Below are 144,179 nucleotides of genomic sequence, written 5' to 3'. Positions count from 1 at the left end.
TACTCCAGGCGTCTTAACTTCAAGCGGTGGAGAGCTGGCAAGTTCCAAAATGAACTTTTATTTATTTCAGTTGGACCTGTCCAGGATTTCTATTTCAAACTATTATAAGATAATGTAACCCTTGCTATAGCCATGCAGTCTCGTAAAGCTAAACTCCAAGAGTCAGGTACTGAATGTATTTTTCTCGACTGGGCTATAACTATTAAGGTTTTGGGGAGGGTCAAAGAATAGCACTTTCCCCACTTCTGTGTTTGGAACCAAGTGAGAGATAAGGCCCAGGAGATGCTTGGGTGGAAATCAAAATTCCAAGTGTGCTGCTGACAGTGCAGGAGAGGCCCCGGCCTGGACGGTGACCACCTGCCCACCCCAGGCGGCTGGACGCACAACAGGAGGAACTGACGGCTGCGGGACAGCAGAGCGAGCTCGTCCTCTGCTGGTCAGTTTCTCCTCGAACTCACCGGTCTGAGAACCGTCGGGCAGGGGCAAGTGAGGGCCGTCTGCACCCGGTCCCATCCCAGCAGCACATCAGCACTGCTGAGCGGCTTCAGAAACCTGGGTGCCCGGGCCCACTCTCCACGAGTGACGTTTCTGTGGGTGAGACTCGGGCACGAGCACTTCTAAAAGCCGTGCCCCAAGCCCAGCGTCCAGCCAGGGCTGCAATGGACTCTCCGCGGGGGACACAGGCCGGGGGTACCCCACCTTGGCCTCACCCAGAGAGGCCGACTGGGCCAGGGCTTCAGGTGCTGTCTTGGGTCCTGCCATCTTCCTTTCTGCATTTAAGGTTTTCTCCTTAAATAAATCCAGTGTATTTTAAAACTTTTTATTTTGAGATAATTGTAGATTTACATGCAGTTGTAAGAAATAATGCGGAGAGATCCAGGCACCTTCCCCCCAGTTCCCCTGGGTATGGGGCGGGGGACATCCTACAAGACCACAGCACGACACCCCAGCCAGGAAACGGACTCTGGTGCGACCCCGGTTCTCGCCCGCTGTCACCGGCTCTACCTGCTCTGTGCTGGGTGTGCGCTGAGCCCCACCATGAGTGCAGCGTCCTGAGACACAATCAGGACACAGAGCAGAGCGGTTCTGCCCCAGGACCTTTGTACTGCTCTTCAGAGATGCAGCCAACTCCCAGCCACCCGTCCCGGACTCCTACGACCACGGACTTGCTCTCCATGTCTGTAATTTTGTTATTTCAAGGTGTTATATACATGGAATCACACAATATGTGATCTTCTGAGACTGTTTCTCACTGAGCATATTTCCTTTGAGATCCATCCGAACAGTTATTATACCCCCATTAAAGGACATCTGGGTTGTTTCCAATTAAAACAGCAACGTGTATTTGGCATCTATATTAGTCAGCAAGACTCTACGTTGTTGCCTCAGACTTGCCCCTGTTTTGGTACTTTCTTATCCTCCGTGTCTGCCCTGTGACTTCCCTCTGTTCCTACCAGCATCGCTGGCCACTTGAAAGGAAGAATCTTTTTCTAAAATCCGAGGTAAATCTCTTCTTTGACCTCAGGATAATTGCTCATTTTCTCTTTGCTCCATTTTCCCTTCTATATATGGAATGAGCATTTCTACTTCTTGTGTTGAAAAGGTTAATGCAATCACCTCTGTTTACGCAGCCGAGAAGAAAAGTGTGGTAGAGATTATGCTGACATCCCGGTGTGAGCTGGGGTTCCAGGGACTGGAAACCAGCGCCCCCCACGGCCCCTCCCTTCCTGGGATCACTTAGTTCCCAGAACCTTGTCTTTCCAGGACTTGGCGCTCAGACTTTGTGCAGACACAGACCACTTAGTTCAAGTTGGCAGGTGCCCCAGATGGTTCATTATCAGCTACTTAAGAAGGAATGAGCTGAACCTGCAAAGGCTTGGACTTGAAACTTGATTAAGGTGTGAATTAGAGACGTGACGATAAAGTTCAGGCAGAACCCACACGCACGCTGTCTTCAGGCTTAAAGTTTGCCTTTTTCGTGCACTCTGTGGTTAACGTGTCTTATTTTTGTTCATCCACCTGCCCGAAAGAGATGTTTGTGCATTTAGGGCCAGCACGCTGGAAGTTTGGAGATTCAGACTCAGTGGGATTCCAACCAGGCCTCAATCTGGATGAGGACAGAATGCCCCAGGTTGCAGGACCGCCATCTGGACACCCTGGTTCCAGGAGCCACAGCCCGGCGGGCACTCAGAGCCCTCCTCCTGGGCTTGCCGCCGGAAGCCCAGCACCATCGCGCCAGGCCTGGGTTGTAGCAGGAGCCTGGTTTCTAAATTCCCCCAGTGATGGGGAACCTGTTCTAGGGACATCGCAGGGAAGCACCGTCCACATCTGTGCCTCGTCCTGGGAACATGCCGGGTCAGGAAATGATGCGGTGATGCAGAGACTGAGCCGGATCAGAAGGAAGCAGAAGGTGGGTGTCTCAGAGGAGGCTGTGCGGCCCCAGGCGGGGTTGTGGGGCGCCAAGGCAGAGCCAGCGCCAGATCGGCCACTGATCAGTGGAGGAGGTTGGGACGGACGCTCTCAGGTCACTTCTGGATCAAACGTCCTGCAGCCTGATTGGTACAGAGCTTCCTTGCACAGATCAGTGAGGGCAGTGACCCCAGGACCCTGAGAGGCTGAGCGAAGTGATGTGAACACGTCATAGCTGGGCGCCCGCAGGCCTGGCTGTATCAAAGGGCAGTTGCCTGAGAGGTCTGGGTGCTGTGACCACCCGACTCGAGGCTCACAGAGCCTCCCTGCTTCCGCCTCCTAGGACTGAGGTCGGGAGAGACGTAGGAAGTTTGCTGAGGTGGGGACTCTGCTCTGTCATTTCTATGCCGTCGAGGGGGATTCACTGATGATAAATCGACAAGTGAGTTTGTCCCCAGAGCTCTGCAGTCCCATGTGTTGTCCTGCTGGTCCACGGAACCCCATCAACGCCTCTGTGAGGTCACCCCGCACAGCAGCCAGAGACTGTAAGGTTTCTGTGCCGTAAGCACTGGTGACAAAATCTCACTGAAGCTGTGCCCTGAGACCCCGAAGCACAGGGCATTTGGTTGTAAAAGTAGTAACTTGTGTCAACTTTCAAAGTAAAAATATCTGCAGTCTTGTGACGGCCCCGGTCAGAGAGGCTTCTGGTCCCAGAGACATCTCTACACATAGTGGGGAGGGTCTGCTTAGCTAAGGAACAGAAATCTTACAAGTGGGATGTGCCGAAGGGCTCATATGATGCTGGTGCATAGCTCAGAGCGTCAACTGTGATACTTAGGGCGGTAGTAATGCGTTAGAAGAGAAGTGCAGAGGAGCCAGCGTTTTCACCTCCTGGTACCTAGTGTGGGAGCCTCCTTGTTGAAATTTTACAGTAATTGCTATAGAAAATTATCATGGATTTGAAGGACATTAGGAGAGCTCTGATTTCTAGAAAATTAAAAGCAGGCAAAAGGAACTTTATTATAAAAGAGGAAAAGTTTTATGAACACTGACATGGAAGTAATGCTAATCTGTGAAGCTCGTAGGTTCAAGGTCAATTGCTGTTTGGCCCAGAGTCCAGATACCTTGGTTTATTTCTAAAAATCACATGGCAGGTAAATTTACAAGTTACATTTTTCAGATAATTATCAATCTGCTAAATTCATATACTTTTTAAGTCTCCTTACTTTTAAACGAGTAAAGCTACAAGGCCTGGTGTTTTCTGTAGTATCTGAAAATCGTGTAAGGTGTGGCTCACCTTGCTGTGCAGGCCAGCCCCGCGTGGGTCTCACGTGCATTTATTTCCAGTTTTGAAAATTTCAGGGGCTTGATATAGATTTCTGAGTGGATGAGTCAATGGATAGGGTTGCCTGTCAGCAATAAAAAAAAGTTGCTTTGGGCTTCCCTGGTGGCGCAGTGGTTGAGAATCCGCCTGCCAATGCAGGGGACACGGGTTCGTGCCCCGGTCCAGGAGGATCCCACATGCCATGGAGCGGCTGGGCCCGTGAGCCATGGCCGCTGAGCCTGCGCGTCCAGAGCAACGGGAGAGGCCACAACAGTGAGAGGCCCGCGTACCGAAAAAAAAAAAAAAAAAGTTGCTTGTGTTTATCTTGCTTTAAAGAGAATAGAATTACCTGAGAAGAATATAGATGACATCATACAGACAATGGCAAAAGGAAGGACTTAGTGGTCCCAAGCGTCTGACCACCTTGTCTGCACAAGCGCAAGCCAACAATGTATGTTTGATCAGTTAAAGTACAGATATTTTCGAATCATTCTTTACTCACTGTTTTAGGCTTTATTTTTCAAGTTCCACGGCTGTGGTATGTGAGACCAGTGATACAGGGTCATGGCTGCCTTTTTTTTTTTTTTTTTTTGTGGTACGCGGGCCTCTCACTGCTGCGGCCTCTCCCGTTGCGGAGCACAGGCTCCAGACGTGCAGGCTCAGCGGCCATGGCTCACGGGCCCAGCCGCTCCGCGGCATGTGGGATCTTCGTGGACCGGGGCACGAATCCGTGTGCCCTGCATCGGCAGGCGGACTCTCAACCACTGCACCACCAGGGAAGCCCCTGTTATTCTAATTCTTTTACCAGAACTCTTTTCCTCCAGGACTAGAATGTGGGTCCTTAAGACAATGCAGTAGGACCACGTCCCGTGTGGGGGGGCATTAATAGCTGTTCCTCCCAAGAAACCATGTCCTCCCAATAAAGCAGGTTGACAGTTTTTCTTTGAAAATCTTTCTCTCTCATCCATCATATAACCATGTATCATCTCTGTTAGGAAAACTGTGCACATTTTTTCTTACTAAAATGCGACAAGCTTCTTTCCAGAAGCCAGAAAGAATGTACGCTGTGCTTTCTGGGCCCGGCTGCAGAAGTGGCCCTTACCAATCGGCCGCGGAAATAATCCTGGGCTTCCTCTAAGAGTCCCTGGAATGCAGGAAGTATTTTATCTGTAATTTTGTAACCCAGACATCTTCTGAGGCTTGTGAGGGTCTAGAAACTATGACTTGCCCTGTGAATGAAGCTTGTCCCCAGGAAGCCACTCACACCAAGCGTGAATGAGTTCTGGTTCTTGCTTTGTTCACAAAAATCGATCATCTATCAGGTCACAAAGATAAGTGTCAGAAAAAAGGAATATTTCAGATGGCACTCTCTGGTCACAGTGCAATAAAACTAAATATAGTTAACCAAGAACAAAGCAGAAATGTCTTCCACATGAACATGTTAAAACCTATTAAACAACTCCGGGAGAAGTGTAAATGCAAACAGAAATTAACTAACTTTAAACAAGTTAATGATAACGGAAGTCTTGCAGGTCAGTATCTATATCTACATTTACATAAGTGAAGGGAAGACTAGATCCCTTTGACCCACATAAATGGAAAAATTCTGCATGGTCGGCCTGAACTGGTCACATGAACCTGCCTGTGGGTGGGAACCTGTCATCCAGAGACCCTGGACTGGGGTGAGCCAGGGAGGTCCTCCCGCCTGCTCGTACATCCCGCTTTTGTTCAGCCCACGATGTAATTTCTCAAAATGGTTGTGTGGTATTTAAGAATATGGGCTCCAGAGCCATATCATCTGAGTAACTCAAGTTTTGCTCCTTTCTAGCTGGGTGCCTTGGCTAAGCTACTGAGCGTCTTGGGGTTTCAGTTATCTCATTTATAGAATGGTCATAATAATGAAACACAACCACGAGACGTTGTCGTGCGGCTTATGTTAATGGACGTATTCAGGGTCTTGTAAGTTTTCAGCAGGTGTCAGTGTTATTCCTTAAAGTGGTTCTCTGGATGGACACCTATCGGTAGATAAACGGAAGAGTTGGAATAGAATTTTAAAATTTATTGTCCTTTGAATGTGGGCTGTTCTTTTTTTACATATTGCTGGAAATCTGTCCTACGTGGTATCAACCCAAAGTCCACCCTTCCTTCCTTCCTTTTCCTCTCTCTGTTTCTTCTCCCCCTCCTTCTTTCCCTCCCTTCCTCCCTTCCTCCCTCCCTCCCTCCCTCTCTTCCTCCCTCCCTCCCTTCCTCCCCTCCTTCCTCCCTCCCTCCCTCCCTCCCTCCCTCCCTCTCTCCCTCTCTCTCTCTCTGCCACACGGAGTAGACTGCGAGTGAGGCCTTGAGCAAAGTGAAGCTACAGCACACCTGTTTTCATACTTGTCAGCATAAAAAGCAATGACACTGCACAGATTTGATCTTTGGTTTTCATGGGATTCCAGAGAAATTGATCTCCATGGTTCCCATTATTTTTAAATGAATTACCTTAAAGTTCACTCATTTTCAAGACGATGTTTTAATCGGGATTTACATGGAATTCATTCTGTATTTCCTGCCGCTTCCATCCCTCCTGAGAGTCTGTTATTGACAGACATTTGTGCTCTGGGGGTCTGAATAAGACCCTTCTCAAAGGGGCTAAGCTCTATCCCTCAGCACCATGTAAGGCAGAAATAATCTCCCTTACTAATTGCCTTAAGGTCTTCAGGTATGACGTTTCATCTGAAGGATTTGTGGGGAAGCATACACACGGTCAGCGTTCCAGTGGACATTCTTGCCTAATTCTAGGCTTTTACGGTTGCTTTTGGTTACGCATGTTACTAACCTACAAAATCTTTCATCCTTTGCAAAATCCCAGGATAACACTCACATGGAGAGTTTTGATGGATAAACTTTTGAATGTGAGTCGCTGCTGAGGCAAGGCTTCAGAAGAAAATGACTTCTTATGGATGTCATCTTGTTTTTTAATCTAGATCCAACCGAGGAGATCTACGTGTAGGTTATACGTTGGTCTGTGTGCATGCAGCCTGGGTGTTTGAGGGTCTGTACCAGCCCCCAAAGCTGTTATTTACTCCAAGTTTAATCAGCACTAAGTAAAGTTGCAAGGACAAAGCAAATTTACATGAAGTAGCATCTAAATACAAATACAATCCATAAAAAGAGGTGGGAAGTGCAGATAAAAAGAAACTGAGCAACGTAGGCCACTGCCCGATGTTTGCACCAAATAAGACGCATAGCGGCATTTAGAAACTTTACTAGAAAGACCGAAAGAAGCAATTCTAATTTTCATAAGAAGATTCAGGAGGAATGATGGGAGGTAAAACAGAAGCACTGTGGAGACAAGGAAAGAGGTACACACAGGGCAGGCCGAGAGGATCGGGACGTGGGTTGGCATTCAAGGAGCCCAGGGCCGTGACTCAGGCTGTTGGACAGACACAGAGCAGTTGGAGAGCTCTGATTGCCGAGAGTCTGTGCCCTGCATCTGAGGCTCTGATCTCAGTTTTTATTTGAGTGGTTTATAAATCTTAAAATAGCGGTATTTTAATTTTCTTCTAAACATTAGGCTTGACTATTCCAGCTTCATTTCAAAGCCCCCTTGCAGGTGGGTGGAAACAAACAAGAAAGCCATAGGGTTTTTAGCTGATTTAATGCACATTCTTTCATACTCCTGAGACTTCATGTCAGTTTTGCCCCAGTTTTCATGGGCAATGAACACGGTTAGGTTTGAGGGCTTCTGCCCTGTATCCCGGCACAGGCTGCCCTGAACCACCTGGTCCGTGACCATCCAGTTTCACTTTTCAAATAGTAAAGTAGCTCCGGAATCCCGTCTGGGCTTAAGGTCTCCACCAGTTCCTTGGATGTGCTTCGTGGGCTGGTCGTTAAAAACACAGAGGCCGAAACTCTAGGCAGTTCCCTGAAACACGAGGGAATTCGACCACCTCGGGGATGTTTCCGGCTGTTTCTCCCCACACAGCAAAGATGTAGCCAGTCACCCCTTCACAGAGGGAAGTGTCTTCACTCCGGCCTATGAGCTGATCCAAACTGGGTTGGTCGGGCCTGCTGGGAAGGGGCAGATTTTGTGTGGAGACAAATCGCATTTCAACACATTCATGGACCTTTTATTCAGGGGAGTGTTGTGACCGTCCCCTGGACTCGAGGGTGTTGATAACTCACCTGGCACCTGCTGTCTCCTCTCTCTCCTGCTTATTTGCGCCAGGTTCTCTGGGGAGACACGGTCATCAAGGAGAGGACAGTCCCCGCCCTCAGAGAGCAGTGGGGCTGGAGAAGCAAGGTCCTAATGATGCAGACGATCAGGCCACGAGCAGGGGCCGGAGGGGCAGCATCTACATCCAACAGGAGGGTCAGGACGCCTGCTGGAGTGGGTGACATTTGAGGTGCATTTTGAAGGTCACGTTGCTTCTACGGAGGAGTCTAAGAAAGGGTGTTTCTGGCCAAGAGAAGAGCATGGAGCGTGAAATGACGTCAGGCTGAAACGACAAGAGATTCCAGGTGATGAGATGCTCCCTGAGCCGTGTCCTGACGGCTGGGCCTCCTCCCACTGCTGCCTGGGGTCGGGGCTTCTGTGGTGACGGTGATTGCGCCACTTAGACCACAAGTGTCCCCGGGCTCTCTGGTCCACCTTGTACCACTGCTGCCCCGCATCCAGGGGAATTCCTTGGGCAGAAACATCCACTTTTGGATCCTTGAGCACAGTTTCCCAAACTCCCACCCTAGGGACCACTCGGCGGCGGGGGTGGGTGGGGGTGGGGTTGTTAAATAGAGAGACTTGAGGGCTCGTCCCTGGAAATCCTGACTCAGTGGGTTGGGGGATAGCTGTGGGCTCTTTGTTACGTTTTTAATAAGCGTCCAAGCGATTCTTATGGTCAGGCTGGTGAGGGGAACACCGTGTACTTAGCGCATTACTGGAAACAGTACTTCTCGCGACAGCATGCCAGGCATGTGTGATGCTGGTGGGGATGACACTGGGCATTTTCCAGGTTAGGACCTAACGCTCCAAGAGAAAAACTTACATCAAAACACACCACCAGTAAGGGAACGACCTGGCCTCAAATCCAAAGCTTTTAGGTTCCCTTACATGATCGATTGAATGATAGACATAAACATGATGAGATCTGAGTGTGACATATCAGAGCTTCAGAAGTTAACTTTTATTTTTTTACTGGACTCCATTTTTTAAAAAGTTACACTACATCAGCTGTCCATAGTTTTTAATGTAGTGATTAAAAATAGCTGTTCAGAGCAAATCAAGCTAAGTGGAATTCATTGGAATTGAAAATTTATGGGTCTAGAGATAGCTAAGTTAAAATAGTTTTCTTTCCAAAGAAGGTTATATATTGTTTAAAAAGTTAAAAGATGTAAGTTAAATGTATGTGTTTGTCTCTTTTCAAAATTAAACAAACCAAAAATAAAAAAGGAAAACCAATCAACACACAAAAGTATACTAGAAATTATCTGTCAATCAAATTACTTCCCGTCACTAGTTATTTCCTACAAAACTGCTCTTTCTAATATTTGCTAAATAGTACTAAATAGTTAATTTAGTCCACCTTAATTCATGATAATTTTATAAGAACCAGATTGAAGTTTGCCTCTGAATTACTCACTAGAAAACTGTCTTCTCAGCAGATTGATATCATAAGGCGATGTAGGGAAAAAAAATGCATTTTTTCCAGCTCTTCCATACAAATGGACTTAAATACAGTTCACTCAGCACAGACCCTGCAGAACTTGTATTTGGTAAGCGATGCTATGTACTCATATATATCATAACAATGTTTAGATTTTAAAAAGAATTCTTTAACCTTTTACATTAAATTCTATGATGCATTCACTTTATTATATTTGTTTCTTTCTGATTAGTTCAACATAGAACGGTTTTACTAACCTCTACAATGAAAGAGATTGCTTCCTGTATGTACTGTATTTCAGTCACATGTGATGCGGTGTTGGATTTTCTAGAATGGTTAAGGGACAATGTGATAATATTCATGGTGGTAGCTGCATTTGTGTATTTCAGTGAAGTGCATTTATTTATTTATTCATTCAGTAGCGATGGTTTACTAGGTTCCTTGCTGGGTGGTTAGAATAGAGACCAGCAAGTCGCCGACGCCACCTTTCAGGAGCTCCGCGTCCTGCAGGGTGGCAGGCGTGATGCCCATCGTCACTCCCTGGTGGGTCATGGGCATGCTGGGATGCTCCCAGGTCAGAGAGGAAATAACTCCCTCCGCAGGGAAGGGTTGGGAGAGGATTTCCGGAAGAAGATGTTTTAAAGACACGTCGTTTGACCAGGTGGAAAGTTTGAACCCGGGAGCGGGCTGGGAGGTGCTGGCCGGCTCCCTACCACATGGTGGGTTTTCTCTCACTCCTTTTGTGATTCATTATTATTGCCACATAATCAAACTTCTTTTTTCCCTTGTGGAAGCTTCTGTTTATCTTATGGTGGCATATGGGTTTCATAATACTTAAAAATCCCCAGGATTATTTAAACATCACTGTCCTTGATTCTAGTATTACTGAAGTGTGATTTTATATTCTAATTAATTTCTCTTGGGAGTCACTCCTGCTAACTGGAGCTTTCCATTTATTCCAGATCTTTCAAAGTCAGAACTTTAATTTTCAGTGTCCACGCCCCCCCCCGCCCTGCTCCAATGTTTTATATCCTTTAAATAGAGAAAACTTTGGTGATTTTGGACTGTTACCTGTGGCAGTTTACTTTAGCGCTGGGGGCATGAAGTTTGGAGCGCTGGTAATGTTCGCTGACAATATTCACGATGCCAGTTAAGTCGTTCTGCTGCTCATCAGTCAGTTCTGGAAAACGTGACCTAGTTTCATTGCTCTGCAGGAGACCAGCGTGAGGTGTCCCAAGCAGGGGCTTCTGCTGCAGGGGAGCTGCCCTTACAGGTGGAGTTGAGGGAGAGCCTTTGCCTCGTCCTGCTCACGGGTTTTAGAGGCAAAGGTGGGGCTTTATGCTCAAGAACACATGTTGAGTCACAGGTCAAGCCCCTCAACTGACGTTTTTCCACTGCCACTGACCTCCAAACCATGCAGGAAATCCCTGTGTAAGCAAATTCCCACCCCGTCCCCTGGCTGTTTAGTCTATGCCGCGTTGAGCCTGGGCTTACTTACTCCTTTGATTGGCAAGCCCAGTACTAGGAAAAACAAATGCACCAGCAAGTCCCACGAAGCTCTCTGCCCTCCGCCTTCCCAATCTGCAAACTCTTTCAGATCTATTTGGACTGAAACTTGACAAGAGCTTCACAGGAAACACACCCCTCCTCCCGAAAACGCCACCGACCGGAGGACATAGTTTCTCACAGAAGCAGCTTCCAGGCTGCAGGGACCCGAGTTGCTCATGGCTTGGGAACTTTGACTCTTGTCAAAGAAGGAAATAGCTCTAATGGTTTATTTTCACTGAAGATGAAGTTAATTGTCTGATTAAAATCTACAGTTCCAGTGGCACATGAAACTGGTGATTAAGATGGGCAGAAACAGTAAGCAACTCACGACACACATGAGGTTCAAGAAAAAAAAGAAAAAGATTTGAAGATAAGAAAAATTAAGAAAAAAGTTTACTTTTTAAAAAGCACAAACAACAAAAGAAAAAATAGATAAATTAGACTTCATCAAAACCATAAACTTTTGTGCTTGCAAAGGACACTATCAAAAATAAATAAATAAATAAATAGACAATCCACAAAATGGGACAACATATTTGCAGATCATAATCTGACAAGAGACATGTATCTAGAATATATAAAGAGATCTAGATACAGACATGTATCTAGAATATATAAAGAGATCAATGAAAAAAGACAACCTAACTAAATGTGGGTGAAGGATCTGTGTAGTTCTTCAAGAACAGTACACAAAGGGCAATGAGCACACGATAAAAAGATAAAGAGGATGAGCCATTAGGGGGCACAAATCAAAACCACGTTGAGATACCACTTCCCACCACCAGGGTGGCCATAGCAACAAAGATGGACAAGAGCGGGTGTGAGTAGAGATGTGAGGATGTGGAACCCTCATACGCTGCTGGTAGGAATGTGAAACGGTGCAGCCACTTTGAAAAGTAGCTTGAGTTTCTCAAAAAGCTAAACATAAAATTACCAAATGACTCAGCAATTCCAGTCTTTTTTTTTTTAAATAAATTTATTTATTTAATTTTGGCTGTGTTGGGTCTTTGTTGCTGCATGCAGGCTTTCTCGAGTTATGGTGAGCGGGGGCTACTCTTCCTTGTGGTGTGCGGGCTTCTCATTAAGGTGGCTTCTCTTGTGGAGCACGGGCTCTAGGCGCACGGGCTTCAGTAGTTGTGGCACGCGGGCTCAGTAGTTGTGGCTCATGGGCTTAGTTGCTCCGTGGCATGTGGGATCTTCCCGGACCAGGGCTTGAACCTGTGTCCCCTGCATTGGCAGGTGGATTCTTAACTGCCGCGCCACCAGGGACGTCCCGGCAATTCCAGTCTTAGATAGATGCCCAAGAGATTGAAAACATACACCCACACAAACACTTGCATGCAGCAAATTATTGCTGTTTCATTTAAATTTTTTTCCCATTTTATTCTTTATTTTATTGTTTTCCAGTTTTATTGAGCGATAATTGACATATAACATTGCACAAGTTTAAGGTATACAACATAATGATTTCATATATGTATGTTTTGTGAAATGACCACCCCAATAAATCAAGTTAGCATCTGTCATCACACATAGTTATAATTTTTCCTGCGATGAGAACTTCTGAGAAATACTCTCTTAGCAACTTTCAAATAGACCATACAGTGTTATTAACTGTAGTCACCATGCTGTGCATCACATCCCCAGGACTTACTTAGTTTACAGCTGGAAGTTTGTACCTTTTGACCCCCTTTGCCCATTTTGCCTGCCCCCCACCTCTGGGAACCACCAATCTGTTTTTTGTTTCTATGAGCTCAGCGTTTTTAGATTCCACATGTGAGTCAGATCATGCTTGTCTTTCTCTGACTTATTTCTCTTAGCCTATTACCCTCAAGGTCCATCCATGTTGTCACAAATAGCAGAATTACCTTCCTTTTTATGGCTGAATAATATTTCATTATATATATATCATTATATATATCATATATAAAATGTTTCATTTTATATATATATATATATATATATATATATATATCACATTTTCTTTATCCATTCATCTGTTCATGTATTAGGTTGTTTCCATATCTTGGATGTTGTAAATAATGCTGCAATGAACATGGGGCTACAGATATCTCTTCAGGATAGTAATTTCATTTCCTTTGGGGATATATACCCAGAAGTTTAATCGTTGGATCGTTTGGTGGTTCTATTTTTAATTTTTTGACAAATCTCCATGTCGTAATTGGCTGCACCAATTTACATTCCCACCAACAGTGCACAAGGGTTCCCTTTTCTCCACATCTTCACCAACACTTGTCTCTTATCTTTTTTTCTTAAATAGTCATGCTGACAGGTGTGAGGTGATATCTCATTGTGGTTTTGATTCGTATTTCTCCAGTGATGAGTGATGTTGAACATTTTTTCATAAATCTGTTGGCCATTTGTATTTCTTCTTTGGAAAAATGTCTATTTGGATACGTTGCCCATTTTTGGGGGGGGTTATTTATTTATATTTTTAACACCTTTATTGGAGTATAATTGCTTTCCAATGGTGTGTTAATTTCTGCTTTATAACAAAGTGAATCAGCTATACATATACATATATCCCCATATCCCCTCCCTCTTGCGTCTCCCTCCCTCCCTATCCCACCCCTCTAGGGTTGCCCATTTTTAAATTGGATTTGTTGTTGTTGTTGTTATTGGGTTGTGTGAGTTCCTCATATATTTGGATAGTAATCCTTATGAGATGTGTGGTTTGCAAATATTTTATTCCGTTCAATAGGTTGCCTTTTCATTTTGTCAGTCATTTGCTATGAATAAGCTTTTTAGCTTGATGTAGTCTCACTTGTTTTTTTTTTATTTTGTTGCTTGTGCTTTAGGTGTCATATCCTGGAAATCACCACCGAGACCAATGTCAAGAAGCTTTACCCCTATGTTTTCTTCTAAGAGTTTTGTGGTTTCGTGTATTATGTTTAAGTCTTTAACCATTCGGCATTAATTTGTGTGCATGGTGTAAGATAGGGGTCTAGTTTCATTCTTCTGCACGTGGATATCTAGTTTTCCCAGCGCTGTTTACTGAGGACACTGTCTTTCTCTACTGAGTATCCTTGGCTCCTTTGCCAAATATTAGTTGACTGTGTTTGCACAGGTTCATGTCTGGGCTCTTGGTGCTGTGCCTTTGGTCTATGTGTTTGTTGTATTGCTAGTACCACACTATTCTGATGACTGTAGCTTGAAGTCAGGAACTCTGATGCCTCCAGCTTTGTCCTCCTTTCTCAAGATCGCTTTGACTGTTTGGGGTCTTCTGTGATTCCATAAACATTTTAGAATTGTTTTTCTATTTGTGTAAAAAATGCAGTTGGAATCTTGATGGATTTGGATAGTATGGATATTTTAACAGTATTAATTCTTTCGATCCATGAACATGGATAGCTTTCCATTTGTGTGGACCTTCTTCAATTTCTTTTATTATGTTTGCATCTTGACAAAATACTCGAATTATATATCCATTCCCTTATTGTAAGTTTATCAAAGGGCGCTGCAGGGAAAATATGAATGTACAGGTCACATTAGTCTCAAGCACGTTGAAATCCATTTTCATGCAAATATGGGATTCCTCCTGTGCGTGGAAGATTAGATTCCCATCCTCAGGCAGCGATGAACCTAACACTTGGTCCCCAACGATGGATACAAAGTGTCTGACACTGAGCTCTTTTAGATGGACATGCCTTTTTCATAGCTAAAAGGTGGCCTTGCATATAAAATTCATAAATAAGGAAAACATCTTTGAAAAGTTAAGCACAGACAGAATCCAGCCATTGGAAGTGTGCGCTCCGGATTTCTGAATTCTCTCAGCACTGGAGCACAGCACGGATCTGTGTTAGGCTCCTTGGCCCTGAGCTCACTGCTCACAGACAGACCCCTGTTATCATCCTGATGCCCTTGTGCTTCCCTGGAAGACAAGACGGGGAAGAAAACGCATCTGTGCTTCTTCACGTCTCTGGCCATTCATTGTCAGAGGCTGAAATATAAACATAGTTCTGCTAAGACAAAAGAAGCATTGGTTTTATCCAACATGTTTTATTATGTGACGTGTGGACGGTTCTCTCGTCCATACGAGCAAGGGCCCTGCTCTAGGCGTTTGGCCGCCTTACTGGAGGCACAGGTGAGGGTAGCCGGCAGCAGCTCCCAGCTGATCATGGGTTGGAAACAGGGGAGGAGCAGATCTGAGACAGACACCGCGCTCTCCTGCTCGGACTGTGTTTTGCTTTGGCAACTGGGAGGCTTAGTTGTTAGAGCAGCAGATGTTTTTTAAAGACATAAAGGGAAAGAAGGGTATCAGATTCCATGCCCGTGCCTGTCATGAGTCGCTTGCCGAGAAGGGGCATCTGAACAGAACACCCAGGACAGGGGACGCACCCCAAGGCCTTCAGGGAAGGCACTCGGAGGTAAATATCTTCTGAACAAAAAAATGAAAGAATTCTCAGGGCTGGTTCATTTTGATTTCAGCCATCAGGTTGTGGTTTTATCTCCATCTGTCCGGATGTGCTCTGGAGGCTGGGAAGGTCTATCTCCTTGCTCCCTGGGTCCCCACTTCATCCTCGCGTTTGCCTGGAGCATCGCGGACACTCACGCTATACCTGGGCTCTACTGTTTCCCTAAGGGTACAGCAGGGTTAAAGCAGTCGGAGATTCCCCTGTGTCCTCTGATTTGAACTCTACTTAAACGAGTGGCAGTCTTCAGAAGAGGCAGACCGTATCACGACCAGCAGGATGAATTCAAAGGATGCACGCTGCAGCGCTGCAGCGGCGGGCAGGCGAAGAGGCTGCGGGGTGCGGGGCACGGGCAGATGGTGAACAGCGCCGCGTTCAAGCTGCAGGTGGGCAGGGCAGTGCTGGACTGCTTCCTTTCTTATCTCCCGCCACCACTGTACTGTCTTTGGTTGTTTTCGATTTCGGTGGTGCTGTGAGCTGAATTGCGTTCTCCCCAGATTCATCTGTTGAAGTTCTAACCTCCAGCACCTCAGAATGTGACTGTGTTTGGAGATGAGACTTTTAAGAGGTGATTAATTTCAAATGAGGCCATTGGGCTGGTCACCTTAGCCCCGCCCAGGATGAAAACCACCAGATTTTGGTGGATTGCTGTGCACGAAGACTAGCTGGTACTTTCTGAGTCTGATTTCATTCAGAGGAACAGGCGAAAGCCAGGCTGAGGCTCACCAGTTTACACCATTTGTGTTTTTGTTAAAGGTGATTGTGTGTAACTGCCCACCAACCTTACAGCCCAGGTCAGAAAGGCACAGAAGGTGAGAAGAGAACCAGTTAAGCCCCAAAAACAGCACAATCGCTGCTTCGACTGCTTCAGTTTGAATTTTTTCTCATAATTTGACCAAAATGCATAAAAGAGGCCTTGCCCTCTGCCTCTCCACCTGAGAGGCCCCACGCAGGTCCTGTGACTGCCAGTCGAGAACATTCTGTCCTGAGGCCAGGGCACCCCCGCCTCCTGCCCTGCCTGGGCCTGCAGTGAAGGTGCTGCAAGAGGACACGCGCCATTCTTCCCCTTAAGTTACTTCCGAGACCCGCCTGCGGCCCTTCCTCCCTCAGAACCCTACTGCTGCCTTCTGTCCGGCGAGGAGAGGTAAGAAGGTGGGTTGTTTGAGTGACACAGCTTGGTTCTCAGCTTCTGCTTCAGCAAGGCTGCTCTCTGACTTTACAAGTTGTTCGCTGCCGGGAAGGAGGCTATAGACCAGGGCAGTAAGGGGGCACAAGGTCCGTATCCACCAGGAGAGCCCAGTTCTGACAGAGGGACGTGTGGAAGCGAGGCCGGCCTTCGCCCCGCCCTTGGCAGCCTCCTGGACACCAGGGCCCTGCTCTGCTCCTCTCGAGCAGGGCAGGCATCCCCGAGGGGCTGCTCTTTGACGGATGAGAACGGTGAGGCGCGTGGAGATCATGTGTGGCTAACGGGCTCCTTGCCAGGCACAATCGCTGCTTCAACTGCTGTAGATCCATCATCTGAAAGGCGTCTTGTGCGTTTTCCGGGACGGGACAGTAAAGGGATCCGCCCCAGGTCATCAAAGCCCCGCGCGTGGGAGGTCTGTGTGAGGGAGAGCTGCCGCATGTTTCACACGGCCGCTCCAGACCCCAAGCCCCTGGAAAAGCCCGAGGCGTGGGGTTGTGGGAGTTTCCAAGTGTAAACGGTTCCTGATGATATATATTTTTTTAAAACTAAAACTAAACTCTATCTACAAAAGAACACATTAGTGTGTACACTCACCATCCAACCACTCCCCTCACCGCCACCCAAATAAACACATTTCCAACGTTTTGGATCTGACTCCTTATTTCCTGCGAGCAGCTGTTGGCGCCATTGTATGTGGGGAGGTTTGGTTGTAGGATGAGCAGGTGCCCGTGAGCACCGGCCGCTGTCGTGAGCCGGCAGCGATACCCAGAGGCTGACGCCAATTTTCCTTCTAAGAGCATAATCCCGGAATGCAGAACAGAAAGATTTTGCTCCTTTGAATTAAAGCCTTAATACTATGCTTGATTTCTTTTGAGGCTTTTTCTTTTGAGTAGAGACAATTTAATCTAAAAATGTCAAGTAAACTCAAACTTTCCTACTCTGTTTTAAAGTGTGTTTCATCTTAAAACCATCCAGGAGGAGAACAGAAAAAGTCGTGTTCTTGGGCAGGTTAAAACCCTCCTGACCATGACAGAGACATCTGAGCACAGAGTGAAACCATCTGTCAAGTTACTTTCACTTCATAGTGTGACAATATTTGCACGACATTTGACATTTTGTATCTCACATCCACTGAAATTATCTCCCAATAGGGCCATGAGATTGTCTGCCGACCCACCAGCAACAGCGGCAGGTGTGACCCCCAATCTGAGAACAGTCCCTCTCTCCGAAATGGCCCCCTCTGCCGTCCAGAGTTTATAGTTGCAAAGAGTCTGCATGCGAGGTACACACACCACGTCCCTAAGCCAGCCGACCATCATTTCTGGATGAGGAAAGCGAGGCGCAGAGAAGATAAGTGATATAGAGAAAACCGCCCAGCAGACGAACCCCCGGTGCGGGTACAACTGGGGACTTCGGAATCCAGACCCTGTGCTCTTTACAAAGAGGAACCAAGGCAGGGGCTTTCAGCTCCTGAATCCAAAGAATTCTGCAGGATGGAGTTCAAGTTAAGTCTACTTCCCAGAACAGAAAAAATAATTATTTTCTTTCCACGAGTAGTCTGACTCAACAGTCAAGCATTTTCAGTTGAGTCCCAAGGCCACTGGAGTCTGACTGCTGGTGGTGGAATTCGGCAGGAGAGCCTCCTTCCTCGGTGCGTACCGCTCACTTATGACACGGCCCGCGGGCATCTGGGTGTCTGTGGACAACGTGTGGTAGGCTCGGTCACAGCCCCACTTGTCGAGTAGCAGATGTCTGTTTTTCCAATCTCTTTGGAAAACTGTAAGTGCTGTAGTAAACATTAGTACTAAAGACAGAAATCCGAAGATGTAGCTGGCCCCTGGAGTCAGATACTCCAAAAACCTTTCAGCTGCAGAAAAGCACAGGGTTGAAAACTGGAAGTTTCCTAGTCTTCTGGAAAAACAAAGCCAGTTGTAGCCATTTTTCTCTCATATTTAGAAAAAGATTGTATATTTACACGAGTGAAAATGCCGACTGGAGCCGTATAGAAAAGATGATACCATTGCCACAGAGTGAACACATCCTGCTGAGGGCGTTCTAGCCTTCTTACCTCAGTCATATTAAAATGTGGCCAGAGATTCAGGCTTACTGGAATATTCCTGTAATTTTCTGTAGGTTGGTTTCTTCAGATGAGAATGAGGAATTAAAATATTCTAGTTTGCGAGCAAAGCTCAAACCTCAACATTCAATAAGCTGAGAGGTCTGACGATGTAGACTGTGAAGCGTGCTGATGAGAAGACCAGCTCAGTGGGAAATCCACATCACTGCCATCCATCCATCCATCCATCCACCCATCCATCTATCCACCAATCCATCCATCCATTGATCCATCCATCCATCCATCCATCTATCTATCCATCCACCCATCCATCTATCAATCCATCCACCCATCCATCTATCCATCCATCCGTTGATCCATCCATCTATCCATCCATCTACCCATCCATCTATCTATCCATCCATCCATCCATCCAACCGCTCATCTGTCCATCCATGGACTAATAGTTACTCAACACCTGCTATGTGTCCAGCACTGTTTTAGGAACTCAGGTAGCAGAACTGAATAAAATAGGCCTCTGTTCAGAGCCTCTTGTAGTTGAGGCCGATGTACATGGGAACGTTCTCCCATGTGGGGAGGCGTTGCTTGGTCTCTGCCCTCCTCCAAGGGGTCAGTGTCCAGCAGGCCACCTGTTAGGACACCTCTAGGAGCACACATCAGGAAAGTAGTTTTCATCACAGGTCCGACTGATCTTTTGAAATTATTCTTTCTTGGAAGTGGGACTATTAAAGAAATTAAACAACAAAAGTCATGGCATCCCCCAAACTGCAAAAAGAGCCGTCACTGGCATGGAAATGAGGAACACCCAACTGCCAGGACCCTCCTCTTCCCTGAGCACGTGATCGGTGGGGGGAGGGGGCAGGCGGCGGCCTGGGTTTCCAGTCTCTCCAGGCACGTTACCTCTGGGTCCCCTCCGTAACCGTCCTGTCAGAGGTCCACTTGTTTTCTCCGTGTCTGTGCCAGAATTTTGGATTGGACACGAGGCTGCCTACCTACAAGGCTACACACTCAAATCCCCGATGCTGTGGAAACAGGCACGTGATTGAGCTCTGCCTGTGAGGAGGGAGAAGCGGTTCTGGGGAGGAGATGGGAGAGTGGCCGCCTCCATGCTGGCACTGGGATTCCATGGGCGCTGCACTGGAGGGGAGCTCGGAGGAAACCCTTTCTCATGATGGGGTTCGGTAGTGACGTGCCTTGAATTCTCAGGAGACACGGCGTTTTCCAGACACTTAACCACAGGGTCTGGGGTGTGTGTGTGTGTGTGAGTGTGTGTGTGTGTGTGTGTGTGTGTGTGTATCGCACATTCACATTTGTGGCCTGTGCTCTGGAACACCGTCTGGGGATACGGGGCAGCAGGACCGGAGGGACGGGCCCAGGGGGATGAGCTGTCCTGTCACCAGAGACAAGCACATCCTAACGCAGCCTGTGGGATCCCAGTGTCCCCACGTTCCTGAGAAGGATGCCACGGGGTGTGGACGACACAGCATGGGTAACGAGCGGCTTAGGCTGGGAGCACCCAGCAGAAGCCCTGGCACGCCTCCTCCTGGTGGGCCTCTGAGACTGGCAGGCTTTCCTTCAGCCCCCTGCCCGCGGCCCAGCTCCTGGCCTCCACGTGGCCTGCGTCTCTGGGGTTGCTCTTGCATGAATCTGGTCCCACTCCCCAGGTTCTCCATCACGTGCACCTCCCCCAGGACCGTCACGGCCACATCACGTCCTCTGGCCAGCGGTCCAGGACGGGATCTCTGAGCGGCCGGGGCCGGCCTTGTCTTCCTGAGACCGAGGCTGCCTTGACCAGTGACCAAGAGTCTCAGCATCCTGGACACCACCTCCTGGACCCAGAAGAAGCGATGTGGGAGCAGCACGTCCCTGTGGCGCACTGGTTCTGACCTGGACACAGAGCCTCTGACCGTCCAGCACGTGGCTGTGGCTGAGGACTGACCCGCCTGCTTCTGGGATAAGGGGCACCGTGGCCCCCATCATCTGGTCTGATTGCAGATCACATCCTGTTACGTGAACAGCTAACGTGGTGTCACACTCTTGCACTAGCAGGAGTCTTTTCTTCAGGTGACTGTGCACCTCTTCAAAACAACATTTATATGAGTTGGAATATTCCAGAACCTTGAAATAATTTGGACAGTCCCCTGGGATACGTTAAAATGGGATTTTGCCAGAGAGTCAGAAGACAGTGGTTGTGAAGTCATATTAAAAACTGCGAGGAATTTGGGGAAGAGCCTTTTGGGGTAGTTTGTTTCAATGAGAGCACAGGAGAAAAGTGGGGTACACCTGGTCTCTTCTGACCTCAGTTAGTGGAGCCATGTCTGAAGAGAGAAATAATCATCCTGACCAGCTTCTTTTTTTTTTTTTTGCGGTACGCAGGCCTCTCACTGTTGTGGCCTCTCCCGTTGCGGAGCACAGGCTCCGGACGCGCAGGCTCAGCGACCATGGCTCACGGGCCCAGCCGCTCCGCGGCATGTGGGATCTTCCTGGACCGGGGCACGAATCCGTGTCCCCTGCATCGGCAGGTGGACTCTCAACCACTGCGCCACCAGGGAAGCCCTGAGCAGCTTCTTTTTCCACTTTAGGATCATTCCTCCACATCATTTCCACACCCAGTGGTCAGTGATTTGTATTATTGGTTTCAAAGTATATCTCATTTAAAATTTCATATATAAAGAATATAAAATAGGAATAGATTTTATTTAAATACTATAAAATTGACCTTTTATCTTTCTAATTTAAAAAGATGATCTGTGTATGTATTTCGAGACATACACAGATATTTCTAGTTACTGGAGAGAAGTGAAATAAAACAGCAGGAGTGAAGCACGTTGAGGGATTATATAAGGAAATAACCCAAATTAGCCAAAGGCCAGTTTTTTGTTTGTTTGTTTGTCTTGTTTTTTCTAATATTTAGTAAGAGTTTCTTGTACATATAAAAACAGTTCACAATCTGGGAGCTTTCAAATTCAAACCTCGGGAGCATGAAGTTATAGAATGACTTACAGAGTAAAAATGAGGAGGTTATTAATTTTTACAATGATTGGTTATTGCAGTGGAGGTTTCCAGATGGCAGAGGATTGGTTAAAAGTGATAATCTCATGCCATTTTTAGGAAGATGCAAAGTCCAGTTTTTTGGGGTTTTCTTTGGTGGAGCATTAAAACTTATTCCAGGTAAAATGGAGGCGTTTACTTTTACGCACAAAGTTGGGTCTCCTCCTCTCCAGCTCCGTCTTGCCTTTCCTTGCCTTCTCTTATGAATCTTTAGAATCAACTTACTTAATTCTAGAAATCATATCGATAAGGCAGTCACTGTGCACAAGTCCATAAAATGTTAGTTCAGAGGACGTGCAGGTGTGTTAGAAACAGCCCAGGACCTCATTCAGAGTCAGCGCTGGCAGTTCTAAGACGTGGTTTACTTAACTACTACGTTTTCCTAGCCTTTCTTTTATTTCCTAGAAAGTCAAGGTAAGTTCTTGTCAAGGGCACGTTGGGCTGTCTGAGCTTTCGGCAGGGGTTTATATTCCACGTGCCACAACTTACCTTTTCGTTTACTTTCCAAGTCATTCCAGGGTCTACAGGTATTTATTTTTTGCCCTCTGAGGGAAGGCACTTGTATGGGGAAAGGCAGGAAGGGCCTGCGTGTTTCTGAGTTTCTTTGTGGGGAGCGTCCTCACTGTCCTTCCTGACTCACCTTCTCTTGCTGCTGTTTTCAGGAAGGTGTACAGCATCCAGGCCTGGCACCAGCGCGAGTCTGGGGCGGTCATTGTACGTTTTCCCCAGGAAACCTTGGAAAGATCTAAACCACATGCTTAGGAAGGCGTGTCGGCCCGCCCTGCACAGCAGTGTTTTGCTCTAATTTTTGGGTCGATGACAGTGTTGGGGACGTGAAGGGAGTGGCCTGTGCCTTGCTCGTCCGGCCTCTCCGGTGAGCCAGGCCCTGCGCCAGGCCCTGAGACACGGGTGCCTCAGAAAGCGCAGGGGTCCCACTCCTCCAGACGCTTACTGCCTCTTGAGGGGTCCTCGTTCAGTAGGACAAGGTGTCCGGCCCCCGGAGGCCTTTGCATACAGCAGGACTTCCTGGAGGAGGTGCCGTGTCCAGCTGAGGCCCAGAGGGTAAGTGGAGGTGAGGTGGAGATACTTAGATGGGGGTCCCTGGGGGCTTGGTGGGGGCTATGCCTGGACCAGCGCCCAGCACCCCTGCACGGTGAGCCTAGGCCCCTGTGAAGTTGTCGGGAAAGGGCCGGAGGGCGGCCAGGAAGGAACGGCAGGTCATTCCCCAGAGGCGTCTCCTCCCCCTGCCCCGCCCCATGAGCCAGCAGGTCTTCTGGAAGTGTGGTCAACAGTTCCAGAGATGTTTTTGTAGTTAATTCACAGTTTCCAAGGGCTAATCTTGGTGGGGTTTCTCCTGTTGACTATAAGTCAGTACACCCTATTCCATAATTCCTTTATCTTACCCAAATAAAGACAATAGATAGTGACTCCCTCACAAATTCACACCTTTCTTGACAGAAAAATGGTGATAATATTGAATGGACCCGTTTATCAGCTCCTGTTTCCATACCAGCATTTGGAAGGATAAACAGTGATATAAACAGTTACTTAAGAGAAGGGTTCACTAGCCCCGAGGGCCAGGACAAGGCTGACCAGATCCACCGGGACAGGAAAGAAGACCAGGGAGGAAAAAAACCTAAGCGGAATCAAGTGAAACCCAAAGGAAAGAAAGCTATAGTTACCTTTTAAAAGAATTCTTCCATTTTAGCTTCTTTCGGCAGCCGAAGGGGACCGAGGTTTTCTTGGCTTGTCCAGAGGCAATGACTGGCCTCGGTCCCTCTGATCCGCCCCCTCCCCGACCCCAGCCAGCATCCTGCAGACCCCCGGGCAAGTGAGGGAGGCTGGAGGCCTTTCAGCTGGAGGTCCTCTGTGTTGGGACAGCTACTTCCTGAAATTACTATGGTTTTTCTCCCAAAGAATCATCTATGTTGGAAATATCAAATATGGCAGATCTCCTCCCTAAAAAGGAATAAAGGGCAGGTTTAGCTGGGCGTGTGTGATTTTTTTTTTTCTCCTCTGGTGCCTGAAATAAAAGCAAGTTGCCCGAAGGAAGTGTAGTGAGGGAGGGAGGGAGGGGAAAAGGTAAAGTCTAAATTCAGACTTTAGATTACTTATCTTAAGAGGCTACAGAGAAATAGGCCAGCTTGCACCAGCAAATGAGCCAGTGGACTGTTACTGTTTATTTAAATTTAAGAAAAACAGGCAGAGATGCTGATAACCCTTAAAGCCAGCCCTGTCCTAGGGAGCAGGGTTAGAATCGTAGCTTCCAGAACTGAATGTTTCCTTAGAGATGATCTGTGTTCTCTCTCCACTTCCCTTTGATAGATTTGAAAACTAGCCTCTGCAGAGTGCCAACAGGACTCTTACGGAAGGTTTTTTGGTAATTAAATATAATCTCAAAACCTGTGATATGCGCAGAAGATGGATAGTTTGCCGATCTGTCTGTGTTAGGCAAATTTATGTTTGCTGAGACAACTACCCCTAACAGCAAACACTGCTTGTGTCGGCCACCACTCTGGCTGAGCTAAGACCAGCCTATAACACCTGAGCGGCTGTCGTCAGGGGCAGCGAACCCAGAAATTCAGAGGCTGAGCTGATGTGTGATGTGCTAATTAACATGTTTCATGGACTTTGGACTGAAATTTGCTCTTGTGACTATTAAATGAAGTGACTTTTTGCTAAAGAGAACGAATCTTTAGGGTTGTGGGTCTATTCTTGAAGATGGCTGGGTTGGGTCTCTGGTTTTACGTTGGCTCCCAAATCAATGACATCAGACGACCTTGACCTTGACACTGAAGCCATTGACTCTTCGTAGTCGTCTGTGACCTCAGGGCCGTTGGGCCCGACTCCACGTCAAGCAGAAACGTGCCAGGCTATTCCTGCCTCGCCAGCCAGCCTCCTTCTGCACCCTCATGAAGGAAGGTGCTGGGTCGACCCCGTTTTTCTGCAGATCTTTCTTATTTGAATAAATCCCCGCCTCCCCTCTTCTCCCCCCGCCCCGCCACTCTCCGAGCCTTTGATGTTGGGAGCCTTCGCCTGTGGGCCCAGCCTTTCCACACCACCCCGTCGCCAGCTTGGCCGTGCCCGGTGTGCTCAGCTGTTTGTGTCTCAGCTGGTTCTCAGACCCTCTTCCCCGCGGGCCCCGGGGGAGGCCTCTGGAGCTAGTCTGACCCACGAAGAGCAAAGCAGGGGCCCCTGCCTTACTTCCCGGGACCGAATTCTGCCATCTGGGCAACAGCTCTGACATTGAGGAAGAGTCGGGATGGTGAGTGCACCTGAGGCTTGAAATCATTTCGCCTTCCAGTTTTGAGGAAGCCCGGCTGTTTCCCCGCCCCGCTCCATCTCACCTATGGCTCAGCCCAGGCTGCCCCGCAGCTGGGGGTTGAGGCTGCAGCCTCCCCGGCCCGGCACCTGCCCCGCGGCTTCCGGCAGCCTCACTTCTGTCAGGTTCGACGGTAGAATGCTCAGAACCTGAGCCAGGAGAGGGTTTTCCATCTACGTTGCCCTCTCGAGGCCCCTGACCCACTCCGCCTTCTTCCCGCAGAGAAGGGAAGACAAGTCACACACAGACGACGAATGAAGGGAATTCTCGGGCTCTTGAATTTCAAAGGCCTGGACTCTGACGTAAGACTAAGGACGAGCCTTGGCTGCTGTCGAGCCTGGGGACACGATGGTGAGGATAGGTGGGCCCCGCACCAGGGGGCCCCTTCTCAGGGGCCTCTGCTCTGGCCCTCGCTCGCGGGGCCGCTGGTGGTGGCATGGACGGTTACAGAGAAAGTCTTGGTAAAGGACCTCAGGGGTCCCAGAACCGAGTGGGAACAGGAAGAACCCTACGGGGTGCTCTGGTCTGGAGCGAGCGGACGTTTGCTGGGCACCTGGACATGGCGTGGGTGTGGCCCAGAGGGCAGATGCCGGGAGGTCATAATCTGGGGACAGCAGTGACCTTCCTAGACCAGTGGCCGGAAAGGAGAGGACCGGAAAGGCAGGACTGAGCGCGGATGGACCCGAGGCCAGGCAGCCCTTGGCTACCTCCCTCCCCTCCTGTGCAGCTCTGGGGACACTTCAGTTGGTCCAGCGGGTTCCCATCGCTCTGGAATGGGGCCCGCCGACGACGGCAGCTCACTTTCAAAACAAGAAAGTGGCTTCTTACACACACCAGTTTTTGAACGGAGATTAACGCCCACCATGTACTTGGTAATAAACAGCCTCTTATTCTGAGTTCAAATGTCTGTTGTGCAGAGGAGTTAAGTGGGAAACACCATCACCCGGCCAAGCGGCAGGCTGTGAACCATTCCCACAGGGCTGAGCCCCGTGTGTCAGGGTGAGTGACAGGTGATGAGAGACTGAGAAGGATACGTAACGTTCGCTCATTCATTCGTTCAACAGACACTTACCAGCATCCGCGGTGCCGGGAGACACAGTCATAAGCAACGCAGATGAGGTCGCTCCCCGGCAGGGCGCGGACACCTCGTCCTGTTAGAGTGTAACCACATCCCCGGGAGGAAAGTCTACCCGACCCCACGGTCAGTGGTGCCGAGGGAACAGGCCTAAGTGTTTCTGTCTGTGTTTACCGCGGACCTTTCACTGGGGTGTGTCCACACCCATCAGTCCTAAGGAATGGGGTGGATCGCTGATTACGCCTGATATTCTAAGCGTTTTTCTTGCATGGCTCCTGCCGTGGATTTCCTGCAGGTGTGTTGTATTTCCAACTGAGTTTACAAAAGCATTAACAGTCATGTTTTCTAAGGGGCAGGCCTAAAATATATATTGTCATTGTTTCTTAAAGCCTGTGGGAATAGGCACAGTGACATGTTAAGTTGCCTTTATGTTAGGTGTGGCGGGGCTGAGCTTTTCTTGAATAACAGCTTTGTTGAGACATAATTCACAAGCCCCACACTTCACCTATTTAAAGCGTACAATTCAATGCGTTTAGTACTTCCACAGTCGTGCAGCTGTCAACACAGTGGGTTTTAGAACGTGTTCATCACCCCAAAGCCGCTGGCATCCACTCTCATTTTCTCTCACCCACCTCCTGCCCTTGGCAACCACGGGTCTGCTTTCTGTCTCCATAGATTTTCCTGCTCTGGACACTTCATGTAAGTGGAATCATATGAATAGATCTTGTGGGACTGGCTTCTTTCACCGAGCATCCCATCTTCAAGATTTATCAGTACTTTATTCCTTTTTACGGCCAAATAGTATTTCACTCTATTGGAGAGACCACATTACACTTGTCCTTTCAGCAGCTGATGGACATTTGGGTTGCTTCCACTCTGTCTATCGTGAATAATGCTGCTGTGAACGTCCGTCTACAAGTTTTTGTGGACACAGGTTTTCATTTCTCTTGGGTATATACCTAGGAAGGGAATGGCTGGGTCGTATGGTAATTCTGTGTTTAACCTTTTGAGGAACTTCTAGACTATGTTTCAAAGCAGATGCATCATTTTACATTCCCACCAGCAAAGCACAACGTTCTAGCTTCACCGCATCCTCACCTCACCAGCACCTGCTGTTGTCTGTCACTGCAATCATAGCCATCTGGCAGCGTGTGCAGGGACCTCATGGTGCTTTGGGTTTGCGTCTCCCTGATGACTGATGATGTGGAGCTTTTCGTGTGTTTATTGGCCATCCGTAAATCTTTGGAGAAGTGTCCGTTCACATGCTTTGCCTGTTTATAAATCGGATTATTTACCTTTTCATTGCTGAGATGCAAGTATTCTTTATATATTCTAGATACAAGCCCTTCATCAGATAAATGCTTTGCAAATATTTTCTTTTATTCTGTGGGTGTCTTTTGAACCATAAAAGTTTTAAATTTTAATCAAGTCTAATTTACATATTTTCTCTTTTGGTGCTTCAGGACACAACTTCTTGATCTTGAACAAATAAACATTTTTGAATACCAGTTCTCTCTAGAGAGACGATAGTAAGGTTTTCTTTAATGTAATGTTGAACATGAAAGCACTTTTTAAGTTTTTAGCTTATTGGTGAAAGATTATGGTTATTTGAAAACAAAATGTTTATCGCATTACAGACACAAAATGATAGCTCTCTTTCTACTAAATATTAGACCTACCTTCACTGGCAACGTATGAGCATGTGTGTTAGAATATTTCTGTCATGTTATCACACAGGAAACGGTGGCTTCGGTATCCTTTATTGGTAAAGTTACAGTTTTTCTCTGTTATCTTTGTTTTGTGTCTGACCCTGGAGAGGGCCCAGGGCCCTGTGAACACATAGGAAATCTTCCTGGGCTGTTTGGAGACTATTTGCAAGGAGCTCTCAGGAGGTCAGCTTTCCTTTTCTGAACTGACCAAAGAATAAGGTAAAGCAAACTTTGAAAACCTTTCAGGGAGAAGAAAACCATAAAGCCCATCAGCTCTGGACAGCCAAGCGCTCCCTGGCAGAGCTGGAGAAACAGGCCCGCCCCCGGCGCTGGGACTCAGCAGTGCCTGGACTGGCTGGGGTGATGCTTCTTTTCTCCTTGGCAAGACCAAAGGTTCCGAGGCTTATTGGTACCTGCGGACATTGATCAAACTGCAGAGTGAAGTAGGCCACAGCCCAAAGTTCCCACATTCACTACATCATCGTCTTTCTTGATGGATCTGGTTATTAACAGTGAAACGAGAAATGAGCAAGTTCAAATTCACAAGGGAAGCTTCTGTCTTATCCACCTGTTATGGGCTCAATTGTGTCCCCTCGAAGCTCGCGTGTTGAAGCCTGACCCCCCAGGACTGCTTAAGGTGAGGTGATGTATTTGGAGAGAGGGTCTTTAAAGAGGCAATTAGGTTAAACGAGGTCACTGGGGTGGGCCCTAACTTAACCTGCCTGGGTCCTTATAAGAAGAGGAAATTAGGACACAGGCACAGAGGGATGGCCACGTGAGGACACAGGGAGCAGGTAGCAGCTACACGCCCAGGTGAGGGGCCTCGGGAGGGACCACCCTGCCGACACCTTGATCTCAGACTTCCAGCCTCCAGGATGTGAGAGGATGAACTTCTGTGTCTGAGCCGCGCCCCTGTCTGTGGTACTTGCTACAGCTGCCGGAGCAAACTACGTACCATCTATTTTCGCTAACTTCTCTGAAAGGTCTATTCTTTTCCCCTTAGAAACGGGGAAAATGTAACAGTTAAGAGAATGCAAATTATCTTGTGTGGGTGTGACCATTACTGGTTGCTTCAAGCAGATGTGTATCTTCCCAGCTGACTTTTGGAAAGCAATTACAAATCGCTTTTCTTTTTATCTTCACTGATGATCAATAAAACAAAGCAGGTGAGGTGGCTATTATTATCATTAGCTACAGTTCGCACAGAGGAAGTGGACACCCTTTCCTAAGAAATTCGGCCAGAAAGTAGCAGAGAAAGGGCAGCCCCCGTTCTGGGACCCCTTGCCCCTCGCCCGCAGGTCAAGACCACGTTCCTGGGACCAGGCTGGTTTGCTTCTGGGAAAGGCACTGCAAGTTGAAATGATGTCAGTCCAGTCTAATTTATATTATATGTATAAATATTTTACATTATTTATGTCATAATGGAGGTTAGAATATGGACCAAGTGCTGGATTCTCAAATTATTACTCAAAAAACAAACATACCATATGTGGTCAGGGCTGAGTTAGGTCCTGTACGGCGTGCTGTGAAAATGGGCCTAGAGTACCTGCTCTAATAAAACTTCACTTCATTTTTAATATAATCCCCAAGAGAGGGTCTGCGCAGAATGGGACGGCAGGCTGGAGGTTTTGTGCGAACAGCTGGAGGTGCCCTGGTTTCCAGAGGCTTTGCCTCAGGCTGAGGGCTGGAGCCATCCTTGGGAGAGGCTGGGGGCGGTGGATCATCTGACGTCTGGCCCCGGACTCTGTTCTCCCAGGGCCGTTGAGAGGCAGGCGTGCCGCCTGGGGCCCTGGGCAGAGCTGGGGCATGGGGGGGTCTCTGGCTGAAGCTGGGCTGGTGCAGGGAAGCCGCAGGTGTCCTTTGTTTTCAGGGCAGCCAAAGGGTCAGCAGCAGCTGCTCCTTTGGAGTCGGGAGCCACTCCCTGGGGAGACAGCCAGCGCCTGCCTCTGGGTAGCTCCTGATACCTGGACGGAGCCGTGCGCAGCAGGGCCCATTGGGGGGGGAGACAAAGAGGTCACCCCAGACCAGATCCCCTTTGCCGAGAGGACAGGGCTAGGCTCATGGGGGCCACTTCCTCACAGCCCTGCCGAAGGCTCCCTGTCTCCAGCAGGGAGACCCTGTCACACTGGACGTGAACTGGACGTGAGAGTGTCTGCTGGGGTGTCTTTGGCCACCTGTGTCCAGCACCAGTGAAGCAGGAAGAGGTTTTTTGTCTTAAGTCCCTGTCCTGAGCCTGCAGCTGGAGGGAAGGCCACCTGGGGATTTCTGGGAGCAGCTGAGGGCGCGGGTGGGTGTGGATGGCGGCCCGGCCTGGGCTCTGCAGGTGGTCCCCATCAGTGTCAGTGATGTCGTCAGGAGGCCCAGCAACTCCTCTGGGCCCTCGAATGGGGAAGGTGAGCCCGCGCCATTGAGAAGACGTGGTCAGATGGAGACGTGGTTGGTCGTGTCGCCCTTTCTGTGTCTTGACAAGAATCTCACAGCAGCCAAGTTAGAAGAGAAATTGAGGGCTTTCCAGTCAACCACAGGCTTCTCTCTCTTCTACTCCATTTTCAATATAAGCAAACAAAAAGCAACCGGCAAACGAAAAGCTCCAAAAAACAAAATGGGCTACTTGGTCATTTTTCTAAATTTCCTCCTGCCTGCCTCTCTTATATGCTGCACTAGTCTGTTTTTCTTTCTATCCATCTATCCTATCGTCTATCTATCAACTGTCTATCCATCATCTATCTATCCATCATGTATCATCTATCATCTATCCTATCTATATCTATCAACTACCTATCAATCATCTATCTATCATCTATTGTCTATCTCTCTATCTCTCTATCATCTATCTATATATCATCTATCATCTATCTATCTATCCATCATGTATCATCTATCTATCATCTATCATCTATCGTCTATCTATCTATCATCTATCGTCTATCTATCATCTATCTCTCTATCTCTCTATATCTATCTATCTATCTATCTATCTATCTATCATCTATCTAAATTTGAGAGGAAGCCAGAGAAGCATAGATGTCTCCCTCTCAACCCCACAATTTCAGTGAGAAAACGTCCTGTGAAATTCCCCTGCCTTGACCTTTGACAGGCCTCTGGGCCTGAGACGCGTGGCCCAGTGTCTCCTATTCCTCAAGCCTCGGTGGATCTGAAACGGGAGAAAGAATGATGGGTCCTGGGAGGCTGTTCACCCGGACTCCAGCTTCTCTGCGGAAAATGAGACCAACTACCCTGATAGATGAGTTTGTTCTGCCCTCAGGATTTCCTGGAGGAGGGGTCTCCCCCGGGGCTCTAGCTTTCTGTTTCCCGGGGGTCAGATTCAGCACGCTTTGTCTGTTAGATTTTTCGCGGCGACGAGCTGGGGCTGGGACGAGGACCTCATGGGACTGACTTCTGAGGTTCACGTTTTACAGTCTTCCTCTGGTCCGGATGCTTCCGGAGTATCTGCCAGCCTGGGCGTTTACGCAAGGCTGGAGCTTGGTCTTACTGGTTAGTATTTGGTGCCTGCACCTCGTCCTCAGCGGACAGCCGGTGCCCCTGGCCATCGGAAGCCATCACAGACCCACAGTCTGACGCTGGATTCTCATGAGAAAAGAGCAAAGGGGCAGGAAGTGGGACCTCGGAGGAGCCGGTTCTCATGACACGGGCTGGGGCAGACAATGGGATGGGACTCCCTTTCTTAGCCTTTCAGTTGGCTTTCTTTGATGCTCTTTCTTTCTCCTGACCCTTCGGCCCCACCCTCTCCGCGGGGTGGGAAGCAGGATATTTGCACAAAGTCTTTGTTCCAGAGGGGCCTTTCTCCTTCTCCAGACGAAGTCCCTCCAGCACCCCCAGCTCCCCAGCTCCTTGGGTGCTGGGCCCATCCTGCGGGGGATCCTGGGGCTGAGTCTTTCCTGCCCATGTGCCATCCCAAGGAGAGGAAAAAGAGCCCCTTTAACTGATAACGCCCTATTTGCTTAAAAATATCACAGCATAGAAGATGAAAACACCTACCGAAGTATCAGTCGTCTTTTCGAAGTTGGCAAGGACGCCAACTCTCTGAGCGGAAGGGGGCGCTTGGGGCACGAGCTGTGGTCTGGGGGCTGCAGGGGGCTTGGCCCCGGGGCTCAGGGCGTGGTGGGAGTTGTCTTCTCCAGCTGGCTGGGCAGGGACTTCGCGGACGTGGCGGTTGTCCCCGTGCGGATGGCGAGTGGGTCCTGGGCTTCCTGAGTCCCTCCTCTGCCCCTGTCCTCCCAGCCCACACGGCCCACAGAGGGACGGGCTGCCCCTCGTGGGGACCAGCTGGTCAGGTGGACTCGGCCAGCTTCCCGATGAGGATGCAGCCGTGTCCCAAGCCCCGGGGCCTGGCCTTTCTCACCATGGCTGACGCTTCTCTAGACTAAACAGTTCCCCTTTGGAGAAACCCCATTTTCTGCCACCCCGTTCCTTTCCGGACCTTCTTTGCAACGTTATCTCAGCCCAGCCTTGAAGAATTACACAGGCCCTCAGCCCCTGTCCCCTACTCAGGGTGGCCTTTTCTCTGGCAGATGTCCTAAGTCACAGTGGGTGAGTGAGACTCCATTCCAGGACCCTAGAACAGGGCTCTAAACACAAAGCTTCTTCCGGCTTAATTCTAATTGGTTCACACATAGCAGTTAAGGGGGAAATCCATCTCCCTTCTCCTTACCGTCGAGCGCAATTCCTGAAATGGGAGCAGCCTTCTCCCCTCAGAGGCTGCTCTGTAGTCAGTGTCTGAAAAGTGAAGGAAAATGGAAAGTGCTCAGAGCACATTCCACACACCACGTGACGTGGGCTCGGACACGAGCTACAGGCTGGTCCGTCCTGCATCTCCTCCCCGGCCCCTCCCTTCCTATTGTTTAATCCCACACCCCCGTGGGGGGCACTTGCCGGCTGCAGGTGGTCCTGGGCCCACAGCTGGGCACTCTGAGCTTGTGTACTGATGGTCCTAACCCATCCCATGAGGACACCCACATCCTTATGTGACTTGTTGAGGTCGCTACCCAGTTTCCAGAGAAAGCCCTCTTTCCTGAAGGACCTCATTGTCGTCGTTACACGACAGGAAAGTAAGAAATGTGGGGCAGGACGGGAATAAAGATGCAGACGTAGAGGACGGACTTGAGGACATGGGGAGGGGGAAGGGTAAGCTGGGACGGGGTGAGAGAGTGGCATGGACATATATACACTACCAAACGCTAGTGGGAAGCAGCCGCATAGCACAGGGAGATCAGCTCGGTGCTTTGTGACCACCTAGATGGGTGGGATAGGGAGGGTGGGAGGGAGGGAGACGCAAGAGGGAAGAGATATGGGAACATATGTATATGTATAACTGATTCACTTTGTTATGAAGCAGAAACTAACACACCATTGTAAAGCAATTATACTCCAATAAAGATGTAAAAAAAAAAAAAAGAGAAAGAAATGCGGTGAACTTCCGTACAGCAGAGCAAGATTCTTCTGCTCGAAGGCTCCACGGCCCCTGGAGGACTGGAAAAGAGCCGTCTGACCCGCAGCGCAGGCCTCAGCGCCACCTGCCACCCCTTCTCACCTGCAGGAATGTGCCCGCGATGCATGTCGCTGCTGAACTAAACGTTCAAGGCAAAGTTTACTCAACTAGATAAAGTGGTCGGCCGCAGGGCAGGATGCCTGACCTTGCTAATTTGTTTTAGGTTTAGAACTGAATTTACAGCTCCGAGCTTATTGCTGTAGAAAAATCACTAATGGTTATGAACGGCTTTATCTCCTGTAAACCACTATCGATGGCGCTACAGGTGCAGAGCCAGAGCCGGTAAGCTGCAGCCACAACAAGAGATAAGCTTGGCAGAAACCCCTGCTGAAAGAATGTTCTCCACAGCAAACCCCTACAGAGCGGACACAGACTCACAGATTTCGAAAATAAACTCACGGTTACCAAAGGGGAAACGTTGAAGGGGACATAAATTAGGAGCTTGGGAGTAACACACACTCACGACTATATATAAAATAGATAATCAGCAAAGACCTGCTGTATAGCACAGGGACCTCTACTCAATACTCTGTCATAACCTAAAAGGGAAAAGAATCTGAAAAAGAATGAATATATGTATATGTACAACTAAGTTCCTTTGCTGTACACCTGACACTAACACAGCATTGTGAATCAACTATACTCCAATAAAATTTTAAAAAAGAAACACCTACATAAAAAAAATAAAGCAAATCCTGTCTCTCTTTCTCTGTTTCCTTTGTGCCTCTCCCTACTCCGGGCTCCAGAAGAGAGAGACAGAAAAGGAAGGCAATGTCTCAACTACCAAGGGTACAATTTTGCAGAAGCAAAAATGTTTTACTTTCCACCAGGAAAAGAGAAATGCAAGTTAAGAAGCTTGTAGGACAAGAGACACTGATTTAAATATTTTTACCCAAACTAATAAGGGTCTGATGAAAGGACTTTTCCCTTTTCCTGGTGGAACCCTTCTACTCCCAGAGCAGAGGGCTTTGCTGTCCCAGTCCTATCGTGGGGGTGATGTCAGGGGTGGGGTGACTGGGTGGAGATGACAGGGGCGCATCTCACCTGGATGAGCCCAGGACAGAGGTGAGGGGTCCCCAGCCGCCCACCTCACACCCCAGCACATGTGCAACGCATTGTCAAAATGGGACCTGTTTCGATGAACTGGTGACGTGGGCTGGGACGGATTCTGCCTCTAAAGGATCACCCTTTAGGTGATCACAGGGTCTTCAACACGACACACCCTGGCCTGGGTTCATAAAGCATTATCTTGTCCCAAGGACCTCACTAGACAAGGTGACGGACGAGTGGCTGCTTTGCCTGGGACTGAGGGGTTTGCAAGGGTGAGGGGCTTCTGGTGCTGAAATAGGGACAGTCCCAGGTGAGCCAGGACAATTTGGTCACCCTAAGAGATCACTCATTCTGCTTACTGTAAACTTTCAGGTTATAAAAGGTAAGTGCTGGGTTAAAAATCCTCATAGAGAACCTGTAGAAGGCGAGAGTGCCTGTGAGACACCCAGGGCCAGAACACAGGCGTGTCCGCCTATTTTAGGCCAACATACTTACTTTTAGGTCCCCCTCCATCACTCAGTCTCTCATTCTAGTCCTGCATGGTTCGCCCGGTGGCCGGTCGGTCACCTGGCGAGCAGAGCAGTTGGGCCCCAACCTCGGCCCCCAGGGGAGGGTTGTCTTCGCGAGTCTTGCTGTTTTTGTCACACACACGACTTTCTTAAATAAGTGGCCTTAGCAGACATGCCTTTACCTACTTGCTGTTGCTTGTTTGTTTGCTTTTTGAACTGTCTGTAGGCAGAGGAGAGGGATTTATTTTGCCAGATAAAGTCAAGGTAGGCTTCATCTGTCCTGGCCAGACAAGAGATCAAAGGTCAGAGACGTGGTTCTATCTGCTCTGTGCTGTCACATCTCTGACCCGCTGGCCTATCAGTAAAGTGGGGGAGCGATCGTGTCCTCTCTCTCCTCCTGGACAGACCGTGGTTTTCGGAGAAACGACATCTGTGAGCACAGAAGTGGTTTTGGAATTCTTGCACGTGCACGGCTGTTAAGATTTCACGGAGAGGCTGGAATACAAACTAGATGTTAAAGAATAGGTACGATTTTGTTAAAGATTACTCTTTCTTATAATGAGAATTTCGGAATGCTTATTTTAGAAATTACAGAAATATAAAAATAAAATCACCTTGTCACCAAACACAACCGGTGGGAGAGGATTTTCCCCTCTTACTCTTACTTAGACCAAAAGCTGGGCCCAGGACTGGTGGGCACCCTGGGGCTGTGGCCTCGGCCCTCTGCCAGCCCCGCACGCTTCCTCCAGGGGACCAGGCCCTTCAGTTAGCGGGCTGGGTCCTGGGCTGCCAGGGACAGAGCAGGGACTCAGGACAGACAAGACGAGCAGGACTGTCAAGCCAGCAGGCGGCAGCTGGGTGGGGAGCTCGGCCTCTGCCAGGGCGTCGCGGGCAGTGGGCATCGTGGGCAGCGGGCCCTGGATGAGGAGGGCCTGCCTCAGCTCGGAGGCTCTGCTGGGGACCAGTCATCTTTTCCTTCAAGGTGATGTGACCTCGGTATTTCTGAACTCCGGGCCTACATCACCCGGAGGACTGAGCAGCTGCTGTGCCTTTTCGCTCTGAGGGCTCCACTGTGCCCTCCCCACACAGGGGATGGTCACTGTGCCTTGATCCAGCATGAAGCTCTCTCAATCAGTAGCAGTAATGACAAGTCCAAAGTCAATGGCAGCATCAAACTAGGTCGAGTGAGCGCTGCAGAGGTGTTAGGGAGGAAAAGAACTGCAGTCGTAGGAATATGGCTCAAAGACTCACCTTAGGGGCTGGATGTCACGTAAGCCTTTCTAAAGGGTAGGAAATAAGAGTTGGGGACAGTGGACGGAGGTGGCCTGGCCAGGGGCTTGGGGCGGGGTGGTAAAGCAGAGCTGCCAGCAGGCTCCCAGGCCTTTTGCTTCGAGGTCTTGGGTTTAAAGCCACCCAAGGGCTGGTGGGGGAGAATTTTCAGAAAGTCCTAAGTGAGGAAAGCGAGGATACCTCCCGCCACCGTCCCCAGGGAGCTGTGCGGACGCAGGCCCTGCTGGGGAGCAGAAACTGCAGGGACAGAAGCCCAGATCGTGAGCAAATCTAATCAGAGCTTCGGCAACGCATTTGTGGAAGGAAAGGAAGTGGGGCGTGTTGACTTAGCCAACGCCTGTCCTTTCAGGTGGTGCTAATGCCCCAGGCAAACTTCAGCCCACACCCTGGAAGGGCAAGAAAAGGTACGATTGCAGGGTCAAGCCCTGTTCCATTCTCTCCGAAACCCACAGAGTCCTGCTCAGAGTTAGAGCCTCTCACTCCGGGGGTGCGGGGGTGGGGTGGGGTGGGTGGGTGTGGGTTGGTAGAATTACTTGAATTAGTTTCACCCCCAAGGAGGAGGCTGGCCTTGACCTCCCTGGCTCTCTGCACCCTGCATGTCTACACTGACGGGTTCAGTACCACTTGGTGACACGTACGTGTGTGCGCGTGCCGTGACTGTGTGGACGCATTTCTCTCTCTCTCTCTCTCTCTCTCTCTCTCTCTCTCTCTCTCACACACACACACACACACACACACACACACACACACGGCTGCCCATGCCAGCTCGTAGACGAACGTGGCGCAGTGCTGGGACCACATTTGGTTTTCTGCTACAACGGCTCCTTGGGAATACTTTTGGGCCATGAGAACAATTAACTTTGTGTGTTCAAACAGGCGTCACGTGCACGGGGTTATTCTCGAGAATAAAATAATAACCACCCCGCTCCCCCCAAACAGGGCCTCTTTCTCTCTTATTTTCTCTTCTGAACTTCTTGAAAATTTAAGTGATTTCACGACCGCATCTCCTGTGTGGCCAGTGAAGCCGGGAACACGTGGCCCATGCCCCCAGGCCCCACCACTCCCCACGGGGTCGGTCCTGGGGAAGCACCAGGGCTTGCGCTGAGTGGACACTTCTCTGCACAGCAACGCGTTATTCTTCAGAAGCAGAGAGGACGTCCGTCCACACGTGTACTTGCGAAAAATGCGCAGAACATAAAACTCACCGTCGGAACGCTTTCTAAGTGCGTGGCTCGGTGGCACTAGGCACGTTTCCAGTGTGCGACCACCCCCACCGTCATCCCCAGAACCTCTCCATCCTCCCAAACCGAACCTCCGTCCCCGTTAAACACGGACTCCCCAGCCCCTCCCCAGCCCCTGGCACCCACCCTCCTGCTCTCCGTCTCTGTGAATCTGATTCCTCCAGGCACCTCACATACGTGGAACCACACGGTGTTTCTCCTTTTGTGTCTGGTTTATGTCACTGAGCACCGTGCCCTCAAGGTTTGCCCATGTTGTCGCACGTGTCAGTTCCCTTCCTTTTCAAGGCTGAGTAATAGCCCACGGGAGGTGTGGCCACCTCTTGTTCACCCGTCCACTGCCTGTTTTTGTAAAGGAAGTTCCTTTTGGAAAACAGTCATGCCCATTGGTTCACACATTGTCTGTGGCCAGCAGAGTTGAAAAGTTGTGGGAGAACTTTATGGACGCAAAGCCAAAAATGTTTACTCTCTGGCTTTTTAAAGAAAAAGAAACATGAATCCCAGTTACAGAGAATACTCCAGAATAAGAAATTGTCTGGGCTGGCAAAGAGGCCAATGTTCTGAGGCCTCAGACAGTCAGAACTGGCCCCACCAGCACTGCCGTCCACACTGCCCGGCTCAGCCAAGTGGCCATTCTTTACTTTTGACCTGTGTCTGCCCCCTCCCCAGGGGGTGGGTGACCTCCAGGTTGGGGTACAGGCAGCAGCTGTCTGCTTGTAGTGGCTTGAAGAGTTCTTTGCAAGCCCCCCAGACCCTCGTTTGTCCCCACTGCTGTTTCGGAGTCACATGAGAGTGTGTGGTCGGCTACACAGCCGTGCAGGAAGCCTAGATGGTGACCGGAGCAGAGGGCCCGAGTGGGCGGTGTCTCCTTCCCCCCAGCACGTTCGATCATGGTCATGGTCGTCCTTGCTCTACACCTGCAACCCCCATGCCCCTGCCAGCGATGCTCCCAGACCTGGACCCAGAGCGAAGCGGGCTGTAAGGTGAGGGGATGTGGCTGTTTGTCCTTGCCATGCACAGGACTTCTGTGTGATGGAGGACCCTCCCTGGCATTGCCCTGTACTCATGCTGTCACAGGGTGCCCATCTGAGAAACGTTAGTGACAGGCATTCCTAAGCCCAGGTAGGCCCCTCTTATGCCTCTGAAAGAACCCCCAGAAGAAATTTCAGTGCTGACTGCCTTAAGGAAAGTTTGCTAGAAACGTGTATTTTTAAAGATAGAATTCACGGATGAGGAGTTTTGGTGGACATTCCTGCCAATTCAGCCCACAGGACACTTCCTAGGTTAGAAGGAACTTGAACTAGACTCTGAAGGCCAGCGAGTTGCTCCATGGCCACTCATGAGGAAGTAAGTTTTCTGTGTCAGAGGAGGAAACGCCCTTGGGCTGGGAATGGTTGTTGGAAACAAGCTAAATTTCCTATGAAGGGTGTTACTTCTACCATCAATCAGTTCTGCGGGTAGCTGTTTCCTTGATGACAGAGCGGCACCACTTTTACCGCCCCGAGTGAGCTGGTTGCTTGCACACGGTGACACCGCCCCTGCCCGCAGCCTGTCTTCACTCTGCTCTTCGGACCTCTGGGGACCTCCGCCTACGGACTGCATTGCTTTTTTTTTTTTTGCAGTACGCGGGCCTCTCACTGCCGTGGCCTCTCCCGTTGCGGAGCACAGGCTCCGAACGGGCAGGCTCAGCGGCTACGTCTCACGGGCCCAGCCGCTCCGTGGCATGTGGGATCTTCCCAGACCGGGGCATGAACCCGTGTCCCCTGCATCGGCGAAGGGATGTTCTCATTGTAGTTTTGCTGTGTACGAACTCCCTACAAAGCAAACGCTAAAGCAGTGGCCCCCGATTCCCTCCCCCGGTGGGTGTTATGCTCCTGAGAGGCCGTGTGCCGTCACCCGGGCGCATTGGACGGGGCACCTGCTGCTTACGGCTGACCCGGGAATACGCCGGATCTGCTGTCAACTGCTAAGGTGCTGAGGCTGAGAAAAAGGGACGTTACTTCCGGTAAGAGGAACCCTGCTTCTGCTCTTATCCCACTTTGGAGGCAAAAACCTGCTTCTGGCCATCCAGCGTCTGTAGCAACCTACTCGGAGGTCCCTGTACTTCAGGCCATTTCCGTGGGGCACAGCGGTGTCGCGTGTCACTTGCGGTCTCTGAGCCCAGGGCCCATCTGTGTGACTGGAAAGAGAAGTAGGACTTTATTACTTACCTTTACCTCTGTGACTCTGGTGAGCACGTCGGAAGCTCCAGGGTTTTATCACGTGCACGAGCTAGACAAAGGGCTGGCAGAGGACGGCGCTCAGGCCAAACCCACCTTCCTGATGTTTTGTAAATACAGTTTTACTGAAACTGAGCCACGCTCATTTATCTACATGTCGTCCACACTGCTTTCCCTTTACCACGTTCCGCGTGACCTTATGACCTTACGATTCGCAAAGCCCCAAATACTCGCCGTCTGGCCGTTGTGCCCCTCACGAAGCTCTGGTGCTTCAGGCACGCCCACCCTGTGCCGATGGCTCCTCACTGGTTCTGACCAGGAGCGTGAGAGGGTGGCTGCACGGCTGGACGAGGGCAGAGGGTCGTCTCCTCGCCAGGGCCGGAGCTCCTTCAGGAGCAAGGCAGACAGCACCCCTCCCTGGCTGCACCCGACGCCTGGCTTGGGGGCCTATTGCACCCCAGCCTCCCCAGACCAGCTTCGCCATGCCTCCCGGACATGCCACCCCTGCCCGCCAGGCAGCGACCCCTCCTGGGCCTGAGTCCCACCTCTGCGGCCCTTCCCCCTCCCTGAGCGCGGAGCCGGTACCTCAAACCTCTCTCCTCTGGTCACAGCCGTCACAGCCAGCGAGGAACTGCTTCCTGCAGTTACTACCTCTCAGTTACCAAGGTTGAGTCCAACACCATAGAACAAATCCCCTGTGTTAAATTCCCACTGTCCAAAGCACTAGTGTGTTTTCAGTTTTCCTGGCTGGACCCTGACAGACACAGCCGTACCCCAGCTGAAAGCACACACTGAATGCGGAGTCTTGTATTTTATTTGCTTTTTAAGAGCATCTGAGTCACCCAGGTTGCTGGCCACCCTGCAAAGTGCCGGTCAGTTCTGAAAACTACTTGTTTCTAAACAAAAATATTTTGTTTCTATTTTAGCATATGAACTTGATTTATTAGAGTAAAACATAGCAAAACTGTCTAAGAAGAGTCAGTCGGAATGTTTACACTCATAAAATTGAGGTCAATTACTTGCCGAAGAAAGTATCTTTGGCATCTTTTAGAAATTGTCAGGTGCAAGTTTGCCTGTTCCTCCGTCCCTTTTTGGTTTGAAAACCAAAATCAGTTTTAATGTAAGTAATCTGATATTAATGGTCTTTACAAACTAATGAGATCTTAGTGTAAAGCACAGACCCTTTATTCTACAGTTTAAACAGGTGACGATGACTGTGTTCTGTGTGTTTACTTTATGCCATGTGGACAGTCACCACGATGGGTGTGGAGGCACCCCTCCCCCCGAGTATGCAGTTACCCCACCTACGTATCTCCTCCGCTCCTATCTGCAGCTGCTTTGCCTGTGTCTGCACATCCTCCCTGCTTCCTGGGCCAGGTTCCCCCCTTATTCCCATGACTGTGCTGCCCACACCTGTCAGGGCCCCTACCAGGCGACACTGGGATGATCTGTCAGGAAACGTCTATCCCACTGCACCATGGACATCTTGAGGCCGGGATGTTAGTCGGTCGTCCATGTAAATCGGGGGTCCTCAGAAGCCCCCTGAAGGCTTGTGGATGAAGCACTGGGCAGGGGGTCTTTAGCCAGGTCCCCCCTCGTGTGGGAGGGCTAAGCCCCTGAGCTGTGCGTTGATGAGCCGCGAGCTGATGGTCGGCTCTAGGTCCGCCCCCTTAAGCGCACCTGGCGCCCATGCACTGAGACCGCTGGGAGGGAGGCCGAGAATGGACCGACAGTGGCACCTAGTGTGTGAGCACGGATGCCCTCGAGTGGGGACTGGACAGGGTGGGTGCTGGCTGGTGCCGGCGGGGGGAGTTGAAGCAGCAGGAATGCGCTGGGTCAGCCTCTATTCGCGTCAAACCGGGAGGGTCTAGAGGGTCCTTTTTCTATCCCCACCCGCGGGGCTCCCCGACCCACGGGTCCCCAGGAGCCCGCGGGGGGTCTGTCTGAGGGTCAGGAACTGGGGGAAGGACGCCTTTCTCTCTCCTTCAGCTTAAGTGACCGATTATGGGAAGCCCAGCCCTGCCTGGGGCTGCTTTTGAGTGGAGACATGTGCCCTTTCTCGGGGTCCCTCTGGCAGCTCCCTTAATTGCCTCAAGTCTCAGATTCGTAATAGAAACTGTTTCCGCAGCAGCTGTTCCGAGGGTCTCGCACGCTGTTGTAGGGGTTAAGGCTGGTTGAGACGGAGGCTGGTGTGACTGATACTTTTACTTATGTTAGCATTTAATTGAAATACTTAGTTTATTGGCACTAGTTAATCCAAGTTATTTTTTTCCCTAGTTAAGGAACATGCCAAAAGCTGTAATTTGATCATTTCTATACGAATCAGAATAGATTTGGCTTCAGGACGGGAGGAGGAGGGGACGAGGGACACAGCTTTTACCCCCTTTCAAAGCCGGCCTGACAGCTTTGCTACCAACGTTCACAGAAACAAGAAGAAAGAAACTTCATCAGGAAAAGAGCTGTGAAAAGCCCGAGATGTTTTGATAGAAACCTGCCTGGGGCAGCGGCTCATCGTGCTCTGCAGCTCCCCGCATGGACGGGACCCTCTGCAGACCGCCTGATGGTCTCCCTGCTGCAGGCGCCTGCACTTGACGGGGTTGCCGCGGAGGGGTGGAAGCCCAGAGGTAGCCAGGTCAGCAGGGAGGGCATGGCAGAGCCCCTCCTCCTGTGTCCCCGCCGTGAGTCCTCCTAGGCTGGCGGGGCCTGGTGACATGTCTTTGCCCCCAGCATGTGCCAGATAGGGTGAGTGTTTGATGCCTCCCCCAGTGTGGCCCCGGAAATGGCGACCAGAACCTGCCCCTGAGCTGCAGGCGTGGCCGGGTCCCTCTAACGGCGGCCCAGCACTCAGTGCTTACCGACCATGTGGCACACGGGCACCGACCAGGCAGAAAGCGATCGGTGGTGGGAAAAAAAGACACAGTCCCTGCCGCCAAAATGTTTACTGCCCAGTTGGACACACCATACACGCATGCATTAAAATTCAGAGAATGACGAGAGTTAAACGACAAACCAAGAGTGTCAGACAAAACGTATCACCAGGTGTTGCACAGTTGGCTCAGGTAAACGTCACAGACACAAGTAGTAAGACTCGAAAGGCAGGAGGTACAAGGTTCTCGGAACCAATCAAGGCTGCGGTGCTAATTTGCGGGCATTTCAGGCTCATGGCATCCATGCATCACCACCATCATCACGGTCCCCGTCAGCGTCACCTCCCTGGATGTAATCATATCACCACCAGCAGCCACCCCCGTTAACTGACGTCTCCCCGGATCCCCTCCACAGGCCTGTGCAGGGTGGGAGCAGGTTCAGCCGACGGCGGGATCCCCACACCCACGCGGGGGGACCGCACGTGGCAGGCACCCACGTGCTGGCACGGGCTTCGGCTGCGTCGCCTTGAGAACAGACCTGAGCGTGTGAAGCGCTGCTGCCTGGGTTCAGCTCCCGGCTGATTCCCGCTCCGTCTCATGCGGTCCCTGCTCTTGGCAGTGGTAAACTGTAAAGGCCCTAAGGTTTCTTTCTTCCCACTCCCGGGGACGTGGCTGATAATGGTTATTAATGAGACAAAGTTGGTGAAGGGCTTGGAAAGCTCTTTATAAACACAGCACCATGATCCCTGTGGATCCTGGGACTTTATGATTTTTCTTACATGAGATACAGCAAAAGCTTCAATCAGAATGCCTTCTTACTCTAATGAAAGCCACTCAAAAAGAGAAGCGCTCCGCTTTGCAATGACCATGGCTGCTGAGTGGCGGGGCGGGGCGGCAGCGCTGCTGGGTGGTCCACACAGCTGCTCCCCACACCGGTGTTCAGGGGCCTGGAGTCGGCGCTGGTTCCCAACCTGGCCCCTTTCTGCAAGAGGTTTGGGGGTGCGGGTGGACAGATGAGGGGGCCACGAGTGTCTGTGAAGAGCCAGACCCCTGCTCGGCTTAGCTCCGAGCCCATGACGGCCGGCAGCGTCCCTGGGGGGCTAGGAACATCTTGTCTGTTCCCGTTTCACTCCTCGTACAGACACTTTTGGGGTCAGGAGTCTGCAGCAAATGTTTCTGTGAGACCAGATTTTTGAATTTTATGCAAAGATGTTTGGAGGTGTTTATGCTGAATTGTCTGAGTAAAGCACTTGGACGCCCAGCATGGCCCGAATCTGGTATTATTTTGCTCTAATGTAGGTCCTGGCAGAGAACGTGGTGATGTGATCTGGCCTCGGTCTCCCTTGTTTCCCCCCTGCCCTAGGACTGTCAGCGTCCACGCCTCCCTCCCCTGCACCCTGAGCTCCAGGGCCTCGCGGCTCAGGAAGGACGTGGCTTCTGCCTCTAGGTTTGCTCCAGCCTCTGTGCCGTCCGGCCTCTGCGCCGTCCGGCCTCTGTGGGGAGCTGCTCTCCAGACTGGGCGTCCTCGGGCTCCCAGACCAGACAGGAGACCGGTGGGCGGGAAGGGGGGAGCCGACCTTTCTTCCCCCTGCCCCCTCCTGGGTCTCCCTCGAGGCTCCAGCTCCCCTCCCTTCACAGTGGGGTGGCACCCAGGCTGACCAGGCAGCCTCCGTCTGGGGGAGCTTGCGGTGGCCCCGGATTCTGGCTTCTGGCAAAGCACTTCCACCACCTGCTCCTTTGTCCTGTTTCTGCCTCTGTCTCTGCAGCGTGGCTCTCACAGGTCCGTCACCCCGAGCCAGTGCCCTGCTTTTCTGTGACGTGAGCGTCGGGCAGCTCAGGGTTGCCTCCGCCTTCCTTACCACGGCGTGTCCTGCGCGCAGCAACCTGACACAGTCTACTCGACAGCATCCCCCACGCCCGGGCTTCCGGGAGCTCCAGTCCTCGCGCGGGGTCTGGCTGCAGTTTCCTCGCTGAGGACGTGGGTGCTGCACACACTGTACCTGTGGTCGTCACGTGCCTGAGTCCCTGGGCCTCCCCCTCTCCCCCTCTCCCCCAGCAGGATAAACGGTGGGTCCTGGGCTCTTTCGCCCTCCTCATCCCAGAGGAGAAAAGGGCAGAGAGGAGCGTATGGCAGGTTACGGGACCCTCAAACTGTGCAGGAATGAGACTTTCCAGGCCCATCGTCCGCCAGCCTCGACCCCCGTCGTGGACGCCCAGGCTCCGTCCTCCAGCTGCTGTTCAGAGCCGTGCGGGCAGCATTGCCAGAGGAGATCGGTGGGCGTGTGGGGACCGAGGGGACCCTGAGCAGAGCGATGAGGTGTTTCTTGTACTGAAGATACAGCTTGTCTCCCCCATTCCCATTTTGATTTCTCTGTAATTGAGTTCATTCTTCAATGCATGTACACAATGGAGAAGTCGCGGGGTTTTTTTCCTAAAGAGCTGTCATTAAATCAGTGATGCCTCTTACGCTTGCTGTCCTTCAGAATCAGGGATATCTTACCTTGTGTCTCTCACACCCGACAGGTTGCCTCAGGAAGTCTTACCTGGTCCCATCGAGATGCCCGGGAGCGGTGGGCACGAAGGTCCCTTGCTATGTCAGGCTGCGAGGTCTGGCTGTTCGCGGGAAGCAAAGCCAGGCTCTCTGTCCTGTGGGCCCGCCTGGGCTCGGCAGGCAGGCTGGGGGGCATCTCGGCTGGCTCTGGATCCCGAGCCTCTGAGCACAGGGCTCGTGCCCAGGGCCTGGGCAGGCGGGGTCGAGCACGTCACCCACATGCACGGTTCTTCCTTCCGGGGCCCCCGCAGAGACAGCCGCTCACTTAGTTGTTACAAGTGGAGGCCAGACTTCAGACAGTGAGGACCCTTTGTGTTCATGGGGGAAGCCTGGCGGCTGCACTGGCCCCACATCAGAGGGACGGAGGGAGGACGGACTGGCCTCAGCAAAGCGGGGGTGACCAGGTTCTTTCCAGGCTCGGTCCCTGAAGGCTGCCGTGCCCTTTGGACGTTCAGCATATCTGAACCCAGTGATATACTGAGTACATATCGTATTTAACATGTGTATTAATAATAATATGTATGTACAGATTTTTAAAGCGCATATGCGTGTATGCATTTACGTCTCAGCTCTACCTATGCTGGAAGGGCCTGGGAACAGTGACGCTCTGGCAGCACGAACACCCTGTGTCCAGAGCTTGGCTTCCAAACGCGACCCTGCGCGTCAAGGCACCGGGGCTCTTCGGGGAACCGGCTGAATCCAGGTTTGGGCAGAGAAAGTGCAAGTTGAGTCTGGAGCGTTTATTTTGTGCCAGAAAGTACGGAAGTGTTCAAAAAATGGTTCTGACGTGTTAAACCATCGTAAGACCCGACTTGAAGGCACCCGCCGGCCCAATGGACGTCTGTGCATCAAAGCACACAATGATAATTTGTAACCGTTCAAGCATGAGTTCATACCGATACAAATGAACAAAAGGAGAGATGGGAAAAGGGAGAGCTGCCAGTCTCGAAGTTTCCCCACAAAATACCCATTAATTACTCATCAGCTAGCAAGCATAAAGTACTTAGTCACTAACTTTCCAGTGGAGAAATCTGGCAGACGCCATCTCAACCAGGGATAAAAGTAATGTCCCCCCAAGGTTGGGGGCCCCCAGACACGGAGAACAGCGCCACCTGAATGCACAAACAACAAGGAAACACCAGCCAAGCCCAAATCAAGGAACTTCTTTATCAAGTGAAGATCTGTACTTTTCAAACCTGTCAAGATCATGAAAGGCTGAGAAACGTTCATGGTTTGCAGGGACCAGTGTGCTCTGATTCCGCACGCAGCCCCGGGCCTGTGGAGGGGCCCAGACCCTGGTCGGGCAGTGGCGGTACAATTGGGGAATCCAAGGGGGACCGGAGGTCTGATGGCACCACTGGATCGGTGGGAACCCAACGTTGGTGGTTGCACAGTGGTTACGTAGAAAAATGTCATCATCTGTAGGAAATCCAGTCAAGTAATAAGCATTGGAGCGTCACTTGTGAGGCTCACTACCACGCACGCACACGGAGGCCCCAGGCGGTGTGATGAAGTGTGACCGTTAGGGAGGCGGGGTGCAGAGTGTACGGAAGTCCTCTGTCCCTTCATCTCCAGTCCCTGAACACCACCAGCAGCGATCCCGCAGCGCCCTGGCTGGGCCCAGGGCCTCCTGGTGCAGGAGCCTGACCACCGAGCGTCCAAGATGGGGGACCCCGGGGTGGGAGGCCGGGACTTGGGCTGCCCCCCCCGCCAAGGCAAAGCCAATCCGTAAAGAGGTGACTATTGTTGAGTTGCTGGTGTCCCTTTTGTGTCATCACCCAAAAGCAATATTAACCAATTTCTGGTGTTACCTGTGCATCTTTCTTACCACGTTCTTCAGGAGCAGCTCTGCTTCGTGCAGGGCACCTGTCCCTGTGAACGTGTGCTCTGTAAATGCTTTCCACGGACCTCCGAGCGGCTCTGGGCCCACAGCTGCCCAAGCCCCGGTGCCGGGACAGCTGTTTGGCTGACAGATTTGGAACCAGCGCCGGACATGTGCGGGGCAGTAAACAGGAATGAATTTTCCCTAACCTTTATGAGTCAAATATTTATTTCTGGAATATTAACAAAATCAAAAGAATTACTGGGTTCTTTTAATTTTGAGTCAAAACACACTGATGTGCACCTTTTAAGAAATTTTATTTAATGGGTCACATCTTAAATTGAAGCAGAAACAAATTCAGAAATACTGGGATTTCCTGGCCAGTGTATACAGCACTGAAGCAACATTTAAAAAAATCTTTAATGCTCTATAAAAGAGGCAATGAAATCCCTCTTTCCATAAACCGTCCATCAGATATTGATGACACCGTTAAAACTCCCAAGTATACTGTGGATAGAAAGCTCTTGGTGTGTGTGCACGTGTGTAAGCTCCCCTGCCCCCCTTTCCCTCTCAGAAGCACATGCCCCCAGGTAGGAGGATGGAGGGGTCGCTGTTTTAGTGGAACAGCATGTGTTTTTAGTAACAGACAAAAGGAAACCCACTCTTTCTCTGGGGTGGGGATGAGATGAACTGCAAATCTTCCCAAACTTTGCAAAGAATTGTTTCTGCACGTGGATTGCAATTACAGAAAAGCAGCAGAACAACGAAACCCCAAATACCAGTCATATCGTCTAGAAACTCTTGACGTCTTCCTCTGGGTTCTGTTGTGCTCGTGCATCTTGGAGAACTTTGTGTAAAGGTGACGACACACAAAATACCCAGCACCAGCTACACCATTTGCTGGCCCAGAGCAAAATGAAAACTCAGGCCCTCGTTCAAAAGGATTAAGGATTTCAGAACAGGGACATGAGCTTTCAAACCAGCCTGGGGCCCATTTCTGCTGCCCAGGTCTCAGGCCTGTGAGGTGGTGCTGAATGGTAAGCCTCCGAAGCAGAGAGTAAGTTAGAAAGCTGAGGTTTCCAGGGTAAATAACAGTCAGCGACCGAGTCCCTGCTGAGCACGAGTTTTAATTTGAGCCTGTTGCCAAGTTCAAGGGAAAATTATTGTCATTATTTTTAAACCAGTAGTTGGAAGTAAGACTTCACAGTTTGAATCAAAGGATTTTGTGGTAAGAAGTTTTCAGAGCCTTCATAAGTTTCACAGCTTGTCAAATATAAACCTCTCTCCTCCTCTGTAAAATAGAATTACGGTATTTAAACATTTCAGAGCTGGTAGGGTCCTTAGAAGCTCTCCAAGTTAATGAAATCAGACCCGTGTAAATAAAGTGACCAGGGATTCGAATCTGCCACTTTTGACCCAATACTTGACCCTTTCTTCTACATTAGATTCATTTCTGTATTTTTGCCTCATGAGGTGGGTACATGACTCCATAGGAAAAAATAAATCAGTTGAATGGATTGACAGACTCGATTACAGGGGGCCTGGCCGGGTGTATAAATCACAGCGGCCTGGAAGCTTTGCGAGGCTGAGCCCCAGCTTCCCAGCGCCCGGCAGGCTGCACGTGGAAAAGGAGGGAAGTATTGGTGAGCTGTGGACACAGAAAGCCTCACACACTTATACACCCTGGTGTGAGTGTAAGTGCTCTTCCAGGATCCAGATGCAGCTCTGCAACTTGGCAATTCTATTTCTAAATATTTATCTCATATAAAACCGTGTATATGAGCTTCAGTAAACATTTTAAAAAACAGTCATGGTAATATTCTTTGTAAAGATCCCAAACTGGAAACAACAATCCAAACCTGTATAGAAAATGGATACATATACTTGGGATATTCACACCCTTTCTCAGCGGGAGGAAGAATGAAGCACAGCTACCTGAAGGATGTGGATGACGGTTTGAAACATACGTGACATTGGTGGAAAAAAGAATTAGGGAGAAATGCAAACAGCTGATGTCTCATGTATCAAGTTATACAAATTTGAACAATGTTGCTTAAGGATACATACATGTAAATAACATCAAGGGAATGATAAAGGTAAAATCCACCAGCGTGGTTGCTTCAGGAAGAGGTTGAGATTCATGCGGTGGGGCTGGCACTCAAGGACATGGAGGGGAGCAGAGGGGTCTATTTCTGAAGCTGCTGGTGGTGTGATTATGCGTTATTTAGCTGCTGGTATGATTACTCTTGGTGCCTTACTGTACCTCTGCTGGTCATATCTACCATCTGTGTATTTAAGTATCTCATCTATCAATCCATCCATCCATCCATATATTCCTTTCTCAGTGGTGCATATTTCATAAAAAAATGTGTAAAGAATAAACACAGAGGACACAGACTCCGGACGGCATGAACATGCATGTCCCTTTCAGAGCATATTTAATAATTATGAACAAGAAATGTGCAGTAAGAACACAATATTGATGTTCTTCTCATCTTTGCAGTTTATTCCTTATCTTACTTAACTATCAATTTGAACTTTGGTTTGGCTCTATTTAACTGAAAATTCCACAATAAGTAGCTTATATGAGAAAGATGTTTATGTTTCTCTCACCTAACAAGAAAGTAGGTCACTGGGGACTTGAGCTCATTCTAAATCCCTGTTCCACCATCCACAGGGTGTGAGCTTTTTCTTCATGCTCACAAGATGGTTGCTGGTACTCACGCCATCACATCCATGTTCCTGTTTCAAAGAAAGAACAGGGCAAAGGGCACAGAGACAAGCTTGTCAAGTCTGTTCACTTGTAAAGAGCTTCCCCAGAAGTCTCACCCAATGGCTTTTGCTTAGATCTGGTTGGCCACTATAAGCTGCAAGGGAGGCCGGGAAATGCCCTTAATAAAATTGGTCTTGTTAGTAAGAAAAAAGAGAACGCATAATGGGTAGGCAATTAACAGTCCCTACCATGCAAATTTATTGTTTCTGAATAAGAAAGCTCAAATGCAGCTGTAATTCTGAAATTAAAAAAAATTCTTTAGGCTCTTATTGACAAATACAGGGCTGGCATGGGCATAGTTGATTCTGCTCACCAACGTGGTGGAGAAACCATGCTTTTTGTTTTGCGCCCCTGAGATGTGTTTTTATTTTAATTCCTTTGTTTGTTATCAGACTATTAATTTGACTACATTTAATTTGACTTACATATGAATATATTTGAATTATATGGACATATATTTGAATACATGTGCATTTTATCAGTTTGGCTGTATTTGTTGATTTATATGTGACTGATACCTTAAACTCCTATCTATCCAGAGTCAAAATGATCCGAAAGATCAAATACTCATTCAAGAAATATTATATTAGTATCATTGCTAGTTTTTCCCACTTGGTATGTATATTTTACTTCACTCTATTTTTAAAATCTCATTCATTGATACACACTTAGTACATAGTCTTAGTAAATGAGAAAACTTATTCAACTAGTATAAAGTATAGTACCATTTTTAGCAGGGTGCTTATGTAATACTTTTAATATGAGAGAAAACATATTTCTTTCAAGCCACTTAAGCTCTCTCTTTCAGATATATCTGAAAGAGTAAAGAAAATATTTGGAAAGCAAATTATTCTTCTCTTCTGTGAGTAAAAAAAAGAAAAATGACTTTTTGTATCAGGAATTGAAAAAAGAGATTTCTTTAATCCCCTGGATTATTTTTCAAAGTTTGGCAAATGCAAAATTCCGTGAACACACTGAGAATTCGACGGCCAGATAAACAAAGATCTAACGCGGACCCCCGCCGCTGAGAACAAATTCTTCCAGACGGGAGCCGGCCCACGCCCCTCACAGCGGCATCAGCCTATTGTAAGCTCTCCGCGGTGTAGACAAAACACCCCCCCAGTCCCTCAGATCTGCCCGTGAGTCACCGCCCTGTGCCTGTGACTTCCTTTGAGACAAAACACGAGGGGCCGCCTTTGAAGAGACGCCCCGAGTGCAGTCGACGGGGAAGCCGAGCAGGTGGGACAGGAGCCCCTGCAGGGCCACGCGGAGCCCAACCCCGCGGGCCGGCGCCACGCAGGGGCCCGCAGCCCACGTCACAGCTGAGCACGTGACCCCTCTGTGGCCCCCACCTTTCTTCCTCCCTCCTTCTACGCATCTCTCCAGCTCTGCTGGCCGCACAGATTTCTGCAAAACTCTGAAAGCTGAGGATCGGGGTGCAGTTTCCTGACACCTTAAATGTCTCTTAAAGACACAAATTACAACAACAAAAACAAATTGAAAAACACACACCTCTATCGGGCAGCCGAAGCAGTTCTGAGTGCCCCAGTAATACTTAATGAACGATGGAAACTTCTGTCTGCGTAAGTCTGCTTTGCCCGCTCTCTGGCCTCTGACAGGCAAGAGGGCCGAGGTTTGGACCAGTTCCCCTGCCCACTGGTCACTTCTGAGAACTTGAGCAGATCACACGGCCTCTCCAGGCCTCAGCCAGTTGGAAGTGTTACCTGCCCTACTTGTTACCCCACCATATGGGGGGGGGTCACTATTAAGTAAGAAAAAAGAAAAGCCTCTCATAACCCTTTATACCAGCACCCTAGGTGATAAGAACACTCCTTTTGTGGGCATGGCGTAGGTCTGGAGGTGATGTGCGGAGGGGCCCCGTGACCACTGCCCTTCACCTCCAGGGACCCGGAGTTCCCACACAGCGGCCAGGACCTCCCCAGGGCCTCCCCTCTGGCCTCGGAGGACCACTTCCCTCTTTTGGCCAAAGTGGAGAGTCTTTGGGAACTAAGGCTTCCGAGTAAAAGTCATTCATCCCTGGCAGGCGCTGGGGCTGCAGTCCGCCAGAGAGAGAGACGTGCTCCTGGCACCTCTGTGGAGAATCCCAGCGGAGCTGCCCTGTGAGTCTCACATGGAGCCCAGACGCGCGAGCCTGTGCTGTGTTTGGGCAGCAGGGTGGTGGAAATACGGGAGAGCGAGGTCTTGTGTTTAAAGATGTGGCCTCCAGGAGGACAGGGACGTATCCGTCTGTTCAGTCCTCAGCCCCTCGGGAAGAGACTGGCACGTGGTAGGTGGTGGGCACGCAATACATATTTGTTAATTCAAGAATAAACGCAAAAGTGTGTTTTGATGCACCAAAATAGAGGACTCACAGAACAAAAATGATGCTTCATGGTGAGAGAGCACAGCAGTTGCTGCCCTGAGTTCTGGAGTTTCAGGAGAGGAGAACCTGGGATCCCAGAGGCTCAGCTACCGGCTCCTCTCCAGCCCCATCCAGAACAAGACACGCTGTCACCTCCAGGCTGGGGGTCTACGCATCACCCGCGCTGTTCACTCCACGCCCCACACCGCAGGCCTGGGACACTCTTCAGCGGGACCCCAGCTCACCAGGCAACTTCTCTCCTCGTGGGCACAGCCATCTGCGTCCTTTCATGACCCACCCCAGCAGGTGACACTCACCTGGCCAGGGCACTAAGCAAGGATCTCCTCCTTAGTATCCATTCTCTGGAAAGTCAGCTCAATTCTGTCACAGCTCTTAGAGGACCAGCATGCAGGACCTGGCGCTCTCGCTGCCTGAGTTCATCCGAAAACCAGAAGCACATGGCCTGCCAGCAGAGGACAGCAGTGGTCCGAGATCCAGGTGCTGCCTGCCCCCTCCCTTTGGGCCCCACTGACAGCCTTCCCTGCTAGATTTAAAGACTTACTTTGTCCCCCTCCCAGGGTTCTAATGTGAGGAGATGCTTGTTTACTAGAACGTGCTGGGAAATCCCAGAGGAGATCAGTGTGGCCAAGCTGAAGCGGGGCTGTGTTTTCCATGCTTCCAGAATATTCTGGCATCACTGTTATTATCAGAGTCTCACTGAGAAAATAAGTGAAGCTATTTACCGACAAGGCAGAACAGAAGCAAGTCCTGTGGTGTCTGTGGCTCCGTCACCCAACTGCACTCAGATTCGAGCTCTTTAGTGGAATCTGCTCCTTGTCAGGAAGTGTTATTTCCGTATCTTATATTACAGCATGCCTTTATGCAGGGATCCAACAAGGCTTTATGGCTCTTATAAATTTTCTTTACTAAATAAATATTTTATTCAAAAAAAATTTATCGAACCCTTCCTACGTGCTGGGATCATGTAGGATGTGCTGGGAACACAGTTACGGCCGAGCCGCCGCTCCGCGGGGTGGGTGGTGGGGGGGCGGCTGCTGACCTGGCGGGTCAAGTGCAGGTTGTGAAAGGGCCGGGCTGGGGGAGAGCCTGGGGGGAGGCTGGCGGCCGCGCAGGGGACGGCTGCACCCGGGCTGAAGGGCCGCAGGAGGAAGGCTCTCTGGGAGAAAGGGCCGAAGCCGCGGTCCTCACCCGGAAAGCGGCCCTCCTCCGACAGCTGATGCTCAGTGGGCTTGGATCTCAGGGTGTGTGCCCAGCGCTTCCGTGCCTGACCTCAGCCCTTCTCTGCATATCTGGGAGGAGGGTGTTGGGCCAGCACCCGGTACAGCTGCAGAGACCGAGGTTCGGAGGGCGAACCGAGCTGCCTGGGGTCCCGCACCCAGTCACCGGCTCTGGACGTGAGAGCAGCTGCTCTGGACCTTCGTCCTCTGCCTCTGGGTCCCATTCTGGACGCGGCCCCCCCTCGCCCCCCATTAACACCTCGGCCCTTTTCCGGTTCCAGGGGTCCCTCCGCCTCCTGCTTTTCCCGGGTCAGACCCGGGAACTTCCCGCCGATTCAAGGATGCTGGTTGCCCATCCCCCCACCGCAGAGGCGGATGCGGCGCCCGGGTCAGGGGGCTCGGACCAGGGTGACCTTCTGCAGGCCTGTCCTCGGAGGGACTGCTTCGGCCTGACCACCACGACCCCGCTCGTCACCCTGATCCTAAGGTAAGGCGTTTCCGTGCCAAGAACAGGGCCTGGCGTGTCCACCAGGGATTCATTGTGAGTAAACCAACAAGTGACTGGAAGTGACAAATGCTGCCCTTTAAGGGCAAAACTTCTGGTCCTAAATGTCCCTCTGCCGGTCACTCTGTGGGCGGGGTCTGCAATGGCTGCTCTGCCAGACGGAGCTTCTGGGAAGGTTCCACATCCTCCAAGGCTCCTGGGTCACCGTCCTTTACACACTCAGCACGTGTTCACGCGTCTCGGGCAGCATTTTTACATCAATTGTTCTTTATTTTTGTTCTTTACTCTTCATGCTATCTCCCTGGACAGGATTTTGATCAAATTCAATGAAACCAAGTTACAGGAAATGATCACTGTTTCAGGGCAGGCTCTTTCAATTGAAACCATTCCTCATGTTCACTTTTGAAATGAAAAAAAAAGAAAGAGTTCTACATTTAATTTAAAGGTATTCAGTGGCCTCTATGAAGACAGGTGAGTAGAAAGAGACCGACATTTGGACTCCCCTCCCCACCAGGACTCTTGGCCCACGAGCCCCAGGGGACATCTGCGTGTTTAACTCCCTTTTCCCGGAGTCCTTTCTGTCCGTGTGTCACACTGCTGTTTGCTGGGCTGTGCCCGTGGCCGCCTGGGCCCCGACCTTGGCGGAAACTCAACTCTGTGACACAGGAGGTTGGGGCCTGGCCCAGGCAGTCTGGTTCTGGCCTCCATAGCAACACAGCGGTCCAGCCGGATAAGGTACTTCCCTCCAAGGACACCTCACAGCCAGGTGAGGAGTGCAGACTAGGCCACAGGAGACTTCTCTGGTCTGGTGTCCCAGCCGCGTCCTGCTGCCCTGCGTCCCCAATTTTGACCCGGCTGGGCACCGCAGGCCAAGCCGCCACCTTCCTGGGTCAGCCTAAGAGCACAGGCACGATACTATCACAGGGTTTTCGAGTCATGTGTAATTTGTAAAGCAAAGACATTCTTAAAAGCTGTCATGAAGGTCCTGTCTTGCCAGCCTTTTCTGTGGTGTAGATAAAGGTGACGCTTCTATAGGAAACACACGTTAGGTTCCTGTCTATCAATGAGTAAAACTTTGCCGCTTCTCATGTCCTCCCTATTTGTCCTCCAAATTACTCAGAAAGAAATTGTCTCCAAGGTATTATGGAGAAAGCACTAGACCACAATGAAAACCCTGTGTTCTTCGTCTGCCTCTAAGCTGTGTACGTCTCGTGACCTGCTGTCAGTCACTGATGCTCCTTGGCCCCAGGGCCTACACTGCTCAGAGTGGAGAGCGGAGAGCGTGTCATTCCCAGGCCTCACGCCTTTCACAAGGATTTACCAAGAGCATACAGTGTGCGCAGAATTCACCCTGCCAATCACTGCCAACAGTCAACTCCGTCTTCTGCCCCTTCCAGCTCTTTTCATCAGCCAACACTTTTGTGACTGCCTGGTGTCAAGGGCTCTGGCAGCCACGGGGGTGTCAAGGTCACTGCCGCATGGTCCCCATCAAGCATAGGAGACAGAAGACTCTCACTGTCTCACGACCCTCCAGATTCAGCAATAAGATTGTTCACGGGACTGCGGGGCACATGGGGGCACTGGCCATGCGTGGTCTGTGAGGGCACGGTGCTTATGGTGACTCTTAAAGGTGGTGGAAACCCAAGTAAAGAGGGGGCAGAAGTGCATCTGGGCGGGAGGGGGCGTGTGTAAAGACGGCCTGAGAATCAGGAGCGTGGGGGGTGGGCCTGGGACGGGGCCCCCGATGACCAGCATTAAAGGCGTAGGCTCACACAAGAAGCAGCTGGGGGCACGGGCAGGAAAAAATAGAAAGACAGCCAGAATTCTGGTGTTGCAGAAGCCAAGGGAAGGGAACACTTCGTGAGGAGGTTCCTAATCTCTAAGGTGTTCACGCCTCAGGGGGCTCGGGAATCAGATGTTTTCCTTTAACTTTCCACAGAGATTAGAATGTGAAGATATGGGTTTGATTGCGGATTAAGGCAGAATATTTCGGAATACGGTAGGTTATGAAATAGTTTTATAAGAATCTTAGATAGGCCTGTGGGGAAAGCGAGGAGATGGACTCTGGAACGCGCGGCAGCGGCCGGACCCTGCCTCAGACCTGCCAACGTCACGCAGTGCACTGCGGCTGCGCAGGGAGACCACGCGTGCGCCTGAGGTTACAAGTTACCAGTTAGGGAATTAGGCAGGTTTAGAAGTGTCCTGGTCGTGACGCTTCTCACTGCCTCTTAGACCCGAAGCCTAAAGAATTAACTGCTCCCCACCTAATCAGATTCTTCCCTCGTTCACATCGGTCGGGCTGTGTTTTCCACGGTCTCTAGACAGTGTTGCTGGGAGATGCATTGTCGTGGCTCGGGCAGGTGTACGGGGATAGTCTGTGGCTCTGTGTGCACTGATTTTTATTGTATGCATATTATTGTAATGATATGGCTCAGGAATTATTAAATTGTGCACTTGGAAAGCGTAGAGTTTGCAAACCTTTCTTCTCTCTCCCTCCCTACATCCCTCCCTGTCTCTCTCTGTCCCTGTCTCTCTCTCTGTACCTGTGCCGCGAGACCCACCATGATGAGTCACCCAGGACAGCGCTGCTCGCCTGAGCCGGAAAGAGCCTCACGGCTCAGCCAGGCTCATCACAAAGGGAGAATAGGTATATGGAATGTTTATTTTTCCAGAAGAGACGTTAGAAGTGAGTGTGAAATGTCCCGTCTCCAACACAGGAAAAGCTCTGTTTGGGAAAATCAGGATGTGTCGTTAAATGGACGAAGAGAGTCAGGTGGACCTGCTCCCTGGTGCTGAGGAAAGAGACGGCCCCCCAGATGCTGGGAGAGGAAGTGGGGCAGGGCAGCGGTTGGCTGGGATTTTAAGCATAATAGTAATAAAAGCAGAGAGCTTTGTGGGGCTCAGGTACCCCTTTCCTAAAAGTGATTGTTTTGCTTAAGATCAGAAAACTTGAGCACTGCTTTTTACGTTTTTAGCTTTTTTTCTTCCATCTTTTACTTTTATTATGTTTCATTTATGAGATGCCAAACTAGTTCAGACTCAAGGACACACTTAGGTCGCGAGTGGCCTCAGGTCAGGGTGGGGGAGGGGTTTGAGGTGAGCCGCTGACTCCCTCTGCTTCTGCTGTGACTTCTCTTAGGAGATCTCTCTTCTCTCTGAAGAGCGTTTTCTTACGTGGAATACAGTTTTTGCTCTATAATGGGTTTGCAAAACAAACAAACAAACAAACCCTAAACATTCTATGTGTTGCAGGACTTCTTGATGGGCGTTTGGGTGGCATTTATCATCCTGAAAGGGGTCATTTACGTAACAAGACCCAGAATCCAAAACGCTGTGCAGACAGCAGTTGGACTTCTTCGGGGCTCCTTGGGGGAGGGGCTCCCAGGGCTGTGCTCTTCTGCTATGTTTTACGCTAATGACACCGTGGAACCTGCTGAGAAGTGGCAGCGGGTCTGTGCTCCGCCAAAGCCCCGTCCCCAAACCGCCATGGCTCAGCACCGCGTCTCCTGTATTTCAGGGGTGACCACGTGGGGTTTTTTGCAAGAACAAGAACAGAACTAACCAGTGAATAGAAATAATCCTGAGGCGTTTTCTAAATAAAAGGATGCTAGAATAATTTGATAATGGAACCAAAAAGGATGAAAACACTGAAGAGATAAACTCATTTGTGGATAAGAGTAATTCAGTGAACACGGAGCAACCTCTCTCAACATTTTCTGTAACACATTTTTGTAACTTAATGGACAGAGAACCATTATGTGGTTATAGAATTACTTTCAGGGCCTCTGGCTGGACTTTTTAAAACGCATGGTCATGAAGCAAGATTTCGCTATGATGAAGCTATTTAAATGTGATCAGTTGCTTTAAGGGCATAAATCCCAATGGAAAATTTCCAGGTATTTAGTAATTGTTTCCAGTTCTAATTTCCCTCATAAGAAGGTCAAGGAGAAGCAGACATTTTAAGCTCTTTAGAGAGTCCATTAAGATATAATGAGTTGGAAAAAACAGCTAATAGAAGGGTATTTTCAAGATAGAATTGCAGAAATTCCAAATATTTGCAAGGCAATATTTATCCCAGCAATGTCCTATTACCCAGTGTGACGTTGTAGACATATATGAGCCCCTGTTAATTTTTACCTCTCCTTCCTTCCCATAGAAACTGCTTGGAATCGGGATCAGGTTGGATTGGGAGCTGGACTCACTGGTCGAGCCCCTCGCGGACCCCGAGGCTGAGAAAGCACAGCGTGGCCGATGCTCTGAGGCTCTCAGGAGCCCCACTCTGGCTGCAGGTCGGTGCGGCCCACCTCCTTCCCTTACGTGGGATAGAGTTGCCACCGCTCTCTTATTAATTAGTGCAAAGATAGTCACTGATGAGCACAGCACAGAGCTGGCCCTGAGGAGGTTGTAAAGAATTAACACATTTTCTCGACTTTCAAGAAATTTCCCCTTTTGTTGGTTGGAGGCAAGGCCAGGGCAAGACCGACTTAAAAAGCTAAATAGGGGCTTCCCTGGTGGCGCAGTTGTTGAGAGTCCGCCTGTCGATGCGGGGGACGCGGGTTCGTGCCCCGGTCCGCGAAGATCCCACGTGCCGCGGAGCGGCTGGGTCTGTGAACCATGGCCGCTGAGTCTGCGCGTCTGGAGCCTTTTTTTTCGCGTACTGCAAAAAAAAAAAAAAAAAAGCTAAATAAAACCAGCGAAATCGTACCTCAGCCAGGTGACCAGGATCGACATCACCAGTGACAACTCATGCTGAGATCACGTGCTCTTTTTTTTTTTTAGATGTTGGGGGTAGGAGTTTATTAATTAATTAATTGATTTTTGCTGTGCTGGGTCTTCGTTTCTATGCGAGGGCTTTTTCTAGTTGTGGCAAGCGGGGGCCACTCTTCATCGCGGTGCGCGGGCCTCTCACTGTTGTGGCCTCTCCCGTTGTGGAGCACAGGCTCTGGACGCATAGGCTCAGCGGCCATGGCTCACGGGCCCAGCCACTCCCCGGCATGTGGGATTCTCCCGGACCGGGGCATGAACCCGTGTCCCCTGCATCGGCAGGCGGACTCTCAACCACTGCGCCACAAGGGAAGCCCTATTTTTGGTTTTTGAAGGGACCTCCATACTGTTCTCCATAGTGGCTGTATCAATTTACATTCCCACTAAGAGTGTGAGAGGGTTCCCTTTTCTCTACACCCTCTCCAGCATTTATTGTTTGTAGATTTTTTGATGATGGCCATTCTGACCGGTGTGAGGTGATATAACTCATTGTACTTTTGATTTGCATTTCTCTAATGATTAGTGATGTTGAGCATCCTTTCATGTGTTTGTTGGCAATCTGTATATCTTCTTTGAAGAAATGTCTGTTTAGGTCTTCTGCCCATTTTGGAGTTGGGTGGTTTGTTGTTTTGATATTGAGCTGTATGAGCTGCTTGTATATTTTGGAGATTAATCCCTTCAGTTGCTTCATTTTGCAAATATTTTATCCCATTCTGAGGGTTGTCTTTTCATCTTTTTAATGGTTTCTTTTGCTATGCAAAAGCTTTTGTTTCATTAGGTCCCATTTGTTTATTTTTGTTTTTATTTCCATTTCTCTAGGAGGTGGATCCAAAAGGATCTTGCTGTGATTTATGTCATGGAGTGTTCTGCCTAGGTTTTCCTCTAAGAGTTTTATAGTGTCTGGCCTAACATTTAGGTCTTCAATCTATTGGGGGTTTATTTTTGTGTATGGTGTTAGGGAATGTTCTAATTTCATACTTTTACGTGTAGCTGTCCCGTTTTCTCAGCACCACTTTTTGAAGAGGCTGTCTTTTCTCCATCATATATTCTTGCCTCCTTTATCAAACATAAGGTGACCATACGTGCATGGGTTTATATCTGGGCTTTCTATCCTGTACCATTGATCTATATTTCTGTTTTTGTGCCAGTACCATACTGTCTTGATTACTGTAGCTTTGTAGTATAGTCTGAAGTCAGGGAGCCTGATTCCTCCAGCTCCATTTTTCTTTCTCAAGATTGCTTTTGCTATTTGGGGTCTTTTGTGTTTCCATACAAATTGTGAAATTTTTTGTTCTAGTTCTGTGAAAAATGCCATTGGTAGCTTGATAGGGATTGCATTGAATCTGTAGATTGCTCTGGGTAGTATAATCATTTTCACAATGTTGATTCTTCCAATCCAAGAACATGGTATATCTCTCCATCTGTTGGTATCATCTTCAATTTTTTTCATCAGTGTCTTATAGTTTTTTGCATACAGGTCTTTTGTCTCCTTAGGTAGGTTTATTCCTAGGTATTTTATTATTTTTGTTGCAATGGTGAATGGCATTATTTCCTTAATTTCTCTTTCTGATATTTTGTTGTTAGTGTATAGGAATGCAAGAGATTTCTGTGCATTTAATTTGTATCCTGCTACTTTACCAAATTCATTGATTAGTTTTAGTAGTTTTCTGGTGGCATCTTTAGGATTCTCTATGTATAGTATCTTGTCATCTGCAAACAGTGACAGTTTTACTTCTTCTCTTCCAATTTGCATTCCTTTTATTTCTTTTTCTTCTCTGATTGCTGTGGCTAAAACTTCCAAAACTATGTTGAGTAATAGTGGCGAGAGTGGGCAACCTTGTCTTATTCCTGATCTTAGAGGAAATGGTTTCAGTTTTTCACCATTGAGAATGATGTTGGCTGTGGGTTTGTTGTATATGGCCTTCATTATGTTGAGGTGTGTTCCCTCTATGCCTACTTTCTGTAGAGTTTTTATCATAAATTGGTGTTTAATTTTTTCAAAAGCTTTTCCTGCATCTATTGAGATTATCACATGGTTTTTATCCTTCAATTTGTTAATATGATATACCACACTGATTGATTTGTGTATATTGAAGAATCCTTGCACTCCTGGGATAAACCCCACTTTATCATGGTGTGTGATCCTTTTAACGTGCTGTTGGATTCTGTTTTCTAGTATTTTGTTGAGGATTTTTGCATCTATGTTCATCAGTGATATTGGCCTGTAGTTTTCTTTTTTGAGACATGTTTGCCTGGTTTTGGTATCAGGGTGATGGTGGCCTCGTAGAATGAGTTTGGGAGTGTTCCTCCCTCTGCTATATTTTGGAAGAGTTTGAGAAGGATGGGTGTTAGCTCTTCTCTATATGTTTGATAGAATTCGCCTGTGAAGCCATCTGGGCCTGGGCTTTTGTTTGTTGGAAGATTTTTAATCACAGTTTCAATTTCAGTCCTTGTGATTGGTCTGCTTATATTTTCTATTTCTTTCTGGTTCAGTCTCGGAAGGTTGTGCTTTTCTAAGAATGTGTCTATTTCTTCCAGGTTGTCTATTTTATTGGCATATATTTGCTTGTATTAACCTCTCATGATCCTTTGTATTTCTGCAGTGTCAGTTGTTACTTCTCCTTTTTCACTCCTAGTTTTGTTGATTTGAGTCTTCTCCCTTTTTTTCTTGATGAGTCTGGCTAATTGTTTATCAATTTTGTTTATCTTCTCAAAGAACCAGCTTTTAGTTTTATTGATCTTTGCTATCATTTCCTTCATTCCTTTTTCATTTATTTCTGATCTGATCTTTGTGATTTCTTTTCTTCTGTTAACTTTGGGGTTTTGTTTGTTCTTCTTTCTCTAATTGTCTTAGGTGTAAGGTTAGGTTGTTTATTTGAGATTTTTCTTGTTTATTGAGGTAGGATTTTATTGCCATAAACTTCCCTCTTAGAACTGCTTTTGCTGCATCCCATGGGTTTTGTGCCATTGTGTTTTCTTTGTCATTTGTTTCTGGGTATTTTTTTATTTTCTCTTTGATTTCTTCAGTGATCTCTTGGTTATTTAGTAGCATATTGTTTAGCCTCCATGTGTTTGTATTTTTTACAGTTTTTTTTTTCCTGTAATTGATACCTAGTCTCGTAGCATTGTGGTCAGAAAAGATACTTGATGTGATTTCAATTTTCTTAAATTTACCAAGGCTTGATTTGTAACCCAAGATATGATCTATCCTGGAGAAAGTTCCATGAGCACTTGAGAAGAAAGTGTATTCTGTTGTTCTGGGATGGAATGTCCTATAAATATCAATTAAGCCCATCTTGTTTAATGTGCCAATTAAAGCTTGTGTTTCCTTATTTATTTTCACTTTGGATGATCTGTCCATTGGTGAAAGTGGGGTGTTAAATTCCCTTACTATGATTGTATTACTGTCAATTTCCCATTTCATGGTTGTTAGCATTGGCCTTATGTATTGAGGTGCTTCTATGTTGGGTGCATAAATATTTAGAATTGTTATATCTTCTTCTTGGATTGATCCCTTGATTGTTATGTACTGTCCTTCTTTGTCTCTTGTAATAGTCTTTGTTTTAAAGTCTGTTTTGTCTAATATGTGAATTGCTACTGCAGCTTTCTTTTGATTTCCATTTGCGTGGACTATCTTTTTCCATCCCCTCGCTTTCAGTCTGTATGTGTCCTTAAGTCTGAAGTGGGTCTGTTGTAGACAGCATATATACTGGTCTTGTTTTTATATCCATTCAGCCAGTTTATGTCTTTTGATTGGAACATTTAATCCATTTATATGTTCCTATTACCATTTTCTTAATTGTTTTGGGTTTGGTATTGTAGGTCTTTTCCTTCTCTTGTGTTTCTTGCCTAGAGAAGTTCCTTTAGTATTTGTTGTAAAGCTGGTTTGGTGGTGCTGAATTCTCTTTCTTTTGCTTGTCTGTAAAGGTTTTAATTTCTCCATCAAATCTGAATGAGATCCTTGCTGGGTAGAGTAATCTTTGTTGTAGGTTTTTCCCTTTCATCACTTTAAATATGTCCTGCCACTCCCTTCTGGCTTGCAGAGTTTCTGCTGAAAGATCAGCTGTTTACCTTATGGGGATTCCCTTGTATGTTATTTGTTTCTTTTCCCTTGCTGCTTTTAATATTTTTTCTTTACATTTAAGTTTTGATAGTTTGATTAATATGTGTCTTGGAATGTTTCTCCTTGGATTTATCCTGTATGGGACTCTCTGTGCTTCCTGGACTTGATTGACTATTTCCTTTCCCATGTTAGGGAAGTTTTCAACTATAATCACTTCAAATATTTTCTCAGACCCTTTCTTTTTTGCTTCCTCTTCTGGGACCCCTATAATTCGAATGTTGTTGTGTTTCATGTTGTCCCAGAGGTCTCTGAGACTGTCCTCAATTCTTTTCATTCTTTATTCTGCTCTGTTGTAGTTATTTCCCTATTTTATCTTCCAGGTCACTTATCCGTTCTTCTGCCTCAGTTAATCTGCTATTGATTCCTTCTAGAGAATTTTAAAGTTCATTTATTCTGTTGTTCATCATTGTTTGTTTGCTCTTTAGTTCTTCTAGGTCCATGTTAAATGTTTCTTGTATTTCCTCCATTCTGTTTCCAAGATTTTGGATCATCTTTCCTCTCATTACTCTGAATTCTTTTTCAGGTAGACTGCTTATTTCCTCTTCATTTGTCTGATCTGGTGGGTTTTCACCTTGCTCCTTCATCTGCTGCATAGTTCTCTGTCTTCTCATTTTGTTTAACTTACTGTGTTTGGGGTCTCCTTTTTGCAGGCCGCAGGTCTGTAGTTCCCATTGTTTTTGGTGTCTGCCCCCAGTGGGTGAGGTTGGTTCAGTGGCTTGTGTGGGCTTCCTGGTGGAGGGGACTGGTGCCTGTGTTCTTGTGGGTGGGGCTGGATTTTGTCTTTCTGGTGGGCAGGGCCACGTCCCGTCGTGTGTTTTGGGGTTTCTGTGAAGTTAGTATGATTTCAGGCAGCCTCTCTGCTAATGGGTGGTGTTGTGTTCCTGTCTTGCTAGTCGATTGTCATGGGGCATCCAGCACTGGAGCCTGCTGGCCGTTGGGTGGAGCTGGGCCTTAGTGTTGAGACGGACAGCTCTGGGAGAGCTCTCACGGACTGATATTACCTGGGGCCGGGAGGTCTCTGGTGGTCCAATGTCCTGAACTCAGCTCTCCCACTTCAGAGGCCTAGGCCTGACACCAGGCCGGAGCACCAAGACCCTGTCAGCCACACGGCTCAATATAGCTGGAGCAAAGCCATTTCCCTCCTGGGTACATATCAAGTAGGAGACAGCTAAACATGTAAGTATCTCAGTGGCTTCTTAAGTGATGGGGAAGATGTGATGCATGAAGGACACCAGCTCAAGTCTCACAGCTTAGCTCTGTGATCGTGGACCAGGCAGTTAACTTCTCTGTGCCTCAGATGTCCTTTCGTGCAGCACCTCCTCAATCCAGAGGCCCAGTCAGGTGCGAGGGAAGGGCTGTCGCTTGCAGGCTGTGCAGGGGGGGAGCCCGCAAGGCTGGCCCAGGACACTGGCGCAGGCAGCAAGGTCTTTTTTAAAAAGATAATGCAACGTGATCAAGTTGGGTTACTATACAAATTGAGTCTTCTTTAATATTCAAAACTCTACTGACACAATTCAAGACATTAACAGAACCAAAGAGAAAAATCATATGATCATCTCAATAAATGTAGAGAAAAGGCCTTTGATAGAATTATAACCTGCTAATCCACACACTTTCAGCAAAGCAGGGTGTACGGGCAGGTCCAATGCCACTATTGCTTCCTCTGTCTATTGAATGCTCTCTCCCCGAGATGAGGAAAAGGCAACTACATCTACCACCATCATTTCTAAGGCAGAGAAAGGATATAAAAGAAAATTTTGTAAAGGAAGAACTAAAACCACCTTTTTGCAGAACACAAAATTGTGTACATGAAACACCATAAAGAATTTATAAAAAGCACCTGGTCTAAGACATTTACTTAGCAAACTCACAGGACACAAAGCTGATACATAAAACCTATTTGCATTTCTATATTCTAGCAATAAGCAATAGGAAAACTGAAGTTAAAAAGCAAAATTTGCAATAGCATCAAATATCTAGGAGTAAATCTAAGAAAAGCCGTGTACAACCACTCACTGGAAAACACAAAACGTTGCTGAGAGGAATTAAACAAGACCTACGAAGTTATGTAATAAACCGCACTCACTCTGAAAGACACAAGGTTGTTAAGGTGTCAGATCTCCCCAGATTTATCTGTAGATTCAGTACAATCCCTGATCAAATTTCCGGCTACTTTTTAGATATTGGCAAGTAGATTCCCAAATTTATATGGAAATGCAAAAGAATAGATAAACTAATACTTTTTAATAGAAATTGGAAGAGTCATTTCATCGGGGGCAGGGAAGCAGATATGAACTTGGAAGGTGAAGGGGGAAACCTTCTGAATCCCTGGAAACTTGTGTACCTGAGCAGGGTGGTGGTGACACAGGCATTTATGGAGATAAAATTCCATCAACCTGTACAATGGAAATTAATGCTCCTTAAACAACTCACATGCAACTCAAAAACAAACAAGAGGAGAAGAAACAAAACCTGTCATAATGTCATTTAGAAATCTTTAGGATTGGCCCACAATGCATACACCACATAAAAACCTGTGATATAAAGCTACAGCAACACGTAAAGGAATATTTATAATCTTAAATGATTATATTTGAAAAAATAATTAATGAGCTCCTGTTCCTAGTCCAGAAATTAGGACAGGAACAACCCAACACATCCAGAGAAACCAGAAGGAAAGAAATCATAATAACACAGAAATCACTGAACTAGCAATGGAGTCTTTTATTTTAAGGATTAATGACTGAAGAGCTGTTGTTTTGAACAGGTTCCTGGGATAAATGAACCTTGGCATGTATGGTCAGGACGAGAGAGCGAAGACCCATAAAATATGTCAGGATTGATGACGGTGAGAGGTGCAAACACGTTGGAATTGAAATCATAAACAAATATAAACGAGTCTTGAACAAGTTTATGTGATAATGAAAAACAAATGAGAAAATTCCTACAAGACACGATCAGTGTATTTCATAAACAGTGAACTAGAAAGTGGTCTCTGTCAAAGCACAGTGGACACTGCAGTCGGTGGGGAAACTTTGGAAGCACCTCTGTCAGGGCCAAGGGTGAGGCCAGGCTGCCCACGGTGACAGCTCATGTGTTACGTGGAATCCAGGTCCAGGCCAGAGTGTGCGTCACAAGAAATGGAAAAAGGGAGAAACACAGCTGACGTTATTCCCTGAGTTCACTCCATTTGCTGGTGAGCATACCAGAACTGAAAAAAACAGCAAAATCTCCATTTATCACCAATTTCAATAAGAGTATCGGAAGAGCTAACAGGAGAAAAATCCCATTCACAATCACATCAAAAACTGTAACATACCCACCCTTGTGGGGACACCTCTGTGCACATACACATGTGACATCACAGGGTGGGGGGATTGCAAAGCATCAGTGGGCACGTAAAGGAAGCCCCCAGATCAGTGTAAATGAATGGAAGTGTCACTATCAAAACATAAGTGATTTCCCTCAAGTCAATCAACAAATTAAGTGCAAATTCAGCAAAATAAGGATTCTCGTAGGAGGTAATTGACTCAGCCTAAAATAAATATGGAAAAGCAAAAGACCAAGTAGAGGTGACAGACAGCTTTGAAAAACAGCGAGTGGGCCTTGTCTCAGGAGGTGTCCAGACTTACGAGGAAGTTGGACTATTTAAGACCAGGTGGTCCTGACACGGGGATGGGCAAAAAAACAGGGCAATAGGACCAGCACCGGATCCAGAGACGTGCAGACCTGACTGTGATGGGAGTGGGATTGTAGAGCAATGGGTGAAAAGACGTGTAACCAAGGCCGAAGGGCTGGTGGGTGGCTCTCCCTGTGAGAAATAATAAAGTTGATTTTTATCTCACACGAGCCATAGAAGTATACTTCATACATCAAGACCTAAATTTAAGAAGTAAAAGTCTTAGAAGCTTCAGTGACTCTTTTGATGACACCGTGTTGTGAAAAGATTAGCAAGATAAGAACAGCACAAATACATAAAATAAAATGATATTAAAATTATATTTTATATTAAAAATAAAACCTGGACTTCCACTGCTGGGGGCCCAGGTTCAACCCCTGGTCAGGGAACTAAGACCTCACAAGCCACGCATCGCACCCCCTAAAAAATTACAAATTACAAAATAAAATAAAATCTCTACACAGAGACTCTAGCAAAGCGAGAACAGAAGCCACAAGTGTTCAAAGTTATTTGTAAGAAATGAAACTGACAAATACCTAGAATATTTTTTAAATTTCCTCAGAGAGATAAGAAAAGGGAAAACAAACACAATAGAAAAATGACAAAAGATATGAAAAGGGAGCAAAAAGCCCAACAGCCGGCGAGCACTGAGGAGAGGTTTCACGGCGTGAAGTTGGTGGCACATCTGCGCGGCGGAGGGGACTCGGGGTGCGAGGGCGGAATCGTGCGCTCAGGGTGAAGGCGAGGCGGCAGCTTTGAAGCTCCCGGGGCAGCATCTGGGGGCTGGCGTTGCGAGTCCCTCACCACCGTGAGGGCGCACCTCCAGGTGCCGTGGAGAGACCCTTGCTCCCCTGCACCCGAGATTAGTCCAAGAATTGCCAACCCCCATGTTTTAGTGGGGGGCTGGAAACTGTAGTTTTGAAATAACCAGCCGTTAAAGTGGATGAACTAGGTCCACATGCATCAGCAAGGATAAATTTAAAGTGTTAAATTTTTGAAGCTGGTTATAGGATGGTACGTGCCATGCACTTAATTTATGTGATATTTAAATACACAGAGGGATACATATTGTTTTTAAACACATGCGCACGCAGTAAAAGTCTAAAACGCGTGGAGTAACGCACACCAACTTGAGAAGAGGTGGTAGAGACAGAGGGTTGGTCTGTATTTGACCGTGTTCGTGATGCTTTATTTAAAAAAATAACGTCAGCAGCAACATAGTAAACGTTAGCTTCCGTCCAGTCTCAGTGGAAGGTAGTAGCTGTCTGTTGCTCTCATCTGCCTTTTTGTGTTCAACATGTTTCCCAATTCAAAATAAGGAAAATGTAAAGCAATAACCAAGTACTTTTATTAATAATTCAGGAAAAGGAAAGAACCTTGAAAGCAAAAGCAGGGGGCCAGGGGGTGGGGTCAGACCCCAGAAGCTTTGTCGCTGCACAGGGAGGGTTTCACCAAGGAGGTGTGAGCAGGGATGGGGGAGGGGGTGGGCAGGGCCCTGCTGAGACAGCTGGACTCTGAGCTCCTTGGATGGAGCCCCCTCCTGGGGCTCGGGGTCTGCTCTCAGCCACCCCCTTCCAGGGGCCAATTCCCATCCACACTCCCCCCGGATCACGGGAGGAGAACCGTCCAGGGAAGCCTGGGCGGCTGGGTAGCTCAGAGCAAGCAGGCCTCCACCCCACCTGCAGCCCTCTCCAGACATAACCCCAGTGGAAGAGGCGGCCCCAGTGCTGTCCAGCCCGTCTGTGACCCCACAAGCAGGTCCTGCCTTCCCCACGCCAGGTAGAGGCCGCCTGAGGGCCAGCTGTGGCCACATGGATTGAATGGGTGCACGCTGGCGCCAAGGCCTCTGAAATTGCCCGGACCGAGGCCGTGCGTCGGGGGGAAGCAGCCTCGCTTTGTAAGGGCAAGCTGGGGGTCTGGGGAGGACAGAGGCTTTGGAGTCGTCAGAGGTGACTCAGCTCCACCCTGAAGGGCGGCTTGTACAGGTCGGGCTTGTGCCCCGGGAGCCTCATTTTCTCATCTGCAGAATGGGTCCGGCATTTCTCTCACAAGGTTACTTTGAACACTTAAATCGCTGATCAACAAGTAGTGCTCAGTCCATGCTACTGAACACATTCTAGAGCAACAGCAGAAGCGCCTGGGCCTCGGAGCCCCAGCTTCTCTGCTGCAGATCCAGGCGGGCAAGGCTGCTGGCGCCACTAGAGAGGGTGCCGCCTGGGACTCCAGCGCCACTTGACTTTCTCCTCCCTGCCGCTTGCGGACCAGAGTAAATGAATAGCCTACCGTTAAGGGCCTCCAAGGTACACAGAAGAGAGAGCGGAGAAACCCCGGCCAGAAGGACCAGGAGGTCGCAGCGTGGGGTGAGCCTGGCTCCCACGTCCCCGTGTGTGAAATGACCCCTCAGAGGCCTCACATCCTGAGGCCTGTGTGACCCGAACTCACGCTCTGTCCTCTGGGTGCCGTCCGGACCTGGTCTTGCTTAGACTCACTTGACCCTGAGGACGGCCCCGAGGGGCAGGGGTCTGATTCCGCACGCGAGGAGGCCGAGGCACGGAGGTCACGGCCCGCGAGTGGCAGAGCGGGACCCAGGCCAGCTCCCCCAGTGTGCGTGGCTCCACACCAGTCGCAGGACCAAGCCCAGCACGAGGGAAGCAAAGTCGGGAGAGGCTGGCTGTCGGGACTACAGGGTCTCTGCCCTCTGCCCCCGGAGAGACTGCGTCCACCGGCTCCGCAGACAATCGCTCCTTCCTGGGTGCTCTTCCTCCGCCGGACGAGGATGTGGAGCAGAAAGCCCGTCCCGGGCCCCTTGGTGCCAGGACCCTGACTGCGCCTGAGACCCTGGGACGCGGATTCAGCGGGAGGAGGGCAAAGCTGGAAGGGGCCTGAGCCCAAGGCAGTAGAGTCGGGCTCCCCAGGCCCCAGAGCACAAAGGGATCAGTCAGGCATTGCCAGACTCAAGGCACCCAGTGGAGCGGAGGACAGCTGCTCGGGATCCCAGGAAGCTGTCTGCCAGGCGGCCCAGGCCCCTGGGCAGCTAGCCGGGTAGAAGTCAGCCCCAGGAGGCCCATGGCCTGGTCAGCCGTGGGTGCAGCGCCTGCAACGTGCACAGACCAAGTACCCATCTGCTGAGTGTGTGGTCAGGAGGGCTGGTGGGACCTGGCTGGGATCCTAGGTACCAGCTATGCTTTGGGGTCCAGGGCAGGACCCTGGGTCTAGAGAAGGACCAAGGATGGAGGGAGGTACTGAGCTAGGACTCTGGACATTTGTGGCTCCTAGGCTACTTGGGCTCTGAGGATGCAGGAGAGGTGAGGCTGGGCCTCCGAACTCTGGGTCTAAGTGGATGACTCAGCGCCCAGCCCCAGTGGTGGGGCTAATGTTTCCATCCACTTTCTTCTCCAGGAACAGCCCAAGTACAGAGCATAAGGGATCTGCACCAAGCAAGTCCCAGGGGCTAATTTAGGAAACTGCAGAGGACAGAGTGGAGGAAACCACACACGACTGACAGCGCCGAGCCTTCCCAGTGGGAAGCAGGGGGTGGTAAGTTGATGGAACAGACACAGCACAGATCCTCACCTACTGGCGGTGGCACAACACCTCCCCAGGAATCTGTATCTGCCTTTGGTGAAAGACTGCTTTGCCATTGTCCCAATTCTAAATAAGCCAATTAACCGATCACTGGCAGATGGGCTACTTGTATAATTTAGAAGTGAGTTCATGAAAAGTTCAAAATCAATGGAGTCTTGACCAATATTTATAAGGAATGAAATAGATAATAGGAATATCCACGCATTGCACGAAGCAAGATTGAATGCTTCTTCGTGAAACTTGTTCCAATTGATGTAGAGAGGTGTCTGTGTGTCTCCTGAGTGCGTTTGTGATGTGGATTTCAGTCAAAGGCTTGAGGGCCCCTCCTGGGAGTATTTGCTGAGACTCACACTGAGGCAGGCTCTGCGTGAGAGCTGGGGCTTTAAAAGGTCGGTTCTGGTCCAGGGGAGGAACTGAGGGGCCCAGTGTCCTACTGGGAGGAGGAAGTGACACAGAAGCTCGGGGAGCAGAATGATGGGCACTTCGGGTGGCCAGCAGCGCGGGCCCAGCCCTAGCAGGAGCCCAGAGCGTGTGCACAGAGAGTTCACATGTCCGCCACCCCCGGTCCGGTCCATCTTAGCTTTGTTCAGGGTACCAGCTCTCACGCTGCTCCTTCGGGCCGACTTCCAGTACCATCTCGTGGGGCCCAAGGGCTGAGCTATCCGGATTACACTGACACCTGTGACATCACAGAAACAGACTCTTCCGGCCACGATAAAATTTTCTTGTAAAAGGACATCAAATATCTGCTTACACTTGAAGAAGTTTAAACAAGAGCCTTGCACAAATGTAGCGTTCTCTTTGGCCATTTTCCGTTCTGCAGTGGTGTTGAAAGCCTTTCTCTGGCTGAAGTAATGTGGTGATATCATCATATCTTTGCTTCCAAATAAATATGTACCAGAAAGCAGCTTCTGCTCCACAAGCACCACTGCTCGGTCCTCGGCCGGGTCAAGACGACCCTCCCCGGACGAGCTCACCAGCTAAGTTGTCTGGAAGTGGGTGTGGATGAAAACTGGGGCTGCCAACCCAGCTAAGGAAGAGACCACAATGGCAGTGGGTCAGGGCCCGTGTGATACTGAAGGCGAGGTCTCGGGGACCCTCCACAGAAGGTGGAGACTCACCCCCCACCCCCAGGGACAGATGGCAACTTATAACTGGGAAATGGCTGTCTTTGGTTTAGAATGTCCCTTAAAGGGTTTCTTCTTCAAAGCGAAGAAAGCAGCACAGGGATTTAAGGGAGTTTTGGTATATTTAGAGACCAGTTAGTCCATAACCTTGAGTCAAATTATAAATTATTTTAAAATGGTCATTACAGTCCGCCTGAACTGTGATTTTCAGCCATGCTGTCTTCCCACGGTGAAACAATTCTGTCATTTGGTTTTAGTCAAAAGTTTTTTTGGAGCCATAAACTTTTCCCCAACTTTTTATTGTGAAAAAATTCTAGGGCTTCCCTGGTGGCGCAGTGGTTGGGGGTCCGCCTGCCGATGCAGGGGACACGGGTTCGTGCCCCGGTCCGGGAAGATCCCACATGCCGTGGAGCGGCTGGGCCCGTGGGCCGTGGCCGCTGAGCCTGCACGTCCGGAGCCTGTGTTCTGCAATGGGAGAGGCCACGACAGTGAGAGGCCCGTGTACCGCAAAAAAAAAACAAAAAAAAACAAATTCTAATGCATAGAATGACTGTTGAAAAAAGGGCACAATGAATGCAATTTAGCTTCCATCCAGATTCAACAATTGTTACTATTCTGCTGTGTATGCAAGCACACAGATATGTATACATATAATTACATGTAAATATAGATGCATTAAAATGTAAGTATTCAATATACAATATAATGCCTATGACGTAGATAAATGTATATTAATATAGTTAAAATAGTTAAGTAAATATTATAATTATAAAATATTAAATTATAAAAATATACATCCCTCAGTATTTGAAAGTAAGTTTAGCCATCACGATATTTTACCCCTAAATATTTTAGGATGTTTGTTCTAAAAGTAAAAACAACCTCCTGTGTAACTATGATACCAGTATCACCACTAAGGAAATCAACAATTCCACATCTAGTATCCAGTCCACATTCAGATTTCTCTGATTGTTTCAAGGATGTTTTTATAGTCGTTTGGTGTTTTTTAAACAAGGATCCAGTCTAGGGTTACACATTGCATTTTGTTATTTCTCTTTAGTCTTTTTTTAACCTAAACCAGCACTGTCCACATATGCAAATAGAAATATTCTAGCAGCCACATTAAAAAGTAAAAAAGAAACAGTTGAAATTAATCAATCATATATTTATTTATATGACTTGTATGACTCTAAATCATGATGATGTGAACATGTAATAAACATATTTTAAAAATTATACCTTTTCCATGCTAAGTCTTCACAATCTGGTGTCTTTTACATCTGCCGTAGATCTTGGTTGGGACTGGCATGGACACGGTGGTCTTCCCACTGGGAGTCCCTGGATTTTCAGTGGTGTTTATTTTCTGCACTTTACTTTTCAAAACAAATTCAAGGTTCTCTTCAGTCAGACAACTGACAATCGTGCCGTAAGTCCAGGATCTGAGGACGCTTTGTGTTGCTCTGGGCTGTCAGCGGTGGGGCCCTTGGTGTGAGCAAGTGTCTCGTGTCGACATCACCAGCCTCCTCTCAACCCCTCGCCGCCGAGTGAGATCACGGCAAACAAAGGGGTTAAAACGGCCTTGCTGCTTTCCAAAATCTCAGCCCCAAATATGCACAGTAAACAAAGAGCAAGTTTATTAAGTAACTGATCGTTTTTAAAGAAAAGCAAATTAGGAAACTCGAGGTCTTTCTTAAAACTTACTAAATAAAGGTACCGGGGCACACCAGCGAGCACACAAAGACCGCGCTCCCGCCTAGTTTACGTTTCAGTGGGTGTCAGGTGAGGGATCGAACGTAACCTGAACAATCTGAGTCTGTGCAAGAAGAGATACGGAGAGATTAAAGCTGGAGGGCGACCAGGGTGGCTAGCGGGTGGGGTGGGGCCTTCGGGAAGGCCTCATCCAGGGGGAGCATCTCCGCAGCAGTTGGAAGGGAGGGGAGGGGAGGCCGTATGGAGTTCTGGGGAGTGGGGCCCAGATAGAGGACCACACGTGCAAAGGCCCTGAGCTGGAAAGGTGCCCGGAGTGAGCGAGGGGTACAGAGGAAGGCGGTGGGCGGACAAGGGGAGGAGGGGCCACTCCAGGGGCAGGACCAGCTGGACGCTTGGGGGACACAAACACACAGCCTGTTCTAGCAGCCGTGAGATCAGATGTGAGCACCAGGGGGTGACGCAGATGGAGAGGTGGAGACATCCAAAGACTGGGCCTTGGGTCTCCAATATCAGGGCCCAGGGGAGATGAGAGCCCAGTGAACGAGGCTGAAAAAGGATGGCCGGGGGAGGGAGACCCCAGGAGTGCGTGGTATCCCGGGAGCCATGTGAAGAAAGAGTTTCAGAAGGAGGGGATGGTTGACGGGGGCTTAAGGCTCTTCTTTCTTTCCAGCGAAATAAGAAGCAAGGTCATGGTCTCAGCCCCAGGAAAGGAGAGGCGCCGTCAGAGGCCCGATGAGAGTAGAGGTAGAGCATCTCCAGCTGTCATTCCCTGTCTTTATCGGCGTGGACACCACCCCAGGCCATTCCCTCCTCATCCCAACCTTACGTGGAGAGGTCGGGCTCCTCACTTTCCCCCCATCTGCCAGCTCTTTTGGCCCCGATTCAGCCCCCTTCAGCAACCTTAGCATCTTATTCCCTTGCTAGAGAGCTTCCAAGAGCTTTCCAATCACCTACTTCTCAAGTCCAGAGTCCCGGCTTCCCGTCCAGATCACCTGTGCAGAACTGGTTTATTCGTTCATGTTACCTGTCCTGCCCCCATCGTGACTCCCTGCCTCCGGGTTAGCTCTGCACGGCTTTGTTACCTGTGTGACTCCTCGCCTTTGCAAACGCTGCCCTACACCTGTCCTCTGCTGCTTCTGCGGCCTCTAGTCTGCCTCTCTTCTCTAACTTATTACACAAAACACCTCTTTTTTGTGTCACCTATGTCGGTATTCGCATTCATTTACTCCTTCAACAAAAGTCTACAGAGTATGCCTTCTGTAAAAGAAGAGAGATTCTTCTAAGCACCTGGCCAGCTTTATTTTACACAGTTCTCTAAGTGTTTACCATCCACATCTTGCCTCTTTAACTAGTCTATACATTCTTACAATAAGAATTACAAAATTTACTATGTAAATTACATATTTAGCTACTTGGATTATAAGGTTACAAGAAAACCCAAGAGGGAAGCAATTGCACGGGAACTATCAAAGAGGAGATACAATATCAAAGGTAACCTTACGGAGCATAGGAGAGCTGTCAGCGAAAATAAATCACTTCCTTCATTGTGTTGGCTCAGTTCCTGCTAATGTAGCCTGGCGCCACCGATAATAAAAGTAATCCGATTTTTTTAAGGCGGGGAGAGGGAAACTTTACCCAAACCTTAATGTTAAATTTCCACAGACCATTTCATTTTATGATATATAGGCACTGAGATATTCTCAATTGATTTAGCAAATAGTGAGTGAGAATTTGCCAATGTTTGGCCAGCAAATGTTCCCCAGTCTGGCAATCAATGTTGGTTAGCTCCCGGGAGAAGACCTCAGGTGGAGCCAGGGATCTGAGGATGGTGGCATTAGTTGTCTTCACTTTACCCCCCTTTTCTCTTTCTCTTTGATTTCAAAACGGCAACTTGTAATTATGTAACTGAAAATAACTTCTGCAGACACGTGTGTTCTTTCCTGTGTAAGCATCTCCTGGGAATCGGCGTCTTTCTTCCACAACAAAATGTGCATCTTTTTACACTTGAGAAACATCAGGGAAGAAGCCAGACCCCCACCTGGTTGCCGACCGACTGCTTTCTGTGCGTCTGTCTCTCTGTCTGCTGCGCTGTCCCTCAGCCCCTCGTTTCTTCCCAGTGAATATGCACTTATTGCATTTTCCTCTGCCTCCTACTGTGTAACTACATATATACTTACATCTCACTCTGCTTATTTAAAAATTGTTTTTCTGTTCATGAAGCTAGCTGTGCTTTTGGTGGAAGATGTAGACAATATATAAAATATAAAGAAGGAAAAAATGAAAATTACCCATGATTCCACTACCTTCTAACATTTTCTAGACTTTAATAATATTATTACATAATAAGATTATATAACAGGTCCAATGTATCATGGCACACATTTTCATCAGGAGGACTTTTCCACGGTAATAAGTATCCCTTACAAATCATGATTTTTAGCTATGGTGTAATATTTCACTGTATGTACAGTTTAATCGTTCCTTGTGTCAAACCATCTACCTGCTTCCTGATACTTAGCTATTAAAACGTTTCAGAAAGAAAGTACAGCCCTGATCATATTTTTGGTTGTTCTCTAGGATAAAGTCTTATATGTGAAATTCCTAGAAGCTTCTTGATACATCTTGAAAATTTGCTTTCCTAAAACCTGCACTAAATTATTCCCTAAGAGTTCTGGGATGACATTGTTTTTACTGCACTCGGTTCCTTCCTAGTCTTAGACCAAGAAATACGAAAGCTGACAGGGCTATTTCTTTAATGTGTTTCTCATCTGCTCCTGTGGCTACGGCTGCTTCTGGCGATGCGTCCAGGTCCACACCTCCTCCTGCCTTCCCTACTCTGGCTATCGGCGCTCCGCGTGCCGTTTTCCTAACTAGGAACCTCGGAATTGTCCTTGACAACTGCGCTCCCTCGTCCCCCCACGGTGACCCCACCGACCACGCTCTGGATACTGCCGTTTCCCTCGCCTGCATCTCTGAACTCTGCCTTCCTAACTGGCTTTTCCATCACCGTCTAACCCGCCCTTCTTAGATTCCTCGGCGTACCCTTGAAAAGTAGGTACAGTTATGAGATCCTCCAGTTTGATGCTCAGGAGTACGACCAGGTACTTTAATATGTCACGGAGTCGTGTCAGCTTGCCATGACATCACGCCCCCTCACCCCTGCGCTCCAGCCACACGAGCCAAGACTGCCCTCCCCCTGCCCTCTCACTTTGTCCCTCCTCCGCCTTTGCCGGAATTCCCATCCCTTTCCTCGCTGGGAAACTCAGTTCACATATCCTGTCTTCCCGCAGCTGACCTGACTCCTTCAACCGCGAAAACCCGTAACCGAGCTTCCCGTTGGTTGTGTTTGCCGACGTGCAACGTGACTGTCTTCTCCTTGGAGCTCTTGGAGGTCAGTAACTGTGTCCCTTGTGCCAATAAGAGAGACTGGCACCTGCAGCGTGCGCTTCAGCGTCTGTTCGTTGTGTTGTTCTGTGCGCTTTGAGTATCACAGCACTGTCTTCACCTGGCCCCGTACGTGAGCCCATGTGCATTCCCTGACCATGGTTTTAAACCATGCATAAACTTTAATTTAATCCTCAGCAGTTTATTTGGATTGTCTTAAGAATCATATCAGTTCCAGTTCTGATCCACTGCTTAGAAGTGAACGTTTTAAAGGCAGAAAAACCAGAAGCTTGTAGATGCTCTGTCCAGAGGACCCCAGACTGGGAACAGCCAGCGTTGCTCATAATTCATGGTCAGTTGATTGGATATTTTGTCCTGTCCTTAAAAATGTTCAACACTTAACGGGAATCCCCTGGCCGTCCAGCGGTTAGCACTTGGTGCTTTCACTGCCAGGGCCCAGGTTCGATCCCGGGTCGGGGAACCAGGATCCCGCAGGCCACGCGGCGTGCCATCCCCCAACCCCCCACAAAAGCAGTTAAGTCATGAGAAACTGGAAAGACCTAGAGGTTGCAAAAGACAGCGACTTCTGGTGTAAAAATAAAGATTACAAATGAATCCAGTGAATAGTTTCCGTTACTCGTAAGATGTTATGTGGTCTTTGGAGGAGGACCATTCTGTGGTCAGTTCAGCTGTTTTCCATACTTGGGTTGTGGTTTTCCTCTTGAACTTGAACTTGCTTTGCAAATGCCAACCATAGCAGCTTTTCTTTTCTTTCCTTCCCCTTTGATCACAACCCTACGTGTTCTAGGATGGATGTGCTAATATGAAAGGTTTAATGGTTCTACAACAGGAAAACCAGCCTAAAATAGTTTCCTTTGGCCAGAATTTCTCCTTCTCTTATCACCAGTTGCACCAAGGTTTCAGATGGCAGCATGGGGTTTACTGCGTGGAGCTGGGTTTCCATCAACGTTAATTCTGGTGAGCAGATCAATGTCTTCCTGGATACTAATACCCTTTTTTAGATTAATACTCTAAATGTATGAACCCGTCTTATCAGATAACTTAAACAAGCAATCTCTGTGCATTAATTGCTATTGAGGGTTAATGTTATTTTTCAAATGAAATCAATATAATCTCTGTTGCTCATTAACTGAGATGTTCTGGCTCAATTCTGTTTTGTTTTCCAATTAAGTTCTATTATTTTTTCTTATTGGCCCTTGAAAAATAGCTGTGGAAACAAACTTAATGGTTCTGAAAATGTCAGAGTCAGCCAAACACCCTAAGGAAAACCCTATATATTTGAGTCTAAAAAGGATCCAATGTTCAATTATTAGAAATTGCAAGGTACTTTATTATCATATATCCATCCCTTATTCTACACTTCTTAAAAAATGGAGTGACTTAATGTAAAAGTCAGATAGAGGCTTTCTCTTGGTTCATTTCATTCTCTGAATAAAATCAAAAGCCTCCCAGCACTTTTTTTTTTTTTTTCGCGGTATGCGGGCCTCTCACTGCTGCGGCCTCTCCCGTTGCGGAGCACAGGCTCCAGACGCGCAGGCTCAGCGGCCCAGCCACTCCGCGGCAGGTGGGATCTTCCCGGACCGGGGCACGAACCCATGTCCCCTGCGTCGGCAGGCGGACTCTCAACCACTGCGCCACCAGGGAAGCCCCTCCCAGCACTTTTGTTCTTGCTGGTACACTTGGAGCCAGCAGAAAGGCCGGCCCTCCGCGGTGAGGAAGGACATTTCCCAGAGGACGTCGCCACTGGAAGCTGGCTGCCCCAAGGATCTGCTCGAGGCCCAGCCTGTGTCCTTCTCCTGTAGGCTCTTGGTTGGCTGAGCAGTTGTCCCCAGAGACACCCTCATCCTAATCCTTAGAACCCGAGACTTGTCACCTCATGCAGATGTGATGGAGGATTTTGAGATGGGGACATGATTCTGGATTGTCCGGGGAAGGGCCCTGAATCCTACCACAGAGAAGCAGGAGGGTCAGAGAGAGGACAGGTGACGGCAGATGTTGAGGTATCCAGGAAAGCGGGCGGCTTCCAGAAGCCGGACAGGGCACAGAGTGGACCCCAGAGCCCTTTGAAGGAGCCTGCTCCACGGCTAGATTTTAACCGGTTGAGACCCGTTTCAGAGTTCTGACCTGTTAGATAATAAATGTGGGCTGTTTTAAGCCACCAAGCTGTGGCCATTTGTCACAGCAGCAACAGAAAACTAACGCAGGTGGGAGGGCTCTTCAGTGTGTGACTCTGGACCATCGCTGGAGCTGGGCTGGGCCTTGAGTGGCCCGTTCGGTGCCTTGAAAGAGATGACTGACCCAAGAAGGTGAGAAATTTCCTTCTAAGAACGTTTTTAATAACGTGGCTCACAGTTTTGGAAACACGGGTAAAGCCCTGCCCCAGGACGTCTCTAGCTGAACGTTCTAGAACCTGCCTTTTCTCAGACACCGCCCACCAGTAGCAGGTGAGGACGATGGTGTTTCAGGATCAGATTTACCTGGCCTCTTCCAGGAACACGGTTGGGACTTTCGGAGGGTGTAGGTAAGTGGAAGCGATGAGGCGTGATTTTCCGGGGATTGTTCTACTCACCATCTTTACTTTTCTTCGGCTGGTAAAGTTTTGTTTTGTCTGTAAACTAATAAAATCCAATGTTTTGGGGGCAGGTCTGCCGTTCACCCGACACGGCACCTCGGTGTGAAGCAGAGAATTGACAGCCGTGTTTCTATTCACTCCAGAGCTTCTGGACCAGAAAGTCTTCACGGAGAGAACTTTCTGGACCATTTTATCAAAAGGATAATCCAAATATAGCAAGATTTAGCCCACACAGCCTGGTAAAGTGGTGGCCGAGGCCGGTTTTCAGCTCATGTCCCTTGGAGACACGTCATTTAGTCCCTAGAGGGAAGATCAATGTCATAAAGAGGGAGCACACTAAAGCAACAAAAACAGTGGGCCTTGGGGTGAGCCCCCAGCCTCAGCCGAAAAGTCCCCCTCCTGCCACAGGTGAGGCCTCGGGTCCCCAGCTGCCAGGGACGACGCTCCCCCCAGGCCCTGTCCACATGCTGAATGGACGTGACGTGCTCGCGGCCCAAGTTGTCTGAGCCATGAGCCAGGAGTGTGACTTTGGGCAGGTCGCCTAAACCTTGGGGGAACTCCACCAACAGGGACTCAGAGACAGCACGATTCCTACCACCTTGGGGATTCATTCAGGGATACAGGAACAAGTCTTTACCCAGAATCCTTCCATCTCCAGACAGGAGCTCACGCAAGGTGCGTGTTTGCTGTACTTCAGGCCTTGTAGTAAGCCCTTTGGTTCATTCGTTACGGCCCTGTCACGGTTCTGAGAGGAGAGGTGGGTGCGGCGTCTGGTCACACCCCGCGTAGGAGCCCCTGCCTGTAGCTCGTGGAGCGGTAGCTCAGACAAGAGATGAACCGGCCTACAGAGCCCTGCCCAGCCCCACCAGCCCCTCACCAGCCTCCCCGCAGCCTCTGCACTCACGCGCTCACCGCCATCCACAAGCTGGTCTTTCCTAAAGGAAACCCCACAGTCTTTCTCCCGGCAACCTAAGAAGAAATGGGGTGATGGCACAGCCCTGTAGTCGCCGCTGCATTTAAACTGCCCCCTGCCCTCACTTCTTTACAAGACAAGACAACTGATGGCTTTTGCTTCTGTGCTTTTCTGGGTGGAGGAATTGCACAGAAGGCTGAGGTGCTGAACGGCCAGGAGCAGTGACGAAAGGCTGGAAGGGAAATCTGATGCCCTGGCGCACCTCAGCCGGGGTCCTCAGCAGGTGTCAGCTTGCTTCTCCAGGTAACAGCCCCAAGAACCCAGGCCCTGCTCCCAGACATCTAAGGGCCTGGGAAGTATCCCCATCGTGCTGTCCAGGCACTAACTTTAGTTTGTCTGCAATTCCCACTGACCAGACGTGGGAACGGCATCAGGATGTACAGGACAGAGGTGCTGGGAAACTTCTGACAATAGCCTGGGTGCAGACACTGCTCTGACTGCTTGTTCAGGCTGGTTTGCTTTTGTCTTGGTAAACAGTTTTACTGTGTATTTGTTTTAGTATGAAAATAACTTTTCGAACTCATTGGGTTAATTAATTAATTATTATTGCTGCTGCCATTTATTGGCTGCTGGCTATGTACCAGGCGGTGTACGGGACGTGCTACACGTCTCATCTCTTTAGTCCTGCCCACCCCTCCAAGGCGTAAATGTTATTATTTCTGTGATCTGGACTGGAAAACAGAGGCTCAGGTCCCACCGAAGCCAGAAGTTACACTATAGAGAAGTAGCAGAGGTGGGATCTGAACCCAAGTCTGTCTGTACAAAGCGATGCTCACCCCTGGTCCCGCTGTTACCGTGCCTCTTACCCACGAGCTCTGTGTTCCCTGAAATACTGGGGGTGGTGTCTTTGTGGAGCCCAAGGCAACGATTTCTTCTGCTTGCTTGCTCTTCAGAAGATCAAATGTGGTCACGTGATTGATAGGATTTTTTTCTTTTAGATTCAGCGAGCTCCAGAAACATAAAAATTTTAAATGCATACGCGTATCCAGAGAGACCCAGGCTCTCTTTCCCCAAAGTACACACAGCCCAAGACACTTACCATCGTGTGCAGTGGGCTTCAGTGTTTCATCCCAGAGACTCTCTATGGGAAGCAGATGGGAGGGTTGAGTGAGAGCTGAGTCAGCCTCTGGCTCTGGCTCTAAACAGGTCACCACGGAGCCGTTGCCACTGGTGAGGAGCCTGGGGACCAGATGGGGTGAAACTGCCCTTCTCTGCTCCGGCGTCAAGGAGCCCTAGATACGGCTCTTCTTACTGAAGGCCAGGGAGTAATGTCTTCACAGCTCACCATTCACTATGTAAAATACAAACGAGGGGCCCCTTGCACAGACACAGTTCCCAGGACCGTTCCATTCATGTATTACCTGCGCTCGTCACAGCCTTTAACTTTTCCCATGTGGACCCAGTGGTACATAGCTCTGCTCGAGGCTGTATCTGACGGCCTGGATCAGAAGCATCTCACTCATGATTACAATTTTAGAAATCATGTCCCACTAAATTGTAGCTACCTTAAAGCCAGATCAAATTGAAGCTTAAAAGAATACTGCTTACAAAGCACTCTGATCAGACGCTTCCTTGTATAATCCACCTGTTTTTGTATGAAAGGCGAGTGACAATAAACATTATCTCCAACAAATTATTTCTATTATTAGAACTTTCATAGTATGTTGTATTTCTAAATACGGCCATATTCTAAAGTAGTAGTTAAATAAAAGATTTGACTATGTTGAATCGTATCAATCTCCCTTAATCTACTCTTCTTGTTTTCCCAGAATAAATTTCTTTAAAATATGAATCAATAATTTTAAGAGTTGATGTAATTTGTATTTTTTGTCTATTTTTGAGGGCAGATTGGTTGACCTCGAACTAATTTGTCCAGCGTGGTAGCCACTCAGCTACATGTAGCGGGCGAACACCTTAAAGGTGGCTGGCCCAGGTCGAGAAGTGCTCTGAATGTAAAACACGGACCAGATTCTGAATGTAAAACATATCAATGGTTTTTAAATGGACTGTTTGCTGAAATGATAGTATTTTGGATATGTTGGGTTACACACACAATATATTATTCAAGTTAATTTTACTTCTTTCCTTTAAAAAATGCAACAACTAGAGAAAAAGCACAGGTGCCTTACACTTGTGCTCTTGTGCTATTTCCATTAAACAGAGCTAATGCAGAGTCACCTAGAACACAGAGCCCCTTTCTGGGCTTTCAGCCATCTGAAAAAGCCAGAGTCATTCCTTTAACCCAGTTTCACTTTTAAGAATTCAGTGGAACCATCACTTACTAAGTTGTACCATTTAATTGTAAATCGTAACCTAATGGCAAAAAGCATGTAACTCACCTTCTAAATAGGCTCTGTTTACAAGCAGGGAGTGACTTTCTCTGGGAAGGTTTGGTTTCATAAATTTTAATTGATAGTAACCCTAATAAACTAAGGGGGATTAATTTACAATTATGGTTTATAAAGAATAAGCAGTAGAAAACTCTGTGAATGTGCCATAGTATATGATGCATATAAATTAATACTACACTGTTACAACATTAAATTGCATTATTATATATCTGTCTTCACGCTTGCCTTCTTGGCTTCTGGTAAATTGGCAGAGGTTTAAAATATGAAATTAGCTTCTTAACAACCAGGCATAATTAGTTATAACACTCTTCGATCAAATCATTAAACACGCACACATGCAATGACTTGTAAGAATAATTCACTCTGGTTTCGTTGCGGGTTGGATCTCCTTGTCTCACAGTTTCCAGTTTAGCCCAGATGAGCAGGTGCCCTTTGAGATGGAGTGAGGTTCCCGCAGCCTCTCTGGCAGCCATGGAGGAGCTTGAAGACCAGCGGGATGCAAGCATGTGTCACCTGTGAGCCTGTCATTTATGTGTGATGCTCTTTTTGTTGTAACACTGCTGGTTCCTTTCCACACTTGTACACACACACAGGTCATCCCTTCGTGAGTTTCACTGTCATTCACCCTGCTATCTGCACAAGGCTCCTCCTTCTTTTCCTCCTTTAAAGACAAACGTCCAAGTTCTCCATCTTCCTTGACACCAGTATGTTGAGAAAGAAAAGGAGGGGAAAGTTAGGTCAGTTTAGTAAGCATGATCAGTTAAGAAAATGAGCATCAAGTGTAAAATACCCAGGGGTGTTTTGTTAAAAAGCAGCTTCATGAAATGACATGCTTTAATGTTTAGAAAAACCATAAATGCTCCATTAAATGGTAGCTGTCTCATTATAGACTCAAACATTATGGCAACAGATGAGGTTTATTTACAAGCTTAGTTTTTTTTTCTTTTTTTGGTTCATTAAAAAATTAATGTCCGAAGAGATTGGTTCAAGATGGCGGAGTAGAAGGACGTGCGCTCACTCCCTCTTGTGAGAGCACCGGAATCACAACTAACTGCTGAACAATCATCGGCAGGAAGACGCTGGAACTCACCACAAAAGATACCCCACATCCAAAGACAAAGGAGGAGCCGCAATGAGACGGGAGGAGGGGCGCAATCACAATAAAATCAAATCCCATAACTGCTGGGTGGGTGACTCACAAACTGGAGAACACTTACACCACAGAAGTCCATCCTCTGGAGTGAAGGTTCTGAGCCCCACATCAGGCTTCCTGACCTGGGGGTCTGGCAATGGGAGGAGGAATTCCTAGAGAATCAGACTTTGAAGCTTAGTGGATTTGATGTCAGGACTTTGACAGGACTGGGGGAAACAGAGACCCCACTCGTGGAGGGCACACACAAAGTAGTGTGTACACCACAGCCCAGGGGAAGGAGCAGTGATCCCAGGGGAGACTGAACCAGACCTACCTGCTAGTGTTGGAGGGTGTCCTGCAGAGGTGGGGGGGGGGGTTGCTGTGGTTCACTGTGGGGACAAGGACACTGGCAGCAGAAGTTCTGGGAAGTACTCCTTGGCTTGAGCCCTCCCAGAGTCTGCCATTAGCTCCACCAAAGAGCTGGGTAGGCTCCAGTGTTGGGTCCAGTGTTTGGCCTCAGACCAAACAAACAACAGGGAGGGAACCCAGCTCCACCCATCAGGAGACAAGTGGATTAATGTTTTACTGAGCTCTGCCCACCAGAGCAACACCCAGCTCTAACCACCATCAGTCCCTCCCATCAGAAAACTTGCACAAGCCTCTTAGATAGCCTCATCCACCAGAGGGCAGACAGCAGAAGCAAGAAGAACTATAATCCTGCAGCCTGTGGAACAAAAACCACATTCACAGAAAGATAGACAAGATGAAAAGGCAGAGGGCTATGTACCAGATGAAGGAACAAGATAAAACCCCAGAAAAACAATTAAATGAAATGGAGATAGGCAACCTTCCAGAAAAAGAATTCAGAATAATAGTAGTGAAGATGATCCAGGACCTCAGAAAAAGAATGGAGGCAAAGATAGAGAAGATGCAAGAAATGTTTAACAAAGACCTAGAAGAATTAAAGAACAAACACTTAGAAGAATTAAAGAACAAACAAACAGAGATGAACAATACAATAACTGAAATGAAAAATATACTCGAAGGAATCAACAGCAGAATAACTGAGGCAGAAGAACAGATAAGTGACCTGCAAGACAGAATGGTGGAATTCACTGCCGCAGAACAGAATAAAGAAAAAGAATGAAAAGAAATGAAGACAGCCTAAGAGACCTCTGGGACAACATTAAACGCAACAACATTCACATTATAGGGGTCCCAGAAGGAGAAGAGAGAGAGAAAGGACCCAAGAAAATATTTGAAGGGATTATAGTCGAAAACTTCCCTAACATGGGAAAGGAAATAGCCACCTCAGTTCAGGAAGTGCAGAGTCCCAGGCAGGATAAACTCAAGGAGAAACACACTGAGACACATAGTAATCAAACTGACAAAAATTAAAGGCAAAGAAAAATTACTGAAAGCAACAAGAGAAAAATGACAAATAACATACAAGGGAACTCCCATAAGGTTAACAGCTGATTTCTCAGCAGAAACTCTACAAGCCAGAAGGGAGTGGCATGGTATATTTAAAGTGATGAAAGAGATTAACCTACAACTAAGATTACTCTACCTGGCAAGGATCTCATTCAGATTCAATGGAGAAATCAAAGCTTTACAGACAAGCAAAAGGTAAGAGAATTCAGCACCACCAAACCAGGTCTACAACAAATGCTAAAGGAACTTCTCCAAGTGGGAAACACAAGAGGTGAAAAGGATCTACAAAAACACACCCATAACAATTAAGAAAATGGTCATAGGAACATACATATCGATAATTACCTTAACCATGAATGGATTAAATGCTCCAACCAAAAGACACAGGCTCACTGAATGGATACAAAAACAAGACCCATATATATGCTGTCTACAAGAGACCCACTTCAGACCTAGGGATACATACAGACTGAAAGTGAATGGATGGAAAAAGATATTCCATGCAAATGAAATCAAAAGAAAGCTGGAGTAGCAATACTCATATCAGATAAGCTAGACTTTAAAATAAAGAATATTACAAGAGACAAGGAAGGACACTACATAATGATCAAGGGATCGATTCAAGAAGAAGATATAACAATTATAAATATGTATGCACCCAACATAGAAGCACCTCAATACATAAGGCAACTGCTAACAGCTATAAAAGAAGAAATTGACAGTAACACAATAAGAGTGGGGGACTTTAACACCTCACTTACACCAATGGACAGATCATCCAAACAGAAAATTAATAAGGAAACACAAGCTCTAAATGATACAATAGACCAGATAGATTTAATCGATATTTATAGGACAGTCTATCCAGAAACAGATTACACTTTCTTCTCAAGTGCACATGGAACATTCTCCAGGATAGATCACATCTTGGGTCACAAACCAAGCCTCAGTAAGTTTAAGAAAATTGAAATCATATCAAGCATCTTTTCTGACCCCAACACTATGAGATTAGAAATCAATTACAGGGAAAAAAACGTAAAATACACACACATGGAGGCTAAACAATACGTTACTAAGTAACCAAGAGATCACTGAAGAAATCAAAGAGGAAATTTAAAAATACCTAGAGGCAAATCACGATGAACACATGACCATCAAAAATCTATGGGATGCAACAAAAGCAGTTCTAAAAGAGAAGTTTATAGCGATACAAGGCTACCTCAAGAAACAAGAAACATCTCAAGTAAACAATCTAACCTTACACCTAAAGGAACTAGAGAAAGAACAAACAAAACCCAAAGTTAGTAGAAGGAAAGAAATCATAAAGATCAGAGTAGAAATAAATGAAATAGAAACAAAGAAAACAATAGCAAAGATCAATAAAACTAAAAGCTGGTTCTTTGAGAAGATAAACAAAATTGATAAACCATTAGCCAGACACATCAAGAAAAAGAGGGAGAAGACTCAAGTCAATAAAATTAGAAATGAAAAAGGAGAAGTTACAACAGACACCGCAGAAATACAAAGCATCCTAAGAGACTGCTACAAGCAATCTATGCCAATAAAATGGACAACCTGGAAGAAATGGACAAATTCTTAGAAAGGTATAACCTTCCAAAACTGAACCAGGAAGAAATAGAATATATGAACAGACAAATCACCAGTAATGAAATTGAAACAGTGATTAAAAATCTTCCAACAAACAAAAGTCCAGGACCAGATGGCTTCACAGGTGAATTCTATCAAACATTTAGAGAAGAGCTAACACCCATCCTTCTCAAACTATTCCAAAAAATTTCAGAGGAAAGAACACTGCCAAACTCATTCTATGAGGCCACATCACCCTGATACCAAAACCAGACAAAAGTACTACAAAAAAAGAAAATTACAGACCAATAGTACTGATGAATATAGATGCAAAAATCCTCAACAAAAGACGAGCAAACATAATCCAACAACACATTAAAAGGATCATACACCATGATCAAGTGAGATTTATCCCAGGGATGCAAGGATTCTTCAATATATGCAAATCAATCAATGTGATACACCATATTAACAAATTGAAGAATAAAAACCATATGATCATCTCAATAGATGCAGAAAAGGCTTTTGACAAAATTCAACACCCATTTATGACAAAAACTCTCCAGAAAGTGGGCATAGATGGAACCTACCTCAACATAATAAAGGCCATATACGACAAACTCACAGCCAACATCATTCTCAATGGTGAACAACTGAAAGCATTTCCTCTAAGATCAGGAATAAGACAAGGATGTCCACTCTCACCACTATTATTCAACAGTTTTGGAAGTCCTAGCCACGGCAATCAGAGAAGAAAAAGAAATAAAAGGAATACAAATTGGAAAAGAAGAAGTAAAACTGTCACTGTTTGCAGATGACATGATACTATACATAGAGAATCCTAAAGATGCCACCAGAAAACTACTAGAACTAATCAATGGATTTGGTAAAGTTGCAGGATACAAAATTAATGCACAGAAATCTCTTGCATTCCTATACACTAATGATGAAAAATCTGAAAGAGAAATTAAGGAAACACTCCCATTTACCATTGCAACAAAAAGAATAAAATACCTAGGAATAAACCTACCTAGGGAGACAAAAGACCTGTATGCAGAAAGCTATGACACTGATGAAAGAAATTAAAGATGATACAAACAGATGGAGAGATATACCATGTTCTTGGATTGGAAAAATCAATATTATGAAAATGACTGTACTACCCAAAGCAATCTACAGATCCAATGCCATCCCTATAAATTAACAATGGCAATTTTACAGAACTAGAACAAAAAATCTTAAAATGTATATGGAGACACAAAAGACCCCGAATAGTCAAAGCAGTCTTGAGGGGAAAAAAATGGAACTGGAGGAATCAGGCTCCCTGACTTCAGACTATACTACAAAGCTACAGTAATCAAAACAGTATGGTACTGGCACAAAAACAGAAATATAGATCAATGGTACAGGATAGAAAGCCCAGAGATAAACCCACACACTTATGGTCAACTAATCTATGACAAAGGAGGCAAGGATATACAATGGAGAAAAGACAGTCTCTTCAATAAGTGGTGCTGGGGAAACGGGACAGCTACATACAAAAGACTGAAATTAGAACGCTCCCTAACACTATACACACAAATAGACTCAAAATGGATTAGAGACCTAAATGTAAGACCAGACGCTATAAAACTCTTACAGGAAAATGTAGGAAGAACACTCTTTGACATAAATCACAGCAAGATCCTTTTTGATCCACCTCCTAGAGTAATGAAAATAAAAACAAAAATAAACAAATGGAACCTAATGAAACTTCAAAGCTTTTGCACAGCAAAGCAAACCATAAACAAGACGAAAAGACAATCCTTAGAATGGGAGAAAATATTTGCAAACAAATCAACAGACAAAGGATTAATCTGCAAAATATACAAGCAGCTCATACAGCTCAATATCAAAAAAACAAACAACCTAATCCAATAATGGGCAGAAGACCTAAATAGATATTTCTCCAAAGAAGATATACAGATTGCCAGCAAACACATGAAAGGATGCTCAACATCACTAATCATTAGAGAAATGCAAATCAAAATTACAATGAGGTATCACCTCACACCGGTCAGAATGGCCATCATCAAAAACTCTACAAACAATAAATGCTGGAGAGCGTGTGGAGAAAAGGGAACCCTCTCGCACTGTTGGTGGGAATGTAAATTGGTACAGCCACTATGGAGAACAGTATGGAGGTTCTTTAAAAAACCAAAAATAGAACTACCGTATGACTCAGCAATCCCACTACTGGGCATATACCCTGAGAAAACCATAATTCAAAAAGAGTCATGTACCACAATATTCATTGCAGCACTGTTTACAATAGCCAGGATGTGGAAGCAACCTAAGTGTCCGTCATCGGATGAATGGATAAAGAAGATGTGGCACATATATACAATGGAATATTAGCCATAAAAAGGAACGAAACTGAGTCATTTGTAGGGACATGGATGGATCTAGAGACTGTCATACAGAGTGAAGTAAATCAGAAAGAGAAAAACAAATATTGTATATTAATGCATATATGTGGAACCTAAAAACATGGTACAGATGAACTGGTTTGCAGGGCAGAAATAGAGACACAGATGAAGGGAACAAACGTATGGACACCAAGGGGGGAAAGCGGTGGGGGTGTGGCGTGGTGGTGTGATGAACTGGGAGATTGACATATATACACTAATATGTATAAAACGGATAGCTAATAAGAACCTGCTGTATACAAAAATAAATAAACTAAAATTCAAAAGAGAAAAATTAATGTCTGAAGTCGCTGGACCACTGTCTGTGGTTTACATGCCAGACTGTTTGCAGGAGAGGATGCTGTGGTTTAAGGCAGTGAGATTTCGGGGCCCCATGGCATTTTGTGTTTCCACTGGGAAGAGACAGCCATGGTCACGCAGCTTTTCCAGATGGAACCAAAGTGACAGCATGCAGCAGGCTCCTGGCCCGGGCTCAGGCCCCTCTGAAGTATCTCTCTGGACAGCAGCCCCACTAGCTTCACTGAGAAACTCCAGCCTGAGAAGAGCACGTGGACCCGTGCCAGTGAGGACGGGCCAGAGCTGAGCAGGTATCTGGGCAGGGGTGTCCCTCTGGTCCCCCGGGTTCAGGGCGGGAGGCTGGGCGATTCAGGGGCCCTTCATCTGCCAGGCGACCTCCCCTTTCTCCTCCTGCCCTTCTGGCTACTCTGCCTGTAGTGCATGTTCACAGAGAAGCCCCCCGAGGCTGGGCCGGGCGGTGCAGAACGCGGACCCCGAGGGGCTAAGGCCGCCCCTGCGCGTCCCGCACACCCCGCCCCCGGCTCTGCCTGCACCGACAGCGGTGGCTCAGGGGCCTCTTTGTCGGGCTCTGCTGGGTCCTTCTAGCAGGATATCCCTGATGGTTCCTTTGGGAGGGACAGGCTGGGAAGGCACTGCCATCTTGGGCCCTGACATCATTGCTGGTGTTTCCCTTTCTCAGTTTTCAGACTCCGTGGCTGCACACACGTATTTGCTGAGCAAGCCAGCACCTTGGTCACCAGCTTCCTGCCCCAGCTTTCTGTCCCGCCTGCACTCTCGCTCTGACCAGGGACACGGTCTCTGTTCTTACTGCTTTTCTCCAGGAGGACCTCTGCCCCTTCCTGACTGTCTGCAGCCCCAGCTTCACGTCCAAGGGGACCTTTTCCCAATCACTCAGGTTTTCCTTCCACTTCTCCTGTTTCCTCGACCGTCACTCCCTTGGATCCGGGCCCTGCCTTCCGCGGGGCCTCCTGGTCACCTGACCTTCCGAGGACCCGAGGTCATCCTGACCCCCCATCCTGCGGGATGAGCCCCGGCCTGACGTCAACTTCTCCGCGCAGGACGTTAACTTCTCCCAGGCTTCCCGGGCTCTGTGAGCCCCTCGCCTCACATTTCCTACAGAACCGTCTCCCCTGATGGTCAGCACCGCCCACTCCCAGGCTGTGGGGCCCACCTCCTCCATGAAGCCCCCCGGGTGGGCGACCCCAGCCCCCAGGCCACCTGTCACTCCTAACTCAGGGCTGTGAGTGATCGGACTTCTTTGGCAAATAGCTGGGTCCTGCGTTTTGACACTGCTTCAATTTCCGCCTTGAGAAATCAGTCTCCTACTGCTTACTTTTCACCCGTGTACATCTCTCTCCCCGCAAGAATATACTCATGGAAGGAACTCCTTGAGGCTCTCAGATTCAGGGATCTTTGTTTCAGTCCAGGCTCACCATCCAAGGCCCCGGTCTGTGTCCCTCGATTCATTTCTTTCCCTGTGGACATCCGTCAGAGTTGGCTTATTAAACAGATTATATGCATCGTGTTCCAGTAAGGCAGTAAAATTTCTTCTAGTTTTTTGTTTTCTATGTAAAATTTTCTTTAAATGTTATTTTTTATTAACTATTCATTTTTGCTCCATGATCCCAACTGTTACCTGAAGAGACTACTTTCCAATAGCAGAAAGGGTCTGGGAGGGACCCCCTTGGTTGCCCTGGGGCAGGAGCTGAGGGAATGAGGTTGTTCCTGGGGACTCGGGGGCTGGAGGAGGGGAGGGTGGGGAGAGCCCGGTGAGGATGGGCAGCGAGACAGGACTTGGGACAGAAAAACTTTCAGAAAGACGAACTTTGAGACTGTTTGTCATGGGGGCAGGCAGCTCCCCCTGCACGGCGAGGATCTTCAATAGAGCCAAGGGTGGGTTATCCCGGGGATGTAGAGTTTGACACGTGGATCCACGGATGTGGAGATGGGAAGGCTGATCCTGTCTCTGGGTCACGTGGATGGTCTTTCAGGGTTGACGTCTCCCGAGATCTCCCTGGTCTTTGGAGGAGAGACACGAGAACAGTTAACCGGGACAGGCCATCTCACAACCCACAAAATCCTCTCATCATGGTCAAAACCCCACGTGGTGAGGGAATTGTATCAACTCCACGTTCAACCTTAAAAATGGAGATTCAGAAAAGGTAAGTCCTATGTTAAAGAGCAAAGTGTCCAAGGCGTGGTCTTACTCCTTTTATTTAAAATCCTGTGTTTTATCAATGACATTCTCTCTCTCCTGTTTCTCTCTGCTGTCACTGAGCTGGGGGGCAGCAGACTCTCCTGTCCTCACAGCATTGCCTGGGGGCGTTGGCCAGTCTGATTCTTCAGCCACTAAAATGCTTGGCTGTCTGGTCACCTCTAGGTTTCAGGATGTACGTCATCAACTGTGCGTCCAAAATTATCCACATGGGATAGTTCACATTCTGCCTTTGTTAAGGCTGCTCTGGGGTCCCTTATTACTCCGTCATTTTCCATCATTATTTTTTAAAATATTTTGGGTCAAATATACAATTTATAAGCAATTATGACATCATCATTTTAAAAATCACTATTTTAAAAATTCTATTCCACTGAATTGCCTTATAGACTGTTTCTTTTTTCTATGTCAGTTGCCTCCATATACCTGTAAATTTCCTCACTCTCACCAGCTCTTCTAATTCACACGCTGGTGGTCCCCAGACCCCTGTTTCCAGTTCCATCTTGAGATAATACTCAGAGGAAGGCATTTAAAATTGTTTTCTTCAGATGATTTAATTTTGGCCTAATCCTCGTGGTTAATTTCCTATTGGAGAACATCATTTATCCTTAAAAATGCAAATTATTATTCCTCTTTTATTTTTCCTTAAATATACTAGAGAGAATCAGAAAATAGGCAACATTTTATGCTCTATCTCTGATTAACATAAACTTGCTTTAAAATTAATACTTGTTATTTGCAGTAGGAAAAATTTGCAAGAGCCAATATGTCCAACTTCTAGAGAAATTGTTAAATAAATTATTAACGTTCATATATAAAGTTTTCAAACACATAATGAGCTTTATGAAGAGCAATTTGGCAACATTTACGCTCTCTATCACAGAAATCCAGTTCTAGGAATCTATTCTATGGAAATTCTCAGAAATATGGTGAAGGACTTACATACAAGGACGCCTCCTGAGCGTGATTTATATAAAGATAAAACATTGGAAACAGTTCAAAGAATAATTGTGTAATTAAATACTATCAAGCCATAAAATCATGTTTTTGCAGATTAGGTATAATAAAAGTGCTCATTATACAATGTTGAATGAAAAAAATTCACAATATAAAAATATACAGACAGAGCTTCCCTGGTGGCACAGTGGTTGAGAATCTGTCTACCAATGCAGGGGACACGGGTTCGAGCCCTGTTCCGGGAAGATCCCACATGCCGCGGAGCAACTAGGCCCGTGAGCCACAACTACTGAGCCTGTGCGTCTGGAGCCTGTGCTCCGCAACAAGAGAGGCCGCGATAGTGAGAAGCCCACGCACCGCGATGAAGAGTGGCCCCCGCTCGTCGCAACTAGAAAAAAGCCCTCGCACAGAAACGAAGACCCAACACAGCCAAAAATAAATAAATAAATAATATATATATATATATATATATATATATATATACACACACACACACACACACACACACACACACACACACACAGACAGTCTGGTCCCAAGCTCCTTGAATACTCACTAAAGGGAGCAAACTACTTTTCATATACGTGGGCTTATTTTGCTTAAAATGAGAATTGCATTACTGTTATATTCTTCTGGTTCTCGTTTTTAATATAATAATATAAATGGCATGTATTTTTCTAGCATTTATTCAAACACAGAAGGTATATAGAAAAGAAGAACTGCCCGAAATAACCCCTGAGCACACAGCAGGTCGAGCTCGGGGAAGGCCGTGGGGATTGGAGTCAGTGATGCCCGTCTGAGGGCCGGGCCCTCTGGACTCCTCGCCAATTAACATTGCACTGTGTGAGCTGGTGCGTGGGGTGTGAAGAAATGAGGAAGCTTTCATCAAGAACGATCTGGATTCTGCAGCCCCTTTTACTCTGAAGCACCAGGGAGGAGAGTGTGGACACCGGGCCGAGACTCGAAAGCCTTCTGCGTTTAGTCACCAGCAGAGAGAGCTGTGAACAGTGAAGCCAGTGGAGCAGAAACAGATGGCTCTGATTTTCTTTGAAATGTAGACAGATTGAGGAGGAAGAAGTTTGGCACAAATACACGGGGGCTTTAGCCAAACTGAAAACATTTGAGAGATGGTATGAAACACTGGAGGAACATGAAAGTGCCCGAACACTCCCACCGAGTGTGATGTGATGGGGACCCGAGAGGACGGGGAGCTGGGAAAGGCCGCGGTTCCCATCCTGGACAGACGGACACGGAAGTCACCCCCGAAAGCGAAGGGACCTGTGTGACCTCGTCCTCTCCATGCTGGAAGCCGTGAGGAGGAGAGGGTCTCGTCTTCAAGGGCCCAGATTCCCCACCCCGCACTCTGACCCTCTCTCTGTGACTGGGACATGTTTAAGTTGCCTTTTGTAGAAAGCGAGGAACAAAACAATTCTTCAGCCCTACTCTCCACAGTGAGCAGAACCAGACAGAAGACGAGTGAGGAAGTAGAGCCCTCGACACCACGATAAACCCAGAGAGACACGCAGGACCCCCCAGCCAGCAACAGACACACGTGCCCCCAAGTGCGCACGATGGTGTCCAGAGCAGACCTTAAGTCTCCATAGATTTTAAAAGGCAGACATCATACAAAGTAACTTCTACAGTCATGAAGGGGTGAAGTTAGCAATTGGTAATAGAAGGAAAACTGGTGAAATCACAGACGAGTGCAAGTTAAGCAATATGCACTCTTAGTCAAAGGATCAAAGGGAAGCATCACGGGGGTCAGAAAACGCTTAGAGATGAAGGAAAATGAAAGCACGACACGCGACAAGTTTCTGCAGACGCTCATCTTAGCATATTAGGGTTTTATCAGTTTGGGGGCTTTGCTGAATAACTGATCTATTTCTGTTATAATAACAAAAACGCAACTTGAGTGCCTTACGCAATAGATAAAAAAGTATTTTTAAAAATCTAGAGATAGTTCCTCAGGTGAGGTTTCATCTAGCAGCTCAACTGACAGGATCAGGACTCGGGACGCAGTTTCTCTCTGTTCCGCCAGTCAGCTCTGTCCAAGCAGGCATGTTGGGCCTCATGGTCACAGGATGGCTGCAGATGCTTCCTGGGCTCCAGGCATCTAGGCTCAAATCTAGCAGAACATCCAAACTCTTATCAACCGAAAAAAAATGCACAGCCTGAAAGTTGAGAATTACGTTTTGTTCACTGCCCTTACTGAGGACTATACCCTGGCAAACAGCCTCTCCGATCACCCTGAGGGACTGTCCTAAAGAGGCAAGGGAGGAGCCAGGATACAGGAGATTTTGCTGAAAAAAATGTAGTAGGACATTGGGCTTCCCTGGTGGCGCAGTGGTTGAGAGTCCTCCTGCCGATGCAGGGAACATGGGTTCGTGCCCCGGTCCGGGAGGATCCCACATGCTGCAGAGCGGCTGGGCCCGTGTGCCATGGCCGCTGAGCCTGCGCGTCCAGAGCCTGTGCTCCGCAACGGAAGGGGCCACAACAGTGAGAGGTACGCGTACCTCAAAAAAAAAAAAAAAAGTAATAGGACACCGAAAGATGACTGCTAATCACAAAAACAGACATCTCAAGTTAGTGTCCTTAACTATGTAGGGCCAGCGTCCTGTTTTTCTCCATCCTGAATCCTCTATGGTGCGCCGTCAGGGGCTGCGGTGGCTGACGGCTTGAGGGTGGACAACATCCGTTGTTCACTGAAATGGCAGGAGACAGGCCCTGGGTCATGTGTCCACCCCTCAACCAAGGTCTGTGGTCGGGACACTGATTGGTTAAAATCAATGAAGGACCCGCCTCTGAGCTGGGAGGAGGGGAGGGGGAGTTTCCGGTCCCATGTGACCTGGGAAAGCAGGGCAGTGGCCAAGAATCTGAAGAGGGAGTGGGTGTGGGCAAAGAGGACCCGATTATTCCACAGGTGTTTAGCCTTTTAGCCTTTTTCTACATACAGAATATTTTTTTTTCAAAATGGTTTACTATAAATATTATTTCTTTTGTGATCTTCTTTCCTAGTTCAAGATTATATGACAAACTTACTGGAAAATATTTTCAACCTTTTAATAATAAGATGTGATTTTCATTAGGAAATTTGTATTACATTCCATGATAATGTCATACAGTGAAAACTTCTAAAGGTGACCGAATACTTTCTTTCCAGTTAGAAGCCACGTGGACAAAATAGCCAGGTAAATTGTGTGACACGTATAAAATAGCTTGCAAGTAATCACGCAGTGTCCAAGAGGTAAACGTGGCAGCAGCTAAGTCCGAACAGTTTGACACGGGGACAGTAAATTTTACAGAGAGCTTGTTTTCTCGTTTCTAAGTGACACAGATGGAAGTGAAGAATTTGAAAATGCAATAGTACATATGGTACAGGTTCTGGAAAAGAAAAAGCAAAATGAAATATCTCCTTTCTGTTTAGGAAATCATGTTCCAGAAATCATGTCCTCCAGAGAAGTAAGAAATTGTGTGCTCGCGAGAACAAACTGCTATTTCAGTAGGTGTTGGGGAAATGTTTGTTTACAGGAGAAAAGTTTTAAAGGAATGCGTATGGGTTTGCTAGGGCTGCTGGGACAAGTACCACTGATGCGGGCTGGGGGGGATAAACGACAGAAGTGTGTGTTCCCGCGGTTCTGGGGGCCGCACGTCTGAGATCAGCTTTGCTTCCCCCAAGGCCTCTTCTTCCTCTGTTTTCACATGGACTTTCCTTCTGTGCGTGTCACCGTCCAAATGTCCACTTCTAATAAGGAGGCCAGTCATCTGCGTTAGGGTCCACTCCTGTGGCCTCATTTTAACTCCGTTTCCTCCTTAACGACCTCATATCCAAGTTATGGCCACCCTCTGAGATCCTGGGATGGTGCTTCCAACATATGAATGGGGGCACAGTTCAACTCAGAGCAGAGCAGAGCAAATAACATATCAAACCACAGGAAAAGAGGGGAAGAAGGGATCCCCTAGGAAGGTGCTGAGAAACCTGGCCTTCCCTGTAAAAGTGGTTTTGGAGCCCATGGTTTGATGGGAATAGGGCCAACCCGCTCGGGGGTGCAGACTGGGCTCGCCTGGGCCTTCCTGACACAAGGCTGGGCAGGGGTCTCTGTGACGCTCCTCAGCCCTCCCGTGTCTGTGTGTGGAGGGTCCACGAGGCCACAGGCACCATGAAACCCTGACTGCCACCCCTCCCGGTAAGTGAGACCATGCCTGGTGAGGCGAGCTCAATGGCCATAGCATCCCACGTTTAGGTGACAGCAGAATGGCTCTCCTGTCGTGTGGCCGTTGTGTCACAGAAAGCATCCTTTATCTGGATTTCTTCAATGCTGTTGCCATCAATGGGGACAAACCTCTGACCCAGTGCCACTGTCCTGGGACTCGGCTGTGCCCTGGAATCTCCTCAGTGTCTACACTTCCTAGTGCCAGACCCCACCCGGACACCCTGCTGCAATTAGTCTGGGATCGTGGCCTGGATAATGTTTTTTTGGTTTTTTTTTTAAAGCTCCCCGGGTGATTCTAATGAGCTTGAGAACCACTGTTCTTGATCAGTCCCCATAAAGTCTCTACTTCCTACTCCAGGGCGCCTGCTTTGTATCAGCCTCTGCCTTTGCTCTGGCCGTCCCCCTGCTAGGTTGTAAACTGGTCCAGGGCTGGGGTGTGCCTGGGCTCTTCATCTGGAGAGTCTGGTGCTTAATGCACACCCATCACATGGAGACTATGAGGCTGATGAGGGTGAGGATGTCTTTCCAGACTCATTGTCTGTAGATGCTGGAGATGGGGCTGAGGTCCAGGTGGCGTGTCTGACACCTAAGACCAAACCTTCACACTGTGTCATCACTCTCAGAAAACTCACTTAGACACATAAAGTTGGCTTTCTGGTGTTGGGGAGGGAAATGACATGAAATGGGGGAACTTTTAGATCCTTGGATAATTGGTGAAAATCTTAATCATCCCAGACTGTGGAACTCAATTCTAATGAATACTTTCTAGAAGGACATCTGCATTCTACCTCAAAACTATGACCAAAACCTCTACAGAATTAAGACCTTTCCCACTAGAATATTCATCTGGGTTTTCTTCATACAATAAATTTATTTTTAAAAGCATTTTCTCCTTAAAAATTTCTGTCCCCACAATTTTGACGATGAAGTATAATTGTTTCCCTATGAATGAAGATTTTCATTCATTCTGTGCCCTGGATGTCATGATCAGCAAGAGGGAAAAATAATAGAATTTAAATAAATTCTTAAAACCAAGTTAGTTACCCAACTTCATAAAGAAAGAGTAACCAATAAAGAAGCTTGAAGAAAAGTTAGGTAACCAACTTCATAAAGCTACCATAATCAATATTGTGTTGTGTTGGTGAAAAAATAAAGAAATGGAATAATGGAGCAGAATAGAAGCCAGAAATAGACTCACACAAATATAGTCAAGTGATCGTTGACAAATAATCAAAGACAATAAAATGGACAAATGATAGGTGTTTTCAAGAAATGGTGCTAGAACATCTGGACATCCACATGCAAAAAAATGAATCTAGACACAAGCTGTACTCCTTTCACAAAAATTAATTGACAATGGATTATAGACTGAAAGGTGCGTACAGAACTGTAGAAATCTCAAAAGATGACAAAGGAGAAATGTAGGTGAAGTTGGGTTTGGCAATGATGTCTGAAAATGTAGGACATCAAAAGCTTGATCCATGAAAGAAAAAACTGATAAGTGGGACTTCATTAAAGTCAAAAACTTCTGCTCTACAAAAGAGAGTGTTAAAAGCATGAAAATCCAAAATACGTAACGGAGTCTTAAAACCCAACAATAAGAAAACGAACAACCTGATTTAAAAATGGGCAAAAGAACTGGACAGATACCTCACCAATAAGGTTTACGGATGGCAAGTAAGCACGTGAAAAGACGCTCCACATCATACATCGTTAGAGAATTACAACTGAAACAGTACACTCTCGTGAGAATGACTAAAATCAAAACACAGAAAATGCCAAATGCTGACAAAGATGTGGAGTAGCAGGAACTCTCATCCACCGCCCGTGGGAATGTGAAGTGGCGCCATGATGAGTACATGATTTTTCTGTACAACCCAGCAACCCCTCTTGCAGCGTAAGTGCCCACATTAAGCTTTTGATCGCCGAGGCATCCATTGCAAAGACACTCAACTGGATTAAACACTTTGGCAGCTGATGACACAGCCACTAGCAAAACAACCAGCTAAGGAGCCAGGCCACCCCACCGGTGAAGTTCCCCTTTTAGAAAGCCAACCTAGATCTCTGACAGCTGAGTTACCCCACCTCTCCTTTCCTGTGCCCTAATTCCCACCGCGAAACCCTAGGCATCCCAACTAGACCCAGGTGAGTGCCCCAGGGCATTCCTAGCCAATAGCATCACTAGCAACACACAGTTGGTATTGACCCAAATGAGCTGAAAACTTACGTCCACACAAACACCTGCACATAGATGTTTACAGCAGCTTATTCATAAGTGACAAAATTTGGAAGCAAACAAGATGTCCTTCGGTAGATGAATGGATAAACAAACAGCAGTACATCCAGACAACAGACTCCAATTCAAGAATAAAAAGAAACAAGCTATCAAGCAATGAAAAGACATGGAAGAACCTGAAATGCATATTACTAGGTGAAAGAAGTCAGTTTGAGAAGCCTAGGCACTGTGTGATTCCATCTACATGACATTCAGGAAAAGGCAAAACTATGGAGACAGTGGAAAGACCAGTGGTTCTCGTGAGTTTGGGGCGAGGAGAAAGGATGAACAGGTGGGACACAGGGATTTTCAGGGCAGAGAAGTGATCCTTCTGCGTGATGCTGTGATGGGGAGATACATGGTATCACGCATTGGTCAAAAATCTTCGACTGTGTAACACAGAGCGAATCCCAGTGTATCAGTATTGGTCCATCAACTGTGACAAGCGTACCGTCTAATGCAAGATGTCCACAAACGGGGAGCTGTGGGGTGCGGGTCCATGAGAACCGTCTGTACTTCCTTCTCAATTTTCTGTAAACCTAAAACTCTTTAAATTAAAAAAGTGAGCCCAATAAGTCATTTGTCTTTCTTATCTGAAGTGTCGAGATAAATACTATACCTAAAAGTAATTTAATTTCCCATATTCTTATATTTAAAAAAAAAGAATGAAATTCAGTATGTTCATTTGGGCTGTGAAATTAGAATGTTTTAACTTGAATCTCCAGTGTGAGTAGTTTGCTTCACACCATTTCAGCTCCGAGACCAAGAAATAGCATATGTTTACTTTTATTTTCCACCCTCAGCTTATTTCTGGCATATAGACTCATTTCCCAGTAGAAATTTATACATACATGAAAAGATGAACCAGAAATTTATATTAGAAACCTCACAGTTCATCAATTAAGATATCCTGAAGAACGTTGACTAGAAAGTAAACAGTCCCAAGATCGCAGCTGGGGTCACGAGAGTTCCTCTCCGGGACGTCCAGTGTGGATTAAAAGAGATGATGTGCGTGACCCAGTTAGCACGGTGCCTAGTATGTGGGAAGAGTAAAAGGAAAACCACGCGACCCCGACCAGATGGTGCGTGTGGTGAAATTCCGTGGCCCAGAGCGGCTTCTGGAAAACTCTTCTGTCTTCAGCTGCACCATCCATTCCCCCTCCCAGAGGGCTCGGCAGGCACCTCTGTGTCCTTCAGACCTTGTGTGTCTCGTTTTGTGGCCCTGAGTTAGCAGGGCATGCGTCTTCTGCATCCCGTTGTGAAGGACCGCTGCTCTTTGGGGAATTAGCTCTTTTCTTTTGTGGTCTATTTAGAGTTTCTACTCTTCCGAGGTCAGTTTTAGTATTTTATATGTTCCAGGAAAACCATGCATTTCATTTCATTAAGTTTCTTGAATTTATTTGCATAGAGCTGAGCAAAATCACATTTTATAATTTTTTGAAAAATATTTATTTTTAAGAAGGTAATTACTAGGACATATCACACAGTCTGAAAGGTATAAAGTGATACGCTGTACAAAAATAAATCTCCTTTCTACTTCTGTACTTAGGAGCCCTCTCTGAGGGTCATCATTATAAGCAGCTTATTTTATCAACTTACAAAATTATTCTCTGTACTTGGCCTGCAATATCCCCGTAAGTATAGCGGTAATGTCACATCTTATGTCAGAGGTTTGAGTTCAGAAAATATATTCACTGCGTTCTTCACTCTTAACGAAGTTGCTGATCCACAAGGCGATTACCTGCCTACTTTGCCCTGCAAAACACTCCAGCATTATGCTAATTCCTTCATATTTCCCCCATCCTGTTCCCAAAGGCAGCCAGCTCTTTAGAGGGCTTCCAATTTAAAGACTAAATCTCAGATGGCAGCTCAGGGAAATCACGAAAGTAGAGACCCAATGTTCTAAACTCCGGCAGTTGTATTTAATCTGCTGAAATTTACCTTGTATTGAGAGTTCCAATAAAAGCCAAAGCCCTTCCATGTTGTGTAGCATTTGGGGGTTGCGTGTGAATCTTTTGAATGGCTTTGCTCAGTTAGGTAAGGCCAGCATAGGGTACCTGTGATCGGACACCTGAAGGAACACAGCAGGGGAAGTAAGTAGGGTGAGTGGCCAAAAGGAGCTTGCTTGTTCCTTTTTTTTTTTTTTTTAGCATTTATGAAAAACACACAAATGGTATTTAAATGCACACAACACTGATGAAAAGATTTTTTTAAAGATTTGTAACCAACAACATGGTGGAATTATTTGTTTTAGTTCATCCTTTAGTCAATCAAGTATTTAACAAAAGATTTAATGTTGAAAGAAGAAGAAGAAAGGAAACCAGAAGAGAGCTGCACTGAAAGGATGTTCCCGAGCGTTAGTGAAAGTTAGGATGGGATATTTTCACCTAAGAATACTTAGCACACATGGTTGTGTAAGCCATTCATCTGAACCAGAGATTCTAAGCTGTGAGCATTCAGGAGGTTTGGGAGCCAAAGACTCAGGTGATAAATGGTTAAAACTGAACACACTGTAAGAATTCAGGCTGAAGCAGACGCAGAGCGGCCTGAAGACCAGAGCCTGGGGACCTCTCGCTCTGCTGACCAGTCACAGGAGACCACAGAGCACTGACAGGGGTACTGGTCATTCGAACTACTCAGAAGTACATTTCAAATTCTCAAAGCCTTGTTCAGTCTTCAGTTAATTGTTCAATACCTTGCTTGATTTTTTGACTGGATGTGTTCTGTGACAAATTAGGAAAAAATCGCATTTTCTCTTCCCTTCTTAAAAATCTTTTAAAGGGTTTTCTTTTTAGAGAATAGGGAGAACTTTGTTGTCACGTGCCAATTTCGGTGATCAGCCCCTGGAAGTGATTTCTGAGTCTTCGTGAAGGCTCTTTCCTACCCTCTTACAAGCCTACCTGGTGCTGGGACCTGCCCTGGGGCTCCCACCACTGGGACGAGGGGTTAAAGAGCCCCCTGCACGCCCCCTGAAGCAGCAAACAGTTTGCCTTTTTACACAAAAGCTTCATAAACAGTTTTCCATGTTTAAGTGACATATGAACCAAATTCTGCAAAATGCTCCAGAATCCCTTGAAAATCTCGAATGCAGAAAAGTGCCTTGAGCTCAGCTCTGCATACAGCAAATCTCATGATTTTGGGTGATCTCTTCTGCACCAGTGAAAATTTCCAAAGTCCCACGTGTAAAAATAGAAAAGGTCTGTTTTTAAATTTTAATCACTTATTTTTAAAATTCATTCATACAATTTAAAAAGTTGCAAAAGGATGTCACGATGGGAATTCTCCCTCCCAGCCCTGGCCCCTCTGGCAGGTGTCCGCCCGTGTGGGACTGAGCGCTGTCCCTGAATGGTTTCTGAAGAGGCGCTGAGATCCTTACAGCCATGCCCCCCTGCGTTGGAAACACCTGCACAGCTTGTAAAGCGCAGATACCCGGGCTGCACTGCGTAGGCTGAGACGGGCTGGGTGTGGGATTCAGAGCTGGAGAGGGTCAAAATCTCCTGCAAATCCAGAGCCTGCTGCGGTGTAGACCACGCGGTACACTGGATGTTCAGGCCTGGCTCCAGAGCGGGGCTCTCAGCGTGTCCTGGGCGACCACACACAGTGCGCACCTGGAGGGCTGCTGATCAGGACCTTGCCGATAATACAAACTGTGTCTCAGAGAACCAACTGGGAATCTTTGCTGGGCAACGACCGAGGCAGGCATCACTTAATCATGGCCCCACTTGGTAGCACACGTGCGTGGCCAGGGGCTGTACGGGCTTCATGTTTCATCCTCACAAGCACCCCAGGGGTTGGGTACCATTGGGACCATTGTCATTATTTCAGAAGTGAGGGCACCAAGGCCGAGAGAAAGTCACTTGCTCAGTTTCACACGGCTTGGAAATGATAGAAGTCGGGTTTGAACGCTAATCTCTCTGTTCAATGTCTGTCCTCTGCGTTTCACAGGCTGCCCGCCTCGCATTGAAAGGTGCAGTGGAGAAAGATCAAGTCTCAAGGCTTAGGAAGCAGTAGTTCTAACGAAGACGACAGAAATTGGGAACCTTCAGTCACGGCCACAAAACGAAAGTCTTAAGTGAAATGTTTTAGGTCAGATGGTGACCAGCCAGCCTCAGTCCCTCCGAGGACGGAGCAGGATTAAAGGAGAGGGCATTCAGAACGGCCCCGAGAAGAAGCTCCTCCGGTGGGCAGTGGACGCTGCTTCCTTTGTGACCACGAGGAACCGGCCAGGTGTCGCACGGGGAGTGGTGGCTCCCACAGCAAAGAGTCCATTGTTAATCTTACTGGAAATAGGACTCTGGCCTTGGTTTCTTAGGTCTCAATTTTGTCATCTGGAAAGTGCATAAAAATGTCCAAAGGAGACATTTGAGGAGACAATGCAGTCACACATGTGAGCGACAGGCACGCGACAGGTGCTCCGTAAGTGTGAGCTCTGTTTTCCCATTTCGTTGGATAACTTACAGAACTTCTTCTTCTTAGAGCGCTCTAAGGTTGTGTGGCGAGAGAACTTCGAACAAGGGCTCATGGCTCTGAACTGCGTGTCAGTGCAGGTTCTGGGGACGCTGAGGACGCGGAGGCTCTCAGGGGGGCGGTTTATGGGACCCGCTGTGTTTTCTGCTCCTTTTTGCCGTGAACCCAAAACTTCTTAAGAAGCGAAGTCTAGTTTTTAAAAAAGAGAGAGAATTTAACCATAAAGAAAAGCTGAGGGAAAGGGTTTCTAAAAAGCCTGTGGCATCTCGCCACAGACCACAGACCCTTTGCTCCCTCCGGCAGGTTGGGGGCAGACTCACGTGACTTACCAGTAGAAGAGCCCACAGCTGAGGATCTTGCCCCTACTCGCCCCGGGCTTTTGCCTGTGTGCGCAGGTACCTGCGTGCATTTTAACCCGAAATCTGGGCGGGACTTTTTTGTGCCACCCACCCCCCTCCGTATCTCGGTCTCCCTCGTCTGTGACAGTTTACCTGGCTCTTCCCAAGTTACAGTCACCCTAGTAGCTTTGCTTAATTCAATATTTTGATGTTTTTTAAACACACAAAACATGTTCAAACACTGAAGAATCATGATTCAGTGACTTCCCCGAAGCCTTAGGCAAACTTCTGCAGGTAACACGAGCTTATGAAGACAGCTTGGGAGTGGCGTGCGGCTGGCAGGGGAAATCTAATTAGATGTGCCGTGCAGCTTCACTTCATTTTAAGGAGAGCAACACCTCGGGGCCAGGTGGGAATGACAGCCATCGCCTCACCTTATGGAGGAGGGCGTTTCATAGACCTCAGCATCATTCACGTTTTATAGCTGGCGTCCAGCTCCCTGTGGAGACAACACCCATGGCTGAGATTTCACACTGCTCCTCTAGTCCCTCCTGGGTCAAAAACACAACGACCCAGGGCTTCACAAACACTTGGCATCAGGGTCTGGGCGTCCTGAATGTTTATACTCCAGGCAGCGTGTCGGTGTTTCTTGGGGTTTTAATTGTTTGACTCTGGAGAGCTGAATACACTCGAGCTGTCTCATCAAGTGCAGAGTTAAATGCAGCCGCAGCCTCGGGTCAGGGTCCCACTTGTGCCCGGCCAGCACCAGAAGCGGCGTGAGTGATCTGTGGACAGAAGTTCTAGGTTTCCTAGTGAAGATGTAAAAAGTGCACGCCTTCCCACCTGGCAAGAGCAGATAAAACTCAAACCAGCTGCCGACCTTCAGTCTCCTGCTAACCACCCGCTCCACCTGCTTTTCGTGACATTGACTCACACAGTTTTATCAGCCCCGGCCCTCCCCGCTCCTTCTAAAGTTACCAGGTGAAGGGACAGGGTCCTGCAGCGGAGGTGACAGCGGGGCGGCTGGGACCTGCCTCTCCGTGTCGGGCCTCAGATCCTTTCTTGGACGGACGGGGGTCTGGGCCCCATCTCTGCCTTTTCCACAAGCTCTCACCTCCTGAGCACCTGGCCCAAGGGAGAGCAGTGATGCTTTCCCCCAGGAGCTCATCACTTTCCCTCTGTTCTGAGGTTTCAGTTGTCACCACTCTCTGTAGTGTCCTTTCCCCTGGCTCTTCCCTTCCTGCCTAGACACATGCCACAGCCTCCTCCATCAGGACAATTTTGGTTTTGGCTTTCTCTCTTCTTAAGACACTGCCCTCATCCGTCCACTGTCAAGCTTCTAGCAGGAGTGATACCCACTATCTCAAGTCTCCACCATCCTTTTTTTGTTGGTAAACAGCTTTTCTGAGGTCTAATTCACATACTATACAATTCGCCCACTTCAAGTGTGTGATTTCAATGGTTTTTAATGTATCCACAGACACACAGTCTATTTCAGAACATTTTCATCACCTCGGAAAGGAACCCTACACCCCTCAGTTATACTCTTTTAGCCCCTCATGCCTCCCCTACAGCCCTAAACAACATTTTTACTCTGCAGATTTCTGAGTCTATAAACTTCCCTAATCTGGACTTTCTTGTGGATGAATCATATAATACGTGGTCTCTTGTGAGTCACTTCTGCACTCAGCATAAAGTTCCTGAGGTTCACCCATGTTGTAGGAAGTCCCAGTACTTTATTCCTTTGTGTGGTAAAGTAACATTTCATCTTGTGGATATGCCACGGGTTGTTCATCTATTCATCAGTTGTTGGACATTTTAGGTTATTTCCACATTTTGGCTGTTACGAATAATGCTATTATGAACATTTAAATAATTTTAAAAGGATGACACTCTCCCCCTTTATTTTTCCCTTTTTCCCCTTTTGGGAGCCAGACATAAAAGACTAGTCCATTAAAAAACATTAAAAAACAAGAGTGTACATGGGGAAAATTAAATAGTGAAAGGCTCAGAAGATACCTGAGAAGAACTTTTTACACCTCAGCTTGGTCTTCAGTATAAAGAGAGCCTGCACAGACACACAGACACACAGACACACACCATAAAACAATAAACAAAATGACAACAAACCCCAGCAATCCCCGAGGCAGGGAGTAGGGTCCAATTTACAGTTACCACATCACTCAGTTCAAATGGCCAGTCTTCAACAAAAAATCACAAGGCACACAAAGAAGCAGGAAAGTATGGCTGATATAAAGGAAAAAATAAATCAACAGAAATGATCTCTGAGAAACAAAAATGGGAGATATACTAGATAAAAACTTAAAACAGCTGTCATAAAGATGCTCAAAGAACTAATGGAAGATGTGGGGAAGGTCGAGGAAGTAATGTCTGAACAAAATGAAAACATCAATAAAGAAATTGAAATCCTAAATAGATATCAAAAAAGTTCTGAAATTGTAAAGTACAATAACGGAAATGAAAAATTCACCACAGAGTTTCAAAAGCAGATCTGAGAGAGAAGAAAGACTCAGCAAACTTGAAGATAGGACAATGGAAATTATTGAGTCTGAGGAATAGAAAGAAAGAAAGAGTGAAGAAAAGTGAACAGAGCCTAACGCACCTGAGGAAACCATCAAAAGGACCAACACACTCATCGTGGGAACTCCAGGAGGAGGAGGGAGAGAGAAAGTGCCAGGTAAGAATTACATCTGAAGGCACACAGGCAAGAAGAGAGAGAAGTGAAATATTTAAAGTGTTCAGAGAAACCAAAAGCACAGGCAACAAAAGAAAAAAAATAGACAAATTAAGTAATTTTTTATATTAAAGGACATTATCAGTAAAGTGAAAAGACAACCTACAGAGTGGGAGGAAAATTTTGCAGATCATACATCTGACCAGGGTTTACCATCCAGCATATACAAAGCGCTCCACGACTCAACAACAAAAAGACAACCAACCCAACTCAGAAATGGGCAGAGGACTCGAGGAGTTTTTCTCCATTGGTTCAGCATCACCCATGTCCCATCTCTCAGAGAAGCTGCTCCACACAGGCAGGGGTGAGGGAGGGAGGGAGAGCGGGCAGCTGTGCAGGCCGGGGAGGACGGGGCACTGAGGACTGGGAGGGGCCCCACCCCTGCCCAAGGAGGCCCCTCACAGGACACGTGGATGGAGTCTCGGGGACAAAACAGACATTTGCAGGAGGAGGCTGGGGGATGAGGCAGGACATTCGGTGCAAAGTGATGGCACACGTACCTGACGAGGGGAAAGCTTGTGCTGGGTCAGAGGAGGGTCTCAGGAAGTTCGTGGTGGCCTTGGCTTCCTGGGTCCTGCCTGTGTAAATGTCTTTATTGTATTTTTATTCTCAAATGGCAGTCCCACTGGGCACAGAGTCTGGAGTCAAAGCCGTTCCTCCTCAGTGTTTTGAAGTCCATCTAATTCTCATTTCTTTGTAGTAATTTTCTTTCTGGAAACCTAAGGGATTTCCTTTACAATGAGCAGATTAGAACTGCTGCTTTAAGACACTCTACTGGGGGACTGTTCCAGGGGTGTGAGCTGCATGCCCGTCCAAAGACAACTGATAACGCACATCACAGATACAAACAACGCAGAGTCCAACGTGGAAATAAAGGGGCTCCACTTATGACAGCACTAAAGACAGCAAAATGCCAAGGAGTAACCCCAGCAAGAGATGTGCAAAACCTACTTGAGGAAAACTGCGTAACAGTTCTGAAAGTACAAAAACGTTGAGCACATGGTAAGAGATGCTGTGATGGTGGGTGGAAAACGTGTCATCGTGAGGATGTCGACTTTCCCTGAGTAGAAGTCAGAGAAAGACCTCAGTGAAACGCGTGGAGGATGCTTTTTATCTAAGGTCCGGGAGCCTGGGCGGCGGGTCCCACGGCGGGTCTCCTGCTCCGGTGTCCCCGCAAGTCCTCACATGAAGCTGGACCCGGGGAGCCCCGTGCCGCTGGGTGCTGAGCTCTGCCGTCTGGAACAGGCATGTCCGTCTGTCTGGAGCTGTCACGTTCCTCGGGCTCGGGTGCGGTGGGTCCAGAACCTTCCATGTTTCGGGCTGACGTGGGCCCGTCCTCAACTCAACACCCTCTGGAGCTTCGCCCAGCCGCGTGGATGGTGTGTCCCCACCTGGCGGGAGCCCAGCACCCACCCTGTGCAGGCTAGGGTGGCTCCCTGCCCATGTCCTGAGCAGCCTGACCTCGTGGGTGGGGTTTCCTCCCGGGGACGTGCAGGTGTGTCAAGGCTCGCAGGTTTCTGGAGTTCACCCTCCTTCTTTCTGGCCTTTGGCTCTGCAAAGCCCAGGGGCTTGGGTGGGATTGAACCTGGCCCCGGCCCCCCCCTCACAGGGTTGCCCCCTACAACACAGCAGTTCCGGCAGAGAAGGGGACCCTCTCCAGCTCTGCCACTAATTTTCAGAAAGCAGACTCATGAGAGCTGCGCTAAGAAGGAAAATTGGGACCGTATATTCATGGTTTCTTGTATTTACATAAAGATGTCCTGGCCATTTACAGACGAATCACCAAGAGTGGCCTCTCTAGGGTGTGGAGGTGAGGTGGTTGTTGAGGGAACGCATCATTTCAGTCCTTCCATCCACGTCAGTGATGATCAAGTCCAACCAAAGCTGAAAAGTCAGCGCTGCTGGTTATACATACGGAAAAGAATGAAGGTGAATTTCTACCTCACACCATTTGAAAAATCAGTTCCAGGTAGAACAAATAAATATGAAAGACAAGCGTATACATATGTTTAGATGATTATATAGGAAAATACCTTTGCAAACCTAGAACAGGGACAAATTTATTATAAAAGACAAAAATGCACAAATGTTAAAGGAAACACTTGATAAATTGGATCACATGAAAATTTAAGAATTTAATTTTAACTTAATTGATTAAATTATGTATGTTGCTCAAAAGACAATAAAAAGGATGAAAAGAAAGATAAAAACTGGGATAAAATTAAATTATTTTTATTACATAAAAATAATAAAGAATTTGTGTACAGAACACACAAAGAATTTACAACAAAAAGACAAACAACCCAATAAAAAATTGGGCAAAATCCTGGACGAAACACTTAACAGAGGAGGAGGAAACATGTATAGCCCACCATCATGAGAAAGATGCTTCACCTGGTTGGCAAAGGCCGGGCAAATGGCCCCCAGAGAACCCACTGCGCTTTGGCCAGACTGGCCAGAGCTGAGTCAGGTGGGGCCAGGGGCAGAGGGAGGGTGTGTGGGCCCAGCTCCGTGCACTGCCTCATGTGCGGGGCGTGAACAGTCAGGCGCTTGGAAAAGATCTGGGATGACCTGGTGAACTTGAACGCACTTACCCCCCGTGCGGCAGCAACTCTATTCCCAGAGGAACCATGGCCGGTGAACCAAGACACGTTAGCACCCACACCCGCGCAGCTCTGGAACAGCTGGGGACCTGCGGTTTACAGAAGCAGCACAGTCAGCAAGAGGCTGGGACCTGCCGCAGCGACGGTCGACACTGAGCTGCTTGGTGGATGCAACACGGATGCGTTTCACAGCACTTCAGTGAAAAGGAAGGTCACGGAAAAATGCACAACATAAAATTCCAGTTAACTAAAGTGCAGAGGAAAAGCAGACAAAAATGTAGAGCTACGCTATGTGTACGTACGTGTTCATATGTAATATCTATATTACATCTATCTATCTATTATCTATCTAGCCATCTACCTATCCAACTATCTATCAGGAAAGCAAGGAAATGATCATGAAAATATTTCGGATGGCAGTAAATTGGGTTGGAGGGCGGTATGGAAAGAGAAAGTTCAAAGAAGCTTCATCTACATCACTGGGGATATTCCATTTCTTAAGTCCTTTGGAAGGTACATGGGTATTTTTATTACTATTTAAATAGAACATGGATATTATATTTACTGTTTTATGTGAAAGATGCATCTCACAGAGACAGTTAATGGCGTAAAGTCTCAAGTTTTCTTAGCAGTTTTTTTTTTCTTTTCCTTTTCAGGGCTTATGTCACTATCTTACGGGAAGAGATTGAAATTAGACATTTACATATCCACAAATTTAGATAAATTGGAATGTTAAAAAAAAGATTAATTTGATGCCCAACAGTATCGGTGATGGATCCCCTTCTGTTCCGCTGCATCCTTCCTGCTTCACCTGGAGTCGGCTCTGGGCGCAGGTGAGACAGCGTCCGCAAAACCCGCACTCGCGGATGCGCAGGTCTGCAGGCCTCCAAGCCCCCTGCAGCTTTGTCCTGTTGGCTCGGAATCCGGCCACATGTCAGCCTCTAGTCACAGTTGGCGGGTGACGTGTGGACAGCAGTGCCTCCTGGGACACGCCCGATGTGCCGTGTGGACACCAGCACTGTCTGCGTTTTGTCACCAGGCGACAGCGCCAAGGAGGCTGGGTGGAAGCCGAACGATTCAATCGATGACATCCGCGGTGGAGAGACGAGATTGTTTCCACAGTGAGACCTCAGCTTCTCACATTGCATGTATTTCTTGAAGTGAAAACCCAGGAGATGCCCCACTGCACCCTTTGGTGAAGCCCAGGCCCTGGAACACGAGCCCGGGCCGGCGACCCAGACCTGGTGCACAGCTGAGGCGGAAACATTTGTTCGCAGGAGTTTTTGAAGTCTGTTTGGAGTAAAGCTGAGTGAATGTCCTTTGTGCTGTGCTTTCTGGCCTAGTTTACACTGCCTTTCTGGGAAGCCCTCCACTGACGATGGGATTGCTTTAGAGAAACGATCAAAGAAAGTATCTCTAATCGTATGGTCTTGATTTCTGTGCAGCAGTAATGAGCCTGCCAGCCCCTGCCACCGTAGGAAACTATAAATAATGCTGCGTCCCTTTGATCACCAGCTCTTAGCTCTCATCTTGTTTACTTTCCAGAAACAAGCACTCACCAATAATGGTAGGGATTCTAAGCCACTTACATTGGGAGGCTGCATGGGTCCACATGCTTGCTCCTGAACTGAACAGTTACACTTTTCAAAAACATGTGAATGTTTTCAGAGCTGTGCCCACGAGGGCCCTGGAGGGAAGGGGCCACGCCTGGCGGGTCTGCCGGGGCCCCCGGGACACACAGACCCCCATCCTGTACCCTCCTGGTCGGTCCCCACATTTCTGTCACTGTGTCTCTGTTTGACAGAAATTTACTTTTGAAATTATTACAAATAATTTTCATCAATTACTGCTCCAAAAGGAGGCTTTGTGGCGACTGGGCCGCTTGGGCTACTGTGCGACGGACGCGGGGGGCTGTCAGGCGTGTCGTTTACCTGTCCTCTGACCCCTGAGGGCATCCTGCTTCCATCCTCTTATAAAACAAACAAGCAAAACCCAAATCACCTCTCATCTAGAAAGTGTGTGGTTTTGATCGCACGTCTTTTTGGGAGTACAGTCTCTGTGTGGTTCTGAGGGGACCCCATGGGAGAGATGGCTGGTCTCCACTCTGGGCTGGATGTGGTCAGGTCCCGTGTGGCGGCTCTAGACCAAGAGCCGACCCCCTGCAGGGGAGGTGCGCTGGCAGTCAGGCTCCGGAGAGGCCCCTTCTGGGTCTGTGTGAAAGGAGCGAGGCACAGCCTGCGTTTCCACAGCCTCCTGTCCGCCCCAGGCGTCTGCCCTCCCAGCTCCGTGTCTCTGAGTCTCTCTCGCTGAACAATCCAGGTTCTCTCTTAACCTTCTTACTGATTCCCACCCCAGCCTATCATCGGAACCGGGGAAAGAATTCCAAAACAGTTCTTAACAACAAAAACCACAAACATTCTTCTCAACAAAAGACGAATGTATCCCGTAGGACTAGGGCTGGGAATAGAGAAAGTGGAATTTGGGTGGGGGACTGGTGCCCAGGTCATCGCTCTGCACAGCTGGGGACTGCATCTCACCTGGAGGGTGGCAGTGTCACTTAGGAACCCCTCCCAGGGCTGCTCAGATTCTTTGCTGCCCTGAAATTTGGTTGTGCAAAAATCTGATTCAAGTAACTAGACTCCTGGAGGTGGGGAGACGCCTTTTGCTAGAAGCAGACTCGGTTTCATTCACTGCACTGGACTTGATCACAGGGCCCTGCTGCACGTTCCTGGCAGGGAAGATGCTTCGGGAAGGACCACCAGGGCTTCCTGAAAGTTCTGGTGTTCAGGGGTCACTTGAAGCTTTGAAAACACACAGACTTCTGAGGTCACCACCCTCTGAGGTGGTCTCTACCGCTGAAAATCTTGAAAAAAATTGGGAAGGAGAAATCCTGTCTTCATGTGAGGTTTCCAGTCAGTTCGGTTCCAGACCAATGACACTGTCATAAGCACCTGAGAGGCAGCTGGTTGGCGGGGCCAGTCCCACCTCCCTCAGAACCTTCTGGTGTTCACTGGGACCCCCACTATGCGTGCCATGGAATGTTCTAGCGTAAACTCCACGGTGAAACCCAAACAAGCATTGATCGGGTCTAGGGACCAGGACACACGGCCAAGAATTTAAAGGGCGAGCTGTGTTCTCAATAATCCAGGAGTTATTGAAGAGACTTTATCTGTAAGAGGACAGTGAAACCTGAAACCCAGCAACCGTGGTCGCGGAGCCCACATCACTTTCAGAAAAGTGGGGGTCTCCCCCATGTCGATGGAATTTGAGTTCAACTCCTAAGCATTCCAAGACACAGCGATTCTAGAGGCCACGAATATTCGTTATTTCCAGGTTCACCCCAAAGTTGGCCTTACATAACCCACGTTAGAGAACTCGCTCTAAAATGTGGGGAAATGTGGTAAAACAACTCACTTGGCCCCAGGCGGGATTTCCAGCCGTGGAAGTAAATACAAGCTCTGAGTCAGAATAAAATCACGCACGGGATCTGAGACACATCTGACAGTCTGGCCTTTCTCTAAGTGCCTCGATTCTGTGAAAATGGATGCATAGAGGAAGATGCATGGTACAGCACCTTGAACTGCGTATCCTTTTGGGTCAGGGATATGATGAGCAGATACAAGATGACCGGGAGGAAGGGGGCTTTTGAGCAAAACTCAGCCACGACTGCATGCTGGGTGAGAGGCTCCACCTTGAAAAATGTCACTGAAAGAGAGAAAGCCTTGAACTTTGTCACTTTGCCTGTCGAGTTAAACAAGGAGAAGGGAGACCCAAAGATGGGGAAGGACAAAGAAAGAAGAAAAAATCAAGAGTAGAAGAGTCACTAGCTCCCTGGGCTCCCAACACTCGTTACCAACCTTCTGCCCACCAGCCAGCTCACCCCTTACCCCTCACCTAAGCTGCTGCCTAAAAGACAAAGTTTTCTTTAAAACAATGCCTCCAGGCCAAAGGAAGAAACTAGAAAGGTGGAACTACTGAAACTTATGTATTTATTTCTCCAACTGTACAATGTCTCTGGTACTTTTCTCTGCCACTGGCCAAGACGAACTTGCAAACCTTTGACTCTGCAAGAGAGACATAATATATATTTTTTAATTTCATTGAAGTATAGTTGATTTACTATTGTGTTAGTCTCGGGTGTATAGCAAAGTGATTCAGATATGTATATGTACGTATATATATACTTTTTCAGATTACGTTCCGTTAAAGTTATTATAAGATATTGAATATAATTCTCCGTACTATACAGAGTGAGACCTTGTCGTTTATTGTATGTATAGTACTGCGTATCCGTTAATCCCATGCTCCTAATTTACCCGCCTCACCTCCCCTTGGGTAACTATAAATTTGTTTTCTATGTCTGTGAGTCTGTTCCTGTTCCGTCTTATTTTTTAGACTCCATATAAAAGTGGTATCATTTAATATTTGTCTTGAGAGAAATAATATTTTTAAAAATTTACTAGGCACCCATTATATCAAAAGCATTATTTCAGGTGTTATTTTTTTGCCTTAGATTTTTTTTTTTTTGCCGTACGAGGGCCTCTCCCGCTGTGGAGCACAGGCTCCAGACGCGCAGGCTCAGCGGCCATGGCTCACGGGCCCAGCCGCTCCGCGGCATGTGGGATCTTCCCGGACCGGGGCACGAACCCGCGTCCCCTGCATCGGCAGGCGGACTCTCAACAACTGCGCCACCAGGGAAGCCCTCTGCTTAAGTTTTTGAGGACCTCCTTCCGGTTTTGCGTGGAGGCGGCACAATTTACTTTCCCACCAACTGCGCACGAGGGTCCCAGTTTCTCCACACCCTCACCAATGTCTGTTTCTTTTGTGGGTAACAGCCATCCTAACCGCTGGGGTTTTGATTTGCATTCCTCTGGTGACTAGTGACGTTGAGCCCTCTGCAGGGGCTTAGCCTGGGTGTATAATCCGTTGTCCTACGGCGCCCCCCGGCCCCCTGCACACAGCGGGGGACACGTGACGTCGTGGCTCGGCGTGTCCCCGGCTGTGAATGTTCCGACAGGTAGTCTGAAGTTGGAAAGTCAGTCCCCTGCAGCAGAGAGGTGAGAGGGCTGGGTGGGGGCACGGGCCAGCCGGCCTAATCCATTCCTCTCCTTGCCTGGCTGCAGACGCAGGTCAAAGCCGCCGGCTCCTTCAGCTGCGCCCTGCTCTCCACGCTCGCAGCCACCTGCCTAGGCGCCCCTCCTTTCGGGCACATTCCGGGCCCCTGAAGACCTCGGAGCTGCTTCCCAGCCTGGGGCTCCTGGAGGCGGCCCCCCCTCCCACTGTTGGTTTGGTTTTGTTTTGACCGCTGCTCCAGACCCACACTCGCCCAGAGTCGCAGGAAACCCGTCTCCTGCGGCCCTAGGGTCCCAGTCCCTCTGCTGTGTGCTCAAGGGGGAGCCACCAAACGTCATCGCCACCACCACAGTCGGTTCCTGCTTGACACCTGCGGACTTTTCTCCTGCATGTGGCACCAGCTTTGTGAACCGGCATCAGTGGATGAGCTTCTGGGCCTCCGTGCTCCCAGGCTTCGACACACACACGGTCACACCAGCCCCAAAGCTCTCCCGGCCGAGTCGAGGCCCAACACCCAAGCATGATTTATATGCGTCTCTGTCCTACAGATAACCCCAGTTTCTGGAGCTTAGAGCAAATGAGCTTCAATTTGCGAATTTAGTACACAGCAAGCATGCAGATAAAGGAGCATGTGCTTCCCAGGGAACGCCAGGGCATTTGGTCCCATCTTTACATGTGCAGGCACCGTGAAAAGATTCCTCCTTTAAATGAGTTGAATGGGTGGCATTAAAAAGAAATCCAGTGAATTAGTTTTAGTGACCTGAAAATGGCCCAGTTCCATCCTATTTTGCTACTTTATTCTAATTTCTTTTCTTGCAAAGAATATACTTTCCTCTTAAACAACTTCCCCTCAGTAATTGGCTTAATTCCTAAAGAGATGCTGGAGTTACCACTTGGGAGCTCTCTTGCTTGGGCAGACTTCCTACAGGCCCCTCTTACGGCCACTTGTCAGATGGCCTTTCTGCTTTCTGTGAGCATCGGCGGCTCTGGCCCCCGCCCCGGCCCTCTGAATTCATTCTGTGAAGACTCCAGTCCTCAGGTCCACACAGCAGAGAAAACTCTGGGCGTCCTGGGCCCCAAGGACCAGGCCAAGCACTGCCCTCAAGAGTCAGTTCCCCCAGCTCCCCAGCTGGTGATGCAGGTGGGGTGAAGGCTTTTATCCGTTTCCTATTGTTACCGTAACTAAACACCAAAACCTAAGTGGCTGAAGACAACACAAACCTATTACCTTAGAGCTCAGTGGGTCACAGGTCCAGGTGGTGTCACTGGGCCAAAATCACTATGTCAGCAGGGCTGGACTCCCTTGTGGAGGCTCCAGGGAGGACCCACGCTTTGCCTTTTCCAGCTCCTAGAGGCGCCCACAGTCGTCGGCTTGTGGCCCCCTTTCTCCAAAGCTGGCAACGTCATCTCTGTCTCCGAGCACAGCCAAGAAAGGGTTCTGCTGTTAAGGACCCAGGTGACCACACTGGGCCTGCCTGGATAATCCAGAATAGTCTCCCATTCCACCTGCAGATTTCCTCTTTGCCTGCTAAAGTAGCGTCATGGGTTCCAGGGGTGAGGATGTGAACACCTTCGTGGACCGGCACCCCACCTGGAGGAGGCGTGGTGAGCCAGGCTGCCTGTCGCTGCTCCTGTTGGGAGCGGTTCTCAGCCAGATGCCTGTACTTTCTACTTGTATCCAGCTCTGCCCCGCCCCACATCTGTCCTCTGTCCCAAAGCTCCTTCCTTGCTGTTATTGCCGTCTACATTTTTCTTTAAAAAACTCGTTTGCCTTCGGGTATGATTTTCTGTCCACTAGATGCTTCAGAGCCCATCTCTCTGAGTCTGCAGTCCCCCAAGGAGAGCTCTCGGCGGTCCCTGGGGCCAGTTATCAGTGGTTGTTCCCACACAAGGTAGAGCCCAGCTGGCTCTCCAAGCACATTTCCCGTTATGAGGAGAGGAAAGAGATCGCTCCCTCTGGGATGTTAAGCTCTGGAGCACATGCTCCCAACCAGTGTGAGTTTAACACCTTTGCTTTTAAAGCCCAGAAAGTTCAGGGGCGTCTTCCTATGTGTGTATCTGTAACTTTCAGAATGCGTTGATTGTTTAATGCGTGACTCTAAGTTATTGTGACTTTAATCATAATTATAAAAGAGTTTGGACTTTATGAGTCACGAGGGCATCTATATAATTTGAAAGACGGGACAGGTAAGAGATGTTATCTATTTGATCTGGGGACTCTGCTTGCTGTGAAGGTGGCTTTGTGGGCACCAAAGATGAACCTAGTTGGCAAGATTTTCCTTGAGGGTGGCAGGCAGTGTCCCTGGGCTTATTCACCTTCCTGCGTCCCTCATGAAATGACCCCAATAGTACAGTCTTCCCCAGGCCCTCTCTAAGGAAAAGCTTTCCAAGCTTTCTCCACGGGAGCAGTTGAGACAGGGTAGCTGTGTAATTTTGCCCCTGAGGCTGTGTAGTGTGGCACAAGGCCGCCCACCCAAGAGGCGCGGCCCTCCTCCTTGGTGGTCATGTTGGGGGAAGAGGATCTGCACTTCCAGAACACTCACATGCCCAACAAGAGGCGTGTGCCCTGGCCTCCCATACAGAGCCGACCTCTCTCACCCTCTCAGGCGGTGGGACCCACATAAAGATGATGCGCTCCTGGTGAGGCGGCCCCGCTGCATCTCACTGTGACCTCTGGTCTCACTTTCCAAATCCTACTTATCTGGTCTGACTTTGAACTTTTTCCTTTCATTTGTGCAACTGTCAGCTCAAGGTACTTTCTGTGAACTGAGATTTTCAAGAGCCCTGCAAGAACTGTCCCTTTCCTCCCTTTTTGCATCTTGGTAAATTTAGACCTTTCTTTCCTCTTGAAATTTCACCTTCACCCATTCTCTTCTGAGAACCCATTATGGGCTTGACATGAAAAATGGACTTCAGTTAAAGCTTATGAAATCATACTATATTTATGATTTTTCCCTTTGATATATTTAACCATTAGGCCATGTAAAGCTGTAACAGACTCGCAACCTGCCTTATAAAAACATTTCCTCGCAAGATCATGTTTGCCTGAGATGGTTTTCCTGCCTCTACAAGACAGATTTTTTACATGCCTTCACATTTTGTAATAAATATTCTTCACTCAGTGTTTTCGCTTCCACGTGTGGTACTGACTCCGGGGGGTGTTTTCCAGTTAAGTGTGTTTCAGAGCCTTTATTCTCATGTTTCCCATTAGACTTCCCGTGCTTCTCCTGGCAGCTCATCCTGCGTGTTTTTAACGAGCGGAGTGTTGGTGGGAGCTGATCAGTGAAGTAAACCCACCCAGAGATCAATTCATCGGCCTGCTTTTACTTACTTAACACCACAAACCTAAACAAAGGAGACACCAATTTCAGATTTTCTGGCCTCATTTTAAGGGTGTTCGTGATACTCTGCACTCGGACGTCAGTCCTTGGAGACAGTGCAACTCACCGGAGGTCATTCAGAAGGTTTGTGATTATAGAGATGTTCCAGCATGGGCAAGCCAAGCTTTGGGGTCTGCTTGGAGCTTTCAGCTCCTAAAATAATCCTGTGAAGTAAGTAGAAAACAGATCGAACAAGGCTAAGTGATTTGCCAAGAGTACAATAAATTAACACGAGCCAGGGCTAGGTGAGTCTTCTGGAAACGAGTTCAGGCCCCTCAAACACCTGAGGTGTGGCCCCAGGGCCTTCCTGGACCTCCCAGCTAGGTGTCTCCAATGAGGACTTGAAGATAGCATGGACTTCTCGGCTGAGAGGCCCACAAGGCACAAAACCAGCCTTTTGCCTCTGGAGTGGATTCTGGGTCTGCGCACTCGACATGGAACCTGAGCTGCTTTGGCCGTGATCCCCTGACCCCCTTCAAGAGCATGGAGGAGGAAGGACGGAGAAGTGAGTAAACCAGCCTGACCCCGGTGAGCTGGACTCTCCCAAGGACAGTCTGTAACTGTGACATGAAACCCAGGGGACACGTGGCAAGATGGAGTGTCGGTGACTGGTGTTTAGAACCGTGGGGAACCTTGTTTATTGTTTATGTGATGAAATTCTTTCTCTTCAGCTTACCATCAGGAAACGTGCGCACATTCACATACACACACACTCACACGCGCACGCACACGCATGCACGTGCCCACGCTTAATTAAAGACCAGCACAGCCACTGCCTCCACCGCTTCTGATGTGGAAATTAATCTAAAGACAGAAGACAGAACAGGAATAAAGGGACCAAACAGAACACGGTTGTCACATTTGTTTGCCTCGTTCCTATTTACTCCCTGTTTCTGACTGTCCTGGAAAAGTCCTCTGATCAAAAGGCTATCAGGACAAGCCATCGTTATAGCGATTGAGTTTTCAAGTTTCCTTTGAATAAAAGTCCTGGAGGATCCCATGCGCAACAACCTGGACAACCTAGAATAAATGGATAAAATCCTAGAAATATACACTATTTTAAGACTGAATCAGGAAGAAATAGAAAATGTGAATAGACTGGTTATTAAGTCAGTAATCAAAAAACTCCCAACAAACAAAAGTCCAGGGTTGGATAGCTTCACAGGGGAATCCTACCAAACATTTAGAGAAGAGTTAGTATTGCCCCTTCTCAAACTATTGCAGAAAACTGAAGAGGAAGGAACACCCCCAAACTCATTCTAGAAGGCCAGCATTACCCTGACACCAAAACCAAAGACACAACGAAAAAAGAAAATTATAGACTAATATCTCCGATGAATACAGATGCAAAAATCCTCAACAAAATATTAGCAAACTGAATGCAACAATACATAAAAATGATCATACATCATGATCAAGTGGGATTTAGCCCAGGGATGGAAGGATGGTTCAATAGCCACAAATCAAATGTGATACACCGTATTAGTAAAATAAAGAATAAAATATCACATGATCATCTCATAGGTCATTTCATGATTTAAAAAACTCAACAAAGTGGGCATAGAGGGAATATACTTCAGTATAATAAAGGCCTTTTATGACAAGCCCACAGTGAACATCATTCTCAATGGTGAAAAGCTGAAATCTTTTCTTCTAAGATCAGAAACAAGACAAGGATGCCCACTCTCGCCATTTCTTTTTAACATAGCATTGGAAGTCCTAGTTACAGCAATCAGATAAGAAAAATAATAATAAAAGGCAACCAAATTGGAATGGAAGAAGTAAAACTGTCACTACTTGCAGATGACATGATACTGTATAGTCATACAGTTATATAGTTATACAAAAAACTAATAGAACTGGGCTTCCCTGGTGGTGCAGTGGTTAAGAATCTGCCTGCCAATGCAGGAAACAGGGGTTTGAGCCCTGGTCTGGGAAGATCCCACATGCTGTGGAGCAACTAAGCCCATGTGCCACAACTACTGAGCCTGCGCTCTAGAGCTGAGAGCCACAACTACTGAAGCCCACATGCCACAACTACTAAAGCCCGCGTGCCTAGAGCCCGTGCTCCACAACAAGAGAAGCCACCGCAATGAGAAGCCCACGCACCTCAATGAAGAGTAGCCCCTGCTCACAGCAACTAGAGAAAGCCCGCGCGCAGCAACAAAGACCCAACGCAGCCAAAAATAAATAAAATAAAAATAAATTAAAAAAACTAATAGAACTAATAAATGAATTCAGTAAATTAGCAGAATATAAGATTAATATATAGATATATGTTGCATTCCTTACACTAACAAAGAACTCTCAGAAAGAGAAATCCAGAAAACAATCTCATTTACAATCAAATCAAAAAGAATAAAATACCTAGGAATAAATTTAACCAAGGAGATGAAAAACCTCTACTTTGAAAATCCCAAGACATAGTCAAGAGAAATTAAAGATGATATGAATAAGTGGAAAAATATACTGTGCTCATGGATTGGAAGAACTAATATTGTTAAAGTTTCCATACTACCTACAGCAATTACATCAGGGAAATGCAAATCCAAACCACAACGAGATACCACCTCACACCTGTCAGAATGGCTACTGTCAAAAAGATAAGAAATAACAGATGCTGGTGAGGGTGTGAGGAAAAGGGAGCCCTCATGCACTATTGGCGGGAGTGTAAATTGATGCAGCCACTATGGAAAACAGTTTGGAGGTCCCTCAAAAAATTAAAAATAGAACTACCATATGACCCAGCAATTCCACTCCTGGGTATATATCCAAAGAAAACGGAAACACTAATTCAAAAAGATACATGCACCCATGTGTTCACTGCAGAATTATTTACAATAGCCAAGATAGGGAAGCAACCTAAGTGTCCACCATCAGATGAATGGATAAAGAAGATGTGATGTATATATACAACTCAGCCATAAAAAAGAATAAAATTCTGTCATTTGCAACAACAAGGGTGGACTTGGAGGGTATTATGCTTAGTGATACAAGTCAGAGAACGACAAATGCTGTATGATATCACTTATATGTGGAATCTAAAAATAAAACAAATGAATGAATATAACAAAACAGAAACAGACTCACAGATACAGAGAACAAACTAGCGGTTACCAGTGGGGATGATGGGAGGGGCAAGATAGGGGTAAGTGATTAAGAGGTACAAACTACTAGGTATAAAGTGAATGATACAAAGATGTACCATACAGCCCAGGGAATAAAGCCAATATTTTATAATAACTTTATATGAGGTATATTCTATAAAAATATTAAATCACTATGTTGTACACCTGAAACTAATACTGTAAATCAACTGTGCTACAATAAAAAAAGAAAAAAAATAGTGGGTAGAGAAATGACTGGTGATTTTTTTCTCACCGCTCGCCTGGCTTTCTAATTTTGTGGCAGGTGTAGAAACGTGTGGTGCATTCCTTCCCCTGGGTGGGGAGTGGGGGTCTGGACACAACTACAGCCTCTCGGGCCCGCTGATCTGGGTTTGAATCCTGCTCCGCTCACCACGCTTGCTGTGTGACTTGTACCCAGTCACTGTGTGCCTCGGCCTCCCCATCTGTAAGGTGGGGGCATCAGGAGACGCGGTGGTTGTGAAGATGAGGAATGAGTGCCTGGGTCCATGGAGCAGGGCCTGGCACACAGGGAGCTCTGCCCCCGTCACTCCCTCTGCAGGAGGGTAGGACCCGACGAAACTTAGATCAAGACGCGGGTTGACTACGGAACGATTTCATCAGCACAAGTCACTGGCTCCGGTTCTCAGGACGGGTTGTCGCCCAGAGGGCGGGGCCCGTGGGCACCCGGGACCCTCCTCGATGGCAAGCATGTCCCGTGATGAACACTCAACACACTCACAGGCGGAAGCGAACCCTGTGGTTCTGGTTCAGAAAAGGGGACATGTTAACCGGGACGTGGGTTTGAAATGCCTGAGGAGCAGACGAGCTGGGTAGTTGGTCTGAGTCACAAAGTCCGGGGAGGGCGGTGCCCGGTGAGTGGATGCCCGCATCTCGGGGGACCTGCAGGTCCAGCAGTGGGCTCTCCCACGTGTGCGTGCACCAGGGTGGTGCACAGGGCTGGGCAACCGTTTCCTTCCCCGGGAGGTTCCGTGCAGCTAGGGTGAGAATCAGAGAACATGGCCCCTGTGAACCTGAACCCCAGGGTTACTACTCACTGGCTCTGGAAGCTCAGGGAAATCGCTCAACTTCCCGGAGACCTCGGTTCTCATTTGAAAAAGAAGGAAGCAGCGCGAAGACGTTTACCCGCAGGCTGCTGTGAGGATTTAATGGGACGATAGGGGAAGATGCCCAGCACACTCTCTGTGTGCACTTAGTGCTCACTGAGCGCTAAATGCTGGCCTCATTTTACCGTTAACTTGAAAGTCAGTGGGTTGTGGAGGAATGGGGCCCGAGCCTGTAACTCTTTCCTCCAGTTTTCAAAAAAAAGTAGAGGGCTTCTACTGAGAATCTGCCTGCCGATGCAGGGGACACGGGTTCGAGCCCTGGTCTGGGAAGATCCCACATGCCACGGAGCAACTAGGCCCGTGAGCCACAACTACTGAGCCCGCGCGTCTGGAGCCTGTGCTCCGCAACAAGAGAGGCTGCGATAGTGAGAGGCCCGCGCACCGCGATGAAGAGTGGCCCCAGCTCGCTGCAACTAGAGAAAGCCCACGCATAGAAACGAAGACCCAGCACAGCCAAAAATAAATTAATTAATTAAAAAAAATTTTTTTTTTTTTTTAAAGTAGAAATCATCAACTAAGCAGAAAAGAGCAAGAAAAGACACCCGAGAATGAAGCAAATCTCCTACCGTATCCTGGAAGAATTACAGTCGCAGTGAAGGTACAGACTGTTTCATTTAAAGGAAATGTATATTAATTGAACCCTGCAAAGTTTAGACTAGGAACATTGAACACTGTGGCCAAAAGCGATTCTGAGTTTCTTATTCAAAGTCAGAGTCGTTGGTACCAGCCTTGTTGGGACGGGAGCTTACAGCTTCCGTTTTCAGGACAAGTTGGGAGGGCCCGTCCCATGTGCAGCCCTTCTGCTGGGAAGCTCAGAACCCCCCTGGAGGTAGCCCTCGGGCAGACCCCTCAGTCACAGGGAGGGTCCAGGGAGTATCCCACCCCAACTAGAGATGTCTGGCTTTGCTTTGTGGGTAAAATCTAAAGGCCCTTTATCCTTTGGTGAGCGTTCTCATCTCTCCCTCAGGATGCGTGTGTGAGAGGGGATAGGGTTCCCTCTAAGTGTTTCCACCTGCACGGCCCAGAGCTCAACCCATCCTGTTTCAGTTACGGCCTCAAATAATACACATAAACACTTGATACATCAGGGCAATTTATGTGGTCTGCTTGTCTGCATTTCCCCAAGAAATTCCACTCAAAATTCTCCCACATTTAGAGTGGGAAGAACAAATCCGTTCTTGGGGTTACCATGAAAGTATGCTATTCATCAAAGAAATTCATATTCTCTGAAAGTATGGTGATTCACGTCTGTGTGTACATCACACTAACATCCACATTTACGAGAACAGTCAGAATGTTCCTGAGCGAGCCCCGCATTGACTTCTCACGGTCACCTGGGTTCCTGTGTGTGAGCCATGCTTCTCAGACTTTGCCAGAATGTTCGGTGCCTGCCTGTAAATTGCATATGTGAATTTCTACAAAACATTTCCATTTTCCAGTTTATTCCTGAGGTAGTTCCCACACTGACATTTACATTCAAAGCGTTACACTTCGTAGCATTAACTATTGCCTTAAACTCTGAATCAGGAAGAGGTTAATTTCTTATTCTTTGCTGTGCACACGAGTACATGATTTTAAGCGTTCAAAGCATACATGTATTATCTAGCATTACAGGTCTTTACTCTTGGAAAGGAACTCAAACATTACTTAGTTGGACCCAACAGTAGAGTGTGAACCGTCTTCCTCAGCCTGGGGAATCTCACGTTCCTGCCTCAGTGCCAGGAGGTCCCTCCCTCAGAGGACAATTGCCTCTAGACAATGGGGTTCAAATGCGAGAATTCGGGGGTCTGGGAACTGAGAAGAGAAGACGGACTTTCTGCTGGGGAGACTGTCCTCAGCCCCTGCTCCTTGCTCCCTCCTCTTCAAGGCTATTGTAGATGTTGACCTGCACCCTGTCAGTGCACATCCTTTCCCATCCTGGAGCGTTCTGCTCTAAGAGTCTCTAAACTCCCTGTGGGCCGGGTCCCTTGAGCTATGGCTCCAAACCCACCGCTCGTCACGCGAATTGCGACCTCCTGCTTTCCCGTCTCCACGGCTTTGGAGAGACAAGAGATATTTCTGAGGGTGCTTTGACTAAATTATGGGATCAACTCCATTCCCATTTAACTCATTATCAGTTGTGTTTTGGTTGATCTGATTTTGGCCTCTCCCATTTTCAGATTTTTTTAAAAAATCTAATTTTATTTCTCTATGGATTTTATTTTTAATAAGTTCATAGCATTTTCCCAAAACCAACAATGCCACATAGGAAACATGCTTTAGACTAAGAAAAAAATAAACATACGTTTCAGTCCTAAAAACAGAAGAGTTTATAACGGCAGCGGAACGCCTGTGATCACTGATTGCCAACGCCAACTGGAGAATCTTCCGTTGCCATCGATGTGTCCTGCGTAAATGGATAATTAAACTGTACCTTCTCCGTCAGAGCTCCCTTATTGCTTCAACAGTAACTAAGACAGCCCCCCTCTTCCATAGCCTGCCCCCCGGGAGAGTGCTGGGAAGCCAGCCCTCCCATCAAAGGAGTCCGACCAGTGGCACTTGCTGGTTCCCGTGGATGCGCGCCCCCAATGCCTGGTTCCCAATATGATGGGGGATGTGGACAGGAGGAGTGACCGGGCTCCACCTCACAAGCGGGTACCTGCTGCCCCCAAGATCCTACTGCTGCCAGACCACCATCAGCCACCCCCACCCCGGCTGAGCGTTCAGAGTCCGCGCACCCCATCCCTCCTCGTTCAGATGGGCAGCGCCCTGACCCGCCCCCTGACCCAATGAGAACGCGCCACGTCCTCTGGCGCTGGACATGAACACCAGCGTTTGGACGAGGTTGTGGCTACAAGGTGCCTCGTGTCCACTTTCAGCCGTCCCCTCTGCCCTGTGGGGTCACTGTCACTCCTTCCTGTCTGCTTTGAAAGCTCAGGGGCCTCGGGGTCACGCAGGTGACCCCACAGGGCAGGCTCATCCCTAAGGGCTGGGGACCGAGGCTGAGAGGGGTACAGGGAGAGCGGAGTGGACTTGGGTCCTTCTCAGGGGTAAATCGGCTCCCTTCCTGGAATACTTGTTCGGAAACCTCCGTTTGGTGGATGGCGAAGGACTCGGTGGCTCTCTGTGGGAAAGGACGAGCCCCGCAGACACCTGGGCGGGACCTGAGCGCCCCCACCGGCGCCCCCGCCGCTGTGGCCCCCAGGAGCACCTGCCCGGGAAGGACACGGCTCCAAGGCCCTCTCTTTGTTCGTCTTTGCACAGCTGAGAAAGCTTGGGATTTTCAAAAGAAGTTTCACTAAAACATCACAGAGAACAAACAACGAATGAACAAAGAAGAGACCTAAAGCATTAAAACAGCCTTCAAAATTCCGCCGTGGAGGCCTCAGGGCTCACCTCCCGCCAAGCTCGCCCGCCGTCCAGCAGGCAGAGCCCTTCCCGAGCGAGTCCCCCGCCTCTGCCCCAGCCACTGTGTTGCGGGAGAGGGTCCTGCTGTTGAGGAGAGCGGGCATGAGATGAACGGTCGGGGCCACAGCCGCAAAATGCAGCCGCCCCCCGTCACCTCTGGCAGGCCCAGGACCACGCCTGGGAAGTGATGCACTTGGACCAGCCCCAGGGCCTTGGTCAGTAAGATGGAAATAAGCATAGTGCCTGCTGATGGGGGACGTGAGGACGGAGTGAAAGGACACATGGGCAGTGCTGGGCACAGCACTGACCCCTGATCAGCCCTCCCGCAGGTGGGCTCTCACTGTCACCAACAGCCAACGTGAGCCTGACTTTCCTGCTGCCCCACCCAGCCTGGCTCCTAACGGGCAGTGGCAGTGGCATATCAGATGTGTGATGGGTGCTGGACCCTGGCCTGGGCTCTGTTCCAGCCGCCAGTGACCAGCCGGCCCTCCCATAGCTCATGGGGGCCCCTCAGCCGAGGTTATTTGTTCAGGAACAGGCACGGGACCCAAGTGAGATCCACCAGGACCCAGTAGACTCAACCCTAGCACTTTGGTTGGTCTGTTGGAAGGAAGTTTCTTTTTTTTTTTCTGCTGGGGTAAATGAGACTTATGTGGCCGGAAGGTTCAGCCAGCCCCTTGAGACCACCAAGGGAGGGCCCACCTGACAAGTGAGCACCTGCAGAGATGCAAAGCCGAGAAACAGAGACAATGGTTGGTGGTCACATTGAAGCTGGGTTTGCCCTTGGGCTCGGTAGCTCTGGGAGACAGTTGGCTGTTTAGATTTTGGGCCCCCTCAGCTGCAAGCAAATCTGGAGTGAGCTCCCCCAGAGTGAGGTATGCTGTGTGGGGCTGCAGTCTCCCTGGAAGCAAGTGGCCCCCGGGGCTTGATGATCCTGTATTAAAGGCAAAGGGTGAGCCCGTAGATGTATGAGATAAGCAGTGGGGCCACCTCTGTGGCCTGGGCTTCTCGATCTGGAAAAACAGCCAGAAATAAGAAATTTCTAACCATTGTCCTGTGAACAGAGAAAAGTCACAAACACGACACTGAGCCATGAGGCATCTCTGGACCCCGCTGCCCAGCTACTGCCTGGGGACAATTTTACCTCAATAAAGTGAAGCCCCCAGATGTCAGAAAGGACCTGTGTCCCCAAGCGGTAGGTTTTGTAGAAAAGTATTTGGTGACAATAGAGCTGATTGGTAGCTGGTGGCTGCTCCAGCTAACACTCTGGCCTCTCCACCCTGTGTTCAAGCAAATAGCGGATCCAGATAAAATCATCCCAATAAAATATGAGTAATAAGCCAAAAGAATACAAAAGGACGTGCATACACATGGCACATTTTTAAGTAGAAGGAAAGGAAAATTAGAAGCAAAGAGCAAAGAAGAATACACTTAAAAAGAAGAATCATTGCAGGCAATAAAAGAAAATTTTAGGAAAATACTTCTCCATTCTCTCAAATAAATTGAAGAATAAATAGATTTTGGGGGCAGTTGGTTGAGAAATACCCTAAAAAAGAGATGCAGAGAATATAAAGGGAGATTGCAGAACCCAGAAAGGCAATTGAAGATAACAATATAACTGCTAACGGGAAAAAAATGGATAGTTTAGAAAACACTGGAATATACACCCCTGAACACAGTCAGTAGTATGAGAAAATCACCCAGACTAAGGGAAATAAAACTATATACAGCCGGACAGAAAAGAACTAAACTGAGTATAATTGGTGCCTGAAGACTGAAGAGAATAAACAGGAAAGTAAAAGCACTCAAATATGATAGAATGAAACATTCCTAAAATGAACATAAGACCTGCAACTGAAGGTGCAAAGGGCACACGTTGTACCAGGAAAAAGTAATGACACCGAAATATATACACTGAGCCATATCTTGGTAAAGTTATGGAGACTTAAGGATAAAGAGTAAACATCCAGCAAAAAGCAAGGCACTTGTGAAGATGAACCTCAAACTTCTCTTACAGGAACACTTGATGCTTCAAGAGGAAGTGAAAATGCTCAAGGGTTCCAAAGGAGAAAAGCGTGGCCTAAGTGTGACTGGTAATTTCTACACAGTTAAATTTTACTTCATCATATAAAAACTTAGGCATATAATAGCCCAAAACATTTTTGGAAAATTACTTGGTGATTGTATTTACTGAGAGAGGAATTAAAATAAAACACGCAGGGATTCAGAAGGAGCAAAATGAAAGAACACGTGTAGGTGTTATATATACATTTACAAGGAGGATCAAAGGTACCTATTTAATAGGATCAGACCAACTGTCAATTTTCCAAAGACTGTGCTTTTTAGAACAGTTTTAGGCTCAGAAGAAATCAAGAAGAAGGTGCAGAAACTTCCTACAGGTGCTTGCCTCCAGCCCGTGCAGTCTCCCTGCTGTCAACATTTTCCCCAAGGATGAGCTATATCGACACACCATAATCACCCAAACCCATACTTTACCTAAGGTCCACTCTTGGGGTTCTACGTTGCATGGCTTTGGATGCATGCATAATGACAGGTATGCATTATTATAATATCAGACACAGCAGTCTCACTGACCTAAAAGCCCTCTGTGCTCCCCCATTCATCCCTCCCTCTTCTCCACCCCCAACCCCTGGCAGCCCCTGGTCTTTCTACTGTTTCCATAGTGTGACTTTTTTGCGAATGTCATATAGTTGAGATCATACGATCTGGAGCCTTTTCAGATTGGCTTCTTTCATTTAGTCATATGCATTTAAGGTTCCTCCACGGCTTTTCATGAATTGATAGCTCATTGCTTTTTAGTGCCGAGTAACGTACCATTGTCTGGATGGACCACAGTTCATTGATCCATTCACCTGCTGAAGGATGTCTTGGTTGCTGCTAAGTTTGGGCCATCGCAAATAACACTGCTATCAATATCCATGTGCAGGATTTCGTGTGGACATGAGATTTCAACTCCTTTGGATAAATATCAAGAAGCGTGACTGGTGCGTCACCTGGTAAGAGCACATTTAGTTTCGTGAGAACCCACCAACTTGTCTTCCAGAGTTGCTGCACCGCTTCACACTCCCGTCAGCAAGAATGCGTCCCTGCCGCTCCATTGTCTTCCCCAGCTTTTGGTGCTGTCAGGTGTCCGGATTTTGGCGGTTCTCCTAGGAGTGTAGCGGTGTTGCATTGTTTTAATTAACTCTGTCAGTGTTTAAAACTTAATAGCAGGTCTGGTGAAAAAAAAATTATCAAGGAATGAGGAAAGATAAGGTGAGAAACTGAGAGAATTAAAGTGACATAGGAGAACATAAGTATTATAATTCTTCATACAGTAAAAGTAATTCTAATGTAGCTTACATATCTGGAAATGCAGCTGGAAAGAGCCGGGAGGAAACTTCAGTGCTCTTATGTCCTCATATGTGATATCGGGGAATCTAGAAAATTACATTTGTTTCTTAAACCCAAAGTTTAAAAAAAAATTACTGAAAGAGTAAATGAACGACAGGGAGGATGATTTTGGTGGCCAGAAAATTTGAAATCGGGGTAGATGGAGTTTTTACAGTTTTATGTCAACTTTAGCCTCCAGCTTATAGCTTATTTCTGTATTTACTTTGGTTTCACAGAACCTAGAAACTCCTGTTACATACAGATAATTCCCTACAATTGAATCCTTTTTTAAAAATTTAACAGCTAGGCTTAGACTCTCAGGGAACTCGGATCAGCCTGGTCTGGAAGCTTGAAGTCCAAGTACTGAACGTCTGTGTCAGGCTGAACAACTACATTTCCAAGTGGACAAACTCTTGGCTGAGAAGGAAGCCCTGAGCAGATTGCCCTGCCCGTTACCCAGTGTCATTTGATGGAAAAATGCCTTTCAAATATGCCCAGTCAGCTTGGGCTGTTGTAACAAAACCCCACTGATGGCACAGCTTAAACGACAGGCATACTTGTTTTTCACAGTCCTGGAGACGAAGCCCAAGGTCAAGGTGGGCAGCTGGCATCCGGTATGGCCCCTCTCCTCGCCGTGCGGCCCCTCTCCTGCCTCCTCACCAGGGGCTCACGTGGCACAAAGCATCCTCGCCGTCACTCCTTCACCCTCTACGTAAATCACGCTGAGCTGCTTGTTTTCACCTGTCAGACTGGCAAACGTCGGGAAGCCTGAAAACGTTCCCTGTATTGTGCGTGTGGATACAGGAAAGGTCTGCTGCAGGTGGGCATGCGGTCCGGGACACCCTCGACAGTGGGCGCCTGAAACCCCATCACAGCTGTAACTCACCCGCCCTCTGACCCAGCAACTCCACTTCTGGGGAGTCACCCCACAGGAATCCGCGTCCCTATGTTCCATGAGGTCTGGACAAGCTTATTATTCATTGCATCATTGTCTGGCAGCAAATGTTTGGAGAAAATATGCATGTCCCATGTGAGAGCGGTTAAACAAATGGGTGCTCGCAGAGAACATGGACCGTGAAATAAACAGGGAGAAACCTCACACGGACAGACATGGAGCCATGCCCCAAACCCACTGCAAAGGTTCCTAAAAGAGCATGATTTAACAGTGTGTGTCATTTATTTTTTTAAAGAGAGGGAAACATGCATAAAATATCTCTGAAAGGATAGACACTTCAAAGAGGGATCAAGGAGAGGCTTGTCTTTCGATACATTTCTGGGTCAATTTTATTGTCATAATGTTTACTTTTTAAAATAATTTTTATTCCTATTTCAAAGTTAGTTTTAAAATGTATGAAATGAAGCAAATAAAAAATATTCGTGGGCTTCCCTTGTGGCGCAGTGGCTGGGAGTCCGCCTGCCGATGCAGGGGACACGGGTTCGTGCCCCGGTCCGGGAAGATCCCCCATGCCGCGGAGCGGCTGGGCCCGTGAGCCATGGCCGCTGAGCCTGCATGTCTGGAGCCTGTGCTCCGCAACGGGAGAGGCCACAGAAGTGAGAGGCTTGTGTACCGCAAAAAAAAAAAAAAATTCCTTCGTAAGACTGGCAGACCCTGTGGGCTCTGGGAGGTTTGGATCCGTCATCAGTGTGGTGACTTCTGTGCTTCTTTGAGCCACCGATTTAGCTGTCAGGCCATGGGATTTTAAATCTACTGGGTTTATTTGATGCTCTATTAAAAATTATCTAACACATGAAAAGTTCTCCCTCTCTTGTCTTTGTTTACATAATAATAAAAGTCCCTCTCGTGTACTGCAGGAGAATCCCACAAACATGCAAATTACATTTTCGCTGCCTGAGTCTCACTGTTTCAAAGAATAACTGAAAGTTTTGCCAAACCCGTCATCTTAAGCAGCTGAGCTGTACAGATTTTATATAATCCCATCGTCCAGACAAATCAAGAACAGCGAACGTCTTTTCTAGAGTTTGCATTGCATCGTTTTCAAGCGCCGTGTTGGGACCCACTGGTGAGTTTCAAAGCTTGTTGGGTCACAGATAGCTTTTTGAGAAAATGAAGTACAACAGAACACAACAGAATAGAAAATAGCCACGAATCACACATAATACTAGTGCCTGTTCTGGGCTGTGGTGAAAATTGCATTTCTTACATTCCAGGTGCTGAGAGGACACAGTGATAAACGGGACTCTAACCCTTTTCCAGCCCTAATAGGGTTTACAGTCCATGGGGGAGAGGCAGGCAGTACAGAAGCAAGAAAGAAAGAAGCCAGAGCAGATTATAAACAGTGCCTGGAAGGAATGAAGGAGATGCCGGGCGGAGGTACTGGAGTGGTAACATCTTACTTACATGCAGGACCCGCAGACGGCCGCTCTGGGAGGCGATGTTTAGTTCCACGTGGAGGATGCAGGGAAGCTACGCGTGAAGGTTCCAGAGAAGCAGCTCTAGGCACAGGGCACGCAGGTGTGGACCCCAGGTCGAGGAACAGTAAGGGGTGTTCTAGGGATGGAGGCCTTGGGAATGTAGCAGGACAGGGAAGGAGAGAGATGAGCTGGACCAGGCCAGGAGTCCCGGGCCAGGGGAAAGGATCCGGCTCTAAGTTCAGCGTGAGGCTATGGAAGGACTTTCAGTTTAAAAATATCATCCTGGCTTCTCAGCCTCGGATGAACTGGAAATAGGTCAAGGTGGCTTCTCCGGGGGTGCTTCAGGGGGGCGGAGAAGAGGGGTGGAGGACTCTGCCCTTGATTTGGAGGTGGGCTGGCCGGGCGCCAGTGCAGGGCAAGCAGCAGGGAGACGTGAGATGACCAGCCTCGCGGCTTTGGCAGCTGGTGACACCAGTGCAGTTGTGGTGACACCAGTGCAGTTGTGGTGACACCAGTACACAGTTGTGGTGACACCAGCGCAGTTGTGGTGACACCAGTACACAGTTGTGGTGACACCAGTGCAGTTGTGGTGACACCAGTACAGTTGTGGTGACACCAGTGCAGTTGTGGTGACACCAGTACAGTTGTGGTGACACCAGTACACAGTTGTGGTGACACCAGCGCAGTTGTGGTGACACCAGTACACAGTTGTGGTGACACCAGTGCAGTTGTGGTGACACCAGTACACAGTTGTGGTGACACCAGTGCAGTTGTGGTGACACCAGTACACAGTTGTGGTGACACCAGTACACAGTTGTGGTGACACCAGTGCAGTTGTGGTGACACCAGTACAGTTGGCTGCATTTCTGTAGCCATCTGCTTGTCAACAGACTTGATCAAACGTCAGTGGCGTGACGGCGTGACGTGCGATTAGCTTTGGGCTCGAGGACTGTGCTTCGTACATGATGTGCTAACTTCACTTCAGATGACGTTCTAAGCGTATGTTCACCGTCACATTCAAATATCGTGTGTACGGTTGACCTTTGAACAGCACAACTCTGAACTGTCCACTTACGCGTAGATTTTCTTCAGGGAATACATGTACGTACTGTATATGTATTTTCTCTTCCTTATAATTTTCTTAACATTTTCTTTGTTGTAAGGACACAGCAGATAATACATAGAGCACAAAATCTGTGCTAACCGACTGTTTCTGTGATCAGTAAGGCTTCAGGCCAACAGTGGGTTATTAGCAGTTAGGTTAGTGTGGGGTCAAAGCTACAGGCAGATTTTGGGCTGCATAGAGGTAGGTGCCTCTGACCCCAGCATGGTTCAAGGGTCAACTGTTCATAGATTTCGTATGACTTTGAGTTATTCGATTTATGCTGAAAAAACTTAGAGCCTTATATATGTAGAGTTTTCTTTTGACCTGATAACTTCAAATGATGTTTCATGTTGCCAGGACCCATAGAGCTATTTTCTAAAACTCCATAAAATAGTAAGGACTTGAGCGATTTGATCATCTTGGAAGGTGACTCCTCATGAAACATACGTCGTAGCTTATTCCTCATTTCTCGTCACGTTGGTTTTACGTCCTGCTCTGGCAGCGTGGACGCAGCTGGAACAGCAGTGCTATGTGGTGTGGTGTGTTATTGATCTGGAGTCTGGTTAATCTTCCACATTCATTTTCAATTTTAAAAAATATTTTTAGCTTTTAATAATAATCTGTTTCTAATTTTAAGCAAAAATTTTAAAATATTTTAAAAATAAAAAATGATGAAAAAGTACCACTTATAAATATTAGAATGGAAATATCCCAGTCTCTCCACGTTTACAATAATTCTGTCCTATATATCATAGTGAAACAAAAAAACATTCCAAACTGCACTTAAATGGTACCTTGTACCAGGACCTCAGGAGAACACGTGGTGCTGGGTTCAGCTATTATCAGGGAACGATTATGGACTGAAGAATTCCTGCCCGAGCAGGTGCCCTGGGCTTATCCTGCCCTTTAGTAGAGAGGATGCCCGTGGGCCACTCCGGCTGAGGAATCCATGGGCCTCCACTTAAAACAAGATCGATGCAGGGTGGCACTTGTTAATCACCAATTTGTAGATACCAAGTTCAATTTTAAATATAGGTATTGGGAGAAAGCAAATTTTAAAAGGCTTTTTTTAAGAAAGGACTTAAACTAGAAGCCCGGCCATTACATCTGAGGACACTTGCTCTTTCCCTTGGCTTTCAAACAGTTAAAAATCTATTTTTCAAAATTAAATTGGAAGAGGATGTTTGCAGAACCACTGAAGCACATCTCACAGCCCAAATGTTCCAGGGACATGGTTCAAAAACCACAAAAACACACAGTGCCTGGAAATCAAGATATTGATAAGTTAGGAGGGTAGAGAGCACATTAGAAGCTGCTCTGACAACCCCCTCCCAGACCCCCACCCATCTCAGGGGTGCTCGGGCTAGGAGCCAAATCATGTCTGCAATTTCTGTGCAGTTTCAGAAGGGCAAGCAAAAGAGGGGGCGGCCCAGATGTTGCCAGGCTCTGACTGCTGGCCCTTGGGCAGATAGAGTCTCCCCGAGCTCAGTTTCCTCGTCTGCTAACACCAGTCCCGCAGGGCAGTTCTGAGCAGAAAATGAGGAAAATGGTGTAAGTGGCCCCAGACACCGCCTGGCTTGTAGGAAGTAGTCACTGACTAGCAGACGTGTTAGTCAATCAGTCGGCAGGGAGTATTCTGTGTCCTCGGATGCAATGTCGAGTAAAAGAGCTGGAGCAACACACCAGGTGGCCCGCAGAGGCCTGGCCACCAGGAAGTCACGTCCACAATGGGGGAGGGTGGGGAACGCAAAGGAGAGGATGGCGGTCCTGAGGCCAGGCTGTGTGGGGCTCAGAGTCGAGGGTTTTGTCTAAAGAAGAAAGCACTGAAACTCGTATTCAAATGTCACGTGCTTGGTCCACTACTTCATTTCTGAGCCGTTAGTTTCCTGGGGCAGAGCTGGGCTGTGGTTCTCAGTTAAGGAGGGTCGGAGTTGGCAGTTGGGAGCTGGATTCAGATGTACCTGGGGGACACGCCTGGTCTCTCTGTATGTGAACTGAGCCCAGTGTCAGTGCGGTTCTGAAGGAAGAGACCATGGCCAGTGACCAAGATGGGAGAAGGGACTGGAGAACCTCCCGCACAATGTGCACAGACAGCCCTGAGCTGAGGCCCAGCTGCCCCTGACTGGACCCTGGACGTCTCTGCTTTTAACTCTTTCCTGTTCAGTTAGTTCATTCACAAGAGTATTTTCTTAAGTGCTTTTCACCCGTGAGTTTCAACACAGTTTTTTCCAATGATATTTAACCAACTGACTGAACGATTGTTTTCCTGAGTTCAGACTTAGGTTTTAAGAGCTATAGACAACACCTGATATCTACTAGTCCTCGAAGCATATATGTAGGTATGTGTGTATGCATGTAGGTATATGAACATATGTGCAGATATGCACTGTGTACTATGTGTAGTGCAGGCACGTGTGTATATATGCACATGTGCATGTGTGTATGCGTGCACATGTGTATACATGTATTTGTATTGTGTACAGATGTGTGTGCACATGTGTGTGCATACACACGTGTGCGTGTGTTGAGTTGTAGGTGTGCAGTGCATGCACACGTGTGTATATACGTGTGCACATGTGTATGCGTGCACACACGGATGCGTGTGCATGTGTTGCATTGTACGCATGCACGTGCACACACGTGTGTATGCACGTGTGCACATGCATGTATTTGCACGTGTGCATGCGTGTGCGACCGCGTCTGTGTGTGTGCGTGTACACATGTGTGTGTACACGTGTACGCGTGTATGCATGTGCATATAGAACACTACCCCCCCACACACTGAGACATATGTGGTTCCCTTTTACCTGCGTGAGAAACCCCTAGGTCCCAGACTCTGAAACCCTTCTTCAGCACAGCTGTCAGCATCCCCGCTCCCTTCCCAGGAGGCTTAACGTCTATGGAAGAAGCTAAACTGCTTTCACACCTACGGAAACAGGTAAAGCAGACCTCCTTGTCTGAATTCCTCCTGGTGAGAATAGAAGTTAAGTGCCCAACGTCCAGGCCTGACCAGAACTCGGGGTGATGGGCCTTGTGCCGTCCACATGGGGGACAGGTGGGTAACCTGAAGTTGGCATCTGACCTACTGGACGCCTGTGTGCATAACCCGAGTTCCAGGAAGAAAAACAATCCCTGGGAAACCAAGCCAAGGGGTGGGGCTGAGGAGCAAAGGACGAGCCTGGACCCGGGTAGCGGAGCTCGCGGCCCCATGAGACGCCACCCATGCGGCCTGTGCTGCTGCGTTTGCTCAGCGCTCTGGCCACAGGAGACACTGGATTCCCGAGGGCGGCTCCACCCGGCCCGCTGCAAGTCATCCCGTCCCCTGGGAGGCACGACCCCCGCCCAGCCACTCTCACTGCCTGGGAGCCGGGAGGGCAGTGTGGACATCCCGCCCCACACACCCCCGTGCCGCAGGCCCTAGCCCCTCACTTTCAGGACAGCTGCTGCTCCTGGCCTCACTCGGCATTTCTCAAGCCGTAGGGGGACTCTAAGTGGTCTGTCTGCGGGGAAGGTGCTGTGATCAAAAGGACAGGATGATTAAAAGACGAGAGAGAGAGAGAAGGCTGGAGTCCAGCTCTGAACGGTCTCCTCTCAACCATTTTTAAGTGTGCAGGGCAGTGGCATTAAGTACATTCGGGGTATTAACCGTCACCACCGTCATCCTCAGAACTCTTTTCACCTTGTAAAACTGAAACTCTGTCCCCATTAAACACTAACCCCCATTCCTCTCCCCCAGCCCCTGGAAACCACCCTCTGTCTCTGAATTTGATGATTCTAGGGACCTCGCATAAGTGGAATCATACGATACAGGCCTGTTTGCAATTGGTTATGTCACTGAGCGTGATGCCCTCGAGGGTCGTCCATGCTGTAGCCGGTGTCCGAATTTCCTTCCTTTCTAAGGACAAATCGTATTATATTCCATTGTGTGGATAGACCACATTTGTTTATCCATTCACCCACTGATGGACACATCCCAGCGTTGGATATCGTTAATAACGCTGCTGTGAACATGGATGTGCAAATAACTTCTTGCTTTTTAAATTCCATCACTACTGAACAAATCTCACCACGTGACATGCAGCTGCCTTGTCAGGGTCCTCAGAGCCACGGTCAGGTCTCGTCTGTTGTTTCTTTTCACGATGACTGTGGTAGGCGATCCTCATTAAAGATGGTTTTGATTATTCTTTCCGACCTTCCGGAAGTTAGGATGGGTCGTTAACTGGGGCTTTCTTGAGAATTGTCTTTCCAGTTCCTTTAAGGTTTACACTAAAGTTCTGACTCGTATCAGGGATGAAAATCTTGATTGAAAATGAGTTAAAGTGATGTGTCTAAATGATAAAACAAAAATAAGAGTTTGAATATGGTGTAAGACAATGATGCTTTCTTGGCTTAGCTGAAATGGGTCTGAAAGCCTAAATAATCAAAGATCTGGGCAAACAAATGTAGGAAGGAAGGTTTATATGGGAAATTAGCAGCAGGGGAACACAAGACCAGACAGGAACTTTCAACCTAGCAAGAAACGTAACAGGATATTTATGTAATTTCTTAAAAGCACACTTTGTTATTTTTTAAAAAAACATGAAATATGTATCAAAGTATAAATAACCCACGAGGGTTTCAGAGTTGGTATAGCTTTTCCTCATGGTGATGAACAGAAGCTTTACGGGCCCAGCGTTTACCTGATACTAGAAAGCGCGTAATTCTTGCGTCCTGGGCAAAGCGGGGCTGGTTTGGATGCTGTGGGCAGGGTTCAAATCCCTATCTGCTACCGGGGTCAACCACTTCCCCTTCCTGAATCTATTTCCATTACTGTAAAATGGAGAAAATGAGTTTTTAAAGAGCTCACAAGGATATTTTGAGCATTAAATAGCACGTGTTTTAAAGTGTCTGGCCCACGGCCTCTCCTTCCCATCCCTGAGAGGTGGGTTTCACTGGTCAGCCAACGACGCCTGTGTCGTCAGTGTTGAAAAAAGTCATTTCGTCTAAGCCAAACCAGTTCAGTTGCTAAGTAAGAAAAAAAAGCTACTTTCACAAATGAAAGATTCAAGAAAGAGGCCCCAGCAGATGTGCCTTTGCTTTTCCACCAAAGGTCTCCTTCTGCTGGGCAGGTCAGCACGCTGAGGCCAGCTATGTGAAGGGAACCGTGTGAGGATCTGTTTTTTCCTCTGGGTTCTTTGGCATTCGGTCTTTTACCAAAACACTTGTGTCTCTGGGGCATCCTTTGGTCCCAGCTGCATTTAAGCGAACCCCTCCCACGCTGTGTGGTTCTCTTGGGGGTGTAGCTGTCCCGTGATACGTACAGCTGTGTCGGCATTTTGCCTTCCCATGCCGCTTGCAGCTCTTTGTATCGTACACACAGCGAGGAAATGCAGGATGCTGTTTAGCAGAAACGCTCTGGTCCATCCACTTCTTCGTATAACCTGGAGACGTGTCTGGTTGCCAGTGCTAAGCCGTGAAGCAGGTACCTTCCTCGGGAGAGAACTGCTAGGTGTGGAACGTGGGGAGGATTAGCCCAGAAAACCGGGACAGGAATCCCGAAACCTGCGTCCTAAACTCATTTCTTACCCCTGGCCGCTTGCTGAATGACGAACAGCCACCGTGAGCGAGCCGTCCTGAGCGTGTAACACCGTTTCTAATGTCATTTATTCGGTGCAAATTGAGTACAACTGAGCGGCTGGTACAGGGATGCCAAGGACGGACCAGGGTGAGAGCCTCCCTTCCCCGACATCTGTCTGGGAAGATGGATAGTAAACAGTGGATCACAGGTGCGTCAGGGTCCCGACAGGATGAAGCCAAGGTGCTACAGGACCACGGCTTCAGCCTTATCAACTAGGAGGTGGACTGAGTGGGCCGGCCTCACGGAGGATCACTGCTCTGAACCCATCTTGTCCAAACAGCTAAAGCCTACTGGAGACAATTCCTTGGGAACCCAGTCAGCACACCTCCTGTGCAGGGTGGTCAGGGTCCCGGGCTGGGACAGGGTGGTGGGGTCTCGGGGGATGCTTCTCGGGCCGGCCGTGTCCTCCACTCCGAGGTTCCCAGACTGGGAGACCAGTGGTCCCTGTGATCCAGGCAGGGAGGTACAGTCCAGACCCGCCCGCTCCCTCCCGGAGGTGGGTCTACAGGGGAAAGAAGGTACCAGGTGCCCCATTAGCATAGTTTTAGAACAACTGCCGGCAACCCAGGCTTTGATCTGCGGGCTTTCTTGTCTGAGAATGCCTGCCGTCCTGGCAGGAAGTCAGCGGGCTGTTGACTTTACTGGCAGATAAACAAGCCTCCTTTGACCCACAGAATATGGCAGAAACTGATTTCCTTCCCACCGCCCGCGGCGTGAGGCCGCCCGAGATGGAGGAAGCAGAGGGCTGAGCGTCGCGTGGATTCAGAGCAAAAGTCAGGGCTAAACATCTAGAGAAACGCTCCCCGTAGAGGCAGGAAGGAGTGGAGGGCGGCAGAGGCTCTGCACGACTCCTCAAGTGAGGCCGGGGGACGGTCCAGGAAGGAGAGAGGGATGGACCTGCTCCTTTGGACGCGTGCTTTGCAAGCACTGACGGCCATTTCCCCGGCGGGCTTTCTGCATCTGCTCCATCTTACTTAGTGAAACGATTGTAAATGAACTTGAAAGACAAAGAAGCATTTCGGTGACGGTGTAACCGGTACACTGAAAACTAAGACTTGGGGAGATAATCATAAAAGCACCTTTTATTTTTGTCCCTCTTCCACCCACTTTAGGCTGTTCATCGAAGTTTAATGGTAGTGGCCCCCCCTTCCCCTGGTGAAACGTCAGGCATCTCCATGACGGTCTGTTCACTGTTTAATAGAAAATCCCACCAATACTGTAAGATATAAAAGCAAACTTAATTAGGCAACTACAATGCTCGGTCCTAATGGTAAACAGAACTCTGGACTTGACGTTCCATTAAATCTCCAGCCCTTCCCCCAGCCGGGTGGCTGGGGGCTGCCTCAGGGGTTGGGGGCGGGGAGAGGGGGCCGGGAAGGGGCTGGTTCCTCTCTTTCCTCCACCTTGCTTATCAGGCTTCTGACCTGGCTGTGGGCAAGGGCCTCCGGGGCACAGCGGTGAGGAAGGGTAAGGAAGTCTGTGTCCATTGATGCTGTCACACAAGGCATCAGGGTCACTGAACCTGGAAGGTTGTATCTTTGTATGCCCTGTGGGCATTTCCACGGGTTCATGGGGGAGGGGCACAGAAACATTTGCTCGTACTTCTCCAAATGAAGATGGTATATTTTCTCTGAAGGATTCCAGGAAAATACTCAGATGATTAGGATAATTTTATTTGCTGGCAAAATTGAGGCCATGTCAACAGAGAGCAGGGAATGGGTTATTTCCACGTGGACTTAGAACAGGGACAAACCAGGTTAGTTCATTTTCTACGTCCTGCAGAATGGCCGGCCCAGCTTCTGTGTGCGTGGCTGCCATGTCCCTGTCCCTGTCCTGCCTGACCCTGGCATCCCTGGGGAGAATGTGACCCAGCCTGTGGCCGGGATGCTGAGAAGGGGAGGGCCCTCGGTCCTGCCAAGGAGGGTGTTTGTGGCGTGAACCGCAGAGCTTAGGTCCTAGTCTCCTGTAGGAGTAGTGAGTCTCCGCTTCGGAAATGGGAGGATGTGACGACAGCATGGGATATGGGGGAATTTATGAGGTTAGGGATTGAAAGTACCCTTCACGTAGCCAAGGTAAATGATCATGAATTCCTTCCCTATTTCTCTAAAAGAGCTTACCGTGAATGGGTGTCATGAGCACCAACCACTGGTTAGGGTAAATAGTACTGTCAGTATTCAAAATCAGTTGCTTTGTAGATTAACCAGGGTGTTACAGGTTAATCTGAACCCTTATCACCATCTGACTTTGCTTTTTGAGAAAAATGTTACAAGTTTTAACCAACTGTTTCTACATGAAATCTTGGACTAAAAACTGGCAAATGTAATGTGTGTGTGTATATATATATATATGGGGAGAGAGAGAGAGATTACATATATGTGTGCTCTCTATCTATCTATCTATCTACCTAGATCCATCGGTCGATCAACAGATAGAATTTTGTTACCAAAATTCCCAAGCCCTTCTGCTCAAAGCCCCAAGGAAATAAATGACATTAATTAGAAAACAGATTGCACCCGTATCAGCTATCTGACGGGTCTTCAGATGGACAATACCCGAAGAGCACTTGAGAGGGCTGGGTTTCTGCAGGGCAGCCTAGAGCACGGAGGGGTCTTGTCCGGGCTTAGTCTGGGCTGGAACCGGCGAGCCCGAAGCTCCGGGTCCATGCTTCCCCTCCTGGCGGATCACCTCAGGCTGCTGGGGAGGCCCATCTGTACAACCTGGTGACACCACGCGGGGCCCGCGGTCTGTCCTGCCGGGTGGGGTGGGCAGAGCTCGTGCAGGGCAGCCCCCAATGCCAGGAGCACTCCCGGGAAGGGCAGACTAACCCTGGGCTTCCTGCGGGCCGCGCGCTCCGGAGCGTTCTCTGCGGTAACCCTGATCGCAGAGGCCTGGGACCGAAGGGCCAAGATTTGTGAAGTGTTTGTCTGGGGCGCAGCCCCCTCCCCCGTCTCCTTGTCAGTTATGTCACCCGCTTGTCCCCCCAGCAGCTGTCCGTGTGCCAGGCAGCCCCACCCCAGTCTGGGGCCCCGGCCTCTCTCCCTTCTGTTTTCCCACCGGAAGCCAGTGACCGTGGAATGCGGTCTGTTCGGCCTCAGTTGCGTCAAGTGGAGTCACTGCCTTCGAGTCGGTGTAACCGGGAGCGTCCTTCTCTACCACTGCAATCCCCTGTGCACTTGCAAGTGTGTCCACTGTTTCCTGACAGCCCTTCTCGTAGAGAAGCGGGACGGGTGTCTGCCTGGGGTTGAGGGAAGGGACAGAAGCCAGGGAGCCGAGCTCTGGGACGTCCCGTCTCCAGTTTCTCAGCCACTCGATAGACGGAGCCTGGGGAGTGGGCCTGGCGGGCGTGACACCTACGGGGCGCCCTGCACTTTCACAGCTGCCTCCTGGCAGAGTTTCCGCCCAGCTTGTTCAGCAACCACTTTAATCATTTTGCTAAAATCTTGACAGTTGCTCTCACAAGCAAGTTGTTACAACAGGTTTCCGTTTCTGCCTTCCCTTGTTTCATGTACACACACATTCCCAGGCACACACACATACACAGGCACACACAAGGCACACACAGGCACACACACGTACACAGGCACACACAGAGACACACAGGCACACACACGTACACAGGCACGCACACACGGCCCCTCCCGGAAGCCAGCCAGGCTGCACACTGACTATTCCAGCCTCTCCTGCAGGACAGCCCTGTCCTGGCTCGGCCCGCCCTGTCCCCCTCCACCTGGAAGAGGGCACAAGGCGGCCATGGCCTTCCCCCAGCCCCCCCTTCCCCCCACCCAGCCGGCTCTCGAGGGGCTGTGGCGTCGCCTCCAGGCACCACAATAGCAAGTCCCCTCCTGCCCTCCCACAAAAGAAAGAAAACATCCTTGCGCCCTGGCCCTCGGCCAGCTTTCCAAAATAATTAAACTTCCCTCACGTTCAAAGAGACTGTTCTCCAAGCCCGCGGGGCCTCTGCGGCCGTGACCGGCCTGCCCTCTAGACCCTCCGATGACACGGCCGGAGACCCGCAGGCTGACGAGCAAGCCTCCCGTGACCCGTTTCCTGTTGTCCGGGTGGCTGAGGCCTGTGGGTTCAGGGATGGGGGCGGGGCCGCTGCTGAGGCCAGAGGTGCGTCCAGGGTCATCGGCCCCTCGGGATGGGCTCAGCGCATCTCCAGGGCAGCGTCTCTGGGCTGCTCTGCCTGGCGCCCCCTCAAGTCTGATGCTCAGCATCTTCTCCCCGTTTCCTCCTCCTGGGCCTCTGGCCTGTTGACAAACACCACCAAGCAGAAGCCCCATTAGACGTGGGAGCCGGGCTCGCTCACCCACTGCTGGGGTCGGAAGGTGTCGGTGCGGGAAGAAGCGCAAGGTCTTTGCGGCCCACTTGCCGGCTCAGGGGGCAGCTGGCGCTGACCACGCAGGCTCTGGGCAAATACTGGCCTCCTGTAAATAGGAAGGAAGCTATTTCCAAATACTCGAAGCTCAGTTTCTCCACCTTTAAAACTGAGGTGACGTACATGATCGTTTTGTTTTGCTTTTCCGAATTACAGATCATCTGTGCAAAAGTCCTTGTGCTGTGCTTGCTACAAAACGTCATCAATACAGTATTAGCGTTCTTATCGTGAAAAGCATGTTTTCCGTGCTTTTTGTAAGTTTGCGTGAACTGGATGACGAAAGGCACTCAGGACAGCGACAAAATGTAGACGAGGGTTGATCTTTCATTTTTCAAAACCCTGGAAAATATACTTCAATTTAAAAAAAAAATTAAAACCTTGGGGGACTGTGAAAGAAAATGAATGTTGACTTCTGTTGGTGCTCGGGAACACCAGGTGTTTGTGTTGGGTACCTAGCAGCTGAGTAGACTTAAAGCTTTTAGGCCTTAGAGTCAAGGAATTCAAAACTAAGGACAGGAAAATATGTAGAGGATTTGAATAAAATTCCAACATTTTGAGCCCCAAATGCTCAGTTCCAGGGTTTAGCAAAATAAGCATTATCTTTACTCTCCATCCCAAGGATGTGTACAATTTCATTTGACATGTTCATTTGATAAGCTTTTATTGAGCGCCTGCTGTATGCCCTGGAGACTCAGCAGTGAACAGAGCCGACAGTTTCCGTGTGCTCTCGATGGTTAGAGTCTATGACTGTGGGGCTTTTGTAAAAGATGCTGATTCCCGGGCCTGGCTGCTGGAAATGGTGACTCAGCTGTGGTCGGAGCCAGGGTTCATTGTTCCTGAAAGCCCTTCAGGTGCTCTTACCTGCGGCCAAGACTGAGTGAGCATCTCCGAGGAAGGCCCTTGTCGGTCCTGTAAGGATGCTGGAGTTTGTGCTGGTGAGAAGGCAGGACGTGGAAGGTTTTGAGCAGAGGGGCACCGCGGTCTGATCCGCGTTCTGACCGACGTGGGCAGGCTGGAACAAAGACAGTACTCTGCAGACAGGAACTCCTAAGAGTTCTCAGCACAAAGAAAGATGCGCATTGTTTTCTATATCTTTGATTTTGCATCTACGTGAGATGACGGATGTTCCCTAAACTTACCGTGATGACCGCTCCACGATGTGGTAAGTCAGACCGTCACACTCTACTACACCTTATACAGAGCTGTCTGTCAATTATATCTCAGTAAAACTGGACGAAAAAATAAAGTGTCTCTTTTGTGAATAGAAAAAAAGAAATACCTAAAATGCCTGACTTCACATCCCTGGGGGATGATTTCACGCCCGGGTGACGCCCGAGTCCCACACCCACCCCCCTCACCTCCGGGCTGGGACGCTGCGGCGCTCTGTGTTGAAGCTCGGACTCTACTCATGCCTCTGCACTTGGCTGTGAAACCTATCTTTTCATAGATTTTTTTTTTTAAGGTTTTTTTTTTCGATGTGGACCATTTTTAAAGTCTTTTTTGAATTTGCTACAATATTGCTTCTGTTTCATGTTTTGGTTTTTTGGCCACAAGTCCTGTGGGATCTTAGCTCCCCGACCAGGGATCGAACCCTCACCCCCTGCATTGGAAGGTGAAGTCCCTAACCACTGGACCGCCAGGAAGTCCCTTTTCATAGATTTTTAAGATGAGAGATTTTAAGTCTGTGACACGCAACTCATATATTTTGGGGGGTGGGGTTCCAGAAGATTCTTTCTTTTTCTTTAACTTTTTATTTTATTTTGGAGTATAGCCGACTAACAATGCTGTGATAGTTTCAGGTGCACAGCAAAGGGACTCAGCCATACATATACACGTACCCATTATCCCGCAGACTCCCCTCCCATGTTTTTAATGGTGTCCTTTTGCAATATCCTTGCCGTTCATGCTCCCCAGCCTTCTGTGACAATGGAGGATGGAATTTCATGGACATTTTGAAAGAAGAAAGAAAGTGAGAAACCAAGTGACCGCTCAGCCTGCGAGGAGAGCAGCAGTCGGTCAGTCGCCCGAGTGCTGATCTGGGCGATCCACCCGGAGCGTCTGTGCCGTTGGGTGCCCAGGTGGTCACCGTGAGTGCCCGGAGGGGACAGAGCCAATCATTCACGACCGCCTCGTAGGTCAAGCCAGGCTTTCTGTGTATTTTTCTAGGCTGGGCATCAGGAAGTCTTGGCCTGCCTTTGCTCCTAAGTGAGGCCTCCGTCTGAAAACACAGACGCAGACTCAGTCACTGCCACGGCCACGCACTCCCATCAGTGTCCCTGGTCATCCACGGCCACATGCAAGCAAAAGAGATGGAGCTTTCCCCTCCCTCGGCCTCCTGGTCGCTTCCGGCGTCTCCCCACCACCGTCACGCCCAGATGCTGGCGGGAGTTGGTGGTGCCTTCTGCGAGCACACGGACAGCCCAGTCCACACCCACCTGGACACTGTGCGCCGTGCTTGTGCTGTTGCCACGTGACCCCTTTGTG

The sequence above is a fragment of the Phocoena phocoena genome, chromosome 10, assembly GCF_963924675.1.
Source record: "Phocoena phocoena chromosome 10, mPhoPho1.1, whole genome shotgun sequence".
Classification (NCBI taxonomy): Eukaryota; Metazoa; Chordata; class Mammalia; order Artiodactyla; family Phocoenidae; genus Phocoena; species Phocoena phocoena.
This window is presented reverse-complemented; position numbering follows the sequence as displayed.